The following is a 144,179-nucleotide window of genomic DNA, read 5'->3' on the forward strand; positions in this document are numbered from 1 at the left end:
TTAACCAATCATTCACAGGACCCAGCCCTATTACTCAAACTCTCTCCAGTCTCTCACTGTATGCTAATTATAAACACCCCAACTCTATTTTAAACAAGCATTACTCAAATACCCCTACAATGCCTCCACATACTTTTAACAAATCTTCAAACTCTAATCCTATTTACTGCCTAATACTCCCAGTTATAATTCTCTATCTTCTCACAGCCTATGAATACTAACACCTCTCTGGCACCCACTACCCTAGAACCAAAACCAGTACTACTAATCAGCCACATAATTCTAACCAGCCACTACCCCACCTCTCATCAAACTCTTCTAATGCAAAAACTCAACATCCAGTTTGTGCTTCATATATTAATCCTAGAACTAAATACTACCACAAACTTTTATTTGCGTTTAGATTACTACCTAACCTCATAGTGGCTGGTGACATCTACCCTAAACCAGGCCCAACTGCACCTGTTATTATCAGCCCCACAAATAACACCCATATTAGCCTACAAAACTCAAATAATGCCCCCAACTCACTCCTAGTGTGTCACCTAAACATTAGAAGTATATACAAGAAAATTCACTACTTACATACCCTCCTGGATGTCCACTCCCCTGATATACTATACCTTACCAAGACCTGGCTTAAGTCTACTACCATTGATAATGAGATTACACCCCCAGGGTACAATATATTAAGACTTGATCGCATCTCTAAGAAAAGAAGGGGGGTAGCCATCTTGTATAAATCCACTCTGGAAGTATCCAAAACTAGTACCCCAAATGCCTTGTTTACTAACAATGCAGAAATACTCATCACAAAGGACCAACTCAATAAACGCAAATTTATAAACATTGCATGTATCTATATTCCCCCAGGTGACAACACAAATAACTTGGAGGGTATCCTCCAATGGCTCTCCACTAAATGCCCCCAGGAAACTATTATTCTCGGGGATGTTAATATCGACCAGAATACTTGCTCTTCAGACTTCCCCTCCACCCATATAAATTTGCATGGCTTCTCCCAGATGATATCTTCCCCAGACAGAATCAATAAGCCTAACAAGAAGGAAAGTATCCTAGACTGGATATTAATAAACAACCTACCCTAGATATATAAAACAGGTACCCTACCTGAGGACTTTAGTGATCACTTCCTGACCAATATAATCAGAAAAAGAAATGACATCCCTCAACAACCTTCCTTTAAAACCATTAGAAGTTGTAAGAACTTTATTCAGACTAAATTTCAAAATTAACTTAACACATGTGACTGGTCCAGCCTATGGCTATTTCCACTAGATGAAGCGATGTGACTGGTCCATCCTATGGCTACTCCCACTAGATGAAGCGATGTGACTGGTTCATCCTATGGCTACTCCCACTAGATGAAGCGATGTGACTGGTCCAACCTATGGCTACTCCCACTAAATGAAGCGTCTCATACTTTAACTCTACATTTCTTCTTATCCTGGATAACCATGCCCCCTCCCCCATGCACTATCAGAACCAATAACAAAGTAGCATCATGGCTGTCCAATGATACAAGAGAAAAAAATATTAGCAGAAACAAAGCGTGGACCTCCAGTAGAACCACTAATTCCCCAAAAGACCACCTTATATATAAACAGCTAAGAAATGATACAAAGAAGTCTATTATGCTAGAAAAAGTTACTACTGTAATCTGCAACAAAAGCACCAAAATCAACCACAAAAATAATCTGGTCAGGCATAAACAAACTTCTTCACCCAGGCCAATCAACTACCCCTACCCCCTTAACTACTTTCCAACAACCTCCTAAAATTGTTGCCAACACCTTTAACACTTTATTTACAGAAACTGTGCAATCGCTAGCCAGTAAGCTATCTCCCTATACCCCAAGTACTACCAACCCCACACCTGATAATAAGATCCCCTTTAAGCTTGATCCAGTACCAACATCTTTTATTAGGTCCCTACTTAAAAAAACTGAAACCCACAACCCTTTCAGCAGACATAGTACCTGCAGAATATCTCCAAAAAGCCACTAATGAAATAGCATACCCCATATCAATTTTAATCAATAAAACTATCCACGAAGCCTATATCCCCCACATCTGGAAAATATCCCACATTGTTCCTCTTCATTAGGGAGAGATTCCACTGAACTTTCAAATTATAGGCCTATAGCCATTCTGTCTCCCTTGGCTAAAATAATGGAAAAATGTATCCACAAGCAATTTCTTGCCTATCTGAATCAAAACACTCCCCTAACCCCCTCCCAGCATGGATTTAGACCTTGCCATAGTACAACCTCAGCCCTTCTGCCCTCCTCCCATGCAATAAATCAAAACCGTAATGACAACAAGCTCTCCTCAGCCCTCTTCCTTGACCTATCCAAGGCATTTGATATGGTAAATCACCAGCTACTCTTAAACACATTAAAATCACTCTCCATAGATAACCTAGCAATTACCTGGTTTCATTCTTACCTAAGTGACAGACAACAAGCTGTACTATGGAAGAATAACATATCGTCCCTTTTACCAGTCACCCGTGGAGTCCCACAGGGATCTATATTAGGTCCCCTCCTATTCTCCATATTCATTAATGACCTGTACAAAGTCATCACTGATTCAACTTGTATTCAGTATGCAGATGACTCAACCCTAATCTGCTGTGCCACCTCCCCCACAGATTTACAATCCTTGTCCCAAATCACATTCAACAAAGTAGAGAACTGGCTCACTGGTCGCCAACTTGTATTAAACCCAAATAAAACCAAACTATTACTCTTCTCCCCCACTTGCAAGGTCTCCTCACCACCTCTCACCAATATCTAACAATGATACCATAATTTCCCCAGAACCTAGTACTAAACTACTGGGAGTGATCATCAACAACAACCTTAAGTTTGATGCTCACATAGACAAAACTATTAAAACAGTTAATAAATAAATTAGGCTTTTTATACAGGATTAAACAATTCCTAACCCCATCTGCTAGAACTGTCATTGCCTGTACACATCTGCTATTGACCCTTCTTTATGCCTCACCAATCTTTGTAAACCTAAACAAATCAAACTTCAATAAATTTATTAGGTGCTACAATAACATTGCCAGATTTGCCAAAGGATCACCTTATAAAACCCATCACTGCCTTAACCTTCAATCGTTAGACTGGCTTGAACTACCCTATCAACTGCAATATAACCAACTAATAGTTGTTCACAAAATCCTCTACCAACCAGACAGTACACCCATACTGAAAAATATTATTACCCCCTACAGTAACCTAAAATCCCTTCGTTCTTCCAAAAATTGATGTCCCTGTACAAACCCTGACTAACCCCCACTCAAACATAATTCATAAATGAGAACCTCATTACAAGAATAAAACTCTGACTCTTTAACTGTTTAAAATTCTGTGTATCACCCACCTACTGGAAAGATTTAAAGTTAACACTACACCATATATTATAACCACCTTAATATATGTGTTTTCCTTTTTCAGATGCAATCTTTAACTATTTCTTTCTCAGCTACTTGCTTCCAACCTTTGCTATGTGTATGTGAGAAAAACATGTACCTGTGTGTACATATCATAAAACAAATCTCAGTTTTGTGATAACACTGTAATAATTTCACTGTATTTACACTTGTCTTTGTACATTTGGAGCTTTTCTCCCTGGGCCTCTGCTGAAAATGGACTTGTATCCAGTCAGACTTTCCCGGTTAACAAATGTAAAATAAAATAAATAAACAAACTATCATACCTTTTTGTTATTCCATACCTGCATTCTCTCACTTTTTTCTTAGATTCTTCCACAATTTTTTTTATTATACCCCCTTTCCATAAACATATTTTCTGTCCTAAATTCATTTTCAAATACATTATCAGAACTATATAGTTTATTTAACCTCAAAAAATTCATTGTAAGGCAATACAGCAATTAAGTGGTTGGATGGCAACTTGTACCATACAAAAAAGCATTATTCTGGCCAAATTTCCTATGGACTGTTGTTTCAAGACAATTAATGTCTATATCCAAGAACGTGACCTTCCTTCCCATTTGTATGCCATCAAATTTAAAGCCCAAACCATTTTCCTGCAAGTCATCTATGAAGGACTGAACTTCCCTCCATATTTCCATCACATAGAAATATTAAATCATCTATAAATTATATATATATATATATATATATATATATATATATATATATATATATATATTCTGCTTCAAATTTTGCCATTACAATATTCGCAGACATAGGAGCAAAGGCTGCCCCCATTACTATTCCTTGCAGCTGGTGGTAAATCTCACCATTACACAGAAAATAGTTATTTTTTCAAACAAAAATCCGCAAGTTCTATTATAAAGTGGGTTAGTGGAGAATCACCCAAGAAATAACATAATGCTTCAATACCATTCTTATGCCTTATATTGGTATGCAAACTTTTAACATCACAGTGTAAGAAACTTCTCTGTGTGAAAGATTTTCAGTCCATATATTTCTAGTTAATCACTGTATATTAATCAGATCAGACAATAGTAGTAGAAGTAGCGAACTTAAACTCGTCTTAAGTCAAAACAAAACAAAAAATAATAATAGAAAATATATAATTGTACAGCATTACTAAGTATTCAAAAGTAATCCAAGCAAGGCAGGCAGTCTGTTTCCAGTCGAAAATCCTTTATTAAGTACACAGACCAGGCTTAGCCAGTACATACTGTTATTCCAAACTTTCTTACTAATTTTACACAGAAAGTCCTGGCTATCCTTGACGAATGAAGGGAGAGCAAACACATATGTTTTTAAATATTCATGTAGTAGGATGCATAGATCCTTTAAAAAATATTTTTCAGCTGAGACTATTGATCTCCCACTAAAGTTTTCTAATCCTTTATGTGTTTTGGGTAAACAGTAAAACTCTGCAATACATGTGTTTTCTATACTATACATATCTTTTAAACACTGTACTGCTTTATATCAGAAATATGTTGGAAGTACCTCTACCTCAGAATGAAATTTTTATCACATGTGATGATCTGCAGGCAACTATCGTGCAGACTTATAATTTATAGGGGAAATAATCACGCACTATGCATGTATGTTATTTATTTTCAAAGGGATGAGCCCTGGTACATTATTGAGCTGTCAGAGTAACCTGAAGAAGTTCAGATACAATATTATGCCAGAAGTGTCTGGATTTTCAGCTTGTTTAAAAGCACGCAGGTGCAGTGGTGCAGCTGTTAATGTTGTTGCCTCACAGCAAGAGGTTCTCCAGTTCAATTCTCGGTTGGGGTGCCTTCTGTTTGGAGTCTGCTTGTCCTCGCTGTGTTCATGGGGGTTTCCTCCCACATTACAAAGACATGCATCTGAATAATTTCTCCCTGGGCCTCTTCTGAAATTTGGCTCATTCCAGTAATGAAATGTTAAATAATAAAAAAAACATATTACAGTCCAGCAAAATGCACATCAAACCTTAAGTAAAATAATTTCTGAACTTTCCACAGATGTAAGTAGTGTTGATTATTCATAGTTTATGTTTTGTTCTCCACATTTTACTTCTCAGATTAAAACAAAATTTGTCAGAAGACCTGGGAGGAGTCAAACCAAAATATGATAATAATCAAGCACTAAAATGGTATCAGCATTCAAAAGCATGCACACTGACTGGACAAACTAATCCGTGTGCTCACTATAAAACAAACAATACGAACAGGAAGAAGCTGCATTGGTTCAATGTTTCAACACAAATAGCAGAGAAATTAAAAAGAAAAAAATAAAGTTTTTCACATAAATATATTGCTCTGCATATATATAATATATTAAATTTAAAAAAATCACAAATTTGATGCTAGGAGTGCCTGTACAAGCAGCTCAGTGGCATATGTCACTACCTCTTACTTCCTGAATAACAGATTATCTAGTGACTTTGTTTCTCAATTATATGCCCGAAAACAGCAAATTGTAGACTCTGTCTCCATAAAAAGAAAAAAAAACATCCCAAAGGAAATACATGAGTGTATTTATATGTTTATATGTATGTATGTGTGTGTGTATATATATATATATATATATATATATATATATATATATATATATATATATATATATATATGTATATGTAGAAATGCATATACATATATGTATATAGTTAAAAATTGTAGAGACAGAATAGCACTGTCAAACGTTCTCCTAGCTGCTCCATCTAAGGGTAATTCTAGTGAAGTACATTTGTCCGAGAATCCAACCAATCAGCAACAAATTTCAGCAACTTTACCCAACGGAAATGGTGAACCTGCATCTGCTCAGGGCTTGGTCAATCCATCTATTTCTTGGTCAATACAATCAAATGCAAGTTCTTACAATGGTGAGGTTTTTTTGAAGACCATGAAAACTATAACACCAAATTTACTGGGGAAAACAGAAGTACGACCACGAACCCAGTTGAGGGGAAGGTCGCAGTGACAAGTAGGTGTAAGTGGAACAAAAAGAAAAAAACGACATTCATCAGGTCCAAAACAAGGTACTTTGGCAGAATCAGTAAATGCAGATTCTAAAGATATTATTAATCTTTCAGACTATACTCTAACTGTGGCATATGTTAGGTTATTAGTAAAGGGTTGCACTTCATACCTAGTGGAACTGATAATATTACTGATGCCTTGACTGACCTGAATGTTTTCACGAGAAACCTTAATTTGAAACTCATTTTTAAAGACTCTTCAATTTCTGATTGAAATGTTTGTAAAAAATCTAGTGTTTTTATTCCTAATTTTTGTCGCATCATTACTGCATTTCATGATTTATGTGAGCAAGAACTAAGAGTACTATATGATGCAAAAGAAGAAAAAAGGTTTATAATTTAACATATGATGAACATGATGCACTTCAGCATTTGCAATGTAATTCCAATATAATTATCAAGGGAGCAGATAAAGGTGGTGCTACTATTATTTTGAATAGGGATAATTATGTTAAATACATGCATGGATTTTTATCTGACAGAAATACTTAAAGAAAGGTTTTATGGATATAAAGAAGTGTGTGGTAGATGTGAATATGGTGGTTTATGACACACACTTTCTCCTTTCCTACTTCTTACCAGCCTGGTGAACCTGGAACTTCTGAACCTAATTACCTGCAAACCCCCTCCTGGAAAGTTTTTGGAAACTAGTCTGGACTCTGAAATTATCCACCTGCTCCCTGACGGCCAGCCTTTGTCAAAACTAGAGAAAGTATGTACTGTTCTCAATACCAGACATTTTTAGCAATACTTCTCGTATGAGCTTGCTACCCTAGGCAAGTTTCCCACTCAAGATAGCCAGCAGCCTATAACCCCCCCCCAACTATATATATATTTTTTTTCTCTCTGTGCTTTTAACCTACACTCCTAGACAGTCGTCTTTCACCTGTGTGTATTAGGTCTCCCAACTTCCCCTAGCCTGTAGCCTGCCCCCCCTTTCTTACGAGGGATTTTGTGGCAATCAACTTACTGGCCACTAGGTGGCACCTTATCCCCTCCGTTCTGTATCTCAACCATAAATATCTCTCAACTTGACCTACTATCCCTTTTTCTCCCTCTGTTGTTTTTCTTCAACCTTATCCCTTCTTTAATGTTTTTTGCTTCTCCCCACCTCATAATAGAGGGAAATAACTAAACTCTACTTCTCTTACATCTATATGCACCTTACACTACCCTGTCAACTTACTCTTGCTTAGAAGCACCCTTAACGAATGTGGTAACTTACTTCTGCTTACTCCTATTTTTCACGTACCTGCAGTTCACTCACATATTTCTGATTGTCTTCCTTGCTTGTCCACTCTCTTGTATCTACCCGCTCCGTTCGCCCTTCGGGCTCACTCTGCTCCCCTACCCTTCCCCCTATTCCCACCCGGCCCCAGTACTCTTACACTTATAGCTCTCATGACCACACCCCTATCTCAACTAACCAATCAGTTAGTTTCCTATCTTACAATCACTCAAACTATTCTACTGAACATCACATCCAACAATTAATTAACCTACCTCCCACCTTTTACTTAACCTAAACAACCTCTCCTTTGTTGGAGCTACAACCTACCTTTCTCCACCCTGCATATCTCCCCACCTTTAAAATGGGTACAACACCTATCCCCTCAAAACTAAAACCTCTTATTTACCTATCATTCCTTTCCTGTCTCATTACTACTTACCTCTTAACTTTCTATGAATACCCACTTTACTCTACCCTTCCTCTTACATCTAAACATACCTCCTCACCTATACCAACTCTCTCTCCTACCTTCTCAAATCTCACCACTCAACCCAATTACCTACTAGCCAAGTACCACAGACTAGCACATTTCAAGCTAAGTAAACCAAAATCTAGGAAACTTCTAGACACCCCACAAAAACTTCTCCACTCAAAATATTTTATATTCCTCCACTTACTGTTGGATGGAGACATTAATCCTAACCCTGGGCCACATCTTACCATTTCTAATACCTTCAGGAAACATGACAAAGCCATCTCTCTGGCACTCACCAAACCTACCAACTCTCTCTCTATTGCCCATGTCAACATACAAAGCATTTGTAACAAAACTCCTCAAGTTCATGCCCTTCTAGACATCCACCAATTTGATATTTTATGCTTGACTGAAACATGGCTAAAACCCACCATCAAAGACAATGAAATCACCCCTCCCGGGTATAACATCATTAGACTAGATCGTACAACAAAAAAGGGTGGAGGGGTAGCTATTCTCCATAAAACACATATGCATATTAATATTATAGACCAGACTTTCAGCCTTGACAACAATGCTGAAATTATCAGCTCTAAACTTCAAATCAGCAGTACTAAAGCCTTAAATATCATATGTATTTACATTCCCTCAGGGAATAACATTAACATACTTGAATGCATCCTTAGTTCACTCTCCATCTATCTCCATCAAGAAACACTAGTCCTAGGTGACTTCAATATAGACTGGTTTTCCTGTAATAGTACAAATCCTACCTCCCACATAAACCTCTATGGCTTTACACAACTTATAAACAGTGCTACCAGAACTAATAATAAGGAAACCATCTTAGACTTTATTCTTACAAACACTCCTCAACAAACCTACCAATCAGGTACTCTCCCTGATGATCTCAGTGACCAATCACTTACTTATGTCATTAGGCATAAAACCAACCTAGTTTTACCTACCACATACAGGACACTACGTTCAAAAAAACATTTTAACCCTGAAGATTTTCTAGCTGTATTAATACAATGTAATTGGTCCCCACTAAAATATATCCCTCTTAATGAAGCAGTAGAATATTTTAATTCCACATTCTTATCAATCCTAGATCTTCATGCCCCAAGTCACATTATTAGAACCAAAACTAAAGCAGCACCATGGCTGACCAATAATACTAGGCAAAAAATATCCCTCAGAAACAAATCTTGGGCTAAATGGCATACAACTAAGACTCTAACTGACCCCCAAAACTTCAAAGAGCTTAGAAACAGTACAAAAAAAGCCATCCTACTAGACAAAAAGAACTATTATCTTCTATTACAACACACCTCCAAAAAAGAACCCAAAAAGTCTGGACCAGTATTAATAATCTCTTATCCCCAGGCCAATCTATCACACCCAACCCCCAGGGCTGCGACCCAAAGAATCCCACACAAACAGCTAACGACTTTAATTCATTCTTCACTAATACTATCCAATCTCTTGCCAGTCACCTATCTCCTGACACCTCTAAGCTCCTCTTACCTACTCTAAGCCTACCTCCTTCCTTTCACTTACAACCTGTATCTACCTCCTATATCTTATCACTGCTCCAAAAACTCAAACCTACCACTCCTTCTGCAGACAAATTTCCTGCAGAATTCTTACAAATAGGTGCCAAAGCTATTGCCTATCCCATTTCTATTCTGATTAATAGATCCTTAAAGGAAGGTATTTTCCCCTCTATATGGAAGATATCACACATCATCCCACTTCACAAAGGAGGTAAATCAAATGACTTCTCTAACTTTCGTCCTATAGCACTCCTATCACCTATAGCTAAAATCACAGAAAAATGTATCCATAAGCAAATTCTAAGCCACCTTCTGTATAACAACCTACTTGCAAACTGTCAACATGGATTTAGACCTTCCCACAGTACTACCACAGCCCTACTCTCCTTTACCAACTCTATCAACTATAACCGTAGCAATAACAACCTATCATCCTCTATCTTTGTTGACTTATCTAAAGCTTTTGACATGGTAAACCATAAACTTCTTCTGCACATACTAAAATCTTTCTCACTTGATCCCCCTTCCTTAACTTGGTTTACATCTTACCTAGAAAACCGCCAACAGGCAGTTCTCTGGAAAATGCACTATCCAGTCTACTCCCTACATCTCTAGGTGTACCAAAAGGCTCTATCTTGGGCCCCCTTCTATTTTCCATCTTTATTAATGACCTCCAATTAGCTATCCCATATACCACCTGTATACAATATGCAGATGATTCTACTATTATCTGTACCGCTAATTCACAAATTGAACTACACTCTATCACTCAAAAAGCCTTTAACACTGTTGAACAATGGTTCACTGATCATTCTCTACTCCTTAACCCTAAGAAAACTTAATTGCTATTGTTCTCACCTACTCGTAGATCTGCCCCACTAAACTTTACTCTCTCTTCCATTGATTGCACTCTCATCTCTCCTGAAACAACAACTAAACTATTAGGCATAACCATTGACAATAATCTCAGCTTTGAAACTCACATCAATAGCACAATAAAATTAGTTAATAAAAAAATCGGATCCCTTTATAGAATCAAACCCTTCCTTTCACCTGAAGCAAGGACCACCTTAGCCAGATCACACCTTATCTCTACACTACTATATGCCTCCCCCATATACACTAATCTCTCCAAAAACAACCTTAAGAAACTAGCAACTTCCTACCATAATATTGCTCGATTTGCAACTGGATCCTCATTTAAAACCCACCACTGCCTGAACCTAAGAAAACTTGGCTGGTTGGAACTTCAGACCCAACTCACACTTCAGCAGCTCTTAATAGCTCACAAAATCCTTTACCAACCAACTAAAACACCTATACTCTCTAGCCTCATTTCACCTTTCAATAACCTGAAACATCTACATTCTTCCAACAAACTAATGATTAATACAACCAAACCCAATAACTTTGCAGGTGATTGTCTTTTTTCCAACTCAGTCGGCAATATGTGGAACAAATTACCCTCTGTTATCCTGTCTTTGTCCTCCCTTCCACTTTTCAAAAAGCAGCTGAAAACTCATCTCAATAATCACTGGCTTTGCTCCTGTACCAACCCAGATTAACTTCCTTTTTTACCTCCCTGTCCTCTCTCCCTCCTAAATTCCTGCAGTCTCTGCTCCTTATAGCCTTGTTAGCTCTCCCTTAATGACATGCACACAGTCTTATGAAATATTCCTTGGGGGAAAAAAAAAAATCTATAAGTTTTCTTTCTCAAGACATTTGCCTACTTTACTTTGTATTTACCATGACTTTTTATGTAATATGTGTATTAATTAGCCCTCATTTTACACCTTACTATTTGAATTGTCTATCTTCATATAATGTGTTTAATTACTGGAGCTTTTCTCCCCGGGCCTCTACTGAAAATGGACATATATCCAGCTAGACTAGCCCGGTCAACAAATGTAAAATAAAATAAATAAATAAATAAATACAGTTACAAGGTGATATTTCTCTAGAATTGTTTAATTTTTTACTGTTCCGTGTTGAGTAACCTCATTAATATATGGATTACCAAAAATACATAAATCTGTGACCCACCCCCCTATGAGACCTATAGTTTCAGGAAGGGCATGGGTCACAGAACTATTGTCAATATATTTACAGACTGTTTTGCGGAAGTATCTTTTTCATTGTCACAGTTATATTAAGGACTTGGGTGATTATTTGTCTAAGCTTTATGACTGGTATAGTAATAATGTGGTTAGTGATTTTTTACTAGTCACACTTGACATCAGCTCACTTTTCACAGTAATTCCTAATGATTATGGGCTGAATGCTATATGTGTTTTCCTCTGTGCCAGTGTATTTATTTTCGAGGGTCAGCTGAAATGGTCCTAATGAAAAGTGTATTTATTTTCAAGGGTCAACCATATTTGCAGGTTACCAGTGTGGCCATGGGTACTCCCATGGTAAACACCTATGCAAATTTAGTACTGAGCCAGTGGGAGAATAAATTTATTTATAGTGATAAAAACTTGTTAAATGCAAACATTTTATTATATACGCGTTTTGTAGATGATTGTTTTTTAATATGGAAAGCAGATGAAGACACCTTGAGAAGGTATGTGGAGTATTTAGAGGGTACCACTGATTTTTTAAGATTTAAAATGAGTTGCTCCACTAAACAAATTACCTATTTAGATGTGCAATTAGATAAAACATATGGGAATTATAAATACTAGTGCCTACAAGAAGCAGGTGCATGTACGTAAGTTCCAGGAAAGGGGATACAACGTGGCAGTAGTGGAAGAAACCATGAATGTAGTAACTAATGGGGGGGAATGGGGGGCTAAACCTTTTCTCAGTGAAACTAGGACAGACATTCATTACCAAATAAGGGTAAAATTAGGTATGTGACCACATTTAACAGAAGGACCAATGATGTGAAAAGAGTAATACAAAATAATTGGAATATCTTAACAACTATGCCTGAGTTGAAGTGTCTGATAGACAATGAACCAAGTTTCGCCTACAGGAACTATAAGAATTTAGAAAGGAGATTATGGTATAAAGATCACAAAGCAGAGAATGATGGTAAGATTGCTAACAGATGTGGAACGTTTCCTTGTCATAACTGTAGTTGTTGCAGAGACATCACTAATAGCACCACTTATTTGCACCCAGTAACAGGGACATTGTATAGGTTTTATTGCTATGCTACTTGCAATACTGCTTATGTTGTTTATCTAGGAACATGCTCAAAATGCCCTTGTTTTTATATCAGCAAATGTACTCGTAAATTTAAAGATTGTATTATTGAGCATAAGTATGACATACACATGAATATTCGGATGAATGCATTAGCAAAGCATGTTCTAGATACTGACCCTAGTCATGAATTTAAATTTAGAGCTATTAATGTTGTATACAAGAATATTAAAGGAGGTGATATGAATAATATTTTAGAAATTAGTGAATACAATTGGATTCTAAGGCTTAAAGCTGATGTGTTCCCCAGATTAAATAGTGCAATCAGTATAAAACCTATTTTGGTTAAAAAGCAAATGTAGTTTCATTGAAAAGATTTATGCATGATTTTAATTTTTTTTATGTATTATTATTATTTATGTTTTTATATATATATATATATATATAGTATGTATTTTTATTGGATGTCTGTGTCATGTGATTGACTTGATTTTATTATAAATTGAGTCACTTTTTAATTACTGGTTAGCACTGATGAAGGGTAGATCCCAAAAGCTTTGCACTTGCATGCTTTTGCATCACTAAATAGTTGAGTGTGTCTATGTTGGGTTTTTCTTTTGCTTATCGCTGTTTATTCTCCAACATAGTTTACTGCAGTATTACTTTTTGTTTTTTTGTCATGTGCAGTGTTTACTGTCAGTGCCTCAAACTTCCAAAACAGGCAAAACAGTATGAACACTAACAGGCAGAAGAACATTTTTTTATAGAATGACATTACAAATGGTAAACTTTTTCCCTCATTACATCCAAGTGACACCTCCAGGTGCTTCTCCAGTTAGCTCCTACTTACGCCTCTAGGTGTCAAAAATTGCTTGTTCATATCTGCATCAATAATTCGAAAATCATGCTATGTACAGGGTTTTAAAAGATTTTGTCTTAAAGCTTATACAATTCCAAACTGAATTTCATTAATATTTGACTTCTGTGTAGTGCAGTTAAATTAAATGTTTTTATGATATTAATTTATATAGATATAATTTTCACATTTTTCTAAATATCTCATCAACCAAGTAACACAGACAGAACTCCTTAGCACCATATGAAAGCTCTCAACTAGATGAATAAAATGCTGCTGATAGTATGTGTGTAACGAGTTGTTGCTAAGATAATGTAAGTTGTTTACAAAATATTACAAATGTAATAGTGTATTTACTGTGACTTATAAAATTCAGTTAAAGACCTAGAACCTAAAGAATACTACCACTATAAAATAGTTTATGCTGAATAGTTTGCCATTTACACTTCTTTCATAACCCCTATGGTTCCAAAGATATGAACATTTGTTTGAAATATGAGGACATAATTTGACTGTGTCAAAAGGCTTAGACTCCGCCCTTTGGAAGTTACAATGCAAACTTCCTGAGCTCCATTTGAGTTGTTGTTGTGTCTTTCGGCTTTTCCTGGTTAGGGGTCGCCACAGCGGAACTCCGGTCCGCTAATGATTGGCAGTTGATTTTTATGTGCTGTGTTGCCGGCCCTAACGCACAACCTTCAACGAAGGTACGCCCATTCACGCATGTCTCCACAGAAGACGCTCTAGCTAAGAATCAAACGGGACAACGTCTTGCTGTGAGGCAACAATGCTACCGCAGCACCACCACCGCGGACATGTCATTAGATAATACTAATAATCCATTCATGAGTGCGAGTAAAGCAGGACTTGCCCATGGCTGTTTTTGTTTAATCACTCACTTTTCACCCTTATGATCAGTCCATGCCAACCCTGGCTAAATTCAGTGTTACCCGTACTCATTTGTGGATTATTGTGAAACTATTACTTTAAAATGCATTTAGAAATGCTATGTATATTAGCAAACATGTCTAGCTTTATAACATGCAAGAATATCATTTTGTTTCTAGCATTAAAGCAGTTCATTTTTGTGCAGGCTGTTTAATACTGTTCATACAAGATACAGAGCAATACTGGCGAAAATAACTTCAGCATTTTACATCAGAAATGACACCTTCACAACTTGTAACACCAATATAGTTAATGTACGATAGCAGTTTTCTTTAAGATCTAGGGTTTCTTACTTTCAATATTTTTTTTAAGTTAGATATGCAATTGAAATAAAGCAGAAAAAAAAAAAGATTTTTTAATGATAAATTGTCCTGTTTAGTGATAGCAGTGTTCCCATTCCAAAACACAGAATTCTAAGATAACCTGGATTTATATGATTTGGTTATGGGAAGAGTTTTGGACATCGTGAGATGCTTCTTTGCTTTTAGCATTTACATATCAGGCCATAGTACTTCAAACCCTATTGTGGTGCTATGTTTGTGTTATTACATATTCTAAGTGCTAGAGAAGAAGAGAGAAAAAACAAGCACACTAACATTACAAAACAGCGACTGAAAAGAAAGGTGTCTAGTAACAAAAACAAGATTCTTTGCATACTTATATACCTTGATAGCTGTCTTTCTTTCTTTCTTTATGGGTTGTTAGACTAAATCATAAAAATAAGAATGCAAGCTTTTAGTAGACCAGTTATGGAAGAACAGCCCACAGGAGCAGCTTAGAGAATAACAAGATATTTTAAGCAGAATTTGTGGTTATGCATATAAGTACAACTGTAAAAAAAATTGAATATGACGGTATAGGTGTATAAAAAGCAAGTTAAACACTCTGGAATCAAAATTCTCCTTAGGTTCTAATTTAAATTTTTATCTTGCTGTGTGGCCAGAGATAGATACTTTTTGTTATAAAGCCTGGATGAGAAAAAGTAGCAATCTAATTACAAGGTGTACAGAGCATGTGATTTTGAGTCTTTTTCTGTAAATGTTTGAAGAGGATAAATAGAAAGGATAATTACAAAGAATTCTTCGGTGTGTTATTTTTTTGCAGGAGGGCTCCACGGCCATTCCTCTCATAAATGTGACCTGCTTTACTAAATTAATAAATTGCAATATGAACTGAATTGGTATCACTACTGTACACTAGGTGCAGCTACAAAAACAGGCATTGATACTGTGCTGTTTTGTTTCATCTCAATTTTTGGTTGGGACATAAAATAAAGTAAAATAGCATGGTCATTGAGGTAATATGCAAAGAAAGTAAAACAGCACAATCATTATAGTAATGCACAGTAATGTTTTGCTTCTCTCACTAAGGCACACTCCACCAGCAGGTATTGTGGGCTCTCCATTAAAGAATGAAATAGAATCAGGCTTACAGATGTTCATCAGGGCCATTGGAGGTTATTACAAGTATGCAGGTCAACAACTGTGACATCTGAAAAACTACACTCACGTCATGTTTACAGGGACACTGAACATCACATTAAAAAATCAGTATAATCAAAGTAAGAGCTAAAAAGTGTGTAACAGCATGTTTAATTTTTGGATTACATTGAGAATCTATTAAAGACTGTTAGTTTATCATAGCATCATAGGAAGTTATTAGGCTATTGGCCCTGAGGTCCTTATAAGCCTAGCCAAGAGATTAACCCATGTTTAGACAGGTCAGCACCCAAAGGCTCTCTCCAGCAGGGACACAAATGGAATCCCAGGGGTGTATTTTCTGTTTCCCATCCTGTTATCCAGGTTGCGCTTAAAAAGGGATAATGAGGTACTCTGCTTGATGTGGAGAGGGAGTCTGTTCCACCAATGGGGGAGTCTCTGGGACACAAATCTGTCCTGCCAACTAGTCCTACTGATGTCACAGACCAGGTTGAGGTTGTGCATGCGGGTTACTCGAGTGGAGCTTGACTTGTGGATATGCAGCAGTCCCATCAAGGTGGGTTCTGTGATTACTTTGTATGCCAGACAGAGGTCACCTCTGAGGAGCCTGTATGAAACTGAGTAGAGGGACACGGCTTTTAGCCTATCTGTGTAGGGTAGATGTTTGAGGCCATGGATTCTCCTGGTGAGGAACCTCTGTGGTCTCTCCAGCTGCTGCATGTGCTTTGTGAGGTACATGCCGAAGGGGGTGTTGCACTCAATAATTGGCCTTATAAGGGAAGAATACAGGGAAGTTATGATCTCTTTGTCCCTGGATGAAATACCCTTACTTATGAGGTGGGCCATGTAGAAAGCTTTCCATACAATGGAAGCAACATGGTGGTCAAAAGTCAGGTTGCTATCAACCTGGGTACCCAGTCTCTCATGACTGATTGCGTGCTTAGGACATTGTTATTAATGTGATAATATGTGGGGACATCAATCTCCCCAAAGGGGATAATGATGCATTTTTTGACATTCAGCTTGAGGCCATGTTTCTGGCACCAGTCATTTGTTTGGGAGAGACCTTATTGGAGGACATCCACATCACTTGGGGAATGGATGATCTGCAAAATTGCTCAGCAGTAGCCCACTGGTTTTGGCCTGCAACTCAGAGAAGTATATTCCGAATAACAGAGGCCCCAGGATGGATCCCTGGGGTACCCCGTTCATTACAGGTCTACTGCTTGAGGTGGCTTCCCCTATTTTGATTAGGTGGGTTCTGTCAGTGAGCCAGTTTGCTACCCATCTGGTAATATATGGATTGAAGCCTAGTTGAGAGAGTTTATCTATTATGCCCGAGTGAGGAATAGTGTTGATGGCTTTGGCCATGTCAAGGTAGGTGGTATGCACCATCTTCCCCTCATCCATGGCTTTGGTGACTATCTCAAAGAAGTTAACTAGATCTAAAAGATATGACCTCCCCTTGACACAGCCAAACTGCATGGGGTCAAATGTTTGGAGGTTGCTAATGTCCCTGTTAATGAGGTCCATGATAATCTATTCCATGGCCTTGTAGATCAGGCTAGTTATGCTGATGGGTCTATAATTTTCCAGATTGGTGGATGCTCCACCTTTGTGTAAAGGGATGACAGTGGCTGTCCTCCACTAGGCTGGGACAATGCCAGTACTCAGGCTTTGGTTGAATAGGGTGCCTAATGGTTCTGCAAGTTCATGCCTGAGTTCATGTAAGATACAGCCTGGGATGTTATCCGGTCCAATGGAGGCTGTATTATTTGCCTTTGAGAGGGCAGTGATGACCTGTTCCCTAGAGATAAGGAATGGAGGGCAGTTACTGGGGATGTCCTGATTTACTGATGGGGGGACAGAGGGGTGAATTTTTCACTGAATCTGTTAGCCAGTAGGTGTATGTGTATGTGGTGTCCTTGACCACCAGTTCTAAACAGATCTGGTTGCTTCCTTTGAGACTGAGGAGATATGAGAAAAAGGCCTTATGATTTTCTTTAGTAGATGTGGCCAATTTGGACTCAAAATTGGCTTTACAGCATTTCACTAGTGATGTTATTTGCTTGTTCAGGTTAAGGAGAGATTGCTTCCAGTTGGGCACCTGCTCCTTCTTTGTCCTGGACAGCAATTTTTTTTCCTTTTGTTATATAGATTATTTATTGCAGATGTCCACTAGACAGGTTTACTCTTCCTTGCAGAGGATGATTTTGCCTGTCAGATATTCCTGATTCCATGCCTCTATATAAATACTCTTATAGTACTTTGGTGTAGATTTGGAGATTGGTGCCAGTTCCTACACAGAGGGGGAGGGGGGTGTGAAGCTGTTTATACCATCCCTCAGGAGGCTGTAATCAGCTTTGGAGAAGTTTTTTTGTTTGGCCCTAGCTAGAGGAGGGTCAGGGGAGATTGTGACTTTGAAAGTGACCACTTTATGGTCACATCTTACAAGGAAGAATGATACTGCAGGGATGCTGCAGTGGTTACTCATGTTGGTCAATACCAAGTCCAAGATATTATCATCTCTTGTGGAGGTATCGACTAGCTGTTCCAAGGCATTTGCATTGATAAAATCAAGGAATCACTGGGCATTTGTTTTCTGGCATGAGCAGTTTTTCCACTCTGTGGTTGGGTAGTTAAAGTTGCCCAGGATCAGGGTAAAGGATTGAATCTTGATAGATTTGAAGAGGTCTAGGTAAGTGGAGTGGGCATCTTGAGTCAAATTTGGGGCCTGTAGCTAGCTATGATTTGAATAGAGGTCTTGTCAATGGTTAACTGCACCTGGAGTGCCTCCTGTGTATCATACTGTTTGACAAGCCTGGAGGTGTGTGTGTGTGTGTGTGTGTGTGTGTGTGTGTGTGTGTGTCTTTAATATATATTGAAACTCCACCTCCTTTGGCTTTGCTGCTCACAGTTAGGGGTCTGAATGTATGATAGGATGAGTAACCAGGTAAGGCTGGATTACTCTCTGCAGCTTTGAACCAGGTTTCTGTGACTGCACAAATGCCAGCATCTTCCAGGGTTAAGAATGCTTGAAATCAGTGCAGTTTCATGTTTAGACTCCTAGCATGTAGCAGCATGACCTTTAATTTGCATTTTCTTGAAATGCTTATGTTGGTAGTATTGCCCTCATGACATTTCCTAAAAAAGACACTATGGGGATGCAAGGCCCTTTGCCAGAAGCCTGAAGCCAAGTGAGAGAGATGCAGGCCATCTCTAGCAAAGCATCATGGTCTGTCGATCATATCTTCCCAGGCTGTCAGGTACTGGACCCCCCTGGAATGACACCGGAAACTAAGCCAATTGGTAAAGGCAATAATTTTCTGTTTGTATTGAGGCATCATTCTGCATGATGGTAGAATGCTGCTTACGGCTAGAGACATACCTGCCTGGAACACATATTCAGTGAGCTCAATCATGTCTCTGTTCATATAGTCGAGGGAAGTATGTCTCAAGTCATTCACTCCAACGTGGACTATGACAGAATCATAACAGTACCTGTTGTTGAGAGACTTGAGTGCATGTGTGATATGGCAGATTCTGGCACCTGATAAACAACTAACCATGACTTCTTCCTTATCCAGCCTGGTGAGAGGCACATCTGTGTGTCTCATAATGGAGTCTCCTATGATTGATATGTTGGGTTTAAGGATAGGCCTTAGTGGTTGTGAGACACAGGTGTGGACTATACGTGGTATGTGGTGTGGAGGGTTGTGGAGTTCATGTGTGTTTTTGCCTCTGAGGTCTCCTTTGTTTGGGTTTGTTTTTGTTGAGAACCTCTGCATATGTGGTTATGTGTTGTGTAGTTGTGGCTGGTGTTTGAGGTGTAATGATTGTGTTGACCACCTTCTCAGTGACAGATATATCTGTATACCACACAGAAAGCACAAAAGGATCCAAGGACAGCAGAAAATTCCAGTAAAACTTTCTCCTTTAATAACAACTAATAGATATATTTGTATGTAATTGCATCTCTCACAAATTATGTTCCTAGGTTGTAGTTGTAGATGGTTGTCCATGTACATGAGGCAGTTGTTACACTGTCTCAGGATGCCCATATCAACCAGACTGGCAGGAGAAATAGTAGGAAATTGTCCATCCATATTTGTCAGAATCTGAGGGAGAGCTAAGGGTTAGGCCTAAAGCCCAAGTGCTCAAACCAAAACTAAGAGGCTTAGAATAACGCTTAGAATTTAAACAGGCTAAAATCAAGCAGCAATAAATGCAGCAGAAAGGATGCAATTAAAGATATTAGAGAACAAGTAGCAGAAAAGGGGCAAGATGAAGTAATAGAGTAGAAGGAGAAAACACAAATACTGTAATAGCAGCTGAATAAAGATTTTTTTTTTAGTAAAGTGAAAAGGGAGAAAAGAGGAACAGAAGATAATTCAAGGTTAAGAAACTAAGAGGGTTGGCCTTCCCAAATGTTCCCTCTGTATTAGATAGAATGAGCTAATGAGACTGGACTGGGAAGAGTGTCCCAGATCAAATTTAAAGTAGGGGCAGACCACTGCAAAGACACCAATTTAAGAACAAGACAACAATAGGGAGAGAGAGTGGGAAACTATACTACAGCTACTAGCTATGCTATTTTAGGCAGAAGATACTACAGAAATGTTTATCATAGCATAAAAGCACCAGTGAGACACTAAATGAAAGTTTTAAACAGAAAAAAGAGCAAGGAGACTCTAGAGAATGCTTTTAGCTGAAAACAAATCAGTTATATAATACACTCCTAGACAGGAAAATCAGAACAAACAAACAGATGCTTAACAAATGGAGAAATTTTCCAGTTAATACCTTTCACATCGTGGAGCTAGCTAAAAAAACTTTACAAACATTGCGACAATAACAAAAGTGATTTAACAGGCCCAGTAAAGGCAGACAATTGCAGTACAAGGGTGTAGATTAGTTTATAGCAATAAAATATAGTAAAAAGTAGATAGCAGACAATAAAAAGTGCAATACATGGTAAGAATAGGCAATAACAAGTAAAAATAAGCATGATAAAAGGATATTGTTATATATCACATATCAGAGTTGTGATCACTGCCCCTCCTCTGTTCAACTCATTGTGAATCTGTCATACATCTAATAAAGGAAGTTAAAAAATAGCACAAGATGTAGTGTTAAAAACAATATGTTGATTACATTTTTTTAATTTCTGAAAACAAATGTCCATGATTTTTGCCTTAATTGGAGCTTCTTCAAGAAATGTAAAGTTGTCAGGTTTGCATATTTTGTCAGTTACTTTCCCAGTGTATAATAAACTATTAAACTGAATTTTACCTCCAACTAATATTTTATATACATTTTCACTGTTGTATGCAATTTTATTTTGCACATCAGGAACATGTCTCTGGGGCACCAACAGGTGTTGCAATTATACACACGTGTAAATATATATTTACTTCACTGGGTGAATAATTCTATTTCAATAATACTTGCTTTAAAGACAATATGGTTTCATTTACAATAGGAAAACCAGTGATGAATTACTGTACATTTTTTATTAGAATACATCAATTGCATCAGAGACCATCTACCTTTAAATGTGACTGAAAGTGGTGCATCCACTGATTTTTTGAATGTGAAAAATTTTAAGATGGATGGTAAAATATAAAGGACAGGGATGTTTGCAAAGGAAGTTCAGAGGACTGTGTATTTACACAGGAAAGGTTTACATCTACCACATACATACTACAATACTGTGCCTCTTCTTATATCAATTGTGTGAACTCACTAGCAGGAGGACTATTTAATAAAAGTGGACAGCTAGCAAATGAACAATACTGAGAGGTGATATTTTCAAGAGTAAAGTATAACAATTGTGTTTTGGCCACAAAGAGTTTAGGGCTCAACCATACTCAGCAAGTTAATGAATGAACTGTGTAGGGAACCTATTTCAGTTTGTGATGTGTTAATGTTCCTATTACATATATATCAGCCACTTAATAAGATTTAGATGTTATTAACAGGCATATTGTCATGGCATTTCAAGATCTTAAACAAATTTGTTAAAATACCAAGGTTTCTATTTGAACATGTATGTGATTTAAAACAACCATTATGTTGCAAATCTTGTGGTAAGTGTTTTAGTATAGCAATGGTGGCTAAAGCAGGGACATATCTATGTTGCAACTGTACTGTATGTTGAGTAAATAATACCACATATATATCTGAACAACCTATTACTAGAAAAGTATACAAGAACTACTTTTATGTGGACTTTAAGTGATTTATGTGGCAGCTTGTAAAGGCTTCCAGCTATTTTACAGAGGATCATAGGAGATTACTAGGCTAATGGCCCTAGAGCATTTTTAAGCCTAGTCATTCATGGCCATGGCAGACTACCCCCTCATACCTCTCAACTATACAGATTTTCACAGAATGTACCCAATTCCCCTCATATTTTTGGTTTGTTCCTCATAAAATTTACATTTTTCTGGCAAATCATTAAGGATTGAAGTCACTAAGTAATACTAAATAATGGCAGACTTCTCTCTCTCTCTCTCTCTCTCTCTCTCTCTGTCTGACAATCTCTGACTTTGTCCAGATTTCTTGTACTGAGAGGTTGAGAGGCATGTGCTGTTGTCTATAAAGGTCAAAGGTGAAAAGCCACGGGTAAAGTTGCAGTTTCCTCATAAGTAAAAAACCATGAAGGTTTAAAAGCATTACTTTAAACGTATCTGATAGGAAATAGTTGAGCTTAGCAAGGATTTGGGCAAACATTTGAAAGAGAATGGCAGTTGTCATACCTTTACATTTCAATTGCAACAAATTGCTTATTCAAATCAGTGAAGTACTATATTAATAATTTCCCCTTAACTGAATGAATATCGGAGGATTGTGATGATGAATGCCACAAAGGTAACTGATCCAAATGAACAATTTTCAACCAGAACAATGCTAAAGAGTAGATATTTGGAATTAACTATGTCAAACGAACATTTGCACATGTCGTAAAAAAGTGCACTGCTATCATTCAGTTTTTATTCTGATGAAGTCTGGATGATGGGAGATGGGACATAGGAAATACACCCCGGGGATCACTTCTGTGGCTCTGCTTGACAGGGACACAGGAAATTAACTTTCTTGGGTGGCGTAAGCCAGAGGAACTTGTTGGCTAGGCTTACATAGGCCCTTGGGCCGATAGCCTAGTACCTACCTATGAACCTATGATACTTGGTTATTTCAATATGTTGTATTTAAATCTTTTAATGTCCTTTAGGTTCATTTTATTACCATTTTTATTTTGGAATAGCCTAATACTGATGAAACATTTTCAGTTATTTGATGAAATGTAATGTTCTACTTCTTGCCTTGATTTTTCACTTGGTATTAAGCCAGATGTTGAGATTTGCTTGCTTCTGAACAATGTGAGTGGTAGAATGCTTCATTCATCTGCTTGTATTCAAGCAAATTGGTAGCACATTATTCATTAACAACAATTCCTATAGGAAGTCTTTTAAGGCAGTATAGAGATACAGTTGTGTATGTAAAGGAAACAGTACTATCCACAGCAATACTTACAGCAGCATTATTTATACTATGCGTATCAAATAGTAAGTTTACTGGCTGGCAAAGGTCGCTCCAACACCTCAAAAAGCCAAAATTACGAAAAAGAGAGAAGGGAACACCATGGGTGAAGTGATGAACACAAGTAACTTTAATAAACAAAAAATAAATTCAGAATGGTTGGTAAGCACTTTCACAGTCATAAGACTGCTTCTTCAGACCTAATAATAATAAAACATTCATACAAAGCAACCAATCAAAGCACTCACTCAATAAATATAGCACCATTAAAAAACCTGTATAAATACGAGTGTGTATATAAAACTGTAGCAAATCATTCTAAATACAAATATAAAAAATATATGATATATGAAAAATTTAAAAAATATAGAAAAAATGTATATAACAAAAATAAAAAGACTGATAATAACAAACTTTCTCAATTGGTGTCGTATTACTCAAAGCTTATGGGCATCAGTGTGGAAATGGTTCAGCTTTCAATATAGGCTTTAAAGAGACACATTCATTAATGCCAGGAAATTTGCCAATACAGTATTTGTAAACATGTTTTTAAATTTGTTGTATGTACTTGATTACAACTCTCTGACTTTCAAATGATGGGTGTAGCAATCAATCTTTTAGTGGAAGTTCTTATACACACAGTTTTGGTTATCATTAAGAGTGATGCTTTTTTAATGGGGCCATTTTAAATATAGAGCATTATTATAACAATCCTAGTGTTCAGATAAGTTCTACTACCTGAAGTAGATAAGATACTGGGAAAAATATTCCCATAAATAGACTTAATGGAAGAATCTGCTGTTCTCTGTCACTCTGTTCATTTGTGATTCTAACCTATACCTGTGTCCAAAAGTGTCAGTAAAGTTATATTTAAAAAAAAAAAAATAAAAGATTCTCTGAGGTCATTGATATATGTAAAACATTCAGGAGAAAAAACGCAAACATTGAAGGAAACAAGGTAATAGTTTACTTCTTCTGTAAAGCTACACCTGAACTTCAGAAGTGTAATCAAAGTGTGACCCACTGTTCGAGTTTAGGTGCCTGATACCAAACAAGCTTTTCAGGCATAATTTGATATATATATATATATATATATATATATATATATATAAAAGTGATACAGTCTGTGTAGTGATAGATTAGGCACTGCAAAATGTGTGGCTACATTACAGTACAGAATCCCTTCACAAATTAATAAGAATGGTTTCTCAGGTAAGAAATAACTGAAGCCTTTATTTATTTATTCATTTATTTATTTAGTTAGTTATTTTATTTAGTTATGTTATTTATTTATGTTTGCTTGTTTGTTTAGGGTAGAGCACTAATTAACACAAACCACTTTCAGATGTAGCTCAGGTGAGACAATAACAGGTAATTATATGGTTAAATGAAGACATTAAAGAGTACAAGTCTTCCAGACTAATACTGCTGCTCTCAGACTATCAGCTTCCACTGAATTTAAGAAGTAAACAAGAATTCTTAATGAAATATCACATTCCTTGCCTCCTGTAGGTTAAACCTGACAGAACATGCATATATGCATTAAAACCCAGATAATGTCCACACAAGGAGCTAAATAACCAAAAGGTATGCTCTCTGCCAAATTTAGTGTTTAACATCCTCTAATAAGAAAACTATATACACAGTTTTTAAATACTGTTATGTTTATAAATGATATAAAAGCAGTCCTTCTTCAGAATTTTGTATAAAATTGTACATATAATAAGATAATTTTTCATGAGTTTGCTAAATTATAATGGTAGCCATAAACAGCCTCTGTATACTGTATAACATCCATCTTTACTAGTGTGTATTCATTTTGAAAGCAGTGTTTAATGCATTTATGCATTGGCCTAGACTACTTCCCTTTACAAGGATTATAGACCTTTCTTGGAAAGTGATAAAAAGGAATCACTGAACTGTAAAAGCAGTTTAAAAAGCAAATTTGTACGTGTGGAAAAATGCAAAATGAATATAGAAAATACAAATACAAACATGCTAGAATGATATGCATACCATGCAGTCTTTGAATGGCTATTACATTAATAAAATATTTTTAGCAAATTATGCACTGGTTTCTGTTTGATTGTTCTTTTTTGGGAAGTGCACTCTTTGATCCATGCAGTTATTTTGTTGACTTATATACAGACACATAGGTGCACACACACACACACACACACACACACACACACACACACACACACACACACACACACACACACACACACACACACACACACACACACACACACACATTTATCATTATTTATTTTTATCCTAGCAATGTACATTGATAAAGGAGTGAAGGATTGTGAGAAGTAGTTCTACTATGAAATGCTGACTTATTGAAAGCTGATGCTTCAACAGAACAAAAACAAATGCTGAAAAACAAGAAGGCCAAAAACATCCTTTTTTCTTGTTTTTTTTTTTTTTTTTTTTTTAGGAGGCAAGATCCCATACCCAAAATGTATATATATTCCAACTTTGAGGTTGAACCAACTTGAAGAATGGAGAAATCTCCCTAAAAAATGAATCATTCTTGGTGCAGACTTAGAAATCACAATGGAAAAGGTTTCCTATGGAGAAAAGCGTTGGCCTAATGTCGTTTGACTTTTTTATGCGAGCTACTGACTCTTGGCGAATTTCTCCTCAAGTTTTTTTAGGGAGATTTCTCCATTCTTCAAGTTGGTTCAACCTCAAAGTTGGAATATATATACATTTTGGGTATGGGATCTTGCCTCCTAAAAAAAAAAAAAAAAAAAAACAAGAAAAAAGGATGTTTTTGACCTTCTTGTTTTTCAGCATTTGTTTTTGTTCTGTTGAAGCATCAGCTTTCAATAAGTCAGCATTTCATAGTAGAACTACTTCTCACAATCCTTCACTCCTTTATCAATGTACATTGCTAGGATAAAAATAAATAATGATAAATGTGTGTGTGTGTGTGTGTGTGTGTGTGTGTGTGTGTGTGTGTGTAGAGAAGCCGTGAGAAATGTGTATCAGGTAAACAGTATAGATAATTGTATTTTTCATTACTATCAACAAATTATTAAACATCTACCCGCAATGAGTGTATATTATTAGCCAATCAAATATTGCAGCCAATCAGTATAGCTCAGCTCATTTACACATAAAAAATATAAAACTGCAAATTTAAATCATACAAAAGATACTACATCTACATAGATCACTCTTAAAAGTGAAATTTATTTAAAACAAAGTAGTAAAAATATAAAGCAAAGTCAAAACTATAAGCAGCAAATTGGAATATGACATTACTGGCAAAACAGACCTTTTTCTAAAACTAAATAAAAATACCTAAAGGTAACATAGCTGACTATATCCCTAACTACACTACTAAACAAGTATCAGTAACTTACCTGAGTCTTAAAAAAATTGCAACCCTCTGAATGAGGAAAAAGTAATCCTAAAGTAAAAAAAAAATGAGATAGTATTTAAATACATGGGTCTAATTTGTGTAGCACATGAAATATTTTGGACCGTACGAAATAGATTCATCCTTGTCATGAAACTCATTCCCTAATCCTTCTATTTTTAATCTTGATCTGAATTTCTTTATCATTTCTTAAGTGCATTATACACTCCTTGTGACTGAAAACTAGAACCTCCCCCCAAAAAAAAGATGTAACTGAAACCAAAACCAAATTGCCTATACAGCTAAAATGGTCCAATTAGCAAAACAGTATACAGTGATAAAATACTTAGACTTTATTCAATTGATTCAAAAGTAAGTGTCCATATAATGCAAAGGGACCAGTTTGTCTCAATGGCTTTATCAGCTTATAAGACAAATACATCAAGAAACAAGCTTCTAAATTCCCCATGTCCCCATCAAGTGATCTAACGTAGCCAATCACATATTGTGAGTATTTAGACATGGTTATATAAGAAGCACACCAGAATATACACCACCCAACTTATTCATACAAATAAATGGTGGTGGCAAAAGCAGAGAGAGCCTCAGTTATAAACATGTACTTTAAAAGGAATCATTCAGGTAGTTTGGAAATAGTGCCCAAATTTATAATCCATAATCACTTTTTATATAATTTTGTGAAGACTCCTGTTTGAGCTACACTTAGTATTACAAGAATCGGTATCTGTGAAAGAAAACTTGGCTAGAGAATGCTCCAGGTTATTTTTGTATAAAGCATTCAACTGCTTTTTACTGCAAATATTGCTGAGATGCTCCTTGATTAATAATAAAAAGAAACAAAAAAGAAAAAAAATTTAAGGGACAAGGATGTTTGTCCCACATAAAACAAGAAGCTAAAACATGCACTCAAGTAAATAAGGCATGGGGTGTTACAGTCAATAGGATGGTTAATGTTAAAAATTCTGGGTGCATTTTTCTGAAGTGACTCTGGTCAATCTGTTAATTAATATACATATATAACAAGCATTGCAAGAAAAATTGTCAGGAGGTGATTTATTACCAGTGTCAATCACATCAAAATATTTTATGTTTCAGTATTTGTGCCAAGTTTTCCTTTGTTTAAAGCGAAAATTACAAGTAGGGGGCTAAGATCCTATGGAAAAACCTTTCTCATAACAACATCAGCTGATGGTTGTTATTATCTGCCTGACCTTACCATGGCTTGCCCCATATGTGGACCAAAATTAACAGCATTGCTCCTAGGATATACCACAGCCCTGTCCATGTAACACAGTAGCTCATCCCTCAGCATAACCTCTACAAGCTGCATGGCAAACTCCAAATCAGTTTCTGTATAACCATATGAAATAAGCCTATGACTTAGATCTTGTGTCTGTTTCTGTAAATCAAAACTGTAAGATCAAATTTGTTTCAGGGTATTTCTAAAAAAAATATGGACGATGACAACAAATTGCATGCAATATGGCATTCTTAGAATAAGGTTTCCTATGCAATGAAAAGGGAAAAGGGAAAAGCCCAGGAATTATGTAACCAGTCGATAAAATGAACTTTGACCATTACATAATTCAATTAACTGTACCACCAATGAAAAACATCACAGTTTCAACAAGAAGTGAACTGCATACAGGAAACACCTGCATTTCAGAAAGTGATGAAATATATGCAGTGATAAGTCATATAACACTTATGTGTGTGCGTGTGTGCATGCATGGATTTATGTGTGTGTGTGTGTGTGTGTGTGTGTGTGTGTGTCTGTGTGTGTTGTGTGTATATATATATATATATATATATATATATATATATACAAATATAATAATTAAGAAACAATTACCCAGTTTCTATTAATCTTGTCCACTGACCATATATAACCAACTTCTACTAATTTACTAGCACTTTCCAGGGTTGTTCTTCCAAATAAAAAAATGCATTGCAGTGGCGGATTTAGGCATGGGCGCAGGGGCATGCACCGGCCCCTTTTTCAACTTTCTTCTTTTTGTTTTTTTTGGAAATCAGGTGCATCTTTCCCGAAGAATTCTGTCACCAATGCACCAAATAAATTGGAGATGTGATTGGAGGTTGCAGTCAGATGAATTTTTTTATAACGGTCCTGCTCCAACTGCATCTCCTCTTGTAATGTAGGCAGGTTGGTGAGAGCTGTCAGTAATCATCGTAAGATAATCTTATTCAGTTTTAACTGCTATGAGTGATTTGCTTTGAGGTAATGATGCTATAATAGCTGTACAGCATACTGTATGTTTTATTAGTTTATGTGCCATGGACATATGAAATTATTTGTTGATGGACTATAACTGTTGTACAGTATATTGTGACTGCTGTGATGTGTTAAAACCCTTAGTGTTGTACTATTTGTTCATGCAAGTTGCGAATCTTTGGAAGCTGTTTAATGGGTGAAATTCTAAGGGGATAAAACGTCCAACTAACTGTATTTTGTACATCATCGAAATATCAATTATTTATACTGCACCTCAATATTATACAAATCCAATGTTGGGATTCCCTCTGAATTTTAAAAGTGGTTGTGATCCATTTTGCTGATTGCGACTGCCTTGTCTAACTTTAATATACAGATAAAATTGTCATTGCTTTTGGCAAACTCCATTAGCCCTTACAAAATAAGGAAAACAGGGCTTGTTTAGATATACATTAGTATCTGTCCACAAATGCAGAGCATCGTTTGCATGTGTTTGCATCTTTTTGCTTTTAGATTACACGTTTTACTTATCAGTTTAAATCGGCAATTCTGTAAAAAATGAATGTATGCCTTTGAAGGACTTTCAGGGGAAACGTGTTGCTCTAAATCTTGGAAGGTTAAACTTTGGATCAAGTAAGCCCCCACCCATATGAAGAGAGTGCAAGAGACAGGTACTCTGAAATTATGTAGAAGCTAATGCACTGCTTATCTCAGATGTGTACTGCCCCCATGACCCAGTGATTGCAACACCTCCTTCTGCTGGTTTCATTGATATGGCCTTGTATGATTATTGTGGAATTCTAAAAACTGGTTATCACTCTTTTCTGCATCTGACGTTGTTAACACCCCGTGCACATATTTTAGCACACTTTTCAGCATCTGAAGTTGTTAACACCCCATGCATATCACATATGCCATGTGTATAGTAAGTGAAAAATGACATTATTGCAAAGTATATTGTCTCCTTTCCTTCTCTCCAGTAGCTGTTTATCTCTTAAGCATCTGTGTAGATTCTTTGTCACTTGTGGTGTGTGGCCAGTTATAACTCTCAACTGCTGTCAGTTTTGCCCTCATATTTAGTGTTGCTTCTCATACATCTACTGATTTTCTTTATAAGGTCAGAACCATTTAAAGGTAAACATTAAGTACACTGTATGGGTATACTGCTTGAATACTCTAAAAAGTAAACAAAAAAGTGCTTTTGTTTTTGATCATATATTTCACTTTTAAAGATCATTGTTGTACTTGGAGGATGAGAGGTTATAAGCTAACACAACACTTGGCACCATACCTCTCAATCTGGAAACATCAAACATCTGGACAAGGCCCATGAAATATAGGTACAAATATGTACGTTGATTAACATATACTTTGCATATATAATTATGTAACCCCACCCACTCCAAAGGAATTGTGGGATACCAACTTTCAAATGCAAACTGAAGAACAGACAACCAAAATATGGCACCAGAGTCCCCCTGCAGACATTCCAATGTCCCATTACCTGGCTATTTCGCCCCATTCACCATAAACACTAATGTGTGCATACTGCTTTACTTCTACAATGATTATTTGGATTTTATTTTTACATTTTACATCAGAATGCACAAACACTAATAGACATCTGCGAAACAAAGCAATACTGTATCACAACGAATATAGACTTGGCATTAAAACTTCTCTGCCCTTGAAACTCACATTCATTGAAACAGCATTGAAACCCACACCACATCCAAAGAAAATGCATCTGGCCAGTGGTGGATAAAGATTACTTTTGGGCTGTTTTCAAATCATTGGCCCCTTGCACACAAAACAAGAAACATACATGTGTTCTTTTCTTTGATAAACCTTCATGACGTTATTAAATTATATTCCTTGTATAATACAGCACACTTGTTAGATAGAGCCCATTTTAAATTTATTGTTTGAACATTTATCCAGTAGGCTGTACTGTAGGCAATGAAACAAAATGCAGGAACCAATAATGAAAAAAAGTACCCAATTCAGAAAATTTCCATCATAAAAGTCTACTTCCACACCCACACTATAAATAGAATGACAGTAGTGTAAGCCATAGGCATCTTGCACAGCTTTTCGCACTTATTTTTAATTTCAGTTTTTTTTTTTGGGGGGGGGCAAAAGGCAAAAAAACAGGGACACGTTTTAACCATTGCTTGTATAATTTTGGAAAGTTTCTAGAAAAAAAATGTTGTGTTACCATCAAACATTTCACTGGCAAGTCTTGAACCCAGGACTCTGTGCACTATAGTCAGAGCAACATACCACTATGTCAAATCAACAGTTTCCTGAAAGATAGGAAGACTAAAACTTAAATGGCTATCATTTAGTGAATTCAGTTCTTACTTCTCACTATAGCTCTCAACCTCTTAGTACAAAAAACCTGGGCAAAGCCAATAATGGGGGAATACAAATTCAATTCTCACTTCTAAACATAGCTTTCAACCTCTTAGCACAAAAAACCTGGACAAAGCCAATAATGGGGGAATACAAATTCAGTTTTCACTTCTCACCATAGCTCTCAACTCTTAGGACAGAATTCCTGGACAATGCTCACAAGTGATGGTGGCTAGGGACTTTATGCTCTTTTTACCTTGTACCCAAGGTACAGGGTTTGAGCCCAAGTACCTCTAGCCACTAGGTGTATTAAAATGGGGGCATTTTCATACACACACACACACACACACACACACACACACACACACACACACACACACACACACACACACAGACAGTGTGCAACCTCCCAGCCACTGTCTGAATGTAATCGAACAAATGAATACAACAGCCACATACAGCTCGCTTTTGTCAGGTACAAACATTCGCTTCAGGAAGGCCATTTTGCAAATTTCTATTATAACCATGCATTTCTAGTTTACTTACAGATTGCATACTACAGTACAGTTACAGCTTTACGGGAGCTATGTAAATGCTGCATTTAAAACAAGGTCAGGCAAAGTTGCTGACAAGCAAACTGTTCTCAATAACGAAGGGAACTCTCTTATACAAATGACAGTGGTCTTCCAGGTTATAAGGCAAATCTTGAGTAATGTAAGTATGCCAAAATAGGAAGCAATTAATGTGCTTCTGAAAGGGATATGGATGGCTATGCCCTCACACTAAAATGCTTACCAGTACCATCCCATTAATGCAGTGGGCATGGTCAGCTTCTACCAGCAGAGGGGAAAGTTGTCCAGGAACATTGCCCTCTTCAACAAAGTTGACCCTACTGGCACCTTAGTCAGTCTCTGAACTCAGAACTTCAGTGACACGGCAAACTCCTTAACTTGGCTGTACTGGACTGGAAAGGTCAACTGTCCTGATATTCCTAGTGAAACTATCAAGCTACAACCATGCTGTTGCTACCAACCAGGAACATCCAGCTTCCACATGAAAATGAAGGGAACATCAACACTATAAAAACAGATCAGTTTCCCACCCACCTGAGCAGGGTCCCTTGTCTGTACTGTAAATCACACATTCAATATCATATTGCAGTTTTGTTCCCTGCAAAATGTCTTGCTGGCTAGGAACTGCAAGTCCAAAAAGCAACATACCCACAACCTGCAGCAGACTACTGTGGAAAGCCCAACACTGTCCCAAAGACAAGATAATACCATGTCCTCCGTGAGGAAAAATTACTAGAGTGTCTCACAGCATGTTTCCTTTTTTATTTCTCTCCTATTCCTTCCTAATGACATCAAGCAATCTGGTTGTACAGTCAATGAGACATTTGTAAATGCAACTTAAACAGTCATTCTTATTATACTACCTGCAGCATAAATTATAACTGCATTCAGCACTTACCTTATCAAGATAGAAAAAACAAAAGAAATCCTTTAACAGGCATGTAAAACATTTTTCACAAGAGTACATCATATGTCACGCTACAGGCAGTCCCCATTCCCAATATATAAATAGCTATCCCCTAACAGAAGTTTTATTCCGACTATAGTAATTTACTCAGTATGGCACAAAAGCAAAATAATTCTTATGTTCTTCACCTATATACCTCACAATTCGGTTTGAGCAATACATGAAGAGTTCCAGCAGCTAACAAGATATCTTAATGAGTTTTACAGTGGTCATCACACCACCCGACATCACTACTTTTTTTTCATAAAATTGTACTTTTATTTTTCAGGTCCACAACTAGTTTGACGAGAGAGAGAGACAGAGATACAGAGAGAGAGAGAGAGAGAGAGAGAGACAGACAGACAGAGAGAGAGAGAGAGCGACACACACACACACACTTGGTCACTTGATGACACAGGCAGGGATTAAAGGACATGCTCATCTGAGGGAAGGCGCTATACCAAGACACACTTCTACATTTTATCACTAATGTGCAGACAGTGCTGCTTTGGGCAAATCACATGCTGAAGCATGGAAATACACCATGCACCATTGCATCTCACAAGAAAAGACATGGACCAGATTTAGGACTTAAAAGGAAATAATTCACTTGGCAATAGTAGGGCACTTACACAGGTTGTTTCAATATCCTAAGTGACCCAAAATATGGTTGGAGACAGTCCAGGGGAGGTTAGTTGGGTTCTGCATACATGGTGGTGAAGAAGGCAGTGGCAGCACCTTATGGTCAGCTGTGTAATAGGACCAGTACAACCTTACAATTCAAAGATCATGTAATCAGGTAAACCTTCAAATAAAGCTCACAGGAAGGCTTTGATTTTGACATGTACAATATAACAGTCATTCTTTCATGTCCTTAATGTAAGGAAGCCCTGAACAACAAAGGATTATGGGGGAGGAGCAAATGAAAAAAATGTAGCTCTCAGTCAGATAAAAGCTGCTACTTTACAGAAGAATTTGGTTCAAGCTAGTAGAAGATAACCTAGTTTCAGCTACCAGATCAGTCAAGGCCTATAAAGAACTGTAGGCACTTATAACACTACAACTAAAAAAATTCTAATGATTTTTTTAACCCTTTAATATTACTATTCTTATGTGTTGCTTCAATCTTGCATCACTGCACATTAAAGTGACATCAAGCTCCTAGTCCCAGGGAGTTACATTATTTTTACAGCATGATGACAAAGAAAATGATTACTAGGGTTAGTGAAAGTGACACTACACCAGTGAACCTAATCTGAAAGAGCAGTCATGTTGTAGCAGCCACATCACTTCTGTAAAATATAAACACAAAAGTTAAAAGTTCAGTCCTAAAACAGGGGTAGCCCCAGGAAGTTTCAAACACCCATTAAAACAAATAGTTCCATCTAGATACCATAGATTGTACTGTATCTATATGAAAAGTCATAAACACACAGCTTTCACAAAGAAGACCAGTTATTATACACCACTAGAAACTGTGAAATAGTCAAGATGGGTGAGGGGCCACACACACAGCACGCACACACACACACAACACACAGAACACACACACATACAACACACACACACAACACACACACAACATGCACAGACAACATACAACACACACACCACGCACACACACACACGCACACACACACGCACACACACACACACACACACACACACACACACACACACACACACACACACACACACATACACACACACCCTTTTCCAAAAGTTTCCTTACTTGATATTGCAGGTCCGCTGTTCCGCGAATATAATCCTTATTCTGCCAAGTCAGGTCCGTTCCCCGAACATAATCAGTTCAGTGCCATTCATGCCTGCTCGCATTTGTGATCCATTCGTCTTAATTTCCGGAGTGCCATTCCCACTCGCATTTGAGCAACCAGGCCAGCCAGAAATGCATGCATGACGTGAGCTCCTTGATCTCAATTCCAACAGGCTGGTAGCCCTGAAGGAGCTGACATCATCGCGCACGTGATGACGTCAGCTCCGTCAGCACGAAAATTAAAAAACAAAGAAAAAAATCTCAAATGAAGGGGTGCCACTCAGGAATCGTGGCACCCCTTCATTTGAACCCCAAAACTCTGTAAATAACAAGTATTTCGGTACAGTTGGGATGTATGCTTGGCACAAAGCACATGGAGAAGATGGAATTAATAATGACATGAAATTTACAGTATTGTATCAGTTATTAACTAGGCCATTTAAATATGCGGAGATTTCAAGATTGGAGACATGCATTTTTTAAATCTAACTTAAAGGGAGGGGGCTAGGACAAACCTAGAATCATACAAACCCATAAGTTTATTTTCAAAATTGTGGGGAAAATAATGGAAAATGTTATTTTGGATAAAATGTTATAATATGAACAGCTTGTACTTTGAAACCATATATCAGCATGCATATGTTGAAAATAGATCTATAAACAGCTTGTAAAATGATGTTTTATAACAATACAGTAGCTGTAAATGAAAAAAAATTGCTTAATTTAATTTATTTAGATTTTAAGTTCAACATTTGATAGGGTCATGCACAACACTGATCAATAAATTAGAGCAACTAGATACTGATGTATTCTTGATAAGATGGATAGCTGCATGGCTTACAAATAGGACATGGCAAGTATCATACACAAACTGAACAGGTAAAATTCTAGGTTACTGTTAGGGTGTCCAACAGGACTCTGTCTTAGGTCCATACTTGTTTAGATCGTATCTTTCAGATCCATCTTTTTTATCTGAGATGTTCTACAGTCTATATGCAGATAACTTGTAAATGGGTTATCTGATTATGTGGTTACAGATAGGGCATGTTTACAAAAGAGCTTGGCTAAGTTGACCATTTGGACCCAGAAGATTAATATACTGGTAAACTAAGCATCTGAGATTTGTGAGAAGTAGAAGTACAGTACACATTGATTGATTGATTGAAACTATAGCATCATTTAAGGATCCAGGTATATGGCTAGATCCAGCTTTGAGTTTTTCTAATCATATCAACAAATTGGTTAATGATAGTTAAACAACTGTAGATTGTAGAAAAATGTTTATAAAGTCTAGGAAATCAGAAATGATGGAATCTTTGTTAATTACATTAGACCCAGACTTGAGCATAGTATAACAATATAGAAACCTTATAAGAAAACCAGCGTCAGTGAATTGGAAAGAGTGTATTTGAACTATACCAAAGACATTAATGGATATGAAACTTTAAGTTATTATGAAAGCCTAAATCATCTGAACTTATACAGTATCTCATACAGAAATTTAAGAGGAAAGTTTATTCAGTATAGGGCATTTAGAAAATATTACCTCTAGGAATGTTTGGAGTTATCAAAAGTAGTAGAGAATCGTCAGAAAACCTATGTAGAAGATTTTGAAGGAATGAGAAGTGTATTTATTGGCTTTCTGAGAGTAGCTGATGCATGGAACAGATTACAAAATTACATTAAAGCAAGCACTAGTTTACATATTTTTAAGAACAACCCTAACACTTGTTATGTGAATAACTGTTTTGGTATATTGGCAGGCTAGAAGGCATTGTTGCCTGTGCTTGAAATATTTGTATGCTTGTATCAGCAGTGTGGTTTGTACTTATACATGGTCAGGATGCTGTTGGAACTGTGCACTGTATTTTATTTTCTTGTAATACAAAATATTTACAGTGATGCTTTAGGAGGGAAGGGGGAGTTTTCAGTTTGTTAAGCTACATTTTTTATTGTGTCAATTCACATTTGTTGTCATTTTCTCTCCTGAACAGTCACACAAAATTACAAGTGAAAAAGTGCATAAATGTTCAATTACTCCTAAAACGGCCCTTATGTGTTTTGTACTTCATTCAAGTCAATCACATGAACAAATATGAATACAGTTTATACTGCACCAGCCATCATATTACAAATGTATCTATAAACAAGAGTTTCCAAGCTCTCTCCCCCTCAAGCCAGAAGATCTGGCACCGAAAAGGTTGTCAGCACAATCATTACACCTCAAACACCATGCACACCTACACAACGCGCACATACATATGCGGAGGACCTCCACATAAACATACCCAAACAAAGGAGACCTCCAAGGCAAAAACACATATGATCTCCACAGCTCTCCACACCACATACCATGCATAGTCCGCACACCTGTGCCTCACAGTCACTAAGTCTTCACCATAAACCCAACATATTCATAGGAGACTCCATTGTGAGACACACAGATGTGCCTCTCACCAGGCTGGATAAGGAGAAAGTCATGGTTAGTTGTCTGTCAGGTGCCAGAATCTGCCACAACACATATGCACTCAAGTCTGTTGCCAGCAGCTACTGTTATGACTCTGTCATAGTCCATGTTGGCGTGAATGACTTGAGACATACTTCTCTGGACTATATGAAGAGAGACCTGATTGAGCTTGCTGATTATGTGTCCTGGCCAGGTATGTCCTCTAGCCTTAAGCAGCATTCTGCTATCACTTTCCCGCTTCCATCCTGGTAGTTAACTAACCAGACTGCACCCCCCCCTTTGGAAATTCCTGGATCCGACACGGCTTTGGTTGCTGTACCTGCTTCCAAGCTTCCGTAATTTAGAATTTACCAAAATGCTAAACAACAGAGTCCTGACAGTACATCGGGTCAGATTTCTCCCAAATGTACATGCAAGCAACTCTCAAAATGCCCTCAACTAGTATGCAATCACCCTACTCCATTCATTCACTATACCATTCTAGAATTTTCTTTTTAACATCCACACAACTATACCACATCATTATATTATCAATACCCTTCTCTCACCTATAATATGCTTTCTGAACTGTTTGCAATATAGTCTCCATTTAGAGAGTTCATAAACTGTGACCTACTATTGGATTTATAATATTTATGTTTTTGTTTTAAAATTATTCAGTAGACAGGGGCTCATTATTGCATTTGTCCAGTCATCTAGGAGAGCTTGTTATTTCTAGGCAGTTATTCCTTTATTTGTATTAGAAATATAACTGTTATTGTGTGTGTGCATGCATATACATACAGATGTATATATATATATATATATATATATATATATATATATATATATATATATATATATATGTATATAGACATACACTCAGTAAGGAGTCCACCTTGGGTAACTCCTGCATACAACTACCCACATACTATACCCAATGGCACTGAACAGAAAGTCTCAAGCTTTAGGATTATGTGATGGTATAGTATTTACTTAGGGGTTCTGCATTTCCTTGGTTTTGGCCTGCTGAGATCTGCATTAACAGACAGTGCACCTATGTATTGAAAAGGGGATTATTTTCAACATTAAGGTCATAAAAGGATTAAGACCAAGGTTAGAATCAACTTGGAGATACAAGTTTTTATTATTGTATATATCATTTAAATATTTTTATTTTAACTTGCAGTATCTTTCTTTTAATGCTGTTTGTTTTTTCCTTTTATTGTACTGTTGTATTTTTTGATTGTATTGCGTTTAGTTAAAAAAACATCTGATCTTGAACTTGAAGCAGAGTGGTTATGTAGAGGTAAGCAGTATATAATCATCTCCAGCTGAACATTTTTTTTTTCATTCCTTGCCTGATACCGGTTTTATCCTATTCTGTGTGCCAAGCAGATAGAGCCTGTCCATGTTAACCATGGGAGTAAGGGAAAGAAACATAGCAGTTCTTCACAGAACAAACACACACACACAAATATGCAGGCACACACGTGCTTACACAAACGTGCTCACGCACATACAAACACACACATAATGTAGGGAATCTTTAGTTCACCAATTTGTATGTCTTTGTGTTATAGAAAGACTCTGGAAACTGACACCAAGAGGTTATGCAGTCACCACAAAGAATACAGCTTAAGTGAGCAATGAACCAAGAGCTATGAGGAAGCAAAACTCCCCACTGTATCATTGTTCTAGCCAGTAGAAAATCATTAACCAAAATATATTACAGTACCCAGGGTTGATTCTCCGACATAAAAATTACAGAAATCACCTTTTCTCAATGTTCTTTTCACTGCAGAAATTTTTGGAAATATCCTTCAATATTTTATGTAATTTTATTCTCCTATTCACCCATGACAATCAGCTACCATCCCCTATATGTAATGGATACTGGGAAAACAAGGCTGGAGCCAGAGATTTCAGCCATTATTCTGCATGGATGATGAACTTTTTGAAATGCTGTTAAACCCCTTTTGGTTGGAAAGTATGATGCATTACCCCTCATGCTGGACATTTATGAATGTGTGCTTCTGCATACCTATTCCTCAGCAAGTGTTTGTGTACTCTTTTGCAGGCATACATCCCTCCCCCCACATACACATCAAAAACAAGAGAGGGAGTCCTCGGCCTTCTACCAGGTAGAGCTCTTGTGGTGAGAGTCTGCTAACTCCTTAGCTCCAAGATGGGCAAGCTAGTGTCCCCTGGGCTGATTGGTAATGGTAGCCACATGTGACATAGTGGACAAAGGATAGGCTATTCCATTGGAATACACCAAACAATCCCTCTCAATCTTTTTTTTTGTTATTATTAACAATTGTTTTAATGCTTAAGTCATGGCTAAAACTTAAAGATTTGCGTGAAAAATATTAACCATTGTTATTTTGTATTACACTGATGTAACACACAGCTGGGGATGTATGTAAATAGTTATTTGTTTGTTTTAATTTGCTCTGTTCTTTGTTATTTAAATAAAATATTTTTTTTTTCAAACAAAAAAAAAAAAGAAAAAAAAACAGTGGTTTTAACAAATCTGTCCATTCCAATGAAAACAACCTCATATTCTGCATAAAATTTACTGAGGCTGAGCAATTCTTTAATTTTATTGTCTGAAAAACATATTTGTTCATTTGCTGCAGAAGTAAGAGTCTCATCATGTTTGATCACCAGTTTGACAAGTTCCCAGCAAGCATTGATGAATTTTGTTTTTAATATCTGATAAAAATGTGTCCCTGGTTTTAAGCCCATTAGGAAATTTAAAAAATTGTAACCCCTTAGAATCAATTTTTAAATTATTTTTTTAAATTAATTCCAGGTACAGACTGGTTGTGCAGTAGCAAATTATATTTTTGATTTTTTTTATCACACTACAAAATATAATTTTAAATTTTTCTGGACTCAGAGTGGTAGCTGAAAATGAAAAGGCAATCACTTCATTCACCTCAAATGGATTAGTGGATTTCTTTACCATACCAGCAGCTTGTATCATCAGACAATGAAACAAGAGTAACAAAATCCATCTCCCCAATTTCAACACAAGAGTGTTATTGTTGTAATTACAAACATGTTCACTTCTCTGATAGGAAAACAAATCACGAGAGGGGAGAACTCTGAATTTGTTGAGTTAAAACAGAAATAAAAGACTGTATTCCAAGTCTAACTTGACTCAAATGATTTAAAACTGTGTTCTTTCAATAAAGAAAAAACACTCCATGGACAAGTCAGAAGAATCAGTACATTGAATACCAGCCATATCAGAGATTGCTGAACCAAACAATACACTAGGAAAACAGCAAACAAAACAAACAAAAGAAAATTAAACAGTGCATTGTATAAGCATCCTGCAGCATGTATTTTATGTAAGAATTTTCATTTTATTTTTTTTTTGCTTGTTTTTGAATCATGTATCCTTGGATTTGAGAGGCAATGAATTTAAAATCCCATTTGAAGCAAAGGAAACTTTATGGCAGCTGCATGTTTAGGTAGGTGGGTCAAGCATCCTGGATTAAATGAGTTTATCAATATAAATTTGTTTCTAAAAGCCAGGAGACTGAGAGATTTTGATATATACATTTTAGCCAGGTGCTACATAAATATTTTACTGTATTTTTGTTATACAGTAATCTGGTTTCAATATGTGGGTTTTATATGTCTGTCTGTATATATATATATATATATATATATATATATATATATATATATATGGGATCACTACGGAATACTGAAATTCCACACTCTTGAGACTCTAAATCCTGAGGACCAAAATCTCGAGATTGCAGAATCTCGAAAGTAGTGAATGGGGATTGCCATACAGTGTGGAACGGGAAGTTTGCTATTCGTTCCACTGTAGTGCGATCTCAGAGTTGGTATATTTAAGTTGCAGGAAGTATGGGGGTGCAGTGGGGCTTGCCTGCATACAGGTTAGAATAGATTGTTTGATGTTTTACCTTTTTTTTTGTAATGTTCGAGTATCCGCAATCTCGAGATTCTGGTCCTCGGAATTTAGAGTCTCTGGATTGTGGAATTTTGGTATTCCGTAGTGATCCTTATATGTATATATATATATATATATATATATATATATATATATATATATATATATATATATATATATATATATATGTATGTATATATATATATATATATATATATATATATATATATATATATATATGTATATATATATATATATATATATATATATATATATATGTATGTATATACACTCAAACACAAGCACATATACATGGCTAACTGACTCACAACTTTATTGACTAATCCAAATCTAACTAATAAAATGTGACACAAAATATATGTTTTGAGTTTGTAAGACAAACACTTATAACAGTTTGTCAAATATCTTTGTATTTAAGTTTTGGCTTTGTCATAACACCTATTTCAGCATTGCCATTTTTCATGGTCTAATCCAAGTTGGTGCAGTTGGGATTCAGTGGAAAATCGAATAACAACTCCCAATTTACAGATCTTTGCAAACTTAGAAAACCACAAACCAGGGGTGTTGGCCTGAAGGGCTAAAAATTAAATGTATAGCTGAAGGCCCAAAACTAATCACTAATGTACACCACTGGTAACTTTTGCTTTCAGAAGTGGCCCTCATGACTCTAATCACACAAATTCTGTCAGACATGCAGTTAGCTGTCCACCACACATAATAAGGATTTATATTCAGATTTACATGTTTGTTAATGATACCTACATGGAGAATTGTGTCAAAAGCCTCTGCCAAGTTTAGAGCTGATGTTTACTGCATGACCAGTATCCACTGCTTTGGTGACTTTTTCAAAGAAAGTGATGAAGTTAAATAAACAGGAACTTCCTTTGACAAAATCAAATTGATGAAGGTCCAGGGTAACAGATATCCTATGTCCAGATTAGTGAAGTCTGAGATAATGCAGTATCTTTATATATTAGGGTAATAAGACTATTGAAGCTGCAGTTACCAGGATCTGTGGTCGGGCCACCCTTACAGTGATTGTTTTTCAAGCTTCAGGAATGTAGCCAGTAAAGAGTCTTAAAGTAATAGGGGTTCACATAGGCCACATTTGGTACTGATAATGAAGCAACATGGTATGTTTTCTGGGTCCATGGATGAAGTGAGAGATGACATGACCCTTTTCATAGTAATTAAATGGGAGAATTTGTTCATACCCCTTCCTGTATAGCCAGATCCTTCAGCACTAGAGACACTAATCAAATCTAAATAAGATGAGTGGTAGTAGGATTGAACTCCCAGTACCATGGATCCAGATGTTCTTGCATAACTTTTCCATCCTTAACTTACCAGTACTCATTGCTTTCTCCACTTCCTCTTTCTTGAGGTTTGTAACTCATACATATGTACATTTACCCAGTAAACACCACCAGATACAAAACCATGGCTACAAAGCTAATATATTGCCTGTTAATTCTTCCAAGCTCGTGCTCACACCACATATACACATCTTTATGTTGGGCAAAGTTCAGTGGCAGTACCACAGCTGCAGTGGAAGTGTTGATCAACTACCTGTACAGCTTTGCTCAGGTAGGCTCTTTGTGGAAAGGGCAAGAAAGAAGATGATGGATTGAATGGCTGGAGAACAATGTGTTTAATGATGGTAGACAATCCCAGTGTAGTTGAGACCAAACTATTATTGTTAAAGAAATTAACCCTGTTTACAGGATTGCACAGGGATCAGTATTCCTGCCTCACAGTGTCTTTTTTCTAGTTTTTCTGGTTGAATTACCTTATGTACTACATACACACCACATGTCCTTCTTATTTGTATGTGTTTTCTCCTCGTATCCAAAAGATGTGCCATAGGCCAACTAGCAGTCCTCCGAATTGCATGTGTGAAGATGCATGTTTATGAGAATGTGTGTTCATCTTGAGTGGGTTGGCATTACTTTCAGGATTATTTTCACTACATTATATCCTCTGAGTGTCTGGAGCTGCCCATATGGCCTTAAATTAGATTAATCTTGTTAATGAAAAGTGACAGACAACTGAATTGAGTTGTATACTCACATGCACAGACATGCAATAACTCCATTTTTTGTGTCTATCTCAGCTAGTCAAAAATATCTGGGTAGACGTATTAATTTTTGGTAGGTACAAGAGTCAGTCAGCAACCAAAACTACATCCAGCTCCATGATATAGAAGGAAGGAGCCCTAACTATGACCCAAGTGACTGGGATTCACTTAGCTGTCCCAGCACTGGAGAAGCTGGTTGAGGATGAGATTGGAGTGAAGGGACAGACCCTGCTCACCTCTGTCTAGGAGGGAATGGAGGCTGTATACTTGGGAGAGCACAGACATGGGCAGAATGTCCCTGTTGGAGGATTGCCTGTGACAGAGCAAGGGTTAAATTCATGGAAGTGAAGGGTCATCCAGTACAGTCAGCCCATTGCATGGCCACCTGCAGGTAGCTTTACTAACACATGCCCAGGGTTATAGAGCAAAATCTTTTACTACCTTTGATGACTGAAAAATAATGTCCTCTTTCAGCTGATCTTTGAACTGATGATGGGTAAATGAATGGGCCAATTGCATGAGAGAGGGCAAAGAAATTAGCAGGCAGTGGGGCAGAAAAAGGGGGAAAAGACAATAAGTATAACAGGGCAGTCTTCAGAAATAAGGGTGATGAGTCTGTACAGCTAAGCTCCGCAAATGTATTTGGTCAGAAAGACCAGTTTTAGATTACATGAAGTACTTAACTACATTTATTGTGACCCACTGACCCAATGTACTTATTCATTTATCAACAGTCATTTATTGCAGCTACAAGAAATTTACATTTGAATGAGTTCTTCTGCATATGAACTGATATTCATAAAGACAGAGCAACCATGATATGCTTTACACCTCTTTACTTCTGTTTTTATAACTCATGACTGCATATATATTGTAAAACTGGCTTTGGAGTCTATGCTTACTTTTTCCTCTCCTGTTAAATATGTAAACCATTTGCAGAATTAAAAGTGACAGGCTTATTTATTTAACTTGTAGTAAATTCAAAACAAGAACGGCTGAGATTTTTAATGCTCCAATTTAGCCTCTTGCACATCTGGCTAGTAATCTATATCAAAAACAGCTGTAATAAGTGAAATGAGGTCTGCCTACTGCTGTGATGTAGTCACTGTAGCATAACACTTTTAGAAATAGCAGACCTTTAATGGTAAGACTTTCAACAACCATAGTTAATATATTAGCTTTCATTTGGCATTCAGACAAGTGAACTGAAGGATTTGCATAATATGTAGCTTTGCAGATATGAAACAATGAGCGGTTCTCTTATTGTGTGCTGATGAATTCAGGATTGCATATATCAGCCATGGAGGCAGAGGTCATGTTACTCAGCCATAGTTAAGAGTGTTGATCAGCAGTAAACTTTAATCCAGTCTTTTATCTGTCACTGACTGCCACAGGAGCCCCGTGTGACAGTTTGTACACTGATATTTATTGGGAAAAATGGATAACTAACAACTGTGTATCTGATCTGTTTGTTTCTGAAAATTTTGAAGTAATATAGTTCTTTTAAAGTGCATAAATTGTAGCTTAGATAAATCATAATGCCATGCCAATATTTGTATTTAAAAACCATGATCTGTGTAATTTATCTTGACCACAGTGACATATAAGGGATTAGTTGTGACACTGTTGTCTTACTGAAGTAAAAACAGTGGATTGGATCCAGGACAGCCTTATGCAGACCTCAGTGTTGTATTCTGCAAGTCTGTTTTCCATATTTAAAGCTAAGCATATCCTTATTAACAATCTATCTAATAGTATATTGCGAGGTTGTCTTTATAATGATTAGTCCTGATTTCCATTTTAAAAGTGTCATAGGTTATCATTTTAAATATCATTTCTTAAGTACACTTTATTAGATACTTGGAATTATAGCGTATACAGAAAGTGAATCCAGCTACAGTTTTGCAAGAGTATTTCTCTATATATTATAAAAAAGTGAGAAGATGATTAAGTGAAGTAGACTGAGTAAGAAATGTTGTTGTTTTTGCTGTTGTAGTTATTATTATTATTATTATTATTATCAACCTTTGCATTAAGTGCTGACCAGGCTGGTTCAGGGGGCATTGTCAGTCACAACAGTGTCACATGACACAGAAGGAGCATGTGTACTATGCTCACTAACAAGCAGTCAGGACTGAACAGTGGAGATGACAGGTAGGGACCTCATGCCTGATCTCACGCTGACTACATTTTTTTTTTTTTATTTAACAGCTGTTTACTGGGGAAGTCCGACTGGGCAAGTTTGTCCATTTTCATCAGAGGCCCGGGAAGAAAAGCTCCACATAATGACAGCATAACAGTTGGCATTTTAAACAATAGTGAAACAATCAGAGAAATGATAGTAATAAATCACATAGTAACACATATTATCACAGTTCAAGTTAGTAATAAAGCTAACAGGATCACTTAGTAACACATATTTTGGCAGTTACACTTAGTAACAAGAAGTAATTCAGTGGAGTAGTGTCTCAGAGATACAACAGCTTAATATACACTACAGTAGAGTCTCCAATATGCCTGTTTAGTACTGTATCTTGTTATGGTTAATGTTGTTATAATTGCACAGGATCAGTAAGCAAATAAAGATATTTTGAAAGTGGAGAGTAGGGGGACAGAGGGTGAGGATGGGAGTAAGTTAGGTATTCAGTAAGCACAGAGATATAGTAACAGTGGAGAATAGGAAGAGGGAGGCTGAGGAGGGGAGAAATGGGTTCAGCCTGGTGAGGAGCAAGAGCATAACCAGTTGTCACTTAGGTGGGACTTTAGCAGTTTTTTGAAGTGCACTGGGGTTGCTGTGTTTAGTATGTTCTGTGGGTGGAGTTCCATGATTTAGTTACGTAGTTAAAATATAGTGAGTCTCCAAAGCTGTTGCTGGATTTTGTAACTTTGAGTAGTCATTTTTTGAGGATTGTAGAGTCCTGCTATTGAGGTGGGTTTGTACTAGGTCATTTGTCGGGTAGGTAATATATAGAATGGGCTGTGGTAAGTTGGTTTAGGGTTAGTAGGTTGGGCAGTTCTAGTCATTTCAGTTATTTCAGAGCAAGACAATGATGGGTTCTGTGGGGCAGAACCCATCATTGTTATGTTATCAAAAATATAAAGTTTTCTTCTTGCATTCCACATTTGTTTTGCTTAATTTCTGTACCCTTTTCCAAGAGTAGGTGTATGATGTGAAAGATATCCCACACTAGTATCAAACCTAGCCCTCATTATTTATGTTCCTTAAGTGTATTAGCTTTAATCTAGGTAACTTAATGTGTCACGACAGAGGCTATATTTTAAATCCGTTTATCTATTTAGCAAACCTACCCTGCAATTTTGCCTGTGAATGTACCACAAAGGTTTAAGGCTATCAGACACTAACAAGCTCTTCTTGTCTTTTGATTTGATTTTCTTATTCTAGACTTGCATCCAGGGTCACTCAGAAGAAGTAATTTAATCAAAACATAATCGTGTGCTAGTACTGCAAAAAAACACATTTATGTTTAGTGGGCTTACCTGCTTACGAGCTCAGGAAATGAAATGAGTAAATGTTTCTGCTGTGCCTGGAAGCATTCTGCCTAGAATGAGCAGTAGCTCAAGTCAGCTCTTAGACATGATAATAGTGGAGAAAAGAGGCCACAAAGCAATGACTTTGGAGAGAGAGAAAAAAAAAAAACAAAAAAGAGTTACTCTGAATGGCACACTGCATCCCAGTTCCAAACAACAGAATTACTAGTAGTAGTAGGAGGTACATGCTCTGTTTTGGTCCTTAAGTGAGGTGCCTGTTATATTAACCCTGTATGTTCTCCCTGGGTCTGTACAGGTTTTCTCTGGGTGTTCCATATTTGGCCTGCATTCAAAGAACAGGCAGTAAATGAACTGGTATTCTTTGAAACTGCACATAGGTGCATGGTATATGCAGTGTGTGTGTGTTTGTGAGTGTGTTTGTGTGTTTGTGTGCGTGTGCGTGTGTGTGTGTGTGTGTGTGTGTGTGTGTGTGTGTGTGTGTGTGTGTGTGTGTGTGTGTGTGTGTGTGTGTGTGTGTGTGTGTGTGTGTGTGTGTGTGTGTGTGTGTATATTTTCTAACCTTGTATCCACTGAGTGTTGGGATAAGCTCAGGTCCATCTTCCCTGTGACCCTGAATTTAATAAATTAGGTAATCAGTGAATGAATAAATGAATGAGCACCTACTAGCCAGTGTTGCTATGTGTCTTGCAGATATATTCATATTTATTTATTTATTTTATTTATTGTACATTTGTTAACCAGGAAAGTCTGACTGGATACATGTCCATTTTCAGTGGAGGCCCAGGGAGAAGAGCTCCAAATGTACAAAAACAAGTGTAAATACAGTGAAATTATTACAGTGAGTTATCACAAAACTGAGATTTGTTTAACTATATGTACACACAGGTACATGTTTTTCTCACATACACACAGCAAAGGTTGGAAACAAGTAGCTGAGAAAGAAATAGTTAAATATGTCATCTGAAAAAAGGAAAACACATATATTAAAGGTGGTTACCATACATGGTGTAGTGTTAACTTTAAATCTTTCCAGTAGGTGGGTGGTACACAGAATTTTAAACAGTTAGAGAGTCAGAGATTTATTCCTGTAATGAGGTTCTTATTTATGAATTATATTTGAGTGGGGGTTAGTCAGGGTTTGTACAGGGACAAAGCCACTGCATTTTTATGTATTTCCTAAGGGATTTTTTGAATTGGGATAAGGAGGGGTCAGTGGTGAGTTCACAGGAAGTAGGTTCCAGTTTTTACCAGCAGAGTTGGAGAATAGTGATTCGCCAGCTGACTTGTTGGTTTTAGCAGTTTGCACTAGCAATTTTTTGGAAGAGTGAAGGGATTTTAGGTTACTGTAGGGGGTAATAATATTTTTCAGCATGGGTGTACTGTCTGGTTGGTAGAGGATTTTATGAACAACTATTAGTTGTTTATATTGCAGTTGATAGGGTAGTTCAAGCCAGTCTAACAATTGAAGGTTAAGGCAGTGATGGGTTCTATAAGCTGATCCTGTGGCAAATCTGGCAATGTTATTGTAGCACCTAGTTAATTTATTGAGGTTTGATTTGCTTAGGTTTACGAAGATGGATGAGGCATAAAGAAGGGTCGATAGCAGATGTGTATCGGCAATAACAGTTCTAGCAGATGGGGTTAGGAATGATTTAATCCTGTATAAAGAGCCTACTTTTTTATTAACTGTTTTAATAGTTTTGTGAGCATCAAACTTGAGGTTGTTGTCAATGATCACTGCCAGTAGTTTAGTACTAGGTTCTGGGGAAATTATGGTACCATTGTTAGATATTATGATGAGAGGTGGTGAGGAGACCTTGCAAGTGGGGGAGAAGAGTAATAGTTTGGTTTTATTTGGGTTTAATAGTAGTTGGCGACCAGTTGAGCCAGTTCTCTACTTTGTTGAAAGTGATTTGGGACAAGAATTGTAAATCTGTGGGGGAGGTGGCAGAGCAGATTAGGGTTGAGTCATCTGCATACTGAATACAAGTTGCATCAGGGATGACTTTGTACAGGTCATTAATGAATATGGAGAATAGGAGGGGACTCCAAGAGTGACTGGTAAAAGGGACAATAGGTTATTCTTCCATAGTACAGCTTGTTGTCTGTTACTTAGGTAAGAATGAAACCAGGTAATTGCTAGGTTATCTATGGAGAGTGATTTTAATGTATTTAAGAGTAGCTGGTGATTTACCATTTCAAATGCCTTGGATAGATCAAGGAAGAGGGCTGAGGAGAGCTTGTTGTCATTACTGTTTTGATTTATTGTATGGGAAAAGGAGAGAACGGCTGAGGTTGTACTACGACAAGGTCTAAATCCATGCTGGGACGGGGCTAGGAGAGTGTTTTAATTCAGATAGGCAAGAAATTGCTTGTGGATACATTTTTCCATTATTTTAGCCAAGGGAGACAGAATGGCTATAGGCCTATAATTTGAAAGTTCAGTGGAATCTCCCCCTTTATGAAGAGGAACAATGTGGGAGATTTTCCAGATGTTCCTAGTAATACCAATAAAAAAATTGAGTAGTCAAGCTTTAAACAAACAGTATACAATGTGCACTTATATTTTTTCTCTCTTTTTCTTTATTTCTTTTCAATCCACCTCAACAAACTAACTGATATGGGCTATTTTCATTCTTTTTTGTTTCTGGGTTTTCCTTTTAGTTGATCATCTTCATGTGCATTTATATCTATCAAAAGTATATATATATATATATATATATATATATATATATATATATATATATATATATATATAGATATATATATATATATAGAGAGAGAGAGAGAGAAAGCATGTAGGATGCCCGTGCAATATGCGATTTAGCAAAAAAAAAAAGATTTCCCAAAGAATAAAGAGTTAAGGATTACTTAGATTCTTGTCCAGAACATGATTAAACAGGTAGTATTTCAGAGCTGTAGATATCTGTAAAATGTGAATGTAAATGCCAGTAAATACAACTGAGCAAATGTATAAAAAAATGAATAACATACTACCAGCGATGATGATAAGAACCTCTTTGTTAATGTCTAATTGAAATGAAACTAAGAAGAAACATTTTAGATATAACAGCACTCCAGCCCTGCAAAAGCATGAAGATGGATGCTTACCTATAACGTTCATTACTTCCTGCACTATGACTCTGTGCAATATTTAATTTTGTTCTGCAACCTGAATGACAGCCAAGGTACTTTCTGGTCAAACATTAAACATGGCTACTTTTCCCTTTAACCCTGACATTTCTTGGTTCAAGATGGCAAACACCAGCATGCACAACCATAGTAAAAATTGGGTTTTTATGCAATAAACAATTAATTAATTGCTAGAATTTGATTACTTGCGTTTTCAAATGCTGAATCCATGTTAATTTTCAAACTGCCAAGTTCCAACATGATTAATAATAATAATTGATACATTCTTGTAATTTATATATATATATATTCTTTAATTTCTGGAGTTTTTCTCTCCAGGCCTCAGTTGAAAAGAGGTCTTGTATGACACATTTGGATCAACCAGATAAACAACCACAATAAATAAATAAAATAAATTAATCTGAAATTCAACAAGAATTATTGCCTTATTATCTAGGCCCACTGCAAACACAGGTTTTATCATCCTAGAGGCTGTAAACCATTCCTAAGGCCCTACCACAGATTTTATCACCCCGGAAATCAACCTTTTATGCATTGACATCAGCCCACAGGCTTTTGTAACTGCAAATACAAACACTGAAACCTAGATTGGTGTTAATACAAGCTGTTAGTAATTTGATTAAGAACCATAGTATGCATTCAAAATGCACATCATGCATCACCAGTAGACCCTGTTTCTACAAAGGCCAAACTCATCCCCATGCATCCACTCTTATGGCTGCCTTTCCCAAGCCTGTTGTCTTTCTTCATTTGATAAACAGTTCATTGCAGTGTACTCTTAATTTACTCACACAGCATGGTCAGCCAGACAATCAGTCAACAAACACCCAGCATGTTTTTTTAAGCATTAAAAATAACTAACAAATCTCTGCTATGTGTCTCATTAAATGTGATAATTATCAACGTTTCTTTATGATTAACAACGTAAAACAACACTATCTTTTGTGTTTCCATAAATAAACTGATGGACCACCTGGGCCATTCTCCTCCTAGGCCTTAGCTTCACAAATGCATGCCTAGAAGCAGTGAAACCTATGCTACCAATATATTCTGACCACTGACAAATTGAACCAACTGCTTGTTTCATCAGTTTCAGTGAAAGAGGCTGACCTCAGATACACATCACTCTCAGGAGCCAAATCCTACTACATGTTTCTTAGTTCTACCTGCCACTCAATATTGTCTGTTGCCAAACTTTCTTTATATTGGGTTACAGCTACTTAGCGTATGTTTCAATACATAGAGTTGTTTACTTAGCATATGTTTCAATACACAGAGTTGTTTACTTAGCATATGTTTCAATACACAGAGTTGTTTACTTAGCATATGTTTCAATACACAGAGTTGTTTACTTAGCATATGTTTCAGAGTTGTTTCACTATTCTTCACTACCTTCTCCTGTCCCGCTGTCTGTCACATTTCATCATGTCCTCTTCTCCCCTTTTCTTTCCTGTGCTCCTCTTGTACACTTGATAAGCTCAGTCAAGCTTTCATACAACTACCTACATCATATAATTTTTTCCTGTCCTTTCCCTACTATCCCCAACACCTTTCTGCACTATAGGAATTAATCACTTTTGAACATCATTATATCACCGCCTCTTATCTTTTGTCTACCTTCTGGTCTTACTAACTACCCCTGCATTGCACTCAGCTACAAAATTCTTCAACAGACTTGTCTGTAAATATTGTACACCCTTTACAAATCATTTTATATTTTGCATCATCCTATATTTTGCTATGTTACCCTAACTTACAGCAGCATGACTTTATATTGCCCTCAATCTTTCATACTTCTCAACTGTCCAGATTTTTGCAGAATGTCCACTTCATATTTTTGGTGTGTTCCTTATAAAATTTGAGATTTTCAGGCAAATCAGGCAAATCAGTAAGGACTGAAGTCGCTAAATAACAACATACAAATTTGAGTTATAGATTTCATATCTTTCAGAAAATGCATTCTAACACAAATTCTGTAATTCTTACAACTTTCTAACTTTATAAGAGCAATATTTAAAATCTGCCCCTATTTCTGGGCCTTTGTCTCCCACTATTTTATGCTTTGTCCAGACTTTTTTAAGAGGTTGAGAGATATACCTCCTGATATTACTTATTAGTTGTGATGTGTCTCTCATTTCACTGTCTAGACAAAGCTGTCACACCTCATCTGTCCTGATTTAATTAATTAATTTATTAATTTATTCACTCATTGCACTTGATTAACAGGAAAGTCTGACTGGGAAATAAAATTCCTTTTCAGTCGAGTCCCCAGGAGAAAAGCTCCAAATGACATAAATAGTAGAAATATGTATACATAAGATAAATGCAGTATTAGGGATGGGAAACATCTGAGTTAAGACACAAGGAGCACAAATAAACTCAACACTTGTATAGATGGCATTCCAATACACAGTATACAGAATTTCATTCTCCTCACATTATACCATTAACACTAATGGATATCTGTGTATAAACTTCACTTTTAGATTCATTAACAGAGTGCAATACAATCAACATTTACATACAATTTACATGGTTGCATTTGTGTTGCAGTATACAATTACATTCCATTTTTTATTTATTTTTAATTTGCATTTGATTAGCAGGAAAATCCATCTGGGAAGTGTTGACCTGGGGAGAAATGCTCCAGAAAATAAAAAAAAGAGAGAAAGTTCAACAGTACATTATGTATTACAGATAAAAATATAATTGTTTATACAGTATGCTACTTATATTACACAACCTACAGTGTTATGCATTTACAGATGAAAAAGGCGTATACTATTTAGATGTGAGGCCAGATGAGACACTATACTGGGTGAAGATGAATGCATGTGTACCTGGTTTGTTTCTCATTACACTATGCAGTAAACAGTGATTGTATCTGTGAGTAAACTTAATTCTTAAATTCATGAAATCAGTTCTCTGAACAAATATTCCGTAATAATACAGTAAGAAATACAGATAACTGTAATAATATAGTTAATTGGTTTGCTTTTACCTTGAGAGAGGGAAAGCATAGGAACAGATTTTAATAAACAGAAAAAAATAGAAGGGCATATGGGTGATGCTTTCTGTTTCTCCAGTCTATATGTCACATGTATACAGCTGTGTTTATCTGTTATAATCTGCTGTTATATTTCATGTTACTTTATTACTGTAATATCTTATTGTGTTCTTCTTGCACTCTCCCATTGTTGTCTTTTTTATATATGAAACAATCACGTTTATGACATCAGTCTACTTCTGTGATCTATTCAGATCATCTCAGTATATATACCCAATGTATTACATTTGTTTTTTTAATTTTACTTCTCTGACACATTTGGCATGTATTTTATTTGTTCTCATTAGCACCTTAATTTATTTTCTATTGTATATATCATATGTGTTTTGATTTTGTTTCAATGGTAGTTGTTTTCTATATGAGGCCCCCACCAAAAATGGAAGCTGACCAACAGAGATGATGAGTGGAAGGTCAGTGCCCTGAAAAGCATTCCTATTTTTCACCCCATATCCATCCCTGGTATAATAACTCCAGTCCAGTACCAGCCGAAACACTTAACCATATTTGTAGCTAACATAAGTTAAACGTTATTAATTTTCAAAAGTCAATACATTAGTATATATTTTTAATTCAAACATTTATTAGTAGCTCAGTCTTGAGGGAAAATTGTCTGGAAGCCATAATAAAGATGGGTTGTACCACAAAAAGTGCAGGCATAGGGAAAAAATGTCGTCAACTTTTTGAAAAATAAATAGTATCAGTCTTCTTCTTCTTCTTCGTCTTCTTTCAGCTGCTTCCATTAGGGGTCACCACAGTGGATCATCTGTTTCCATTTCTTCCTGTCCTCTGCATCTTGCTTTGTCACACCAACCACCTGCATGTCCTCTCTCACCACATCCATAAACCTTATCTTAGGCCTTCCTCTTTTCCTGTTACCTGGCAGCTTCATCCTTAGCATCTTTTTCCCCAATATACTCTCCATCTCTCCTCAGCACATGTCCATACCAATGTAATCATGCCTCTCTGGCTTTGTCTCCAACCTGGGATGACCCTCTAATATACTTATTCCTAATCCTGCCCACCCTTGTCATACCCAGTGTAAATCTTAACATCTTTAACTCTGCCATGTCCAGCTCTGACTCCTTTTTTGTCAGTGCCACTGCCTCCAACTCATATAACATAGCTGGTCTCTCTACCCTCTTGTAGACCTTCCCTTTCACTCTTACTGGTACTTGTCTGTCACAAATCATTCCTGACACTCTTCTCCACCCACTCCACCCTGCCTGTACTCTCTTCTTCACCTCTCTTCCACACTCACCATTACTCTGAACTGTTGATCCCAAGTATTTAAACTCATCCACCTTCACCACCTATACTCCATGTATCCTCATCATTTCACCATTCCTCTATCCTCCCTATCATTCACACACATATATTCTGTCTTAGTCTTGCTGACCTTCATTCCTCTTCTCTCTAGAGCATATCTCCACCTCTCCAGGGTCTCCTCCACCTGTTCCCTACTCTCACAATGTCATCTGCAAACATCATACTCCATGGGGACTCCTGTCTGATCTTGTCTGTCAATCTGTCCATCACCATTGCAAATAAGAAAGGGCTCAGAGCTGATCCTTGATGTAATCCCACTTCCACCTTAAACGCATCTGTCACTCCCACTGCAGACCTCACCGCTGTCACACTACCCTCATACATATCCTGTACCATTCTTACACACTTCTCTGACACTCCCGACTTCCTCATACATCAGTCCACTTCTAAATTTCTGCAGCTTTTTAACCAAATTATCTTCTACTGTGAATAATGAAGCCAAAAAATCTATTATTGTTTTACATTACTTAGTATCAGGAAAATAAGAGAAGACAGTTTTAAACAGGATTGTCTTCCTTGTTTGACAGTGTGACGTGGCATTAAAACAGCATGTAGAGTGTATATTCGGCTGCATTAATGTGCTATTAAAAAAAATGGGAAGCAACATTCAGCAGCATGGTATATATTGCTTGACAAGTTCTGTCCTGTGATACCCAATAGGGAGAAGTAGCAGTCAAGTTATAACAAAATTAATATTTCATTTTAATATACTTGTCTGCCAATATCAGTGTGTGCAATATTTAGTGAGATGACAACATGCAGTATCATGGTTTTAATTCTTTGACAGGCAATATTATCTGACATTAATAGTACCAAGCTACAGCCAGATATAAGAATGAGGAGCATTTCACTTTACACATTTGCATGTATCAGCTGGAGAACAATTTAATGTGGAAGCATCATGTACTATGGCTTTCATTTGTTGGTGGATACTATTATGTGATAACCAACACTGAAAAGCTGCAGCCATTTTTAAGCCATATAAATATATCATTTTATTATGCACATTTTCTGATTTCATTCTGTGGAAGCACTTTTAGCTTCGCCTGCCTTGGACATGGCCGGGCTGTATCTTTAAGGCGTTTGGATTCTCGGGGTGTGTTTGACTCGCTGTGGCCAAGGGCTTCTTTTTAGGCTCGTGGTGTGTGTTGTGGTACCTGGAATATGTCCTAGCAACTGGATGAGGAGTTGAGGCTATAGATGTCGGTGGCTACAGAGTTTATTATAGTCAAACTTGGATCCAGTGTCCTTTCTGGGAATTCATACTTCTGCATACTGCTGTCAGTCTATGTGTGGTGACTATTTTTTTTATGTGACTGTTTACAATGGATGGGCCCTGTAAGCCGTTGGAATGGCTACAACAGTGTTCAGTCCAGTGCTGTACAAGGTGTATATTCTAAATGTAATTTATAGGGGTGATAACCTCGGATGCATCTTGTCAGCATTTTTTCTCTTACTGCCTCCATCCTCAGATGGTGCCCTTGCCATTTTTGGAGTCAGAGGCATCAGTTCTGCTGTTTAAGACTTTCAGATTTGGAGGGGGCATATTTGCATGTTATCACAAGCTGTAAGAAAAAGTAGCCCTCTACGCACTGCTATATCCAGTTTAGCAGATTATCTGCGTTCTGTTAATCTGTCTGCATTTACTTATATGTCGCAGTTTGTTTCTCGGTGGTCAGATGATTGCAGTCTGCTAATTAAGGAGACCGTGCTTTGTATTACGATTAAGACAAACTTCGTTTGTAGTCTTACTGCTGGGACCTTTTGTGGTTGCTAAATTTTCAAGTATATTTTGTTTATAAAGAATATATATTTTGTGGTATATTTTATTATCTCTTTATTTTTCAAGATATTACCTGTCACATTTCAAACTGCTTTACATACCGCATAGTTGTAACCATTGCCTACACCTAACACTAAAGACGTTGCCACTTCTTTTCCTCTCCCCTCTGCTATTTACACTGACATAGTCACATCTTATCACACCCCCCTGCAATTCTCCCCTTACTCTCCACTCGGAAGTTACATCCCTCCCAAAATCTGTCTAGGTCCTACCACACTCCTTTATGCCCACACTCACTGCACTCTACCACACTATTTTTTCTTTAAAACTAATTTACTCCTCTCATCAAAACAAATCCCAAACTTAAAATCCAAATTTCTGTATCCTCTCCCTCAACCTAACTCTTTTCTCTCTATCCTGACAACACTCCTCCTTTCAGGCGATATACACCCCAACCCTGGTCCTAATAACCAGTTCTTATCTTCCAACTCCTCCACTCCATCTACTAGCACTACTACTACTCCCCCCACACACTTCTAGCAATCCCACTCTCACTAGTACCTCCCTATCCACTCTCACTTCTACACACAGAACCAAAAGACTAAAATGCTTCTCCCTTACCATCCAGAGCATCTGCAACAAAGTGCCTGAACTCCACGCACTCATACAACACTATACCCCCCACATCTTAACTCTCTCTGAAACTTGGCTAAAACCCCACATCCTCAACTCAGAGATCTGCCCCCCTGGTTTCAATATCTATAGATTGGATAGACCTAGCAAAAAGGGAGGTGGTGTCTCCATTCTCTTTTCTGACTCTCTTAATATCTTACCTCTTACAATTACCACTCCCACCTTCCACCCTGCAGAGCTACTCATAGTAACCTGTCATCTCAACAACTACCAAAAAATGGCCATAGCCTCAATCTATATCCCACCAGGGAATAATATCATCATCCTTGAAGACATCTTATCTTGGTGTTTTCTTCACATCCCCTTTGAAACTATCATACTTGGAGATGTAAATATAGACTGGAACTCAGTTAACTCTACTACACCATCTCATAGTCTCAACCTACATGGTTTTACTCAGCTTGTTTCCTCCCCTAAACGCCTTGGCAAAAACCACTCCAATTCTATCCTAGACTGGATTCTCGTAAATTCTCCTAATTTGTACCACCAGCCAGGTACACTATCTGACTCCATCAGTGACCACCTACCTATCCACATTACTAGGTACTCACCCAACCTCACTAGTACTCACCTCTTAAAATACATCCGCAACCAAAGAAAATTCAATACCAATTCCTTCAAAAAAATTCTCTCAAATATTAACTGGTCCTGCCTATACTCTGTACCTTTAAATGATGCAGTTAGCTACTTCACCCAGACATTCCTAAACATACTCAACTTTATTGCCCCCGTCAGGAAAATAAAAGTCAAAGTTAAACATGCCCCCTGGCTATCCAAAGAAACCTTCCACCTTATGCATAAAAGAGATGCCAATTGGAAACAATATCAGAAAAGCAAATCTCCTACCCTCCTACAATCTTATAGGGAACTTAGAAATCTTACAAAAAAAGTCAACCAGGACAAAAGAAAGTTTTACCTGTCTGACCAATCTCTGCAAACTACTAACCCCCCGAAGTTCTGGTCAACCATAAAAACTCTTCTTAACTCTGGCTCACCCACAACCCCCAACCCTTTTCCCACTCAATCTCCCTCAGATACGGCCAAACATTTAAATCACTACTTCATTGATACCATTTCTAAACTAGTACCCAACACCTCTAATAACCCCAAACCCACCTCTACTTCCACTTCCAATTCTGTCACTTCAATTACCAGACCCACACCTTTTTCACATTCCCAATCTGACTCCACTAACCACTCAGACCCCTTCATGCTCAAACCTGTATCTGTTAGTTATATTAAAACTCTCCTCAGTAAACTCAAACCTTGTTCTCTCGCCCCTGATAACCTACCTCCCCAATTCCTTAAACTTGCTGCTAACTCTATTGCCCTTCCTATCACCATTCTAATCAACCACTCAATACAAGAATCCACTGTCCCCTCTATTTGGAAGGAATACTTCACTATCCCACTACATAAAGGAGGTAACTCCACAGAACCATCTAACTTCCATCCCATTGCTATTCTTTCTCTCCTCTCCAAAATTCTTGAAAAGTGTATCCATTCTCAACTGCTTTCCCACCTTACTCAAAACAATCTTTTAACCAACACTCAGCACGGTTTCAGGCCCAAACACAGTACTAACACTGCACTCTTATCCTTCTTCCATACTGTAGCTGAGGCCAGAGACAATAATAAACTTGTGTCCTGCCTCTTCTTAGATCTCTCAAAGGCTTTCGATACTGTCTCTCACAACTTCTACTTCATAAACCTTCTCAGCTGAACATTTCCATCCCCACTCTAAATTGATCATGAGTTACCTGTCCAGTCGTCTACAAGCAGTTAAATGGCAAAATTCCTTCTCACCCTTTCTGCCAGTGCAGACCGGTGTTCATCAAGGTTCAATTCTTAGTCCCCTCCTTTTCAACCTCTTCACCAATGACCTACACACTTCCAGCAACCTCTTCTATATCATACAGTATGCAGATGATTCAACTCTGATATCCATTTCTGACTCTATCAATAACCTCCACCATATCACCCAATCTTCATTTCACTCTATTGAGAAGTGGCTCTCCAATAATCAACTTATCCTGAACCCGTCTAAAACTAAGCTCTTACTATTCCTACCTAAAACTCTAGCCCACCACAAATTCACCTTTCTCATATCTTCTCTAAATGGCACCATCATAACACCAGACTTACACACTAAACTCCTAGGTGTCATCATAGACGACCAGCTCAAACTAGACCTCCACATACTTCATTCTATAAAGAAAACACACCAAAAACGGGGCATGCTATACAGAAACAGCAAATTCCTGACCCCCAACTCAAAACTACTGCTAGCCCAATCCTATCTCCTCCCCGCCCTCCTCTATGGCTTCCCTCTATTTTCTAATCTACAAAATAACCTGCTGGCAAAACTAGACCAAACCTATAACAGAATTGCTAGATTTGTCACCAGCAGCCCCTATAAATTCCATCACTGCTCCACTCTCATAAAACTACATTGGCTCGAATTCCCACGCCTTCTGACCGAATGTCAGCTGATCCAAGCTTTCAGAATTCTTAACTCAAACTCTGACTGTCCATCTCTGTCCAACCTGATCTCCTGGTACACCCGTCCCCGATCCCTGCGCAGCTCTGATAAACTCTTACTACAAGTCTATAAACCCAACAAGAACATAGATAAAATACTCTCTAAACACTCCATCTCCCTTACCTGGAACAATCTTCCACTCCATATTAGAAGTCATACCTCCCTTCCTAACTTCAAACATGACCTGATAGTGTACGTCCATAACAACCCTTTATGTACCTGTTATCATCCTACTTAACCCCTCCCTCTCCACATACCCACTTCACCACTAAGTCTGATCTATAAGACCTTTTTCCTTTTTCTATAATTTACTATATCCAACTGCTCTTCTTTCTGTACCCTCCCTCCCTCTAGTTCACTACATCCCTCCTCTACTACTATCTTCTTTTGCACCATTCCCTCTTCTGACCTACGGTCCCTTGTGCAGTCACCCCTCTCTACATTTTACTCTCACTCTACTTTCCCCTCAATTCTGAAGCCCCTGCGCTTACACATTTCTTCTTCTAGCCACTAATCTAATTATACCTTGTTTATTTTCATTATATTACCTACAACCTTAACTTCCTTTCTGCTTACCTGCTGGATTTATTATTGTTGTTTCTCCTGTTACAACCTATTACTACAATTTTTGTATATATAGCTATGTACTATTCCATTGAGTACATTATGTTCTTCTTATCCATTGTATCCATAAGATTGTTTTGCTCTTTAATATTGTTAATTTGTCTTTATTCGTATGTATTTGTATGTCTGTTTGGGGCTTTTCCCCTCGGTTCTCCACTGAAAAAGGGTAAATTCTTACCCAGCTGGACCAACCCGGTTAACAAATGTGAAATAAATAAATAAATATACAATTTAGAAGTACCATTCAGCAGTAGATTTTATTAGGTGTTGTTCTGTGTTCCCTGGTAACAACTTAAAAGCATGAAGAATTTTTATGTAGCACTGTAATTATGTTCCAGTACTGGGGAAAAAACAGTTACGTGTCTCAATAGTGCAAGACCCAATCTTAAAAATTGTTAAGCACCCCTACGTGCTTTTAAGATCAGGTTTTAAATTAAGAAAAGACAGCACTGTCCAGCAAATGACAGTGAATAGAAGTCAAAACAGCTTTGTTTCTACCAGCTCTCTGTTCCTACAATCTGTTCCTGATTTTGTTTCAAAATCTTTTCATGACATTTCTATCCTTCTGTCTAACAGCACTCTCTAAGTGATTTACTTGCTTTGAAAGCCAGAAAAACACTTTGCATTATTTTTCTGTAACTAGTAGTACATGGAGCAGATATATCTCCATGCACTACAAAGAATTATGATCAGATCTCCGACTGTAACCTAATATTATGTGTTCTTGACATGGATGCCAAGATTCACCTCTCATGCTTAACTCTTGAGGTGAATTTTTTGGCATTCTTGTCTCAAACACACAATAACATGTTTGTGATCAGAGACCCAATCTAAATCCTCTGTTATACACTTGCAAATATCATTCAGTTCACTTTTAGAAGCAACATTGATATTGGGCAGGATTCACAAAGGCTTGCACGGAGTGTAAGAGACGTGTAAGACTCCATGCAAGCCTCGCGATCCAGGAACAGCCCGAAACTCCGTGTAAGAGACCAGCTAAAACGTCTCTTACACGGACTGGGCGTGGATATGCTAAATACCTCACTTGCAGCTGAAAGGAATGCAAATGAGGTAGAGTAGCGATCCACGAAGCAGAAAGCAGCCCGTGTAAGAGCCATTTTAGCTGCAGAAATGTACTCAGTTGACAACTGAGTACGTTTCTGCAGAAATCACAATGGAGCCATGTCAGCTCAAAATATGAGTCAGGCAGCATGCCAATGGCCAAATATGTGGCCATTGGCAAGGTACCCCGATGCAAATATGAAAAATAAATATATTTTTTTTTCGGCGATTGCCGATGTTTAAACGCAGTGCAGCCCCCCGCAAATGGGCTGCGCTGTATAAAACATAACAATGAAGGTTATAAACCCACAAATGTGGGTTTTATGCAATACATGGATTTACAATGCAGGGACCAGCAGACCAAAAACAACATGGCCACCGTTTAGTGGTTGCTAAGGGGGGAAGCTGAGTCTAAGACATGTAACTAAGCATTAGTAGGCAATCTGATGTAAATGAGTGTTAGGATACTGAATTCCACTGTCACATAGCAAATGAGCACATTCTGAGTAGTGTAAGAGATACATAAGGGGGAGGAATAGAGTAGGAGATAGGTGACATCACAGGGGGGAATGGTAGAAAGAAATGCAGTTCATTGGAGGTCAGTGTTACATGACAGATGTCAGACACAGATCATGGAAAGAGGAGTGCCACAAGATAAGCATGGGAAAGTCAAGAAATGGAAGGTGTACACTGTTACTTACACCAAAGTTTCTTGTTGGGCATGCATGCGCACGTGTGCACGCCATGAGGCGCGGGTAGGACAGTGTGCGCACGTGTAAGGCAGACTGAGCATGTGGGAGCCTGTTGGCAGACTTGTAAGACTGTTTGCGCTGGTGTGCGTGCGTTTTAACCCAAATAAGCAGATTCTGAACTGTGTAAGCATGTGTGCGCATGTGTAAGCCACTGTGAGCGTGTTTCTCCTGGTATGCACGTTGCTCCCCCCTGAGGAAACAGAAAGGAAAAAGGAAGCAACAGAATTAGTAGGAAGCTAGCAGGGAATACTGCTGGAGCTAGCAGGTGAAAACAATTAGAAGCAGGCAATTACACAGGCAGAATAGTAGCTCAGCCAAGCACTTAAAACTCTGCAAACAGCAGTGCAGGATGTTTCTCTCAAGAGACACTGCAAGACAGGAGTAAGCTATTAGAAGTGAAAACTGAAAAAGCTGAACTCAGAGCAGAAATGCTAGGGGCTGCCATAGCTGTCATAAGGAGACATAGGCGACTTGCTGAGGGTGGTGACAATGCAGATGGTGCCAGACAACCCACAGTGAGGAGACGGAGAAGAGTGTACAGGCCCAGGGTCACCTACCACGGGTTACATGAGCTGGAGATAGTAGAGCACTATAGAGTGGACAGAGACCTCCTGCAGCAAATTGTCGAGCTGTGCAGGCCACGCCTCACACACAGAACCAACAGAGGGGAACCCATCCCAGTGGAAACCAAGGTATGTGTTGGCCTAAGAATACTAGCAACAGGTACCTTCCAGAGACCAACTGGTGATATGATGGGGATATCACAGGCATCAGCCTCCAGGGTACTGCACCAGTTCCTGGATGCCATGTCAGCACATGTCGGTGATCATGTATATTTCCCCAATGCCCGTGAGGTATTGGCCAGCAATATGCGTCTCTTCCAGCAAATAGCGGAATACCCTGAGGTAGTGGGTGCAATAGACTGCACGCACATACGCATCAAAGCACCAGCCGGTGAGCAGGGTAGGGCCTACATTAACCGCAAGGGCTTCCCCTCCATCAACTGCCAGGTCATGTGTGATGCCCAGGGCATAATAATGAATGTGTGTGCTGGCTGCCCTGGGAGCTACCATGATTCCCATATCTGGCATTTGACGCAGCTGTACCAGACATTTGCCAATGGGGACATCCCACACGGACACCTAGTGGGGATGCAGGTTATGCACTGGAGCCGTGGCTGATGACACCCATCAGAAATGCACACACACCTGAACAGGAACGCCATAATGAGGCACACGCACAAACACGTAATGTAATAGAGCGTGTGTTTGGGCTGCTCAAGTCACGGTTCCGGTGTCTGGACACATCTGGTGGAGCCTTGCAGTACTCACCAACTACATGTACCCAAATTGTCATGGTATGTGCTATGCTACATAATATGATCTTGCGAAAACAGCTGCAGCAGGACCAGCATAGGGCCGGGCCAAACAGCCCCCCACCATTGCCAAGGCCATCACAGGCAGAGTGTGACTCGGAGGAGGAACAACCTGAGCCTGCCCCAGTAGGCAGAAGGAGGCGTGCCCAGTATGCCCTGGCCTTGGCAAAGAGGCAATGCATAGCACATACACTGGCTCAGTAGGAACCCTGGGAATGATACCCCTCTGACTCACTCATATAATAACATGGATGCCTAAAATGACATAACCTGCTCTCAAACATGTACAGGGAGTGTAATATGTGCATCCGACAGAGGCAGCCCTGCAGCACCACCTGAGGCATGAATGCCATGTGTTAAGTAATGTAACACCATGTAGTATATGCACACTTGAGGACCCTGACTAACATCCTACCCTCACCAAGCATGATGCCACAATATGACGATGGGATGATCAATTGCAATAATTGGCTGAAGTATTGCAGTTAGTCAAAGGGGATCCAATGTGTGCCAGCCTGGGATGACATGCTGAGCATGACATGATGCTCCACCTGCTAGGGGTGGCATGCACCTATCAGTCCAGGCCTCATGGATACTGGCAAAGGCTGTCATTACCCACAGCATGCCCTGAATAGGTAAGGCTCAAAACACAAACCCACCTCCATAGGTACCACAAGGGATAAGAACCTAGATGTAATGCTACCCAATGCCAGAAGTCTAAACAGCAAGATGCGTGCAGTGTAAACTCACCCAGTATGGAGAATGTTGATATCTGTCCTGTAACAGAAAACTGGGTCAAGGCTCACAACAGCACCCTAACACTACCAGGTTACACCTCATACTGTGCTGTACAGCCTCAAAACATGGAACAAGCTACAAAAGGAGGGTGACTAGCAATAATTGTCAAGGATAACCACACCCCCATGTTGGTACCACAACAAGAAGCAGCATGGACTAGCCATGGTCAAGTAACAGTGGCTAAAACTGCTTCCCAGTTTATAGCCTGCTACAGACTACCATCCTAACACCAGGAACTGCACCTGGCCTATGTTGGAATACATGAATATATCAAGCCCCCAAACCACATTATATTGGTTGACTGAAAATACCCAGACATAGACTGGGAGCATTATACTAGCTCCAACACTGTAGGAGAAAAGTTCCTAGAATCCATAAACCAAAATGCCCAGGAACAACATACCACTCCCACAAGAGGGGTAAGCATACTGGATGTGATAATCAGCAACATGGGTACTGGATGGCAAGATGAGAAGTGTATCCCTCACTGGTAAGACCAGACCATAGAGTAATCACACTGGATATACACATCCTGACCACAGTCCCTGGCCAGAAAACCACAGTGAAAAACATGTGTAAAGCATAAGTTGCACCCTTCCAAACTGATGTGGAATCCATTAAAGGCCCTGTGCAGGTGCAAAATATGGGCCACACCTCAGAACCTGTTATACAGGCATTCCATGAACACAGCCAGGAATGCTTGGATTATGCAATCACAAATAACAACAAGACACAATGCCATACACGCAGGCATCTGGCATGCTGGACTCCAGCCATTACCAAACCATGCAAGAGAATGAGGAAGCTACTACATGATAGAGCAAACAAAAAAGGGAAGTAATCACTGATCAGTAGTATGGCAATAAAATATGTCCACACATACAATCCACTAAGGCCAGCTACAACAAGTAGAATCTGTGAATCCTGAGGCAATGTTACACCTGCCCCAAGTACACAGACAACCCTCAACTACCCCCAAGAAATACAAATATATGTGAGAGATGCAACCATTTATCCAAACCGGAGGCTGAGCTCCCTCAACTCAGTACTGTCAAAACTAGTCAGGAGGAGAAGGTAACCACACACACCACAAACCCAGTCCCACATAGACCTATCACAACTGCAAACCAAACACATAAACACAGAAAAACATTCCCGGAGGCCCTAATTACAAACACACCACACCAACAGAGGCCTCCAAAGCAGACCCCCAAGCAACCACAACCTCCAAACATAGCACATGCAACACATAGTACACAAAGCTGGTGTGCCAAACAGTCACAGGCCAGAAGGAGAAACAACATGCCTGATACAGTTGTAATAGGTGACTCTATAGGCAGACACACTGCTGTCCCACTCACCAGACTGAACAAGGGAAAGGGTACAGTAAGCTGCCTGTAGGCTGCTACAATACGCCACATAACACAAGTACGCAGGTCACCCCAAAGCAAGTAGAAATATGATGCAGTCATTGTCCATGCTGGTGTGAATGACCTGAGATGTACCTCCCTGGACTACATGAAAAGAGACATGGATGAGCTCTCTGAGTATGTACTCCAGGCCGGTATGACACTGCCCGTTTGCAGCATCCTACCCTCACCAAGAATGATGCCACAGTACAAACACAGAATGATCAGCTTTAACAGGTGGCACAATTACTGCTGTCATTCCAAGAGGATCTAATGTCTGTCTGCTTGGGATGTCATGCATGACAAGCCATGCTGCTGTTCCAGGGATGGCTTGCACCTGTTACCCCTGGGCATCTGGATATTGGATAAGGCTTTTGCCACCTCCATAGAGCCTTATGTAGGCAAGGCTGAAAAGACTAACCCACCACCCTAGAAAACATAAGTGGTAAGAAACATAAGGGTAATGCTGACCAATGCCAGATGTGTAAACCGCAATATGCATGCTCCTGAGGCCCTCCCCAGTATGGAGAACATCGATGTCTGTGCAGTGACAGAAACCTGCTGCAAGCCTACTGACAGCACACCAGCACTACCAGGTTATACCTCATATCATGCGTTATGGCCCCAAAACCTGGACCAAAACATAAAAGGAGGGGAGTATCCATATTCAGCACAGACACCCATACGTCCAGGTAACTGACAATGCACGAAGCATCGGAGACCACCCATGTGCACCTAACCATAGGCAAAACTGCTGTACAGTCTGTAGCATGCTACAGACCACACTCTCACACACAGGAACCCCACCCAGATGTCCTGAAGACACTGGACAGTATGAATGTCCCACCAAATACCAAACAAGGTACTCACAAATTACCACATAGGTGGTAAACCATTATGTATGGAAGGAGTAATCAGGGACCTAGGGACACAAGTGGACAGTAACCTGTTATGTGACACTCACATTGCCAATGTGGCTAGGAAGACTGTCTATATTGGACACCGTATCATGAAAGGATTCACATCTACGTCAACAGAGGTCATTGTGCCCATGTACTGTTCTCTTATCAGACCCATAATCTAGTACAATGCCTCATTTGGGATGTACCTTACCTGACACCTGCAGCAGTTAGAAAGACCTCAAAGGTACCTCACCAAGAGGATAAAGGGTCTCAAATATATGTCATATGCTGCCTGGCTGTAGACACCCCAGCTGAATGCAGTCACATACTGCCTACACAGAGGCATTGTATGTCTGTTGTACAAGGCCATGTCCAACACAGGAGTAATGGACATGCTCCACCCCAGAAAACTCAAAGCCATTGGAGCTGTGAGAGTGACAGATGTCAACCTCAACACATAATGAAATAGGATGTGCTGGAGGGACAGATACATAACCCAGAGGCTCCCCACACCCTGGAACAGAATCCCACTCCATGTTAGGCAGAGCCCCTCACTGACACTCTTCAACAGGAATATTGCCAAGTGGATGGATGATCGTAGATGTACACTGGGGATCTTCACTGTGTCACGTCCAGACAGAGGCACAGTAAAGTAAATCATAAATGGCCATAATATTCACATAGCAAGGGCGGCGAAAGACACACACACTCTGGCTAGGCTTACAAATGCCCTAGGGTGGATAGCCTAGTATGAACCTATGAACCTATGAAGATACAAATTGTACAGGACACTAAGGATAATCCCAAGGCTTACTCAACTGATGGTAGGAACCGTGTTGGGAATTCACAGATATGCTCTGAATCACACAAATATTACAAACAACATACCAAACACACACACATATTGCCAACATACAACCTGACAGGTGCAGTGCAACCCCCAGAATGCAAAATATCTATCCCAGCAGACTGCTGGCCCCTGACATTGCAGATGCTGAGGTAACAGCCAGCATCTACAAAGCAAAACACACAGCAGCAATGGTATGAGATGGTGTCCTGGGCTGAGTCCAACATGGACTCCAAGAAGAATGGAATGCCAAATCACACTACTGCTCAATGTCAGCCTTACCACAGGATATGTACCCAAAGAGCAGTGTACAACAACAGTGGTCCTTCTCAACAAAGGTGTTGCCTGAATGGATACTGCAAACTACCACCCCAGAATCCTGACAAGCTTGGTCTGCACAGCTATGGAAAGGATCAGCATGTACCGCAGACATAAAGATATTGGGGACCTACTGACACTGGACCCTACCCAGTGTGGCTTTCTTAAGTGCAGATCCTGCCCCTAAACATGTTTGACTCATTTGAAACAGTCATTAAGGTCATTGATGAGGGCAATGTGGTCCACACAGCGTAGCTGGACCTTGCAAATGCTTCCATACAATACCCTACGTGTTCATTATAGATATGCTCACCAGCTTAAATATAAACCCCTATGTCAGTAGAGGGTTGCAAACCAGACCAAGGACAGAACTGACATGGTCAGACATGCTGCAGCCATGTCAGACTACAAACCAGATATAAGTGGCATCCCACAAGGCTTGGTCCTGGGACCTCCCTCGTTTGGTATATATGTCCCATAGGTACAGGCCAACATGGAAGGACTGTGTCTGAACATGTATGCAGAGGACTACAAACTGCCCACCATATCTGACCCTCCAGCTGACACAAGCATCCCACAAAAGGGCCACATAGAAACAGACAACTGGTGCCATAGCCATGTCAGCAAGCTAATTGCAGAAAAGTGTATAGTCAACCCCCGTGGATATACAGTAAGTGCCCACCAATTACCACATAGGTGTTAACCCATTACGTACCTAACATGTAATGAGAGACCTGGGGACACAAGGTGATAGATATCCTGCATTGGACAAACATGTGGCTGTAGTGTTCACAGAAACATACCATATACCCACCTAATCATGAAGGTTGTCAGATCTAGATAAGGGAGGTCATTGTGGCTCTGCAGTCATCCTTCATCAGCGTTACAATTGACTACAATAGCCCCTGTGGGATGTACCTCAGCAGACACCTCCATCAACTGTAAAGTCCCCAACAGTACCTCACCAGGAGTATCAAAGAGCTTGAACAGATGCCATGTGTTGCCTGATTAAACAAACTGCAGCTCCACACACTGCCATACTGCCCACCCAGAGGCAAGCTGTGCCTGATGTATAAAGCCATGTCCAAGCTGGAATCAATGAACATGCTGCACCTTGTACAATCTGAATGGCAGTGAGCTATGCACATGAGAGACCTGAACCCCAGCACTGACATACATAGGACAAGCTGTACTGCATGATCCATAACACAGAAGCCACCCCCACTCATGAGTAAACTCCCAGTACAGGTTATCCATAGAGTCACTCATCGATTCACCTCAAGAGGAATCGTGATGAGTGGATGGGAGATGGTAGGTTTACCCTGGGTATCACTGTTATGTCACAGGTAGACGGAGGCACAGTATACTAACCATGACATATGTTATGGCAAACTCCACTTACAATGTGTGTCGAAGGACAAACACACTCTCCGACTAGCATTAGAAATGGCCTAGGGCACATCGCTACTGTTTGCCAATGTACACCTATGTTGTGGAATACACTACCAATGTTGGACAAGCCTGGTATAAGTAGTTCATATCTGAACATAATGCAACATGGTCAGATGTGCACAACTGGCCCCTAACCAGGCTGTTGTGCTCACTATGGAAATGTAAAGCAGTGATAGGACTAAAGCCCAGTATACTGTCCACCACAGTGAAAGTACTGAACCAGTACACTATACGGTACTACAGTGTTAGGTCAGTATGAAAGGATGTTGACAACTGTATGCAAAGTATCCCATGCAAACCCTGCAGGCACAGTATAATCCCTGTTGTGTTCACACACAAAGCAGTTGGACAGTAACTACACAACATGACACACAACACACAACCATAAACGGAAGATATTGTTGAAGTTCACACACATCCACAAATGTGGTGGGCTGCAGAGTTCAACATATGGAAAGCACACACTGGGCATGCTCGCACACTTTGATAAATGAGACATATGTCAGACAACATGCCATGGGAAGGCTGAACTGGGCATGCTCACACACTTAGGCCAAATCACAGTTTAGCAGTTGGCCACACATATCTGGTATGTGTACGTGTTATTCCAGGAACCAACCACATTACAGCAATCTGCCCAGTGCACACAGTTAAATGACTACAGAGACATACGTGATATAGTGGATCCCTCCCATATGCAAACATCTTCCACAGATACACACGTTGTTCATACAAACAGGGAATGCTATGGCAATAAAGACCTGCAAACAGTCTATCAGCAACAAATAATGTGCATCTGACAATTAAACATATGGGTGTAGAGGTCAACACTAGGCTGTTTGCCCTAGGGAATGACAGCTTAGCCAGAGTGTGCTTGGCGTCTGCCTCCCCAGTACAGTAGGCTACTGTGCCACTGTAAAGTAGGTCACATAAGGCATCGTGTGAGGCTAGTGTGCTGTGCCTCTGTCAAGCAGGGACACAGTGGAGATCCCAGGGTTTGAATGTGCTAAGCCACATCCATGTTGTTGGTGTGTGCTGGAAGAGGGTTGCTGAGGACCTCTAACAGTAAGTGGGCATCAATAACAGACTGAGGGGAGCCTTATCTGCATTGTCTGGACAATTTCACTGTCAACACTGTGTCGTGATGATTATGTGGGATTGAAGTGTCGTGCCGGTACTGTTCAGAGATGTCCTCCCTCTGTGGGCTACTGCTCTGCAATGTATTAGCTCACTCTGTCTGTTGGACAGCTCATATATGGCTGGTGTACACCTGACAGGTGTCCTGTTGTGGAGCAGTCATGGGTATATTTGGGATAGCATGATCAATGCAAACCTTCCACATGCTCATAGAATGCAATTGTCAAGGATTATGCAGAGTGGCCAGTATACTCCCCGAGCATGGGTCCTTTGAAGTCTTCCACCCCAGTCTTCACAAGTGTAAAGTCTGCTTGTGATAAATACAGTTTGTTTGCAGTGACAACCTTGCCTGGGGGTGGGGATGGGATATGGATGTCCAGGGAAAGGTGGGTATGGTCAGATATCAACAATGGTGGTCTACCTCTGGTGTGGAACAGTGAGTACCCATGTTGCAGATGGTCAGGTGCAATATGTATTCCCCCATGTGGCTGTGGTGAGTGGTTCTGCCATAGCACATGGACTCACAAATTGTAGTGGCTGTAGGGTAATGTTGTAGAGGCCTGAGTAGTTCCCACACACAATATGCCTGTACCTGACGTTAACAACTGGAATGGTGTATGTGAACACCTGCATATCCTGGCACTGTTCCCAGGGAAGCAAAGTGTGTGTCCTGGATGTGGGAGGGGTGTTCTGGACTGGTTGTGTTGTGTGTTACAGGTCCTGTGGTCACGAAGCATGGTATAGAACATAACCTGCCAGTGCGATGTGCATATCTGACCCTGAAGTAGGTGGCTGCAAATGCATATATATGCTATCCCCCACCTGACAGGTAGTACTAGATGTACATACCTCTGTAGAAATAATGATGTCAGCACCCTATAAATACTGCAGGTGCAGAACAGATGCCCAGTAATTCGGATAGCGTGCTCTGCTAATGCGTCTCCCTCAAGTGTCATAATATAGTTAGGTAGGGGTTTGAACCCTGCAAATGCTCAGTGTGTGGGTGAGTGGGGTTGTTGTGTGTGCAAGTCTGTGTGAGGGAAATGTCCCTTTTGGCAACTGGGAAAACACACTACAGGATGCACATTCCCCTTTCTAAACACTGATGATGTCAGCACCCTATAAGTACAGCAGGAGAAGGGAAACCTCCCAGTAATGTGAATAGCGTGCTCTGCTAATGCGTCCGTCTCGAGTGTCATAACATAGTTAGGTAGGGGTTTGAATCCTGCAAATGCCCAGTGTGTGTGGAGGGGGGTTAGTGTGTGTGCAAGTCTGTATGAAAGAAATGTCCCTTTTGGCAACTAGGAGAACACACTACAGGATGCACATTCCCCTTTCTAAACACTGATGATGTCAGCACCCTATAAGTACAGCAGGAGAAGGAAAACCTCCCAGTAATGCGAATAGCGCGCTCTGCTAATGCGTCCGTCTTGAGTGTCATAACATAGTTAGGTAGGGGTTTGAATCCTGCAAATGGCAAGTGTGTGTGTTTGGATGAGGGGAGTTTGTGTGTTTGCAAGTCTGTATGAAAGATATGTGCTTTTTGGCAATTAGGAGAACACACTACATGATGAACATTACCCTTTCCAAACACTGATGATGTCAGCACCCTATAAGTACAGCTGGAGAAGAGAACTTCCCAGTAATTCAAATAGCGCACTCTGCTAATGCATCTCTCTCAAGTGTCATAACATAGTTAGGTAGGGGTTTGAATCCTGCAAATGGCAAGTGTGTGTGTTTGGATGAGGGGAGTTTGTGTGTGTGCAATTCTGTATGAAAGATATGTGCTTTTTGGCAATCAGGAGAACACACTACATGATGCACATTACCCTTTCCAAACACTGATGATGTCAGCACCCTATAAGTACAGCCGGAGAAGAGGAACCTCCCAGTAATTCGAATAGTGCACTTCGCTAATGCGTCTCTCTCACGTGTCATAACATAGTTAGGTAGGGGTATGAATCCTGCAAGTGTGTGTGTGTGTGTGGGGGGTAGTAGGGTGTGTGTAATTGCAAGTGTGAGAGAACAGTTCCTTTTGGCAACTACTACAATACACCAGATGCTGCATATTCCCCCAGTAAACACAGGTGATGTCACCACACTATCAGTACAGCCAAACAGGGCTAATCGCCCAGTAATGCCAATAGTGCGCTCCACTACTGGGTCTATTACTACTGTCAGAGCACAGATAGGTATGTTTTGGAAACCCACAACTGCCACGTGTGTTTGTGTCACACAAAATGCCCATGTGTGGGTTGTTGTTCATAACAATGCATGACATTGCTTAAACCAGCAATGGCAATGCACACATGATGTATGTGTGTGACACATACACATATATACCTGTGACCTTCAATAGTTACCATGTCTGACACGTGCCTCAAGTGAATAAATGGTATTTGCACTGCATAACATTATGACTGTGTCTTACTGTGCAGGGGCTGCATGCGGTATGTGTATATACAGTGTGAGTTGTATATGGTATCATCCTAACAGCGGGGATACACATCTGGTCTGGGCCATATAGTCTACATGTAGTCGATGAACAGGTGCTGCATGTTCCCACCTGTTGTGGGAGTGGTAACATGTTGTTCCACTGCAATTCAGTGACTACATGCTGGGAACCTTTCAGCTAGTGTGTTGTAGCTACAGTAATGCTCACACACAATGTTCGGCTGGATGCAGTCCAGCCATATAAAGACATATCTAGAGACCGTCATATTCCCAGTGTTGTTAGGGAGGACAGGTGGGTTTCCTGTGTATGGGAGGGTTGTGTGTGCCAGGCTATGAACCAGAAGGCAGTCCAACACACTGTTAGCTGCACATGGATAGGCCCTGATGCTTTGTGCTGTGCCAACAACCTGGAGGTGTGTGTATCTGTGGTGCCTTGAGATACCTCCCCCCTGTTCATGTGTGGTACATGTGTAGGGGACGACAGGCATGGTATGAGGTATAACCTGGCAGTGATGGGTTGCACCTGTGAGCCGTGAATCAGGAATCTGTTACTGCACAGATATTGCAGTTTACCGTGCTGAGGACAGTGTCCAGTGCATGCATCTTGCGGTGTACACTGCTGGTGTTGTGTAGCATTACTGTTAGTGTCCTATCCCGTGTGATACCCATGGAGGTGGCTATGTAATCTGTGCCCTGCAGCAAAAGGCACTATGTGTGTATCAAGAGGCTTCGCCAATATACAATGGCCCATGGGTGACACATGCAAGCTGCCCCTCACAAATCATTGTGGCTTCCCTAGCATGTAAGCACACGCTGACAGCCATTGGATACCCTATGAATGACATTGGAGATTGAGCAGAATGTAGACATAGAACACCCTTCCTACATATTGTGGTAGCATACCTGGTGAGGGTATGATGGCAACCAAGGTCAGGCTCATACCAGCCCATGCCACATGCTGAGAGAGCCCTTCTATGTTCCCTATCATGTAGTCCAGGGAGGTACATCTCAGGTCATCCATAGTGGCATGGACAATGACTGAGTCATATGTGTCCATGCCTCTGACTGACCTGTATGCATGTGTTATGTGGTGGACCATAGTGCCCCACGGGCATATCACTGTGACCTTCACCATGTACAGCCTGTTGAGCGGGACCCCACTGCACCGGCCAAGAGAGGTACCTGACACATCTGTAGCAGGTGTGTTGTGTAGCCCTACAGGCTGTGAGTGTTTGGCACACAGGATGTGTGTGCCATGTGTGGCATGTGCTCTGTTCCGACTTAACGTATGCCTGTGTGCCAGCTGCGGAGGTGTGTGATGCTCAGGCAGGATGCTATTCTGAGGCTCCAAGTATGCCCCAGTGTGTTCATGTGTTTGGATTGCTGTCAGTGCAGGTCTATGTCAGACTGGTATTGTAGTCACTGTAGTATGTCATGCCACCTGACAGGGTATGGCAGTACTGGGTTCAGAGTGCTCAGTCCCCAGATTGGCTATGTGGTTGCATCTCACACATGTGTTGTACGTTCCTGGCCAGGGGAGAGGGTTGACTGCATACATGTGGCAGCTGTGACATTGCCACATGACTCACATATACCACAACTGGACCATAGAGGTGATTCACAGGTTACCTTTGCACATGCTACCATAGTAGTGTGATTGCCATGGTGATTACCAACACATAGGGCCAATGGGGAACAACATACTGAAGGTGAGTATGTGTGGGTGTACTGCTACTGATTTCATAGCGCTGGCATTTATGACTGCACACGTGGGCAAATGCCAGGTAAGTCATATGCAATGTGTCACAGGCAACGTACATGCGAACAGGACAGACAGTGACGTTCTGTCAAGTGAGACATTGACATACGATTAGTACGCTATGCAGATGTCACTAGGAATCCACAGAAGCTCTGTAAATCTGCATTGCAGGTGGAATCAGTGTTCCAGGGAACCTCAAGCAAACATGCATGCAAACAAAGCTACAGTAAGCAGGGCTGGAAGTAGTCCATTGTACAACAAAGAAGGGGTACCACTTCCAGTAGGTAACAGTGCAAATATGCAGGCACTATAAACATGTACCCAGGAATGCACAGCTCAGATGTCCATGGTAAAACTGATATTATTTAATATTTAATTTAATTTAAATTAAATTGGTACTGCACACATATCAACATGCACAAACATCCACATTGCATAGTCATTGTGGGCAACATGCCACCATTAGTGTACATGTCCATCATTGCGTATCACTACTTGCATTACCTTCTCCCCGTGCTACCTATGCTTGTGGCTATCTGTTGACATCCTTACCACGGTATGCAATAATGTGCAGCTGTTACACTATGGTACTTACTATGGGTGTAGATAACAATTCAGGACAGTCATACAGTTACTGCATCAGGCATGCTGGGATATACACACAATCATATCAGCACACTGTACTGTTACCAACATGATACTAGTAATACACTTCTATGTAGTCACCCTGTGCATCAGCAACATGTTAACCTGTTCCTGCACTGATGTTGGAGATTGCAGGAGGTGGCACAGTTTCATCATATGCACAGGGTGTGAACTAGGTATGCCTGAGTCTGCCACTGATACCACCAATTGACATGTATGTGTATGTGTGTTGGTGAGGGACAGCAGTACAGGGTGGGGCACTGTTGGTGCAGTGTGTGCGTGTATGTGGTAGCCCTAGGTGTTAACATTTCGCATGTGTGTATGCATGCACACAGTTCCACCTCATGGCTGCCATATACTGGAGTTTGTGGACAGCCACAGACTGCACCTGGCAGGTCATACAGATCAGTGTCTGTGGCCACGGACACGGTACCTGTGCCTGGCAGGGGTGCTACGGACCGTATCTGGTACTAAGCCAGACTGGGTACTGTCATCAGAAGCGGGTGTTCATTGACTGGACACAGGTCCCTGTTGGGACTGTCCAGAGCCACGTGCACGTGGTCTCCTGGGGCGGTCTGATGACAGCACAGACCCAGCATTGCTGGGGCTGCTGCTGGCACTATGGGGGCATCCACGGGCCTGTTGTCATCTGCGCCGACTGCCAGCTGCTGCTGTTGCTGGCATATGGCCACGTCGACGCCGCAACTGCCCACCATTGCCCTGGCTCATGGACATGTAGTTGTGGAACTGCTGTAATATGTCCCCACAATGTCTGTCTATGACATCGGTGAAATTACGGATAGCATCCGCGATGTCACGCATACTGTCAGTCATGGATGTGCGACATGCTCTCAGCTCCCTCAGACCCTGTCTGGTGTACCTTTCCATACGTGACTGTGCCTGCATGACAGCCCGAAACATAGCTGAGGTTGACAGACCTCTTTGGGCACGTCTGCCAGAGGCAGTACGCCCACGGATGCTCCCACGAGAACCCATGGGCAACTGTCTGTGTGGTACCATCTCAGGACCCTGCCCATGGCTGCTGTGTGGGGAAGCATGTGCCACAGATACCACATTACCCTGGTCAATGCCCACTGTATCCTGTCCATCACCTAGGGACATTGGTGACATAGGATGTACTGGCAGGATGACTGTGCGCAATGATGGGGTTGACAGCTGTGTACTGTCAATTGGCTGACCAATGACGGACCCTGACACACCTTCCTGTGCCATTACACAGATATCATCATTATCAGTACCTGTGGCACCAGATTCAGGTTCCCTGCTGCAGGACACCAGAGCAGCACCAGAACCTGTGGGAGGAAGACAGGAAACACAGTTTACAATGTCTACACAATGTTGCCAGTGATGCACACATGCACACATGCACACATGCACACATGGGCACATGCACACATGCACACGTGCACACGCGCACACGTGCACACATGGGCACATGCACACGTGCACACGTGGACACACGCACACATGCACACATGCGCACCCCGCAGTATACACACAGAGCACTACTGAGTTACACTATTATTACTAGCACTATCAGGACTATTATAGGTATTGTTAAAACACACTCACCAGCATGGATGGGCTGCCTTGCTGTAACACCAGAGGGACCTGCAGAAATGAGGGGATTAGTGTCAGTGGGCACAACTGTGCCATTGATACTGCGTATGATACAGTTCAGTAGTACAACAGTTGCCTTTCACATGTCAGCTGCTGATATTGGCAATATCACACCTGCACAATTACATACTATGTTGACAGCTACATACCAAGGACACACCTTACACATGCATAAACTAACAGTGTACAGAACAGTCAAGTGTACATATGGCATATTACCTGCACGCTCCATGTCGTGTTGCTGTGTGGCTCCAGCCTCCATCATAATGCAGGTGTGTTGCTGTTGATGTTCCTGGGCTGGAGCCACAACACTTAGGAGTAGCCCCTCCAGTCTGGTGAGTGGGGATGTGTGGCCACCCCACCTCCTGTGGCGACCTGTTGCCTGTGGATATCCGACGCACGCTGACGGACATTTCTGATTAAATCACTGCAGTGATGTCGTACCTGCTCATATGTCCTATTATGCGTGCCAATGTCATTTACCCTACGGACAAGGTCTTGCCACAGTGCAGCCCTCTCCTGCTGATTCTGGCTGGTGCGGGAAAACAGTATGTCATAATCCCGCACCAGGCTCTGGTGTATCTCTTCATCTTCTGCAGCAGAGTAGGCAGGATTTCGCTGACGCGCCATGTCCCTGAAAGAGAACACAAACAGGATATCAGCAAACTATGTCAGCAAAATATGGCACACATACTATACATGATACTCAACTGTAGTGATATACTACTACTCCCATATGTAGCACGTGTGTGTCTCTTGGTGGATACACATGTACATGGCCAGATATCAGTGCTCAGCCGACACCTGTGCAACAATACCTGCCACATTCCATACAACATAGTACCAAGCCCCATCAGTCAGCACACTGAGACAGGTCCAATGCACCACCTCACTCTGGGGTTCATAACAAGGTACTGTATGTGGAACGTCATCCACTAGTGTGATCTGGACACAAAATAATCGGCCTGGATATACATATCCCACCACCACCACCACCAGCACAGTAGACTACTTTGAAATATATGTGAATAGACAGATTTTCACTTGTTAGGACTGAGATGGTATCCATGCAGCCCACTGGGCCAGTGGAAGCCACAACCCACAATGCTGACCCCTTTGCAAATGCTTCCCACGGACATCCCCAAGAATGCATGGAACATGCACACACAATTCTAACCCAGACCCTATGCACAAAGGTTAAGCATCCTGTCTGGTGGACCCCAGCCAAAGACAAATTGTATAACGATAGAAGGAGGCTACTGCAGGACAGAGCAGAATCACATAAAGGGAAGGCATCTGTGGTCGGCACTAGTAATAAGCTAAGTTCTCTCATAACAACATCCAAGGCCAACTCTGAGAGAGAAATGGCCAAGGACACTAAAGATAACCACAAGGCCTTCTTCAGTTTTGTTAGAAACATGGACCAAAAGCCTCAGATATGCTCAGAGTTAGTACACAACTACATAAAATTCACTGAACCCACAGATATTGGCAACATTCTGGCAGACAGGTTCAGTGCAAATATCCCTCCCTCTCCCCAAAAGAAGAAATACTTATCACAGCTGAATGTAACCTCCCTGTCATCTCAGATGTCCAGGTGAGGGCCGCCCTCAGCAAAGCAGAACACACAGCATCAATGTGACCTGATGGTATCCCTGGATGTGTGCTACGTGAACTCCAAGAGGAGCTACAACCGCATATAAAACTGATATTTAACCTTAGCCTTACTACGGGATATGTACCTGAACACTGGCGTACAGCAACAGTGGTCCCACTCCACAAAGGAGGCACCTCTACTGACCCTGGGAACTACCGCCCCATAAGCTTAACCAGCCTGGTCTGCAAAGCTATGGAAAGATTCATTATGGAACTCATATACAGCGATATTGGGGACCTACAGACACTTGATCCCACCCAGTTTGGCTTTGTGAAGGTCTGATCCTGCCTTTTGAACCTGGTTGACTTTTTCAAAACAGTCACTACAGCCATTGATGAGGGCAAAGCAGTCCATACAGCCTACCTGGACTTGACTAAGGCCTTCAACACAATACTCCACTCAGGCATCATAGACAAGCTCATCAGCTTAAATGTTAATACATATGTCACATGATGGGTTGCAAACTGGTTGAACAACAGAATCCATAAAGTCAAAATTGCGGGAGCCATGTCAGACTCAAAGCCAGTCACAAGTGGTATCCCACAGGGCTCTGTCCTAGGACCCCTCTTGTTTGGCATTTACTTCTCAGATGTGAAAGCAAACATGGGCGGGTTGTGGATGACAAAGTTCCCAGATGACTGCAAACTAGGCACCATAGTCGATACACCAGCTGACACACACATCCTACAGACAGGCCTCACTGAAATGGACAACTGGTGCCAGAATCATGGCCTAACACTGAATGGCATGAAATGTATAGTCATCCCCTTTGGGTAAAACAACATACACACAACTTATCACATAGACATACATATAGATACAGACCAATAACACATATGGAGGGTTCACAGTATGTAGACTATTAAATTGTTACTTTACATTACCTGTGTTTGTCACAGCTGGTTGCGTTACCGTTAGTATAGGTTCCTGCTGCTGCTAGCCCAGCTTGATACTGTCACTGATGACAGCTTCAACTTAGTTTTTCTTAAGTGTAGTTTTTGTTTGTGTTTTTATTTCCTTTTTTCTTTCTTTCTCTCTCTCTCTCTCTCTCTCTCTCTGCCTCCAGATGGTGCAATGAAAGTATTGCATGCGTGGACTGGGAGTACAGGATGCTTTTGTAGGTATCTGCATATGTCCATGTGATGGCCTCTGCACCAATTGTTAGCCAGCATTTGCTGATTGCATGCAGCCAGTTGTGTACTGATTGCAGTTCTCACTGTGATTTCAGGACAGTGCTATAAAAGGGTATGTGAGATAGGCGTTGCCCTTTCAGATTGTAAGGGCGGGGACCATGCTGGTATGCTGTGGACACTGTTCTGTGAGTGTAAAGGTTAGTATCTCTCTCATAATTCAGGCTGTGTTGTAGATTAACATTTCTCCATTCATCTCTCCTGTTTCCTGTACTAAGTGTGTATGTACACTGACACCTACAACTATATATATATATATATATATATATATATATATATATATATATATATATACATATATTTATATATATATATATAATAACTGACATTATTACCTACTAGCTACCAACTAGCATGGCTGTTTCTGTTCACACACTACTATTATAGAAATCCACTAGATTTGACAGTAAATATACATGACATGCTTTGTGTACTACACATCCTATATTCCCTTTACATTCATTCCTACTATTACATGATATATTTATTGTAGCACAATGTTCTTATATAACAGTCATGGCTTAGTGGTAAGTCATGCAGACTACTGTTTCCAAGGTCCTGGGTTCGGGACTGACAGTGGGATTTTATTTTGCTTTTGAACTGACTACAGGACCTGTCATTCAGAGTGACTAAGGCACTTTAAGCAGTTGTAACAGGGTTAGCGCTGGTTTGTGTGGAGCTCACGCATGCGCACTGGCGTTCAGCTCTGCACACACCCGCTTACAACTGCTTAAAGTGCTTACTCTTGCGCACACCCGCATTATTTTCTTTGAAAGAAATGAAAATGGGGAGACAGGAAAGTGGTGAAAAATGGGTCACAAAGAGGGTAAGACAGTAGGGAAACAAGCTTGGGTTTTGCAGGAGGGATGTAGGTAAGGCCCATAGCTGCCCATTTCTTCATCAGCAACAGCTGTGCATATGTTTGTAATTTGGTGTGACATTTGAAACCTTCCACCCCTGAGAGAGGTGTAAGGACAACAATAATACTTGTTGTACAGCCAATTGTAATTGACAGTTTCCATGTCCAGCAGACATGTGTGCAAAATGGGCAGCTATGTATGGGGCGTAATTTTTTTGTGGGTACAGAGTGCCCTTTTTTTTTTTTTTTTTTCAGGTGAGAGTGGTATGTCAGGTAAAGGAAGTCGGTATAGCTGGGGAGGTAGGTTGGGTAGGTCAACAGACAAGACAAACAAGACGCATACAGGGGCGGTGTATGACACGTGTGGGGGGGTTACACAATTGACGGGGACGGATGTTTGGATATCCAGAGCCCATGAGCCCACAGATGGCAACAGTGGAACTGATATCCCCACCCATGGGCAGTTGCCACTGTACCTTCACTGCCCAGGATGGGGCTGTGCTGGGGGCTGTGTAGGCCGGGCAACAGGCATGCCCGTTAGTTGTGCCACCTGTGCCTCAAGCTGGCGTAGGGGCCCAAGAACAGATTCCTGGATCTCCCTACGCACCACAGTCCGGACGCTACGGAGGGTGAGTGGTGGTTCTCCTCCAGCCACACTTGCAGAGGGGGGACGAGCCCCATCCCCTGCAGCGCTTCCACCCGCAGGTGGCACAGGGCCACCGGAGGAGGGTCCGGACTGGGCACTACTGCCAGGTGCACTCGCCAGCTGAGGTGGGAGAGGTGGGTCCGCTGGAACCCGCCTTCCCTGTCGTCCTATGTTTTGCATTATGTCATGACAGTTTGGGTTAGTAACATACAATACCATTCGCAATTAGTTGTAACAGCATGCATTAGTATTCCCATTAACCAAACACCCAGATATTCACACCATTGAACAGCGAGCATAACACATGCATAATTTGAACAGCAATACACAGTCCAACAACATGCAGGGTTGATTGATGGCAACAGGCCATCAGGTTTGGATGTATGAACAGGGCAGATGCATCAACGTACATGCAAATATGTATGACCCAACAGGACAAATGTCCAGGGGTGTTAATTGTGATTGCACATACCAATTTCACGTGGAATGGATTATATGTGGTTATAGGGTAGGGTGAAGAAAATATAATTAACACCTTCAAATACCAATACATATGCTGTACATTTCTAATAGCTGCAGATATATACACACTACAGTTCTACCTACAGTTTCCTATGTGATAACTACTTCAAGTTGGTGATAGGAATGTTACTGCTACATCAATATACATTTTCATTTTTATTCATACACGTTCATATCTGGCTTTGTTCAGCTACATCATCCTGCTACATTTGCTTTATATAGCTATAGACAACTGTGGATGTTTGGTATTTCAGACAATCATACTATCTGCATATTGCAGACTGAGAGCAACATATCCAGATTTTGGGATACACATTCCAGCTGCAGGAACATTTTGAACACATTTCGCAGTTTGGTTCTGCTTGTCACATTCATTTCATTCTGTACTAACTGCAGTATACTTTATTCAGGAGTTATTACTACTTTATTGGTGGATTCATAACTCTTTCTCACACTCTCTCACTTGTTTTAATTTTACAATTCAGGATGGTACTTACTTCTAGGCTTTATTGACATGTTTTACCTGTAGTTATTACAATCCTTTCCAACAGTCTCACTTCTGTCATGTTTCAGTATTTCAACAGGGATATATTTCACACATGTGATTTGCTCATCTTCTGCAGCTGTACTTTTCAGCCTGCTGCAGGTTGTGTACTATTATATTACAGGTGGGGCATCTTTATTTCAGACTTTATTTCAGACATTTTCATTTTTCTGTTTGGATTACAGACTGCAACACACTTTTGTAATCAAGCAATACTTGCAAACACTCTTACACTGTTACTTGCACATTTTATTACTTAGTGACTACACTGCACTCTTTTGCTAACTGTCATACTTTTATATTTATTTACAGTTACAGGGAGAGGATTACTGACCTGCCTGGTGGCGCAACCGCACCAGCCTATCGCCATAGGCTCTGCGGTTCGCAGAACGGACACCTGCAGCTGTAATATAAATAAAGTAATATTGGAATACACATCTCCATAATATCAGCTAGGTTAATTTCTTACATACATAATTAGATGTAACTTACTCAGTAGTGGGGCGTTGGGCATTTGCCGGGCCTCCTGGATCCAAAGGTTCAGTTGGTCCTGCTTACGTCTCTTCAGGTCCGCATGGTGGTGACGGACCTGCTCACCAGTCCTTGGAATCCCTGTGGCACTGGTGAGATCATGAGCCAACCAGTCCCACGCCTCAGCCCTATATGCTCCCCACAGGACCTGGCCCTGCATGAGTTGGGCCTCATGATTGTGGACAAGGAGCCAGACCATATATCTGGACTCCTCAATGCCCCACCTCTGTGCTCGGAAGCAACTACCCTCACCTACTCCTGACATTCTGGCTGCAAGTTAGTTCTACAATCGGTTATGCTGTGTATTCCCGCCTATGGGGCTTATATATGCCGTTTTTCCCCGCACTTATCTGTGATTGGCCATTTTGGAATTGTATCAGCTTCACAAAACCTGCTTTGTCATGCTCCTCTTTCTATTCATTCCTATATATTTGCTATTACTGCATTTCTAAGTACAGCTGTCATGGCTTAGTGGTTCAGTACCTTGACTATGGTGCATGGTATCCTGGGTTCGAACCTGGCCACTGCTTTTTATATTTTATGACTGTCTAGACAGGCTAGGGGGTGTGTCTGTGTAAAGGCAGTTTTGTTACAGCTTGCTCAACGTTGCCCATCGGTTAGCTTGTTGGCGCGATGCGTAGCTCCGCGCAAACGGGTTACGCTGGTTTACGCTTCATTTGGCTGTCAGCACACATATTACGCTCAGCTCAGCTAGGGGCACACAGTTTCAGCATGTTAAACCACTGCTCACCTACGGGCACTCATTTTGCACCTGGTAAACCACTGCTCACCTTCGGGCACTCATTTTACACCTGTTAAACCACTGCTCACTTAAGGGCAGATGCACTCACCTTGTTAAACTGTAGCTCAGCTATAGGCACATCTGGCATTTTTTATTATTTTATCTCACATTTCTTCAAAATAAATGGCCTATTTCATTACATTTTACATAAAATATAACTTTATATGTGTACATATATCTCAGGGACTTGTTTCGTGCTTATTTCACTAAAAAATAAAAATTTGTGTTGTGGGGGCTCGAACCATGACTGCCTGCTCTTCAGCCAACATCTCTACCGCTACGCTATTGCTTTTTGGCTTACTTTGCATAGTTAGTTCTTATATGCTCTTCCACTTACTGCTAACTGTGGCTGAGCTACGGGCACGCCCACGCAAACTCACGGGCAAACATCTTTACAATTTAAAAAAAATATAACATGTTCATTTATATAATTTTATGTTCATAGTCTGTGTGGGCATGTGTTGTGTTGTGTTTATTCACATTTCCATGTACTCTGTCGTGGGGGTTTACTTTGGGCACTTTTACTCTTCTGGGGGCATGTCCGCTTGCAGGGCTCAGCCTACGGACACCCCCCTATTGTCTTCCACGGGCCGTGTAAGCCTTAGTTGTGATTCAGCATGCCCTCATGCATATGCATGACATGCTGACATCACACCGTTTAACTGCAGCCTCCGTGTAAGCCTTGTAACTCTTACACGGAGGTTTCGTGAATCCTGCCCATTGTATAAAATCTTTGAGAAGTGCAGTTCTGTGATACCTTTTTGAGAGGGTAGTGCACTATAGTATGTATAGACTGGTGACAAACACTGTTCTGTGATACCAGATTGAGGGAAAGTAAAACACAGCCAACATAGGTTGTACTAATCATATAACACTTCTTCTTCTTCTTTCGGCTTTATCCCGGTTAGGGGTCGCCACAGCGGATCACCTGTCCGCACATTGAATGGCAGGGGAGTTTTACAGTGTCGAGTTGCCAGCCCGGCGCCCAACCTTCCACAGAAGGCACACTCACACGCACACCTAGGGCCAATTTAGAGTATCCAATCCACCTGCAGCATGTCTTTGGGATGTGGGAGGAAACCGGAGCACCCGGAGGAAACCCACGCGACCACAGGGAGGACATGCAGACTCCGCACAGAAGGCACCCCAGCCGAGGATCGAACCGGAGAACCTCTTGCTGTGAGGCAGCAATGCTAACCACTGCACCACCGTGGCCGCCCATACTAATCATATAACACTAATGTGCTAAAAAAATAGATCATTGGGATGAAATTTTCAGTTAAATGGCCTTGATTGTCTAGCACTGTTCTGTGATATCCAACAGTGAAAAGTACTCGTTGTGTTTAAGCATGAGAAATATTTCAGTTTATTTTACATGTTTTCAGATATTTTTGCACTGCTTGATGGGGAAGCAATAGACAGTGGTTAAGATTCTTTGATGACAGCTGTTATGTGATTCTCAGTAATTTATAACAAAATAAAACCCAGATTAATGTTTCACTTCATTATACATATTTCCAGACATAATTTAGTATTCAATTTAAAATCAACACGCCCTACATTCTTTGAGAAGTCCTGTTTTGTTATACCTGATAGTGTCAAGTTATAGTCAAATATAGGTTCATACGTTCATAGTTAAGTACTAGGCTAACTGCCCATGTGGGCCATTTTAAGACTAACCAGTTTTCCTTTTTGTGCTCAAAATAATTTATCCATTTGGTTATACATTGGCCTTTCCTACCCCGTGGTTGATAGTTAGATACTATTGCTAACAAGAATAACAAGGATCATATCATAGATAATTTGAGGGGACCCATGCATGGGATAAAGCATTTAGGAGCTGCATCTGTCCATTAGTAGTACAGGGCGTAGACCTAGGATACATTTTCTGTTTCCCATCCATAGATCCCAGTTGCACTTGAAAATGGACAGCAATGAACTTTGTTTTATGTGCATGGGGAGTCTGTACCACAGCAGCAGTATCCTCTACAAAATATATCTGTCTGGATTCCATACCATTCTGAGGATGTTGCAGAAGAGGTTTAGATCCCTAGACTGAGTATTTCTGATGCCATTTGACTTGTTGATCTGCAGTAAATCCATCAGTAATGGGTTGGAGGATCCCTTGTATGCCAGACATAGGTCACCTCTTAACTATCTGTAGGATACCGAGCATAGTGACAGGGCTTTGAGTTGGTCCATGTAAGACATGTTGCTTAGGCCTTGTATCATTTTAGTAAGATGTGTCTGTGGGTGTTCCAGTTGTTGCATGAGAATGAACAGATACATGCCAGAAGGACCTATCCCTTTGTTTATAAGTTGTGCAAAATAGAAGGACTTTCTTACAACAACAAACACGTATTTGTCAAAAGTTAGATTACTGCCCATATATGTTCCCAAATCCCAAACCACTGGATCAATTCTTGGGGGTGTATTAACAATGTGGTCATTCCCTGGGGTAGATGACTTCCCGAAGGATACAATAATGCATTGTCTGGCATTTAGTTTCAGACCATTATTTTGACACCATTTATTTATTTGAGAGAAACCTTCCTGCAAAATGGCTAAGTCACCTGTGGATTTAATGGCTGCGTCTAGTTTAAAGTCATCTGCAAACTTAGTTAACCAGAGCCCTTTGGTACTGGCTTTCACTTCAGAAAAGTAGATGCCAAACAGGAGAGGTCCCAGCACAGAACCCTTGAGGACTCCTCTGGTAACTGGTTTCTTTGTAGACAACAAAGATTTAAACTGAACTATTTGATTTAATTACTTAGCTTTATAGATTTGAGGGATAAAGTGCTGACTGTGAACAAGTTAGCACATTTGTCACAGACTAGCTTGATTAATAAGATGTGTTCATGGAAGGCACCACAGTAAAGGATGGAAAATCTCTTTAATAGAAGAACAAACTGGTACAAAGTTAAGCGCTTTTGCCCGGGAATCTACCAGGTTTCCTAAGAACAATTCAAAGTCATTACACATTCAGCTTATATATCCCCACCAACTAATCAGAACTTACTCTCTCATTCCATTAATTAACAAAAATCAATACAAATTGTACAGTTCCAAAGCATTCTATTTCTGTTATCCAAAATTCATATCAAACAGAATGGTATGTAAAATTCATATATAAAAATATATACATAAAATATACATATGCATTCTTTTTAAAACTAAACCAAACAAAAACCAACATTTTTTATACATGTATATTTTATGTATGTATTTTTTATATAAGAATTTTACATTACATAACATTCTGTTTAATTGGTAGGCGATGTGCACCGTCTTCCCCTAGTCTATGGCCTTGGTGATTGTCTCAAAGGAATCGATCAAATTTAACAGGCATGACCTCCACTTGACAAAACCAAACTATGTGGGATCAAGTGTGTATGTGGTGTCCCTGACCACCAGTTCTGAGCAGATCTGGGTGCTTCCTTTGAGAATGCGGACATATGTGAAGAAGGCCTTATAATTGTCTTTAGTAGATGTGGCCAGTTTGGACTCGAAGTTTGCTTTGCAGGATTTCACTAGTGCTCTTATTTGCTTGTTCAGGTTAAGGAGAGATTGCTTCCAATTAGACACCTGCTCCTTCTTGGCCTTGGACAGTATTTTTTTTCCTTTTATTATAGAGTTTATTTATTGTAGATGTCCACCAGACAGGTTTAGTCTTCCTTGAGGAGGAGGATTTTGTCCTGTCCGGTATTCCTGATTGCATACAGCTATATAAATGCTCATATAGTACTTTGGCGTAGGTTTGGACATATGTTTCAGTTCCTATGGAGGGGGTTGTGAAGCTGTTTATGCCTTCTCTCAGAAGGTTGAAATCAGCTTTGGAGAAGTTTTTTTGTTTCACCCTAGCTGGGGTTGGGGGGGGGGGGTTGGGGGAGATGGTGACTTCAAAAGTGGCTGCTTTATGGTCAGATCTTACCAGGGATGATGACACTGTAGGGATGCCGCAGTGGTTACTCATGTTGGTTAATATCAAGTCCAAGATATTTTCACCTCTTGTGGGGGTGTTAACCAACTCACAAAAATAATTGAAGATTGTTAAATGGCATAGAGCATTGATCCACCTAGATTATTTTTAGGCTCAGCATGGCAGAAATACTATATAAAAAAAAAAACAAACAACAAACTTTATTCAGTATCACTGCAACAGTGGTAATGTAAGAGCAAACATGTGGAAAGATATAAGCCAGGATGTTACACAGAGTCAATGAACTTAACCATGAGTAGACATGATACAAAAATTCAATCAATAAAATAGGTAAGACAATTATTTCTACACTGTTCTAACATTATACAATGTAATATTTCTATGAAGAGAATAATAATTACAATTGTTGGACATGGGAGATGAAGGAGAGTAAGGCATGAGTCACATGAGGGAAAGAAGGCAAAGGATGGAGGCAGAGAAGAAAGAAAAATAACAACTTGCATCGGAGAAACAAGGGAGAAGTGTGCAGCTATGTCTGACCCAGGTTCAGAAGATGTGGGCAGTACTACAGGAGGATGGGGTGTTTACTGGAAAGCCATTGTGCACCCACTTGATGTAGCATCATGCAGACAGAGGAACTTAGTGTCCAATCAAACATCCCGTTTGTAATGTGCTTGATTGAGTTAGACAGAGACAGGAGCTGGAGGAGATTATGGATAATCCAAGAGGTCAGTAGATTATGTCGATTTTAACATTTATTATAAAATATACACTAATAAATACACATATTGGTCCAGATTCAATAAAGCCTACACTAAGTGTACATGGCATGTATGCAAAAACCACCCTACCACATTTTGTGTGCTTTCCAGTCACTCAGAAAGATTACACTAAGTGTACATGTAGTCTACACTTTGTGGTAACCTTTATGAATTCCTGTCAATATTTAAAGCCGCAAGAAAATCAGTAGGAAAACTAAAGTTAGGAGGAAGGTGTGAGTTATGTCTGTGTTGTCTGTTCACGCAGAACAGTGTACACTTGGTGTACACTTAGTGTAGGTGTTATTGAATCTCGAGGATTGTTTTATTTTTAATTCACAGTAATAGCATATATTCCAAATACCTCATCTGAAATAGTTTTAAGTCCAAGAAGTTAGCAAATGGACCTAGGTCGTAGATGGGGGGAGACAGGGCTCCACTAAAACAGTCCAAACTGAACCTTGTAGGTGCTGAGGCCAGCCCTGTGGGTAAAAGCAATTCTCTAACTCTTATCAATTCTGTCACGCTCAACAGTTTTCTCTTCAAAATTATAATGCCATGTATTTCTTGCAATAATGTTAAAATACTGCATGTCATTTTTCCATGATCATAAAATGCAAATAAAAATGTTTGAGGCAAGGCTTTGCAGCCTGAGAGATTTGTTAGAGAATTCCTGATGAAGACAGACAGATAGAGAAAGCTTTCCAGAGTATATCACAATTCAGCTAGAGAAATTGCATCCATTAAAAGAGAGAGAAGGGAACTATGGTTGAACTGATTCGCATGTTTTTCCTGTGTAGCTGTTGTTAAAACAGGATTCTGTAGCTGTGGAACTAGGGCGTTTGACTATCCAAAAGCATCTGAACTCTCATCAGACAGACATTTAACTTCAGTAATGATAGCAGTCTAATTTTGTTCATTAAAGCCATTAGTGAGCTAACAATATGTTCTCCAACTAGAGATTAAATCTTCCCTGAACTGAACTTTGTTAATATTTTTTTTGTAAAGTCTGCTGAGGAAAACTCATTTGTATTATTAACTTATTCTCATACCCCCTTCCAGTAAATACACTGTTGATTTTCAACAGAAAACCTATTTTCTGCCTCTGCCTAATAAAAGGCGGTAAATACACTTGTGTGAAACTCAAAAGTATTAGTACTATGCAGGACTGTAGAAAGAAAACTCCATTATGTACTCACAAGCTGTTACTGCTGCCCACCCTGGACACTTAATACTTCAAAATGGACACATCTCTTAAAATGTTGCTCCCCAAGCACTTAATAAATGTAAGTAACAATGTCAGTTGTTCACCGTAAAACTATGAAAGAAATTGTTTTTAGATTAGCAATATTGCATCTATTGTAAAAGACATTCATTTACACAGGTGTAGACAACATTTGACTTGAAAAAAGCCATGTTGATATGATGCTCAGAAAAAAACAACTCTACTCAGTAGAGTACAAAGTGTATGCCTGGCTACACCCTTGGTGATATGTTACAGTTACTTTGTTTTTAAACTTTGTGTACGTCATCATTTTGTACCTCATTTTAAGTCAATACATGGTAATAATTGCTGTTAGCTATGACTTAAAAGGGTTCTGTGATTAAGCATACCTTTCTCATTAAAATGTAAACAAATGACTAAAATAATGGCTTTATGGAGCAAAGTTTGTAAGGGTGGAATAGACATGAGTGATCGGGTATGGCTTTGTTTCCAATGTCTTGGGACAACAGGTTTAGGGTGCATTCAGATAGTGTGGAAAGTTTGGTGAAGTTTAAGTAATGGATAGCCTGCAGTGCATACTTAATGAAAAGAATGGGTGAGCAGGTGACTTGTAGAAGCATAGCTAGGGTGAGGTAAACTTGGACAAAGGCTATTTTGGCCAGGCCTGATCCACATGCGGATGTGAAGTATGGACGTTTTCATTCACCAGCATTATTCAGTAGAGACTTTGCTATGCAGCAGCTGTTTTAGTGAATACCTACAGGTAGGTTAAATGACTGGAATGCCAGAGGTGCTGTCTTACTTTTTATTTATTTATTTTTATTTATTTATTTACATTTGTTGACCGGGAGTGTCCAACTGGATGTAGGTCCATTTTCAGCGGAGGCCAAGCTCCACGGTTAAAATAAACAGACAGTAGTTGCATTGGATTACATCGCGATTAACATTTTAACATAGCAATTACTTACAACATATTCACAGATGAAGAACATAGTACATCAGTAGACAACTAGAATATTCATCTGTGAAGTACATAACAGACATTAACAAATGTTACAATAAGAAGTTCCTGCTGTATAATAAGTACTAGGCTTATGAGCATCTGAGCTTGCTATAATCAAGGTAGTTAGTGGAGTGGAAAGAAAGGTAGTGGTTGGATGGGGTGGGTGATATTAGAGTGGGATTTGCAAGGGCATAGCCAGCATGTTTTTAGGTGTGCTTTCAGTAAAGTTTTGAAGTGGGTGCATGATGGTATGGAGGTAATTGTGGGTGGGAGGGAGTTCCATAATTTGGCTATGGTGCAAGAGAATAGTGCTTCGCCAGCAGAGTTATTGGCTTTAGTGATCTGCAAGTGATTTTTGTTGCTGTATCTTTGTGGTCTGGTGGTGCAATAGGGTTGGAGTAGATTCTGGAGGGATGGGACATTTAGCAGATGGTTTACTAGTTTGTGGGCGAGTGAGAGCTGATACCATTGAAGGAGGTGAAGGAGTTCAAGCCAGCCCAGTTCAGCAAGTGAGAGACAGTGGTGAGTACGGTAGGATGCCCCTGTGGCGAATTTGGCGATTTTGTTGCAGCAGGTCTCTAGCTTGTTTAGATCGCATTGCCTTAGGTTGGTATATATTGGAGAGGCATAAACTAGGGTGGAGATAAGGTGGGAATTTGCTACTGAAATCTTTGCTGCTTTGGTGAGAAGTTGCTTATTTCTGTATAACGCTCCTAGTTTTTTGTGGACTTTTTTTATGGTCATGGATATGTGAATGTCAAATTTTAGTTTGTCTATTTCCACTCCTAGCAATTTGGTGTGTTCAGTTGGGTATATAGTGGTGTTGTCTTTTGCTGTGATGTTAAAGTGAGAGTTGTTTTGAGTATGTTTGGTGGGTTGGAAGATGAGTAGTTTAGTTTTGTTTGGGTTGAGTATTAACTGGGCAATGGATAACCAAGTTTCAACAGAGGAAAAGGCTTCCTGTGTGACTTTTTGCAGTTTGGGTAGGGAATGGGCTGAGCAGATGATGGTTGAGTCATCTGCGTATTGTATGAGTGTGCCATGTTTGGTGGCAGAGGCTAGATTATTGGTGTAAACAGAGAAGAGTAGGGGTCCAAAGATGGATCCTTGGGGAACCCTTGTGAAGACAGGTAGTTGGGGAGATATGTCATTCTGCCATACAACGGATTGTTGGCGGTCAGACAGGTAACTCTGAAAGCAGCTGGTGACTGATTGAGAGAAGGATAAGTTACTGAGGACAGAGATAAGCTGTTTGTGTGGGACCATGTCAAATGCTTTAGATAGGTCTAGGAAAGTAGCAGAGAAGAGATAGCCATTGTTTTTATGCTGAAGGATAGTGTTAGTAAAAAGTAAAGTAAGTTTGAACAGGGTGCAAATTTTCCCAGCTACTGCTCTAGTGACATGAATGCATTATTTTTTATTTTATTTATCATATTAAGGGAGTGGAAGTTATGTAAATATTTGGTGCACTCACTAGGAAGGTCTGGAATGTATAATAATGGAAATAAGATATGATGAGGAATTTTGGTCCCAAAATTAACTTAAATGGAAAAAATATATACCACTACTGTCATCAGACATGAATTATACCAGTATTTACACATAAGTTGAATCCAACCAGCTTTAACATTCAGTTATATTTTTTACAATACTGGAAGGCCCTCCTCGATATAGTGTAATTGTAAGTTAGGCAGAACGCCGGTTTTCTTTGCATTTCAATTGATTCTGTAATTTTTATTTCCATGTGACTGGCAGTATTGTATTTTATATGCAAGCTCTAGTTGTGTAGGTCACTTAAGCTTATTTTGTCTTGAGAACCTCAGTATGGCACTTAGTCTATATAGTGTATATAGGTTATTATGTTTTGGAGTTATGTTTTAACTAAGTTTTGTGGTACTTTACTGTGAATTTGCTTTGACTCAAGCTTGTATTAAAGATTAAGAAAGGGCAATGTTTTACTTGAGGGTCTCACCAGATGTGCAATAGCAATCCCCGCCCAAAACCCACCCCCGTGATATGTCATTCATGAATATACATTCCCACCGAATGTACCATCGGATGTCAAAAAAAGAAAACAAGCGCACTGACATGTAATATAGCAATAAATAAAACAGTAAAATGTAATTCCCAATATTACAAAATTACATTTTCTACTTACCTTATCAAACGGCGATATCTGTTGAATTACAAAACTTGTAAAACAAACGTTTTCAGCTTGCATGCTGTTCTTGCACACATTAGCTAGGAAAATCTTGCAGTCTAGGGTATTTAAATTTAAATGAGAAGCTTCTTTGTGGAGAAGAAAGGCGTGTTTTGTGAAAATAGTTTCTTGAAATTATTTTTACAAGTTAAGTACTAGGTAGCTGCCCATGTGGGACACTTTATGTCTAGTTAATTCCCCTTTTCAAAGTCAAACACTATACCTTGTGTTTGTGAAGTAAATACTTCAGCCGTAATACCAACCCCGAGAATTGGCAACTTATATAGACAGCAATATAGTAGTTCTCTAGCATTAGTTTAAAGCGTTACCTGCACATTTTGTAAATATTCACACCCCCTCTTGTTTCAAAAATGACAAGTTTGTGCAGCGTAACTGATTGTTGTATTGCTTATCCAGTTTCTTGGACGTTATCCCAAAGACTTAATTTCTTGGTGCTTCCAATTCCAGTAACCACCGAAAAGCCCCTAAAACTAAATTATAAAAATTAAAATAAACATAAAGTGAATATTTCTAGCGACATTCAGCCAGATGGGCAAACAGCAAAAAGCAGTAAAAAAAAAAATTTCATATCGTATCCTTCTAGTGCTACCGTTTGCTCATCTTGCTGGATGTGGCTTGAAATATTCACTTTATGTTTCTGCTTCTATCATCTACAGTAAGGGTTTATAGTGCATTAACCTTTTTGTGTTTTGGACGTAGTATGTACATTTAATTTATGTTAATATTCTCACATCGTGTATGCAGGAGCGATTACTTGAAGGCAAATTACATATGCAGACCGGGTTGTCACTCAATTTGTGACACACCCACTTCTGCGCAAAATGAACTGGTGAGGCCCTCAAGTAAAATATTGCCAAAGCAAGTTACATATAGCATATCTAGTAGTTCTTTGTGTATTTGTATGCTTTAAAAGACAATAAAAATATTTTAAAAAAAAATATTTACATGTGATGTCCATTATTTGTTCTATATGGGAGGGTCTGATTTAAAAGGGAATAGAAACTATAATGCAGCTAAGGAAGCTTGTATGTTTAAGGGATGTATATAGATAAATGGATATTTATTACATGAAATGACTTGTTAGATGCTTAAACAGTAGGTCTTCTATGGCTTACATCGTAAAACTATCCAGCTCCCTCAATCTATCCAGCTCGTTCAGTCTGATTGAAGGGTTTCCAAAAGGATGAGTTTTTGATCACTTATTATACACCATTTTAAAAACAGGGGTTTCAAATCATGACCATGATCTGTGAATGACAACATCATCAACAGATCTAAACATTCAACTGAAATTAATACCAGCTTAACAAAAGGATCATTCTTGACCTGAAGATGAATATTAACAATAAACATTAGCAAAACAAAGACCATCTAGGACCTCAGTTCTAGTATCAGGAAACCATTCTGAACTTTAAGTATTTTGACCTGTTGCTGGACACCTTGCTTTCTTTTAACTGTCAATACTGATCATATCAAAAAGTAAAATCTTGTTAGTGATAAAAATGTAGCTGCAGCTCGGCTGGTCCCCACCCCATTCCCCCTCACTGCACTCTGGCTCACTCAGCTCCTCTACCCTACCCCCATTCCCACCCACCCCATATCAATTTCCTTTATAGTTAGCCTGGCCACACCTTAATTCCCCACCCACCGATCCACAAACCCCACACTCCTAACACCTCCCATTTCTGTTTAATCCCTCCGCACTACTACCAGCAACCCCACCCCTTGCTTTCTGCTTTTAAACTACCTTATCACATTACCTCCCTCCACACCTCTCCTTTTCCTACCTCTCACAACACATAAGTAAATACAGCTTTCTGAAATCCAAATACTCCTCCATACTTTTCATTACCCTTCAGAGTTTTAACTACTGCTACACTACCAATATACCCCTCTCACACTCATACTCAACATTCACTTTAACTGCCCATAGTTAACTCTATATAGCTATGTCAATTTTTAACATCTTTCTCTTCATATTCACCATCTAACTCTCTATCCTACTAAGGCTAACATCATTTCATACAACCCACCTGCCTCCTCGACCTTCTCCCACTACACCTCTCAACTCTAAGACCCTCCCCAGCTATACTGTTATCTGTTCTAGTTTGTACCAAACTGACTTAATTCTACAAAATAAATTCACCCTGCTCTCCACAAAACATAACTCTTCCAGCTACCATCTCCATATATTCTATAACACCAGCAATGCCTCCACTCTCTATAACCTAGTCCTCTGTGGAGATATACATCCTAACCCAGGCCCCTCTCCCCCTTCTCATAATTCTAACCCAATCAGCATTCTCATAAACAGGAATATTAAAGAGTCATGTGTACCAGATATCTGGAAGAAAGCTTTTGTCATCCCTCTTCACAAAAGAGGCAATAACCCTGACATCTCTAATTTCCACCCCATTGCCATTCTTTCCCCATCTCTAAAATATTACAGAAATGCATCCACTCCCAACTCTCAAGGCATCTAGTAAAACACTACTTGCTTTCCCCCACTCAACACGGATTCAGACCTGGACAAAGCACAGACACAGCCCTCATATCCTTCTTAGACTCAGTATTCAGAGCTCACGATGCTGGCTCCTTAGTCTCTGCTCTCTTTCTGGATTTATCTAAATCATTTGACACCATCTCCCACTCTCTACTAATTACTAAACTCTCCAGCCTTAACCTGTCTCCCTCCACCATACAGTGGTTTACCAACTATCTCAGCAACAGGCAGCAATCCACTAGGTGGCAGCACTCCTCCTCCCCATTTATTAATACTAAAACAGGAGTTCATCAAGGGTCAATTGTGGGTCCCCTTCTTTTCCGTATATTTGTGAATAACTTTCATAATACTCTTACACACAGTACAGTCATCCAATATGCTGATGACTCTACCATCATCTGCTCCTCAAAATCTGTCACAGAACTACAACATCTTACCCAAGAAGCATTTACCTCCACAGAGCACTGGATGTCCCAGAATCACCTAGCCATTAACCCGAATAAAACAAAACTATTACTATTTACCCCTATGAAATCTAGCCCTATTAACAAAACTCAATTTACCGTAAGTGCCCAAAATAACACTGTCATTGAAGTTGTCCCTAGCACCAAACTACTAGGGGTCATCATTGATGACAAGTTAACTTTTGACCTTCACCTCCACAATAACATCAAAAAAACACATCAAAGACTGGGTGTCTTATATAGGCACAACTATTTCCTCAGTCTCCCTGCAAAAAAACCCTTGACCTCATCCTTCCTACTTCCTACTCTTCTATATGGAGTCCCTATCCTCACCAACCTCCAAACCTCCTTAAAAAAGAAATTGGACATTTGTTACAACAAAGTGGGTAAATTTGCTACCAGCACAAAATATTCCAACCACCACTGCTTATCTCTCCATAAACTAAACTGGCTTGAATCATCTCACCACCTTAGTTACATACAACTAACTACAGCCCATAAGATAATCTTTCAACCTGAAACCTGCCCTTCCATCGCATCCACACTGACCACTTACCACCCAAATTGCCATCTCAGGTCTGAAAACAAAATGTTATTATCCATTCAGAAACCTAAACTCTCAGCTGGCCAAATGCTGTAGTCTCATTCTGTCTCCAAGACATGGAATAATCTCCCTTCCCCACTCAGATCAGTCAGTAACCCAGCTTCCTTCAAAAAATCCCTCAAACTACATTTTTCCTCTCACTGGCTATGCCCCTGTACCCCACCTAACAACCCCAACACCTGAATTCCTTCTCTTACTATATTCACAGTTTAACTGTTGCAATTCACTAAGGATTTTTCTGTGTGTACTCCACCAAAATTTCCCAGCACATAACTTCCTTCCCAAACTTTACACAGTTTAACTATCACAAATAGTAGGAATCTTTTGTGTGTAATTAATGCAATTACTATGTCCTGTTTTACTCAGATTCTTTTTATGATAATGTAAATATAGCAAAGACAATGTCCTATTTTTTCTTTTCAAATTATCTTCTACTCATTCTGTGTATCAAGATTGTTTCTTTTACTTATGTATGTATTACTACTGAATTGTAATTATATAATTCTGTGGAGCTTTTCCCCCCGGGCCTCCACTGAAAATGGGCTCTTCTTGGCCCAGTGGATTTTCCCAGTCAACAAATGCAATAAATACATAAAAATAAATAAATGTGTTGCTGTACAGTAAATGTTTTAACTGAGGGAGCCCAGAATACCTCTCAACTGCCCAGATTTTCACCTCATTTTTTTATTCTGTTCTTCATAAAACTTGTGGTTTTCTGTCAAATTATTAGGGGTTGAAGTCAGTAAATAATGGCATACATTTGCATTCCAGACTTTAGATACTCAAAAAGTGCATGCTAACAGAAACCCTGTTACTTTAGAGATATGGCATTATTTTCAAAAGGTTGACCAACAGGTACATCTGAACCTGAAGAGAAATCAGTAAAAACCTTGATAGAGACTACATGGAATATTCAAACAATAAAGCCTACCCACTACCTAAAAGCATTCAACCCACCTACCAAACTCAGAACTTTGATAATGGGGGCCAAGGGCAAATCGATGTAGAACCTTTGCCTACCATCCACACACTGGAACATCCATTGGCTTTAGAAAATGTTTTGATTAACCTGGCTGATGAATTTTAAAATAATCCCCCCCTCCAAAAAAAAAGATTGGAAAGAAATGCCAAAAACATTTCTGCTTCAAACTACCACAATACTAATGAACATACTTTTTTATCCCACCCCCCGACCCCCCCCCCCAGGTTGAAGAAACAAACCCTGGGGCAGGGGAAGAAGGAAAAACAAGTGGTAAAAAATTATTACCAACTTTTTCTTAGGGAGCTAGGCAATTACATTTCTGTAACACGCAATGAGATTGTTTCAACTTTTCAAGGATTAACATCTACAGTTATACTGACTTACAAATTTCTACCAACTATTTTAGATGTTTTAACAAAGGGTTCATATATGTACCTTGTTCTTGGATGAATTTCACCAACGGCAGCCGGGATGACAGAGCAGCAAATTTATTAAAAGAAGCACAATTTTATGAGGAAATATTAGCAGTTTCATCTTACAATTAAGACTTCTTCAAATTTATACAACAGAACAAGTACTCAGCTTAAAAAGACCAGTAAAGTCACATGATACAGAACACAATGAACTAATAAGAAGGAAAGGAGTGGCAAAGCAATTTAAAGTGACAGGCAGTAATTGCAAAGGAATTACACAGAATACCTGCACAAACCATGAAAGTGACACAAAGTGTAGCAAAACTGAAGTAAAAATTCTTTAAATAATTCTTAAAAAATTAAAAAAACAAATATTCAAGATTAATCAAAAATATTTCAGAATATATCACTATCTGTCCAACGCTCTCCTTTTTAGAGAGCACTTGATACTAATGACACCATTCAAACCCGGTGGCACAGATACATTTAAAAATATCTGCCACCACAGCTCCCTCCTGTCCAACAATAGAGACCAAGGGCCACCCCTAGAGTCTGGTCTTACCTGTTCTAAGACCCAAAAATGAAATTTATGCTCTGGAAATAATATAATATGTCTAAAAAGGGCATTGGTTTATTTAGGTTTCTAGATGCCATAAAGTGTTCATAGATACATTGTTTTAACTTTCTCTCAGTTTGCAACATAAAAAGCAGGGCAAGACCCACATCTTGCAATGTAGACCACACCACTTGACTGGCAATTGAATTTCCCTTTGATAAATAAAGTTTTATCATTGATCTGAATACAGTCATTTACCAATATGTGACTGCATTGGTCACATGCACCACATTTGAACATAATGCCAGACATACTTACACCTACAGATATTGGAACTCTCAAGATAGTTTTTAAAAGTATGTCCTCTTTTGTATACAGTCTTAGGCCAGGCCCCAAATTTCTCTAGCAACTCCCGATCCTGTTTAATGTAAGACCAGTTTTTTGTAAACAACAGACTCATTATATTTACTGTCACTATTGAAAGTGGTGACGAAAGGATGACTAAATTCAAGCAAATCATCTTTCTCAGGTAAGCCATCCACCAATAAGTCCTCACATGGGTTAAGTAGCCTAGAATTCTCTACTTGAGGGGAACCACATGCATCCTGATTGGGCATCAAAGGGGGGATGTAAATCCCTTCCCATCTCTTGTCCATGAGAGAATCAATGAGATTTGTTTTCCAAGCAGCCCATCAGTTCACAGGCATGCTGGTCAAACATGGCTATTAGTTCTTGATGTAGAAGGGAATGCTGAATAAGTCCAGTTTCATGAGCAATGCCCCTATACTCAGCATATATACATGTATACTCGCTATCTTGACAACCTTTTTATTGTTTGGGCAGGTCCTGTGCCCCTTATTGATGATTTTATAAAGTACATTAACCACACCACATCTTTTTTGGTTTTTACTCACATTGTGGGTCTTGGTGAGATCAGTTACCTTGACATCTCCTTAACTTTTGACCATGAGAGGCTTTCTATTTCTTTTAAAATTTATCACAAACCTACCTATTCCAACAGCTTACTTCACTATATCAGCAACCACCCCTATCACCAGAAACGTGGGGTGGTCAAAGGCCAACCGGTTAGAGCCAGGATGGTTACTTTATGGAGTGGGTTTGTGGAAGAATGTAATAGGTTGAAGGACATGTCTGTCAACAGGGGATATCCCTTGGATCTTATTGATTCTTGCATGGCCAAAGTGATGGGCAGTATTTATCCATGTTGATCTTTGTATTTTTACTTCTATCTTAGGTATTTTACCATGTAGTTTCATGCCATTTACTGTATCATTTGTTTTTTTTTTTTTATTTATCTGTAACCTGTTGCAATTCTTCACTGTCTCAAAAGAATATATCATGTAAATTATCTAGTATTATGTTGTAATGCTAATATCACTGCAAAATAATTTAATACTATTAGTGTTCGTGTGACTTAAAGATTTACAAAAACAATAAATGCAGTTAAATATGTGGAACAAACTCATTTCTTCTAATTATGTACTCCAAAACAAACAGATCAAAAACTAGTAACTTAACTGGTTATAATGGGGTAGACCTGAGATAGCTTAAACTAAGATTAGATTATTTAATATGGACCAGTATTAGTACCTTTAACGTCTCCACATTGTATTGTGAAACCCCTGAGAAATTAAAGAACTAGGTTATTGCTCACACTTCAAAGATGGGAAGGAAGGAAAATTAAAATGATACAACTAATCACGATGCTAATGCTACTTTCTAAAATATTTAAACAATTACTGTCAGCACATCCCGGTAGCATTGTCACCTCACAGTAAGACGCTGTCCAGTTCGATTCTCAGCTAGAGCATCTTCTGCGTGGAGACATGCGTGAATGGGCATACCTTTGTTGAAGGTTGTGCATTAGGGCTGGTAACTCGGCATGTAAAAATCAACTACCAATCATTAGTAGACTGGAGTTCCGCTGTGGCGACCCCTAACTGGGAAAATCCGAAAGACACAAACAAACAAACTGGCACATCTTTATGACTATCTGGAAAACCAAAATGCATCATGTAATTCCCATCAAGGGTGTCATGGAAATTATTTTACAGGTACTACTCATATGACACTGTTACAGTGGGCATAGCAGGCTAATGATGTAGCTAAGAAATGACTTGACAGTATTTATTAAGTCAAAGATTTTGATAACATAGTTTATAGTAATACTAAGACCATGACAGATATAGATTTACCAACTATAGCTCTAAAGGGTGTGTGGTCATGTATGATACCTTACTAACGTAAATGAGGTATGTTCAGCAAAGACAAGCATAGGAAAAGAGGTGCCACAAGGTTTTGTATTATAGCCTTTATTATTCAGTTGTACTGCCGTGGTAGTGCAGCAGTAGCGTTGTTACCTCACAGCAAGAGGTTCTCCCGTTCGATTCTCGGCTGGAGTGCAGGGAGTGCCTTCTGTGCGGAGTCTGCATGTCCTCCCCGTGGTTGGGTGGGCATTCAAAAGACATGCGTAAATGGGCGTGCCTTCATTGAAGGTTGAATGTGGAGCTGGCACCTCGGCGTTAGTGAAAATCTACTGCCAATCATTAGCGGACTGGAGTTTTGTTGTGGCGACCCCTAACCGGGAAAAGCCGAAAGACAACAACTGTTAAATTTTAGATACGTTAAATTTTAAATCAGTATTGTTAATATATGCAGATGGCATAGTCTTATTTAATTTACCCATGAAAAGGTCACTTTAACAGATTTATCTTCTGGCAAATTGTGTTACATTTATAGTAACACAGGCAATTTCAAGTGGGTTATTCTTGAGCAAAAGAAAATCAAGACCAGCAGGTACATTGAAAACCACTTGGCCACAAAGATTCCAGTAGATAAAAAGTGTATTATAGGTTCATAGGTTCATAGGTTCATAGGTTCATACTAGGCTATCTGCCCGAGGGCATTTACAAGCCTAGCCCATAGTTTTGTGGCTTACGCCACCCCTTTAGTATGGGGAACTATACCCATTATTTTGCTGTGCCTCTGTCGAGCAGTGACACTGAGGTAATCCCTGGGGTATATCTGCGATCTCCCATCCATTGGTCAAGATTTCTCTTGAACAAGGCCAGCGAGGTGCTCTGCCTCACATATACCGGGATTTTGTTCCACAGCATAGGGAGTCTTTGGGTGATGAATCTATCCCTCCAGCACGTCCTATTAATAGCCGTGTCGAGGTTTAAGTCTCCCGCCCTTGTGGCTCTGACGGATCTAGAATATTTGAGGTGAAGCATATTCATCAAATCTGGGTTTGACATGGCCTTGTATGTTAGGCAAAGGTCACCTCTGAGCAAGCGGTAGGCGACTGAGTAGAGCTGGAGTTCTTTCAGTCGGGCAGCATAGGACAGATGTTTGAGACCCTTTATCCTTTTGGTGAGGAACTTTTGTGGCCTCTCCAGCTGCTGCAAGTGTCGGGTCAGATACATTCCGAATGGGGCATTGTACTCAATCATTGGTCTGATGAGTGATGAGTATAGGGAGACTATGACCTCCCTTGATCTAGATGAGAATCCCTTCATGATAAGGTGGGCAATGTAGAAGGTCTTCCTAACTACTTTAGCTACATGGGTGTCGAATGACAGACTACTATCAACCTGGGTCCCCAGGTCCCTGATAACTTCTTCTGTGCTCAGTGGATTGCCACCTATTTGGTAGCTAGGGGTAACCTTGTTTTTCCCGAAGGGTATGACTATGCATTTTTGGCATTTAACTTTAGGCCATGGCTCTGGCACCAGTTATCCGTTTCTGTGAGACCCTTCTGAAGGATATCTGTGTCAGATGTGTTTTCTACTATGGCCCAGTTTGCAGTCATCTGCAAACTTTGTCAGCCATAACCCTCCTGTGTTTGCTTGTACTTCGGAAAAGTAGATGCCAAACAAGAGTGGGCCCAGGACTGAGCCCTGTGGTACACCACTTGTGACAGGCTTTGAGTCTGACATGGCGCCAGCAACTCTGACCCTGTGGGTTCTGTCACTCAGCCAGTTTGCGACCCATCTTGTGATGTATGGGTTAACATTTAAGCTGATGAGTTTTTCAATGATACCCGAGCGGGGTATTGTATCGAAGGCCTTTGCCAGATCGAGGTAGGCTGTATGGACTGCCTTTCCCTCATCAATGGCTTTGGTGACTCTTTCGAAAAAGTCAACCAAGTTTAGAAGGCATGATCTGCCTTTGACAAAGCCAAACTGGGATGGATCCAAAGTCTGCAAATTCCCTATGTCTTTATTTATGAGGTCCATTATGATCCTCTCCATGGCTTTGCAGATAAGGCTTGTCAAGCTAATGGGCAGGTAATTTCCAGGGTCGGTGGAGGCACCGCCTTTGTGAAGTGGGACCACAGTTGCAGTGCGCCACTCCCTGGGTACGTATCCAGAGGTAAGACTATGATTAAACAGCTGTCCTAGCTGTGGGTTTAATTCCTCCTATGATAAACATTTTAATTTTTGGAATCTTTGGAAAGGAGTATTCTCAGAGTGGAATTATGCTGCGTTCCAGGGTACGATTTCTCATGAGACTGCAGCCTTCATGTTCATTAGTAAATCAGTAGTGGTTAACTAATCAGCTGAGCTCTTCCAAATGGTGAGAAGGTTATGCAGCCTAGCATATCTCACAACTGGAAGACCTTTATTCCTCTCAGAATGTGTCACTTTTTTCAGGACAAATTTGCATTACCATATCTGCCGTACGAGCATTGATTTTCACAGGTGTTGTCACAATCTCTATCTTTTCCATCTGTTGCTCCTTGTATGCAGTTTGAAATTCTTGATGGCTGTTGTCACAAGTATGCATTGGATGACTATGTTCTGGATCCCTGTACATCGAGACTGATTTTGAGTAGTCTTCATGTTCTTTAAAATGTGACTTTTCAGATTTTGGCTTCTCTGCTGAGACTTGAGATTTTTCTGTCTGCCTTGAAAGAGGCCTTTGTTATTCCCACCCTCAGGAAATCATCTCTGGACCCTAACATCTTTGAAAACTATCTGGGTTTTGCACACATACCATAGTACTACAAACAGCTGTGGTCTAAGTATTAAATGATCTTTTTTATTTTTTTAATGGTTAGAGAACAATATTTCTATTCAGTATTGGTTCTTCTCAATTTCTGAGCAAAATATGAGTCCATTGGTCATCACATTCTGACTGAGCATTACAAAATTTCTCAAAGTCAAATGAAGGATGGATCTTCTGTCCTTCTGACAACTATTCAAGTTCCTACAAAACCAAACGTTCTCTCCAGTAGCAGCCAAATTAATAAGCGAGTCCCCATCCAACAAATTTAAAACCATAGGTCATTCGGCACCTATATTACAGACTCCTAAAACTAAACTTTATTGTAGAGATCACTGTTTCTCTTTACTTGGCCCTAGACTTTGAGAATCTGTCCCATCTTAACTACATGTGCTCTTATCCAAAAATTTTCATCCACTTTTGGTTTGATTTCCATTCACACTCCTTACTAAGTTTTTGCTGACCTTTCATTTATTCACAAGTATTCATACACTCCCTCCTGTTCAAGTTCATTTGACCGTATTCCTGTTCCATGTTGATATTTTCTAGGTGCTGCAGCTTTCCTTTTATAAATGTTGAATTTACACATTTATCAAGCGCTAATATCATTCTTATATCATCTGACAACTTTTTAACCATTTGTTTGTTTTGCTTTCAGATATTCACCTGATGAACCATGCAATTTTAAATCATCTTGTCTTTGAAGAAGGCTGTTTTCTGTAAGTTAAGCTGTAATCATAGCCCAGCCTATTAAGTAAACATCTTAATTAATGGGTTAAAGGCTAATGAAAACAGCAGTGGTGACAAAGAATCACCCTGGAATACCCCCGTTTTAATTTTATCTCTGGGATAGTACTCTGCCTTCTATCATGCTTCAGCTGCAAAGGAGTTTGCCTCCGTTTCATAGTCACTGTGATGTAATCGATGACTGTAGGGGGTCTCTTATATATCTGTAAGCATTCTATAATCCATAAATGTGGGATATTGTCAAATGCATTTTTGTAATCTGTCCATGCCATACTGATATTCTTCCTTCTTTTAACAACTCTGTTTTGTTTTGGTTTAACAAATGATTACCCTTCTTTTCCATGTCACTTCTTTTTTTTTTTCGATTTCTTGTTCTGCTGCCATGATTGGATTTTTCTAGATGGCTATAAACTCTGCCTACATCAATACCAGTATATGATTTATATATTGTCAGAAAGCAAGCTATTGCTCTATAGTTCTGAGGATGTCTTGCAGGTTCAGTCTTAAAGAAGAATGTGGGTTTCTGGTTGTTAGCCAGTTTGATGTCTGCTTAGGATAGGCATATAAATAATTTTTACTCAGGACTAAATGTTTACATAAAGATGTTAATTGCTTCATTTGGAAGTTAGGTACTACATCTAGACCCAGGGTTTTCAATTTAGAAGCTGTTCTTAATTTTATTTCAGTTTCTCTAGATGTTACTTCCTCTCATTTCATACCCTGTGTATTAGAGATAGTTATTCTTTCTTGTAACTTACTCTGTTTTACAGTTTGTTACTCTAAACTCTTATATCTATTTGGCATCTTTATGTTCAACAGGGTCCTCATAAATGCTTCTCCAAATTGTTCCTGTAGTTCCCAGTTCTTTACAAAATATTTTTGGGTCATCAGTGAATTTCTTCTTTTGTACTTTTCCATGGTATTTGTCTGCATATCTTCTTAAGTTTTTCTGCTTGTGCTGATATTATTTAATTTATTATTGCAAATAGTGAATGATAAATCCTGACCTGTTTTGATATTGTGCATTGCTTTTACAGCATCTATCTGTCTAAAAGTGTTTGATTATCTGTTCCCTTTCTGTGTTGTAAGAGTGATACTTCTTGTCTTAGTTGCATTATAGTTTTCTCTATTTGAAGCTTTCATATTGACATCCTACATAGGTTCATAGGGAAGTACTAGGCTTACTGCCCTTGTGGATTATTTTAAGCCTAGCCAATTTCCCTTTTTGTACTTGAAGTAACCTGTCTCGTTTGATATAGATTGGCCTTGCCCATCCTGTGGTCAGTAATAATATATTACCCCTAATGAGAATAACTGGAATCATACCATATATAACTGGAGGGGACCCATGCATGGGATAAAGCATTTAGAAACTGACACTGTCTATTAGTAGTACAGAGGAGCACCCCTTTGGTAAATGTTCTGTTTCCCATCCGTGGATCTAAGTTGTGCTTGAATATGGACAGGGATGAACTTTGCTTTACATGGATGGGGAGTCTGTTCCACAGCAGCAGAATACTCTGTGAGATATACCTGACCCTCCAAACCATTCTGTTGATTTTGCAGAAGTTGTTCAGATCCTAGACTGAGTATTTTTGATGCCATTTGACTTGATGATGTGCAGTAAATCCATCAGTAATGGGTTGGAGGAAGCCTTGTATGCCAGATACAGGTCACCTCTTAGCAGTCTGTAGGATACCAGGTGTAGTGACAGGGCTTTGAGTCCATGTAGGACATATTGTTTAGACCTTGTATTCCTTTAATAAGGTCTCTCTCTGAGCATTTCAGTTGTGGCGTGTGTCTGAGCAGATACATGCCAAAGGGCACAGTATATTCAATGACTGGCCTAATGAGAGCTGAATAAATGGGGGCAATGATATCCCTAGATCTAGAAACAACTCCTTTGTTTATAAGCTGTGCAATATAGAAGGGCTTTCTTACAACAACAACTATGTTTTGGTCAAAAGTTAGATCACTGTCCACATAACTTTCCAAATCCCAAAAAACTGGGTAAACTCTTAGGGGCATATTGTCAGTGTGGTAGTTACCTGAGGCAGATGCCTTTCCAAAGGTTGACATTTAGTTTACAGTCCATGATTTTGGTACCATTTATTTATTTGAGACAAAACTTCCTGCAGGATGGCTAAGTCATTTGAAGACTCAATGAATGCTCCTACCTTGCAGACTTCTGCAAACCTAGTCTGCCAGAGTCCTTTGGTATTGGCTTTTACTTCAGAAAAGAAGAAGACAAACAGGAGAGGTCCCAGCACATATTGTCTTCCTTTCATTTTGTTACTGTATATTTTACGATAACCCTTTATCCGTTATTAGTTTAGCTGCACAGTAGTGTATCCTATTTATTTCTGTTATATCACACTAATTTCTATTAAAAGCCCCAATTACTGTGTTCATCCATTTTACCAGTCTTTTAGCACTTTGGATCTTACTTTCTGTAATGCTTTTCTTCCATCTGTCTCTATTAATTCCACAAGATCTTCCTTTAGATAATTTCTTCTGGACACAGAATGTCCTCTTTTTCTTGCTCTTTCCTTTGCTATACAGTTTTAACTGACTATTCATGTGAGTCTCCTATAGAAGGTTCCAAAAGATCACTTTGTGGTGTATCTTGCTCAGATGAGTCCTGTTCCATCTACTACTCCTCTATCTAGGGACTCATTGGCACATTATGTTGTGATATTGACTGTGTTGGAGTTATCACATGAAATCCTTCACTTAGCAGATGGTCTGTAAATTCAATCTCTATTTCTATAATTTCAGCTCACTGAGCTGCTAATTTTCAGTTACATTCCACCTTCGCCTTCTTATTTTTCCTTGAATTTTACTATACCTGGATGTCTTCCTGTATTGATGCCGAAATATTTTTGAAGCTGCATTTTTGTATTGATTAGTTTTACTTTCTTCACTGCATAAATATTGTACCATATCATATCTCTTTTTTCAGTGCCCAGGTTTCTTTTTTATACCTTTCAATAACCTTTGTTTTTTTGTTCTTTATCCTGTCTCACCTCCTCCATCACTCTCTTTTCCAAACATTCTAGTGTTTCTTCTAGATAATATTTTGTTTTGATCTGGTACATTTGAGGATCTTAAATTATTTGTGGTTTTAAAATGTTTTTACTTGTGCAGGTATTTTTCTTTCCTCTTGTTTTTTGTCTTACTCTTTCTACAAATCCTATATCTGGAAATTCTGCTTTTTTGCTTATTAGCAACAATAATCTTTTCTTATCCTCAACCGTCCACTTTATTGTCTTTCTGTCTCTTGCTTGACCTATCAATGTATTTATTTATTCATTTTTGTGTAGACTACTACTTTCTATCATGGGGGAAGGAAGTATCCTTGACCTGAGCCTGGCCTGGCCTAGCTTAGCCTAGCCCTGTGGTATGAATGTTTCCATGTTTTGAGAATTCTACAAAGTTTTTTGTTTCATACATTTTGTGAGTGATATATCCTTTTGGTTTCCAAGATTCTACACTGTTTTCTTTTTCTAGTCCTGGCACCAGTGTCTACAACAGCAGTGGGCACTCTTTTTATCTGTGGGATCTATGCACCCAGGCTTTTTTATTTTTTGACCTACTTTTTCCATGATATATAAAACATAGTCTATATATGTGTCATCTTTCTGAGAGTTTGTAAAGAAACAGTGTATACTATGTGAAGGTATGGACCAATATTTAAGGTTGAATTCAGTTCCAGCAATTCTACTTGCTTCCACTTACTGATCTATCTCTCTATTCAGGCTTCAATGTCCTGTATGAGAGGCCATATAACACTATTTGCAAATGGTGCAGAACTCAGTTGCTGGGCTGCTAACTAGTACATCTTGTTATCAGGATTATTACACCTATTTTGCCCAACATATACTGCTTTCCATTTGCTGCAGAACCTTTATAAGGTCTTGGTGCTATCTTACTTGTTCAGTAATGACCTGGTTTCTTTTTACCTGAAGGAGATGATTATGCTGTATTGTTCAGTGTAGGAGTTACTGAATGTTCCACATGTTTGCTTGTTACTTAAGGAGCTTGTCCACTAACTTTTCAGACTTTTCACCTGTGGAATACATTTTTTGGCTTCTTTAGAAGATGGAAAGCCTATTTATTTAGTATAGTCTCTAAAAGGTGTGACATGATTTCAATATTTTATTCACTTCTTTCCCACATTTTATATAGTGAATCTTTCAAGTACTTGCTTTAGTTATTTTATTTATTTGACTCTTTATGAGTTTCATTTATGTAAACTGATTTTAGTGAGAACATATGTTAATAAAATTGAAGCTGACTTATATATCATAGAACTAGACTTCTGTTTATTCAGTGAAAATTAATATGACACATCAAAGGCAATGCCTTTTTATTATAATTCACCAAAAGAGCATCTAGTTGGAGAAAATGCTGATGTTACTGAATGGATACGATATTTCACATACAGTATTTTCGCAGTAAAGTTAACTGTCTGCTGAAATGTGATACCCATGCTGATTTATTATTTATAAATTCATGTTAGGTTACCACAACCAAACTCAAGTAAAACTATTTAACAGACGAGGCTGTACATTTATTAGGAAAATCACTTCTGCTGCCTAGGTTTGTTTGCAGCCTGGTAGTTTAGGTTGATTGTAGTAAATCTTTCTTTGGCAGCCTTACTGTACCACATGACTCCACAGTAAAATATATATGTAATGCTAGTTATTCACACTTCATTGTTGAACACATAAATCAGATTAAGAACCGGGTTAAGAAACAAAATAAATATCTGACAAGCCTGCTAACATATAATCAGTATGATGACACTAGGGCCGTCCTTAGTCCAGTTGGACCTATTTGACCCAATAGGGTCCTGCTTTCTCAGGTGGCCTCACACTAGGTTATGAAAGATACAGTAGGCCCTATGTTGCCCAGAGATTTGCCTGAGACACTCCAGCAAAGTACAAGGCATTTTCCATCTGTTAATCTTGCTCCCTAAAAGTTGCAAATCTTGTTAGCGGAGTGGACAAGATTTCCTGTCATGCACTTCACTATTTGCTAGTCCATTACTATTAGTAACTGGACACCTCTTGTATGTCTCACAGTGTTTGCTGCTTACACTCCCATAGTCGTCAATTGCTGGTGCTGAGTGGTCAAGAAGGTTTTATACCCAAAACTGGTTGGTTTAACCATCTGGTTTTGTGTACTGCTCAAGCTACTCTCTTGGAAGATAGCAAGACTGGGCTTAATATAAAGATTGATAGAGTGAGACTGTTGTTTCTCTTGTTGATATACGGCTTATGACTGGCTGTAATGAATAGTATGACAAGACGTAACTGCAGAATTGTCATTCTCAGACAGTATGAGAACAAACACTAGAAATGATTAACAAAGAAAAAAAATGATACTGTGTCATGAAGTAATGTCTAATCACTAATGATCATGACAAAACGATTCAATACTATTGGTGAGAAAGTCTTGGGTACAGTCACAGACAGGAGCAAAATAATCCCAGAGAGGTGAAACATGTGGTGTGTATGTGTGTGTGCTGCGTGACGTGAAGCAGAGGTGGATAGAAAAATGATTTGCTTAGCTGAACGTGGGAAAACTGTACCAGAAACATGTTTATGAGAACACTCATAAATATGCAGCATGTGTATTGCACTTTGACATCAGTTAAATGATTGGACTGGATCGGGAGTTATTTTTATTAGAACTGTACTACTGAGGCCAAATAAACTCTGCGGACTGCGCGTTCTGTTCTGCCTTAAGACATTCTGATTTCGTCCTGCCTGCTAAAACACGAAGCCTAGTGACTACTCTAAATTATCCCTGAATATAATTGTTATTATTGCCCTTATGACATGGAATATTGCAGAGAATAATTGCATGTATTATTCCAATTACCTAGTTCAATAAACCATTACATAAATAAAAATAAAGTTTCAGAAATAGTTATAAGTGTGGTGGTGAGCAATGCCATTTCTAAGGAGGGACCAAAGATTAATAGTATTATTATTAAAAATTCTGAGGAAGTTCAATAGTTTTATCTGGTTTTGTGGAAATACATCAACTATAACAAGGTATGCAAATTAACTGGGTAAGAAGCTCCAATCATCCAGAACAAGTACAAGAGATGCTTGGAAGCCCATGAAGGAAAAAGGGGTAATATGAGATGAGGTGAGGATGTATAAAGTAGGTTAGAAATTCTTCCCGCTCTTGTTGCCTCCCTTCCCGTTCTTCCAACAACCATTAAGCATAGCCCCTCTGTTTGATCTGTCCAGTGCTTCCTGAAGAATCATCATGTAGAGGAAGGGCCTCAATCCATCAACTAAACAATTAATTAATTAAGCAACTGTTTAATGTCTCCCAATAAACAGGACCCTTATAGGGTCACTGAGTGAGTTAAACAGGCACAGAGAGGAACTATGGTTTGGATCTGAACATAATCCAATAATCATGTAGTTTAAATCTGTTTAGCATGTCTTATGACAAAATTTAAGATAACAAATAATCAGATTTTTTTTTAATATGTAGTAGTAACATACATTACTGATACCTAATCTGAAATAGACTTCAATCCAGGAAGGTCACAATTGGATTTGGAAAGAAGGTTGGGGTGGTAGGTAAGGGTTTAGCTGAGGGACCCCACCAAATGGTCTAAATTGGGCCCCCTTAGTTGCTAAGGGTAGCCGTGTGTGAAACATTATCAATATGTTTTTTGTCAAGAAAGTGAACATATCTACTGTATGTGCCTCTTGGTTTGTTTCAAGGTATACAAAAAATGCATACAGGGTATAATCATTCTGTCTTGTACCTGCCTCTATATTTTACCCCTTTTCTTATATTGATCTAGTATTCTGTCCTGCCCTACACTTCCATTACTTGTATATCTGTCTTACATCCCTTGCTATCTGCAATGTTCTGCTTCAGAGTGGCAAACAGTTTATATTGCTTTCTTGTATACCTGCCTTATTTCACTAGACAGGTGCTGCGCTGTGTTGCAGGATTACCCAAGCCATGTAAAATTTTGATTTTCTGGTAAATCGTTGAAGATTATAATCTGTCAATAATGCCAGACTACAGAGCTTCTTGTTTCTTATTGTTCAGAAAATACATTTCGATGCAAAATCTGTTGATCTATTAATTTTTAAGTGAATTACTGTAATATTTAAAAGCTGTCCATGATTTGTAGCTTTTGTCTTTCATTTTTTTTTTTTTTTTGACTTTGTTCCCCCTTCTTGAGCAAACTGAACGCAGCATCCATATGAAATTAGTTGTTGTTAATCCAGGCCAGAATTGAAAAAATGTTTAGTGACACCATGGAAATCTACAAATATTTCAGCAACTATTTACATTTGGAAAGAGTTATAGCTGTAGGAAACTGGACCAACCGAGCTACTGAAACAGCAAATCTACTCCGTTCTTGTCCAAAATATTTTTAAACTTATGAGACATGATTCACCAAAAAACAGATTGTTTGGTAACTAGATAGCACCAAAACAGTGGTAGACCAGACCTCCTCAGAGATGATGACACACTACAGAAAAAATTAAAGAGGAATTTATAATTGAATATTTCTTTAAGAAGAATTATTTTATTAAAAAATAAGAAACAGAATCATCCAAGCTGACAAAAATATTTCCCTATATTTACTGAAACTTAAAAGCATATGGACTCCTGAGGTGTAGTGAATAAAGAGCAAGCTAACAGAAAAATATAAAGAATGTAATATCTTAGCAAGCAGTACATTAAATTTTAAGAGCCTCTTCTAAACTCTGTGTTCACCCAGATGATGAAAGCCTTAGTAAAATAAGTCAGTTTCTGTAACCATATTTATACATAGCAAACAATCTGTTAGATTGTGGAAAAAGTGCAAATTTCTGTTCCCATTTGTGATCTGTTTAGGCCTACCCTTTGCATAATCTCTGCAGCAAGTTTTATTTTAATAGTGATTCCAACAACCTTGGCATCACTATTAAATAGATATCCACTAACCTTTATTAAATGCAATGATAATCTGCTCTGTAGTCTACATGTCTTCCACAGCAGATTATTTCATACTGATGCAAACTTTTCATTACTTCTACAGCTCTGGCCTTTGCTTGATTCTTTGGGAAAAGCAGAACAGAACTGCTGCATGGCTCAGTGAGGCACAATCCTTCTGCAATAAACCATTACACTTCTGATAAAGTTTTAAGTGGCTATAGAAATGTCTGTTAGTTGTTTTAAAACTCACTTGCCATAAAAGAGCTGTAGTGAAGTTTGGGCAGGACAAATCAATGTCGGAATCAGCAAAGGTCAGAATGAAGGACACCCCGCTAAGATACACTTCTATTATGGCTAAGAAAAGCCAGATAACAAAGCAAGTGTCAATGAAGTGATTGCTTCAAAGGCATCCCTAAAGATTAAGAGAAAAGTACAAAAAGTTGAAGTTTCTGGAGAAATTGCGGTATTAAATGCTCTACTGACTTCTTTATTTTGGGATACAATACAGTTAAAGTGTAAAAGTACTACTAATGAACATACAGTAAAACCTCAATGTATTTAAAAGGAAATAGAATGTAAAATGACTAAACTTTTGGACTGTAAACAAACTGCATCATAAAATGATGGAAGTGTGGATGATCTTGTGCTGATGAAAGAAACAATCTTGCCATCTTTACTATCAATTATCACTTCACAATAATTGTTTTGTTCTGTTGTGTCCTTCCAAATGGAGAGCATTATACATTACACTCATTAGTATCATACCCTTACAAAGAAGGCATTCATTGCTCCATTAGTATTTCTATAGGCAAATCTGTGAGGATAGCATTAGATCTTCCTCTCGCCATGGACAAATGATACATGTTACAGCACAGTGAATACAAAACATATTGCTATGTCATTCAAATTCTGCATTCAGTAGCTGCTCGGTGCTTTAATGTTGGTGGAAAGCAAATAATTCAGTGACAAGATCAAGAATTAATGACGCAGCTGCCCAAAATTATTGAATAAGTGGTTATTTGTCCACAACACAGGTATATCATGTAGAAATGTTGATGTGAAGCAAGGGGCTAGCACTTCATACGTTCACAGCTGACTACTAGGATACTGACCACTAGGACCTTTTTAAGCTTAACCATGCATCCCAAATCTCTGACAAGTTCTGGTACCCTTGATAGGTGTAAGCACGGACTTAGGAGATGAACCATTTACAGGCTGCCTGTGTTCATTACAGACACTGGTGCCAAACAAGGGATGAATTTCCTGTTCCCCAAACAATTATCTAAGTTACATTTGAATAGTGTTAGGGAGGAACTCTGCTTCACATAGATGGGGGGGGGGCTATTCCAGAGGAAGAGTAGTGTCTGGAATACATACCTCTCTCTCTCCAGCAGGTCTTATTTATTACCACAGGCAAGTTTAAGTCTTTAGAATGGGTAATTATGGTATTGTTTGTTTTTTGGACAAACAGGAGTTCCATTCCAGTGAGATCTGACAATGCACTGTATGTCAAGCATAGATTCATAGACTATTACTAGGCTATTGACCCGGGGGAGCCTTTCTAAGCCTAACCAAGTTTTCCCGAAATAATAATGATGTCCTGCATCCAAACAGGATATTAAGGACTAGGGATAGGTGCCTGGCCTTGTGTAAATTTCCTCTTCCCCTTGCAGTGGTCTAGGTTGTACTTAAACTGGATAACAGACGAACTCAGCTTCACATGGATGGGAAGCCTGTTCCATATGAGGGGCAGTCTCTGGGACAAATACCTGTTTCTCCAGCATGATCTGTTTAAGTCATAGACAAAATCCAGGTCTTTTGACCTTGTATTTCTGGTACTCTTTGACTTACAAATATGTAGGAAATTCATAAGTGCAGGGTTTGTGGATGCCTTGTAGATCACCTCTCAGCAATCTATAGCAGACTGAGATGAGGAAAAAGAGCTATAAGGCACTTTAAGGCAGGTTTGTTACACCTTGTATTCTTTTTGAAAGGAACCTCTGAGGTCACTCTAGTTACTGCACATGCCTGGTCAGGTACATACCAAAGAGAGCACTGTACTCTATGATTAGTCTGATAAGGGCAGAGTACAGTGGGATAATGACCTCTTTGGACTCTCTTTGGACCCTAATGCCATGTCCTTACTTATAAGTTCATAGAATCATTGAAGGCTACTAGGCTAATGAGCCAAGGGCCCTTACAAGCCTAGCCAAGTTCAACCCTTGTTCCCAATAGTATCTGTTTAAATCAGACACTAATATCAGCACCTATTGCCCCTGTTCAAGAGGGACACAGGTGGAACCCCTGGGGTGAATTTCCAATTACCATCCAATTGTCTAAAGTGCATTTAAATAGGGTTAATGAGGGACTCTGTTTTACATGAATTGGAACCCTGTTCCAAAGGTGAAGCAACCTCTGAGAGAGAGAGAAATCTATCCCTCCAGCAGGTTCTGTTGATGTCACATAGCAGGTTAAGGTCCTTAGAGCAAGTGACCTGTGTGCCATTTGACTTGCGAATGTGACGCATTCCCATTAAAGTAGGGTCAGAGATGGCCTTGTATGTAAGCCACAGGTTGCCTCGAAGTAGTTTGTACAACACAGAGTAAAGTGACAGTGATTTCAGTTTGTCCACACATGACAGATGCTGGAGACCCTGAATTTTCTGTGTAAGGACGCTTTGTGGTCTCTCCAATTGCTGCAGGTGCTTCGAAAGGTACATTCCAAACAGAGCATTGTACTCTATTATTAGCCTGATGATAGGAGAGTACAGGGGGGGTTATTACCCCTTTTTTCCTGGAGGCAATGCCCTTACTTATGAGGTGAGCAATATAAAATGCCCTTCTTACCACTGTGGAGACATGGTGATCAAAGGTAATGTTGTTGTCAACCTGTGTGCCAAGGTCTCTCACCACTGAATGGCTGCTTAGGGTATTGCTATTTATGTGGTAGTTTGCAGGAACATCACCCTTGCTGAAGGGCATGATAATGCATTTTTTTGCATTTAGTTTAAGACCTTGACTTTGGCTCCAATCATTAGTCTGCATAAGTCCCTCTTGCAGGATGTTGACAGGGTTAGGGGACTCAACGACAGCTTCCTGTTTGCAGTCGTCAGCAAACTTTATCAGCCACAGACCTGTAGTTTTTGCCTGAAAAGTAGGGGTTCCAGAACTGATCCCTGTGGAACACCACTGGTAACAGGTCTGCTGGAGGAGGTACAATCCTCTGTTTTGACTGTATGAGTTCTACCAGTGAGCTAGTTTGCAACCCACATGATAATAAATTGGTTGATACCCAACTGGGTGAGTTTATCAGTGATGCTTCAGTGGGGGATTATGTCAAAGGCCTTGGCTAAGTCAAGGTAGGCTGTATGAACTGATTTACCCTCATCTAGGACTTTGGTGACTACCTAGAGGAAGTCCACCAAGTTTAACAGGCATGATCTCCCCTTGACAAAGCCAAACTAGTTCTGATCAAGTGTTTGGAGATTTCCTATATCTTTGTTGATAAGATCCATGATAATTTGCTCCATGGCCTTACAGATAAGGCTGGTCAAGCTAATAGGTCTATAGTTCCTGGGGTTTGCAGATGCCTCCCTTTGTGCAAAAGGGTGACAGTAGCTGTTTTCCATTTCTCTGGGATGAAGCCAGTGCTTAAGAAGCCGTGGTTGAAAAGAGTACCAGTGGTGTTGCTAATTCCTGTTTTAACCCATGTAGAACACAGCCTGGGATGTTATCTGGTCCCATAGAGGCTGTGTTTTTGGCCTTGGAGAGGGAATTTAAAACCTGCTCCATAGAGATAGTAGGTGGTGGGGATGGTTTGGGGTATGTGTGGCGGGGATGGGGGGGTGAAGTTTTCACTGAACCTGTCAGCCAGCAGGTTTGCTATATCCACAGGTTCTGTATATGCAGTAGCATTAAGTACAACTTCAGCGCGAATCTGGGACTTTCGATTGAGGTTACGGATATAACTGAAGAATGCCTTATGGTTGTCCTTAGCCGTGGAAGCTAATTTGGATTTGTAGTTAGCTTTAGAGGACTTCACATGGAGTCTTATTTGCTTGTTTAAGTTGAGGAGGTAGTGTTTCCAGTTTTGAGTCCATTCCTTCCTACACTTAGACAGCAAATTCTTTCTCTTATTGTATAACAAGTTAATGACAGATGTCAAATAGTCAGGTTTGTTCTTCATTGAAGATCTTACTTTGGTCCCATCAAGTACTGCAGATCCAGTACAGTTGTACAGATGTTTGTATAAAGCATTGGTTTATAACCCAACATACGTGTCTATTCCATCTGTAGGGGGATGGGCTATGAAGCTATTTATGTCATCTTGTAAGTGGTTGTAATTGGCCTTGGAGAAGTTTATTAGTCTAATTGCTGCTAAGGGGGAGAGGTCTGGTATTATATTTGCTGTCTAAGTGCAGGAAGGAATGGACTCAAAACTGGAAACACTACCTCCTTAACTCATTCTATTCAAATCTGATTTTCAAATAACCATCTTTAACCAAAAACCTTTACAAGACTCCAATGCTGAAATACTTATTACCAAGTTTCAGCTAAACCAATTTAAATCAATCTATATTATTTGCATCTATGTTCCACCAGGTAATAACATCACTACCATAGAAAACATACTTTGTTGGTTATCTCTAAACCTTCCACAAGAAACCATAATCCTAGGCGATTTTAACATAGATTGGAATTCTTGCAATAAAAACTGCCTCACTAGCCATATCAATCTCTATGGGTTCACCCAAACTATTACCTCCCCTAATAGAATAAACAAAAATAGCAAGAAAGAAAGCACCTTAGATTGGATACTCATTAATAATCAACCCCAGACTTATGTAGCTGGAACCCTCCCTGACGACATAAGCAACCACTCATTAACCTACATTATCAGACTAAAAAACAATCCACCCTTTCAACCCATATATAGGACAATTAGAACGAAGAAAAACTTCAACTTAGATATATTCCTTAGTGAACTTAAAGCATGCAATTGGTCCCCCTTAAAATACCTTTCCCTTGATGAAGCTGTTGATTACTTTAATATTAATTTCCTAAACATACTCAACAGTCATGCTCCTACCCGCTCTATAAGGATAAGAACTAAATCTGCTCCATGGCTTACCAGGGAACCCAAACAAAAAATCGAAATAAATACTGGAATAAATCACGCTTAACTAAAAACCATACTGACATCCAAAACTACAAACAACTGAGAAATGAAACAAAAAAAGCCATAGTATTTGATAAAAAAAAACTATTATTTACAATTTCAGCAGACCCACCATAATAAACCTCAAAAGTTCTGGTCAAGTATTAATCAATTATTACATCCAAATCAATCTATCACACCTAACCCACAAGGCACTGACAAAGACAATCCTAAACAAACTGCTAATGCCTTTAACACCTTTTTTACCAAAGCAATTCAAACTCTTGCCTGTCAGCTCTCTCCTCAAAACATAACAACATCTAAATCTGACTCTAACCCACCTCCTCCTTTTCTCTTCCAACCTGTCCCCACATCATTTATTCTCACCCTTATCCAAAAACTGAAACCATGTACTCTTTCTGTTGACCAACTACCCTCAGAATACCTACAGATAGCAGCCAAATCTATTGCTTACACAATCTCCATCCTAATCAGTAGAACCATCACTGAAGGATATATCCCCAAACTTTGGAAAGTCTCTCATATTATTCCCCTTCATAAAGGAGGAGACTTCACTGAACTCTCCAACTATCGACCCATAGCCCTACTTTCTCCTCTATCTAAGATCATGGAAAGATGTATCCATAGGCAATTGCTAGACCACCTTCTCCATAATAGCCTGCTTTCCAACACCCACCATGGGTTCCGACCTTCCCATAGCACAACTACTGCCCTCCTTTCCTTTATTGACACCATCAATAACAACAGAAACCTTAACATGCTCTCCTCTGCACTATTCATAGATCTGTCCATGGCTTTCGACATGGTAAATCACACTATACTCATAAACATTCTCAAATCTCTGTCTCTCGACCCACTAGCTATAAAATGGTTCCATTCCTACTTAAATAATAGACATCAAGCAGTACTCTGGAACAATGCTCTTTCTACCCAACTACCTGTTAATATTGGTGTTCCTCAAGGCTCCATACTGGGCCCTCTCCTGTTCTCTATATTCATCAATGACCTTCACCTAGTAGTTCCCCAAGCTACATGTATCTAATATGCAGATGACTCCACACTTATATGCTCAGCCACAACTGTATCAGAACTTCAATCCATATCTCAAAACATATTCAACTCTGTAGAACTATGGTTTACAAAACGCTGTCTCCTATTAAACCCTAAAAAGAACTAATCTTCTCCTTTTTACACCTACCAGTAAATCTCCCCCAATAGACTTCACTGTATCATCCTATGATGGTATACTTATATCCCAAGATCTAATGACCAAACTACTAGGTATCACCATTAATAATAACCTAAACTTTGAATTCCATATCAACAACATTCTAAAAACTACAAATAAAAAAATAGGCTCTCTGTATAGGATTAAATCCTTCCTCACTCCTGCAACAAGAATAACCATTGCCCACACCCATTTAATCTCCACCCTTTTTTATACCTCACCCATATTTACCAATCTGTCAAAAAATAACCTAAAGAAACTAGAAAACTCCTATAATAGCATTGCCAGATTTGCCACAGGTAACCCATATAGAACACATCACTGTATTAATCTAAAGCATCTTGGGTGGCTTAAATTTCAGCAACAGCTAAAATATAATCAACTGGCCATTGTCCACAAAATACTTTATCAACCTACCAAATCACCCATCCTATCTAACCTTACTCACCCCTATGATAACGTTAAGTCCCTTAGATCATCACAAAAATTTCTTGTATACATCAATAAATCAAATAATAGAGCTGGAGACTCCCTGTTTTCTAATTCTATTGGAAAAACCTGGAACCTACTTCCCTCGGAACTTACCACACTTCCCTCTACTACTCTGTTTAAAAATAAACTTAAGCTCTTCCTTAAAACACATTGGATGTGCCCCTGTTCTAAACCTGACTGACCAACTTATCCATTATTACCTTAATCAACCTACCTTCTCATCTCCAAAAATATTCCATCTTTACAACTTATTATGCTTCTTTGCTCTCAAACTATTTCATATTAAATACTACTATGCTTCCTCTCCATCATAGTGCTAGCTATTACTGGATTCATTAAAAAGTAACACATATTATTTCTAGATTTATTACCCAACTGCTACTCCATTTCATTTTCCTTTATCTTCCTTTCTTATCTACGCTATTGTTTTTCTTCTTTTTTCTTAACTAGTATCCTTTAGCAACAATTAAATATAACTTCTTATTAACTCTACTATGTTTTTTCAATTATATGTAACCTTCTTTATGTACTTTATAAATTTACAATCTCTTATTTACTTCTCTTATCTTTACAATATTATGTATTTGCATTCTAAATATGTACTTCTGTAATTGTGAATTTGATTTGTATTGTGTGGAGCTTTTCTCCCCGGGCCTCTACTGAAAATGGACATATATCCAGCTAGACTAGCCCGGTCAACAAATGTAAAATAAAATAAAATAAATTACTTCTAACGAGATGGACTTGTAGTCAGATCTCACCAGTGAGGGTGGTACATGGGGGGGGGGTGCAATGGTCCCCCATGTTGGTAAGCACTAGATCTAGGATATTTGGGCCCCTTGTGGGGGTATCAACTAGCTGATCCAGGGCACTGGCGTTAACAAAATCCAGGAACCTTTGGGCAAGTGAGTTAGAACACGTATATTTACCAAGTTAGTGGATGGGTAATTAAAGTTGCCCAAAACCAGGGTGTTCAGTTGTATCTTGATTGACTCAAGTAGACTCAAGTAGGCTGAGTGGATGTCCTGTTTTATGGAGGGGCTCCTATAGCTGGCAATGACTTGAAGAGGGGACTTACCACCAGTCAATTACACCTGAAGTAATTCCAGAGAATCATGTTATGTAACCAATCTAGAGGTTTATTTAACTTTAATGAACAATGATACGCCACCTACTTTAGTTCCCACACCTTCAGTTTGTGGTCTGAACGTGTGGAAGGAAATGTTACCCCGTATGATTGGCATGCTCTCCACAGCCTTAAATTAGGTCTCTGTGACTGTACAGATGTCAGCATCTTCCAAGGTAAGGACTGCTTCCAGTGATTGCAGTTGAACTTGAGGTTGTTTTTAGAGGGTATTTTTACATCAGGAATTTTCTTCTTGTGACATTGCCTAAAAAAGGCACTATGGGGGTGACAAGAGCATTAACCATCAGCCAAAATCCCAGGGGGACAGATGAAGACCATCTCTGGCATAGCATCGAGGTCTGTCGACCATATCATCCCAGGCTGACACATACTGGATCCTCTTAGAATGACACCAGAAACTTAGCCAATTGTTGAAGTCAATCAGTTTTTGTTTGTATTCTGGCATCATCCTAGGTGAAGGTAAAGTGCTGCTCAAGGCTGGGGACATACCTGCCTGAGAAGGCACATAGTCAGAGAGCTCAGTCATGTCTCTCTTCATATAGTCCAGTGAGATATGTCTCAAGCCATGCACATCAACATGGACTATGACATAGTCATGACAGTGCCTGTTGTTGAGGGAGTTGAGTTCATGTGTGATGTCGTGGATCCTGGCACCTGACAGATAGCTGACTGTGACATTTTCCTTATCCTACCTGGTGAGAGGGACATCTGTATGTCTCACAATGGAGTCACTTATGACTAATTTGCTTGGTTTTGTGTTATGCCTTATGGGCTTATTTGATGAGACACAGATGTTATGTGTACTATGTTCCACAGGGGATGTATTATGGTGAAGTTTGCTTGTGTTTAGGTGATCTCGGGTGTTTAGGTAAGCTTTTGGTAAGGACCTCCACATATGTAGGCTTATGTATTGGTTTAGTTGGTGCAGAAAGTGAGATGTGCATGCTGACAACCTGCTTAGTGTCAGGTGGACTGACTGTTGAGTGAGAGAGCCTGGATTCTAGGTTCTTAATATAGATGCATCTCTCACATATTGAATTTGTGTGAACTAGAAGAAGTGGATTGTCAGTGTACATGAAGCAGTTGCTGCATTGCCTCAGAATGCCCATTTTGACCAGGCTGGCTGGGGAAACTGTGGGAAACTGTTCATCCAGCATGCTAGGTAACTTAATGTGGTCAGAAACTGGGAAAGACCATTTAAAGTAGAGGACAGGAGAAGTGGTTTAAAAATAAGAAAGGCAAATGGGTATGATCTGTACTGGTACCTCAGGAGCTCTACTGAATGCAACACCCGTCAGTAAGGCACAATTGCGAGAACTCATTGATGGCGCTCCAGCAGAGTATTAAGGGAAAATTTGCAGGCAAAAACATTTGCATCTATAACCATCAACAGTATCCCCTGCTGTACAGCAGTGCATGATGCGCAAACAAGCACAAACCCGCTCAAGCGCAGTGCTTATGTAGCAAATGTGAGTAAACTGATTTAAACAAATTAACCAATAAAAAAGCTCAGAACTGAGCACTTTTCCAGCAACCTTCAATCAAATGAGTTCTAACTGCACACTCCTGCCACAAAGGTGCAGTGGAACCCTCTCCAACAAAAGATAGCCTGCTTTAGTGCTCAAGTTATCCAAGCAGAACTAGCTTCAGCAGGTCTGAATCTAGTCTATGCTACAGCAAAGTGCAACAATTTTATCAAAAACAGCTCAAATAAACAGTGGTACAGTAAAAATACAGTTTAGAAGTGCACAATAGAGTAAAAAATTCTATTTAAGTTTTGCAGAATCAGCAGATGCCTTGGATTGATCAGATAAATACAGCAGAACAGTCACTAGTTGCCAAATTGTGTGGATCTTTGTTAAAACAAGCACAAAACAATGAAAATGCAGTGCTTATGTAACAAATGTCAGTAAACTGATTAAAACAAATTAACCAGTAAAAAAGCTCAGAACTGAGCCCTGTTCCAGCAACCTTTAATCAGATCGTAGAAGATTACTAGGCTATAGATCGGGAGGTCATTTGAAGCCTAGTCATTTCATCCCAATGTAATACCATAGAAATGCTACTCAGTAGCCAAGTTGCATTATTGATGACTTCCCATGTCCAGGAGGGTTGTGGGCTCTATCCCTGGTAAGAATTTATGGTGCCCCACCCATTTGTCCAGGTTCCTTTTGAACAGTGTTGTAGAGGTGCTCTGTTTTACATGAATTGGTAGCCTCTTACAAAGACGTGGCAGTCACTGGGAGATAAATCTGTCCCTCCAGCATGTCCTATTTATCAGTGTGTATGATACCATTGACCACTTGTTCTGCACATGCTTGGGCCTACCCTTTAGGTTACATACGTAGCTGTAAAAGGCCTTATGGTTATTCTTGGATGTACTTGCTAAGTTTCTCCCAAATGAGCCATTGGAGTTTTTGACAAGTTGTCTTATTTGCCTGTTGAAGGTGAGGACGATGCTTTTCCATTGTTGTGGCCTTTTCTTTGTTTTCTTGGACAGCAACGTTTTCTGTTTATTGTAAAATTTGTTGATGCTGGCTTTGATTCTTTCTGGCATGGCTGAGTTTATACATTTAGGTAAGTGATTGTAAAAATCTTTAGTGTAAGCTTTGGTGTAGTTACCACTTTCAGCTTGGGGTGGGGCTTGGAATACATTTATATCTTCACCTAGGAAGGTATAATTTGTCTTGGTGAAATGTTTTAGTCTGATTTCTCCCTTTGAGTTCTGGCATTAGTGCCAGCTTGAAGGTGACTGATTTGTAGTCAGTTTTAACTAATGAGGGTCTGACAATTTTGACAGTGCATCTGTTTGGCATGTTGGTGAGGACCAGATCCAGACTGTTTGTTTCTCTTGTTGGGATATGGACAATTTGTTCCAGTGAATTTGAGTTAACAAAGTCAATGAACCTTTGTGCTAGCAAGTTAGAGCTAGAGTAGGTTGCCCATTTGATGGTGGGATAATTGAAATCACCCAAAACCAGTGTGTTTGGTAAAATTTGGATTTTCTCAAGTTTGGTCAAGTAGGCTTTGTGGGAGTGATGCATGGAGGGGATCTATAAGTGACTATGACTTGAATTGGGATCTTACCAACTGTAACCTGGACCTGGAGTAACTCCATGGAGTTGTCCAGTCAAACTAGATGGGAGGTGAAGTTATCTATAATATAGATTGAAACAGCATCTCCTTTGGTTTTCACATGTTCATTTTGCAGTCTAAAGGTGTGGAAGGCATTGTAACCTTGCAAGGCTGGGGTACTCTCTGAGGCCTTGAACCAGGTTTCTGTGACTGCACAGACATCTACATCTTCTAGTGATGGAACTGCTTTCAGTGATTGCAGTTTTTGGTTTATGCTCCTAGCATTTAGCAGCATGACACTTATCCTGTTCTGATTGGTTAATTTCACATTGGTAATGTTGTTTGTGAGACCTTGTCTAAAAAAGGCGCTATGAGGAAGGCAAGAGCCTTTGCCAGCAGCTGAAAAGGTGCAAACCATCTCTGACAAAGCAGTGAGTTTTACTGACCATGGCTTCCAAGGATAACAGGAACTAGATCCCCTTTGGATGACACTAAAAACTGAGATATTTACTGAAATCAAACATTTTTTGTTCTTACTGTGGCATCATTCTAGGTGAGGGTAGTAAGGTGCTCAAGGCTAGGGACGTACCTGCCTAGGACACATACTCAGAGAGCTCAGCCATGTCTCTCTTCTTATAGTCCACTGAGGTACATCTCAGGTCATTCACACCACATGAACTATGACATAGTCATAACAGTACTTGTTGGTGAGAGACCTGAGGTATGCGTGATCTGATGAATCCTGGCACCGGACAGGCAGCTGACTGTGACTTTCTCCTTATCCAACCTGGTGAGTGGTATATCTGTGTGTTTCACTATTGGGTATCCAGTGACAAGAAATTTTGTTTTTTTGAGTATTACGCCTTACTGCCTTGGTGGGTCAGACACTGGTGTTGCTGTGTGTCATGGGTGCTGTGGGGACTGTGTTAGTTGAAGCAGTCTTGTGTTTTGGAGGTCTCTGGAATTTTGGTAAGTTTTTTGAGAGAACCTCAACTTATGTGGATTTACGTATTTGATGCTTACTATGCGTATGAGTAGTGGTATTATGAGCATATGTAGTGGTGGGTGAGTTGACAACCTTCTCTGTGATACTGTTTTGAGTGAGAGAGAACATGGATTCTAGATTCTTGGTGTAAATACATCGCTTGCACTCTGTACTAGAGTGTGTTATTAGCAGAGGGTTGCCTGGGCACATAAGGCAATTGCTACATTGACTCAAGAGATCAAAGTCAACAAGGTTGGCTGGAGAAACAAGGGTAGTCTTAACTGTCCATAATGCTAGGCTGAAGACTGTTGTCACTAGGGGTGGGTATTAAGAATTGATCACAGAGAAGCTCAGTGGATGGATATTTCTGCCTGCATTTTAGGGACAATTTGTTGAATTTAACTGTCCGGCTTTGGTGCACAACTGCACGGCAGTGCTTGGTGCTGAGCTACATGCAAACAAGCAGAAACCTGCTCAAATGCAGGGCCTAATTACCAGAAGCTAAATACTTGGCCTGGAAAATGTGCTTAGGACAAACAAACCACTACAAACAGTTCCAGAAACTGTAATCCTGTATCTGGACTATGCGACAGCTACTAACTTTCCTAGTTTCAATGGGAAACACTAGAGAATGTTTAAAACAGCAGAATATCAGCAAGAAAGCTCTAAAGAATGTTTTAAACATTAACAAGATCAGCTATTTAAACATTGCTTGGCAGGAAAACCAGAACAAGCAGAACAGAGAGCCTAAAAACAGTAAAAAAATACCAATACATACTTAACAAGCAGTGAAACTAACAAAAACGCTATGTAAACAGTGAAAACAGCAATGAAATTTGATTTGACAGGCACAATAAGGCAGACATTTGCATTACAACAGTGTAGTTTAGTACACAGGAAATAAATACATTATAGAAGTAGATGGCAGATAAGTTCTAACTGCACACTCCTGCCACAAGGATGCAGGGTAACCCTGTCCAACAAAAGGTAGCCTGGTTTAGTGCTCAAGTTATCCAAACAGAACTAGATTCAGCAGGTCTGAATCTAGTTTATGCTACAGCAAACAAAGTGCAACAAGTTTAGTAAAAACAGCTAAAATAAGCAGTGATATAGTAAAAATACAGTTCAGAAGTTCACAAGATAGTGAAAAATTCTACTTAAGTTTTGCAGAAATCAGCAGATGCCTTGGATTGATCAGATAAATACAGCAGAGCAGTAGCTGGTCACCAGACTCTGTGGAGCTTTGTTAAAACAAGTGCAAAGCTGTGCAAATATGGTGCATCTGTAGCAAATGTGAGTAAACTGATTAAAACAAATTAACCAATAAAAAAATCAAAACTGAGCCGCGTTCCAGCATCCTTCAATCAGATCAGTTCTAAATACACACTCCTTGCTACAAGGGTGGAGGGGAACCCTCTCCAACAAAAGGCAGCCTTGTTTAGTGCTCAAGCTATCCAAACAGAACTAGATTGAGCAGGTCTGAATCTAGTCTATGCTACAGCAAACACAGTGCAACAATTTCAGTAAAAATAGCTCAAATAAGCAGTGATATAATAAAAATACAGTTCAGAACTGCCCAATATAATAAAAAATTCTACTTAAGTTTGCCCAACAAAAAAGGATTTCCTCAGCAATGTCACCATGGAGTGGTCAAACATGTAGCCAGCTCTCTGATGACTGGATCGATTCTTGGGGTGTATTATCAACATGGTAATTAGCTGGGATGGTTTACTTCCCAAAGGGTCATCATCATCATCTTTCGGCTGTTCCTGTTAGGGGCCACCACAGTGGATCATCTGTTTCCAGTTTCTTCCTGTCCTCTGCATCTTGCTCTGTCACACCAACCACCTGCATGTCCTCTCTCACCACATCCATAAACCTTAACTTAGGCCTTCCTCCTTTCCTGTTACCTGGTAGCTTCATCCTTAGCATCTTTTTCCCAATATACTCAGCATCCCTCCTCAGCACATGTCCAAACCAATGTAATCTTGCCTCTCTGGCTTTGTCTCCAAACCTTCCAATCTGGGCTGACCCTCTAATATACTTATTCCTAATCCTGTCCATCCTTGTCCCACCCCTTGCAAATCTTGACATCTTTAACTCTGCCACATCCAGCTCTAACTCTTGCCTTTTTGTCAGTGCCACTGTCTCCAACCCATATAACATAGCTGGTCTCACTACCCTCTTGTAGACCTTCCCTTTCACTCTTACTGGTACTCGTCTGTCACAAATCACTCCTGACACTCTTCTCCACCCACTCCATCCTGCCTTACTTCCCAAAGGGGACAATTATACATTTCTTGTCACTGAGTTTAAGACCATGACTTTAGCACCATTTGATAATCAAAAATATATCTTCTTGAAGAATTCTAATGTATGCATGGGATAAACCCATCTTGCAAGCATCTGCAAACTTAATCAGTCACAAACCTTCAGCATTTGCTGCCATTTCAGAGAAATAGATGCCAAAAAGGATCTGGACCTGTTCTTAGCCCTGGAGGTCTCTGCTAGTTACTGGCCTTTTGGTGGAGGTGGCTTCACATACTTTGACCTCCTGGGTCCTATCATTGAGCCAGTTGGCTATCCAGCAGGGGATAAAAGGGTAAATTAGTGAGCTTGTCTATAATTCCCAAGGTGGGATATTGTATCAAATGCCTTGGGCAGGTTAAGCTAAGCTGTGTGTACAGTTTTAGACCAATACTTTGGTGACCCTCACAAAAATTCCACCAGATTTAATGGGCATGACTTTCCTTTAACAAAGACAAACTGTGATGGGTCCAGCATTTGCAGGTTACCTATCATGTCCATTATGATTCTTTCCATTGCCTTACATATGAGGATGTTAAGACTTATGGGCCTGTAGTTACCTGGATCAATGGTTGGACCTCCTTTCTGCAGGGGAATGACTGTGGCCATCTTCCATTCCTTGGGCACAAAACCTGACCGAAGGTTCCAGTTGAAAACTGATTCAAGTGGACCAAAGAGATCAGTTTTTATGCTATTTATTAAAGATCCTGTGATGTTATTGGAGTCCATCGATGGAGTGTTTTTGGCCTTGGAAAGTGCATTGATGACCTGTTCCCTAGTAATAGTTGGGGGGATTCTGTTATGTGGTATTTCCTTTGGACTGGGCGGGGGACAGAATTTGAGCTGAACCAGTCGGCCAAAAAGCTGGTAATTCTCTCTGGTTCAGTGTGGGTGAGGCCATTTACAATAAGTTCTGTGCATTGTTGCGTATTTCCTCTGAAGTTACAGACATAGCTGTAGCAAGCTTTGTGGTTGTCCTTTGACTGAGAAGCTATTTTTTCTTCAAAGTTAGCCATTAAAGTATTAATTAATCCTCTTAGCTGCCTGTTTAAATTGGTCACAGGGCTTTTAGTATGCATAGCTTTGTTCCTGCTATGCTTGGCCATGATTTGTTTCTTTTGTTGTATAACCGGTGGATATTGTGATTACACCAGATTGGCCTGTCTTTTGAGTTTTTCTTATTCTTAGTAGGAGTGAGCAAAACCTGCTCAATACAGGTATCAATATGACTGCACAGAGATTTGCAAATAGCTCAGTGTATGCTATGGGGTTTACTGCACTTGGGGGTGCTTGGAATTTAGCCAAGGTGTTGCTTAGTAGAGACAGGTTTGCCTTGGAATAGTTCCTAAAGGGTTCTGGTTTTGTTGGATGCCCAAATTTATTTCAAGTAATACTGCCTTATGGCCAGATCTGACAAGCAAAAATATTACACTGGGTGAGGAACATTGTCCCCCATGTTCATGAGTACATGGTCAAGGATGCTTGCACCCCTGGTAGGAGAATGAACCTACTTTTCCAGGATGTTGGTGTTAACAAAGTTTAGTAATTGCTAGGTTTGTGCATTAGAAGAAATCTATGGAGGGTTAGTTGACATCCCTCCATGAATATCACATTGGGTTGAACAGTGAGGGACTCTACTACACTGAGATAGGTAGAATGGGTTTCCTTGGACATGAAGGGGAACATGTAGGCTGCAAGGATATGGTACGACACCCTGTTTATGGTGAGCTGCACATGTATGAGTTCCAGTGAGTCATACACATTTAACTAGTCTGGATCTGAGATTGTTTTTAATATAGACAGACTCCTCCACCTTTAATTCCCTAGGTGTAAAAGGCATTATAGCTTTACACTGCTGGGGTACTCTCACTGACTTTAAACCATGTCTCCATTACTACACCTATGTCTACACTCTCCAGGCAGAGGAAGGCTTGCAGAAAGTGGAGTTTCTTTTTAAGACTTCTAGCATTGAGCAGTGCCACCTTCAGATATTCCTTTATTAGCTCAGTTAAGTCAGTAGTTTTATCAGTTTGGCATTGCCTACAAAAGGCACTATGTGGGGGTGGAAAAGGTCTTTGACAATATCCAAACGTCTAGAGGGGCTAAGTGCAGACCACCCCTGGCAAAGCAGCGTGGTCTGTCAACCATGTCCTCTCAGGCCACCAAATATTGTACCTCCTGGGTTAACAACAGAAGCTAAGCCAAATGTTAAAATCAATTATTTTCTATTGGTAACATGGCATCATCCTTGGAGAAGGCAGTACGCTGCTCAGTGCTAGGCTCATACCTGCCTGAGACACATAATCAGCAAGTTTGATCATGTCTTCAAATAATCAAGGGAGGTGCATCTCAGCTCATTAACACCCACATGGACTATGACAGAGTAATACTGGTACCTGTAGTTCAATGACCTGAGTGCCTGTGTGACTTGATGGATCTTAGCCCTGGAAAGGCAGCTAAGTGTGACTCTCTCCTTACTTAGTCTGGTGAGGGGGACATCAGTGTACCTAACTATAGAATCAAAAATGACCAGGAAATTTGGCTGTATGCTAGTTTGGCTTATGGACTTAGCAGTGGAGACACTGGATACAATGTTACTATGTGTAGCTACAGGTGGTGTATTAATGGAATGTTTACGTGATGGCCGAGGACCCTTTCTTTGATTGTACTGAGAAGGAGGTCTTAGTGTTTTAGGAAGGTTACCTGTAAGTAACTTGGAAGTGTTCACTTGGCATCTTTTCTCTTCGGCATTCAAGCATTTGGGCACCCGCTTGGCTGACAGCTTCTGCATACCCAGCTGTCTATAGATTATAAACACAACACATTTCCTGGATATCTGTAGTGTCTCAGCAATTGCTTTAGCCAATATTCATCAATCTGCCAAAATCAAGTCATGGGCTTGGTCAACAATTTCAGGAGGTGACACTGTTTGAGGCCTCCCAGACCTTGCTGCATCTTTGGTCTCAAAATCATGTCTTCACAGTTGAGTAGTAAGGGCACTTGTCACTCATTGTTTGCATCATACATTCATGGATTTCCTTTGGAGTTTTCTTCTGCAGGAATAGGAATTTTATGATGGTTTGGAAATCCACACTTGAAAATTCCACACTTTTCGTTGACATGGTTTAATCAATGATTTGAAACAGTCAAAACATAGTGTTATGATTCCGCAAATTGGCACTTTACAAGATGAAATAACCCTCTTTTCAGCTATAGAGGCAAAATAATGCTCAGAACATAGAAAGTTGGTTGGGCTTAGAATTTTTCAGCACCCTCTCATATTTATCTGATTCAGCCCTTCCTGGAGAACATTACTGTTAGTGAGGGACCTAATTCACAGTCATCTGTAAATTTGATCATCTTTGTAGAGATGGACTCCTTAATTCTAACTTCTTGAGTCCTGTCTGTGAGCCAGCTGGCTAGCCACATGGATAGCATAAGGGTTTATACCTAAGCTTTTGAGTTTGTCAACAATGCCCAAGCGAGGTATTATGTCAAATGCTTTGGCCAGGTCAAGGTAGGCAGTGTGAACCATTCTGCCATCATCCATTGCTTTGGTGACCTTCTTAAAGAAGTCCACCAGGTTGAGTAGGCACAACCTGCCCTTGACAGAACTAAATTGGGTTTGTTCCAGTTTCTGGAGGTTTCCTGTGTTATTGATCATTTCCATGAAAATTCTTTCCATGGCTTTGCATATGAGACTAGTGATCCCACTTATGCAGTCAGTTAAACAAATTTTTTTTATGCTCATTTAGATTAATGTATTGACCAAGCAGTCTCTTCTAAAACCTAATATGGTGGTAAATTAAAAAGTAAACTGTCCTGGTGGTCTCCAAATATAAACTATATAACAGAAGGAAGTCCTATCTATGGAGTAGGACTAGGACCACAGAGTATCAAAACAGTATTAAAAACCTCACTAACAAATTGAAAGCAGCTATAATAACCAATGAAACATCACATGAATTAAGACTAGCAACAAAAGCAAAGGATATTTACAAGTCTTTCTTCAGTTATGGAAGAAAACTAAGAAATAACTCTCTATTCTGCTCCAAACTTCTTCATAACGGAGCCTCTCACTCAAACACAAAAGACATTGCAGACATACTGACTAACAAATTTGTAGAAAATTTCAGACTTGGAACTATCACCCCATCCAAAACCATCCCTGAATCACTCCCCCACCTACTATAACACATTTATAAAGTACTCTCAGAAAGTAAGAATACTTCCTTCATTGGTCAAAAACAAAATATGAGATCTAATAAACAGTATTGATCATTCACTCACTCACCTAAGCCTTACTACAGGCTATGTCCCTGAATCCTGGCCCACTGCTATAGTAATGCCCTAAGCCCTACTACAGGCTATGTCCCTGAATCCTGTCCCACTGCTATAGTAATGCCCTAAGCCCTACTACAGGCTATGTCCCTGAATCCTGGCCCACTGCTATAGTAATGCCCTAAGCCTTACTACAGGCTATGTCCTTGAATCCTGGCCCACTGCTATAGTAAAGCCCTAAGCCTTACTACAGGTTATGTCCCTGAATCCTGGCCCACTGCTATAGTAATACCCTAAGCCTTACTACATGCTATGTCCCTGAATCCTGGCCCACTGCTATAGTAATGCCCTAAGCCTTACTACAGGCTATGTCCTTGAATCCTGGCCCACTGCTATAGTAAAGCCCTAAGCCTTACTACAGGTTATGTCCCTGAATCCTGGCCCACTGCTATAGTAATGCCCTAAGCCTTACTACAGGCTATGTTCCTGAATCCTGGCCCACTGCTATAGTAATTCCCTAAGCCTTACTACAGGCTATGTTCCTGAATCCTAGCCCACTGCTATAGTAATGCCCTAAGCCTTACTACAGGCTATGTCCCTGAATCCTGGCCCACTGCTATAGTAATGCCCTAAGCCTTACTACAGGCTATGTCCCTGAATCCTGGCCCACTGCTATAGTAAAGCCCTAAGCCTTACTCTAGGCTATGTCCCTGAATCGTGGCCCACTGCTATAGCAATGCCCTAAGCCTTACTACAGGCTATGTCCCTGAATCCTGGCCCACTGTTATAGTAATACTCTAAGCCTTACTACAGGCTATGTCCCTGAATCCTGGCCCACTGCTATAGCAATGCCCTAAGCCTTACTACAGGCTATGTCCCTGAATCCTGGCTCACAGCTATAGTAATACCCTAAGCCTTACTACAGGCTATGTCCTTGAATCCTGGCCCACTGCTATAGTAAAGCCCTAAGCCTTACTACAGGTTATGTCCCTGAATCCTGGCCCACTGCTATAGTAATACCCTAAGCCTTACTACAGGCTATGTCCCTGAATCCTGGCCCACTGCTCTAGTAATGCCCTAAGCCTTACTATAGGCTATGTCCTTGAATCCTGGCCCACTGCTATAGTAAAGCCCTAAGCCTTACTACAGGTTATGTCCCTGAATCCTGGCCCACTGCTATAGTAATGCCCTAAGCCTTACTACAGGCTATGTTCCTGAATCCTGGCCCACTGCTATAGTAATTCCCTAAGCCTTACTACAGGCTATGTTCCTCAATCCTAGCCCACTGCTATAGTAAAGCCCTAAGCCTTACTACAGGCTATGTCCCTGAATCCTGGCCCACTGCTATAGTAATGCCCTAAGCCTTACTACAGGCTATGTCCCTAATTCCTGGCCCACTGCTATAGTAATTCCCTAAGCCTTACTACAGGTTATGTCCCTGAATCCTGGCCCACTGCTATAGTAAAGCCCTAAGCCTTACTACAGGCTATGTCCCTGAATCCTGGCCCACTGCTATAGCAATGCCCTAAGCCTTACTACAGGCTATGTCCCTGAATCCTGGCACACTGCTATAGTAATGCCCTTGATAAGGGAACTATAGAACCATCAGCCTTACACGTCTTACCTTTAAAACCATGGAGTGCATCATCACTGACCTCATAAATCACAGCTTCTGTAACCTGACTAAGCTAATCCCATTGGAATTTGACTTTCCAAATGGCATGTCTTGCCTGCTGAATCTTGTCAGGAGAAGGTCACTTATGTGGCTGACAGGGGTTATACTGTCCATTCTTCTTGCTTTAATCAATGCATGGCATTTGATGCCATACCACATGATGGAATTCTTTAAGTTGATGGCCTTAAACATAAATTCCTACATGGTAAGATGGATAGCCAACTGGTTTAAGGACAGAACATAGAATGTCTGAGTGGATGATGCTTCCTTTGAATAAGAAATAGAGAGAGAGAGACTGTGACCAGTGGCTTCCTTTGGGTATCATCACTGAGTCCCCTTTTGCTTGGTATCACGTTTTCAGACCTCCAAATTAATAAAAGTTATTTCTGGTTAACAAAGATTGCTTAGGGCTATAAATTAGAAGTAGTTGTTAAATCCCCTTAGGTTACATATACCCGCCAAAATGAACTAAAGAAAGTAAATTCCTGATGCATTAAAAAGGGCTCAAATTAGATGCATATAAAATGCAGCATCATCCCCTTAGGGAAGTAGAAACACTCTGCATCTACTGCATTGAAAACACCTCTTTACTCTACAAATCAGGGATCTGAACACAAGGGTTGATAGCGCTCTCTTCTTTGACTATCACATTGAGACCAGAGGTAGGAAATCCTTCGATATTTTGCAACTAATTACCAAGGGCATTTCTTCTAAAACCACAGACGTCTGTCTCTCTGTATTCTGCCCTAGCAAGTCACTCTATTGAATACAATGCACTCTTTGCCATGATTACAATTATAAAACTAAAGAGACTCCTAGCAAAAAGGGTCTCTGGTCTCAAAAACCTTGGCTACCAGGAGAGACTGGAGGACTTGCCCCTATATTCATGGTCATTTTTGGATGCCACAGAATGTGTACACAATTCTCACAGCAGTAAGTTGTATATGACATCTATGCCAGTCCACTTTACAACTGCAGCTGGGTGCCAGCATATGTGTGTGGACATTTTTCCCACTGTCGTGTCCTACTGCATGCCTGTTTATGGAGCAGGAAGTGAGGCCATACTTCCTTTAGCCTGTGCTAGCCAAATCCTCTATTGCTGGATCACCAATAGCCACAAGGGCTGACTGTCAACAGGAAGATAATGTCTTTTTGCCAAAGGTAGCCATGAAATGACCACTGATGCCCTATGTGGCTGATTTTGAGGTGGTAGTGAGAAGATGCCTTTTCTGGGAGTGGTCAAGAGAGGTCTACTCTATTCTTTCTGTTTTGATTACTAAAACTGGTAGTTGCTGAAGTGCAGTGGCAAGCAGAGGACCACATCACTAGTGTAGAGCAGCTTCTAGCTTGGCTCATGGAGTAGCATGACTGGCAGGACCACCCAATCTGGCCACTGGAGGAGCACCTGGCCCATAATATTGATCACCTAAGTGAGTGGCATGTTGGTTTGTTGTTCTCTTGGCTGCCTGGCATCCAATCCAATCAATCTATCCCTACCTTGGTGTTTTCCTTCTATTATGTGTTATTCTCCATTTCTTGTTCATTGTCCAACCCTCTTAATAACTATTCATCTACTCTCTCTATGTCTATATCCAACAATTGTCCTGCTAACCTTTTGTGTGTGTTACCTTCTCCAGCTGAGTCACTCTTTTATGTTTGTTTGTCTGTTGCCCTTGGTGACGGACCTTCTCCCTCTGTCCCACTATGCCATTCATAGCCTTCCCTTACTCCTTCATTCCTACACTTTTCTACTTACACAAGTTTTTTTTCAGTCAAAAATGACCCTTTTCCTCCCTACCTTTAATATCATATAGCTGTTATTGTAAGTTTCCCTTTGCTGTTTTCTGCTTTCCTACTTTGCTATACCATTTCATCCCCATGTTATAATGGACAGCATTGATAATTTGGAATATTTTGTATAAACCACCATGTTGGAATCTGAAAAATCCCAGTGTTGTTCATAAGGCCATTTATGCAAAATAACACAACTTCATTATTTTAATATTTAAGAAATAAAACTATATACAATACTATATTCATCATATGAAATGCCACCTCATGTTGGATAAAACTATAACTAATACTTTGTAGGGACCATGTACCATTTTTGAGATGCATATTTTTTCTTAATTAATGACAATTATTTTTGGGGGCTTAATATAAAATCAGCAAGAGACTTCCAATGTACCTATTAATGCCTTTCCAAAGATCATTTTGTCACATCTTTGCTGTTTATACATTTTTACTAAGTGTGTAGTTATTGTGCTTTGATTGATTCTTAATTATAGAACTTTAGCACACAGAGGCAGTGGGTACAATTTTCCATGCATACTATTAGGCAGTGAGTTTTATTGTAAGAGTAACTAATATGGATGTTGAAAAAAATCAGTAAAGGTTCATAGGTTAGAAGTAGGCTAAGTGTCCATGTGGGCCATTTTAAGCCTAGCCAATTATTCCATCTGAGAATTAGACCTCTCACCTTGTGTTTGTAAGACCAAACCTTAACCATTATGTCAATATGAAGAGGACTAAAGCATTACTAACTTTAGAATATCACAGAGATTGTCATACTAATTATATAAATCATAAATTTACTAGTTTTTAAAAAGAATTCTGGTGTGATTAGCTTATGGGTTATTTTTATGTTACTCCTCTAAAATGAAATGTAATATTTTGCTGTCCTAAAGTACACTTTTATTCTTCTAAATCACATTATAATTTCACAATGATAGTATTTTTATCAGGAGGATAATTGCTATGTGATTACATCTGATGTTTCATATTAAACAAGAATGCGTGCAATTTCATTCCAAAAAATTTGCAGTCAATATGGAGTCAGCAACATCCTGTGAAAACTAACAGATGATTTAGTTCTATAAAATTATTGGCATCTGCCATTCCCACAGTTTATGTATTACAAAATTCCAGAGAAAATGTAATTTAATGGTATTCCAGTCTTTTATTTCTTAATTATGTTGTGAAACTGCAAAGGTCATCACTTCCTTTAAATTTACTTCCCTAAAGTGAGTGGAATTATATATCAACACTTTATATAAAATAGCTAAGACAATTCTAATAACCTATGTGCTCTTTTAGTGACATAAAGGTGGTCTTATACAACAATATAATTCTATGTAGATCAGAGATGTTTTTATAGTTATGAAATTTCAAATCTCATACTCAGTTTGTGTTTTGACGTAACCCATGAGAGATGGTGCTTTCTTATGAATTGCACTTAACTTAAAGCATGTTTAGAAACAAGTTATGTCAGGGATACAGATCTGTTGCTAAATGTTGACTGCATTTGAGATGGTTGAAATATATAGTAAGTATTACATTTCGGGCAATAAGTTTAACATTTAGTTGAGCTGTCAAAACTTACTACTGTCTTTAGGTGAAACATGACATCACTTACAGCATTAGATGAGCTTTACAGATGCCACATTGTGTTATAAAAATAATTATTATTTCTAAATATGAATGATTGGTCTTTCACTCCTACATTGTCTTTGCAAACCAACTAATACCTGTGCGGACAGGATCAGCTGAAAAGAATAAAAAAATAGATTAAAACATTACTATCGTTTTCCCTATGTGATGTTAACTGGAGAAACAAAGCAGACAGCTTCACAATCAAAATTTTGCTCTCACTCATTCATCAGTGATGCAGAGATAAAAATATAAAAAATATGCTTCAATTAAAAACATTTTAAATGCGGCACGTAATCCATTCATCCACAAACCCTTTTTCCCATTTTTTTACATGGGGTCGGTTTATCACTCAACAGTGACAATTGCCTAATCATTTGCACATAAATAACTGGATGTATTCACATCCCAGCAGTAAATGCATCCTCAAAAAAAAAAAAAAAAAAAAAAAAAAAGTAGCTGCAGCTTAGCATTGATAGAAGTTGTAGTTCCTGCTGCAGTATATCTTGTATAAAAAAACACCTGTTAATATCCACAGCAGCATTACTTTCCATATGCAGAAAACACTATTTACTATTTATGGACTGCAAACTGCAATGCTCTGTGTAAGCATCATCATATATGTGGACATATGAGGTATCACACAGTCCTGCACTTAACAAGAGGCAACTGAACAGAAATAAAGCTCTGTAGGACAACATTATTATTTTACAAAGTGTAAGATATTTTGTTATTTATTATTAATAATGTAAATGCATAATACCAATATATAATGTTTGGGTAGAGGTAGTGCAGGTTTACCTATGCCTGCCTTTGTTTTGTCAGTTGGGCTTTATGCTAATCAGCAAACCATACCAGCCATGGGTAAACCCCAAATTACCCACACCCGGATATCATATTTTGCTTAAGTGTAATAAAAACCACTACACAGGTAAAGCCAAGTCACACTTCTTTAGCGAATAAAACAACTTTATTGTCACTTTTGTCTCCAAAGAGACTTCATCAGAATAAAATTCAATAACAAACTAAAACTTTTTATACAACCAAAACCTAGTTACCTAATTAACCAACTAAACAATTAATTGATAAGTGAACTTATCCTAAAACTATTAATTACAAAACTTACACTAAGTATATTTAAATCCCATAGAAATAAAAAAAAAAACAAAAAACAAAAAAACAAAAACAAAGAAAACCAAGTAAAATAAAATAAACATAAACATGAACATGACATAAAATATTTTGGTATATTGATATAAAAATACTAATTTTAACCTCCTTTTTGAATTTTATTCTGATGAAGTCTCTTTGGAGACCATATATCACATTTCCTCTCTACTTTCACTGGCTTGTGTGAGTAATCACAAAATCATAATTTTTGAAATCCCTCCCCTTCAACTATTTAAATTTTTTGGCCATCCTACTGTATTCCATAGTACCAGAATACAAAAGTGCCACCCCTTTCAATCCATCTTGCTGTTTTAAAAATAGTAACTCCCCACTAAACCTTAACTTTTTAAACAGGTAAAACTTAACTTACCTACTTTCACATCTAACTTCTCTAGTGCACACTGCAGTGTGCATTTTTTTTCATCTTACCTTTAAGCATCCCTGCTTCTAGCACTTGCTCTAATACCTGCTGGAAAGCACTAGGAAACCTTAAACTGATACACACACTCAACTCTCCTTGTTAATAAGAAAAAATTAATAGTAGGCACTAAACAGCCTATAATTGCAATGTACCTTGCTAAGGTAAGTGAGAACAGCTCCTGTACTCTACAAAAAAAAAAAAAAAGCACCAAACCAGGCATGTCCAAGGGTCAGCTTCCGGTGATTTCTTCTGCCCACCTGGTGAATCTGGGCATATTGGGGCAATGCAGCAATTGCCTCATGTACACAGACAACCCTCTCCTCATACCACCCAACACTACAACCTGTGAGAGATGCACTTAAATAGCCAAAATGGAAGCAAAGCTCTCTCCACCCAAGATTGTGCTAGACAGTCAAGAGGAGAAGGTTAACACCCACACTACACCTCAAGCAACACATAGCCCTTCTAAACCCACACCACCAACACTCACATATAGCAACACTAAATCCACATATGCAGAGGCCTTATCTGTAACCTGCCCAAGCTGAAACGCAAACAGACACCAATCACAACCAAAGTGTCACATAGTTCACAACACCAGTGTGCCACCCAGCAACAGCCCCTAAGGCAAGACAACATACCTTTAGTCATAGGTGACTCCATAGTCCGGCACACTGATGTCCCTCTCACCAGGTTGAACAAGGAGAAAATTACAGTCAGCTGCCTGTCTGGTGCCAGGATCCGCCACATAATGCATGCACTCAAGTCACTCCACAACAAGTACAAATATGACTCTGTCATTGGCCATGTTGGAGTGAATGACTTGAGACGTACCTCCCTGGACTACATGAAAAGAGACATAGAAGAGATCTCGGATCATGTGGCCCAGGCAGGTATGACCCTAGCCCTAAGTAGCATCCTGCCTTCACCCAGAATGATACCACAATATAAGGACAAAATGATTGACTTCAACAATAGGCTAAGCTTCTGGTGTCATTCAGAGGGGATCCAGTGTCTGTCTGCCTGGGATGACATCATCGACAGACCACGATGCTTTGCCAGAGATGGTCTGCACCTGTCGACTCCGGGATTCAAGTTACTGGCTAAGGCTCTTGCCACTCCTATTTTTTAGGCAAAGTTCAAAGGACAAAACCACCACCGTAACAGGTACAAGCATGCAAAATCTGAAGGTAATGCTACTCAGTGCTAGAAGTCTAAACCTCAAAATGCACTCTCTCGAATCACTCCTAAAAATGGAGAACATCGATATCTGTGCAATAACTGAGACCTGGTTCAAGGCTCCAGAGAGCACCCCTGCAATACAAGGCTACAACTCTTACCACACTTTTCGGCCAACAAACCAGGACCGAAACACTAAAGGTGGAGGAGTGTCAATATTCACCAAGGATATTCACACCACCAGGCTAGTTGCCCAACACAATGCGTCTGAAATTCTCCAGGTGCAACTAACACTAGGTAAGACTGCAATCCAAATTGTAGCTTGCTACGGATACCCCACCATACCCCAAGATTCTCACTACACCTTTCTAAACATACTGGAAAATATTAAGATAGAACCAAATACCCTAATACTGGGTGATTTTAACTACCCTGCCATTAACTGGGAAAACTACTCATGTGCCAACACCTTTGCCCAGCGGTTCTTGGAATTCATAAATTCCAATGCCCTGGATCAGCTAATCCACAGTCCCACCAGGGGCTCCAATATCCTAGACCTGGTCATTACCAACATGGGAAATTGATGCTCCACACCTATGGTCACCCCCTCGTTAGTCAGGTCTGACCATAAGCTAATCACCCTTAACATCCACATCCCACCCCCACCCCCCATAAAAAACTTCTCCAAAGCCAACTTCATGCTACTCAAGTCACAAGTGACAGACTTCATGGCACCCATGCAGACGGAAACTGAAAGTTCAACTGCTGAATCCTACACTAATGCACTGTATGAGCACATCCACTCATGCATGAATCGTGCCCTCCCAAATAGAACCAAGATGCTCTCATCCAAAAAAAGGAAGCCAATCTGGTGGTCCCCTGCTATAAACAAACTTTACAACAAAAGGAAGAAACTGTTGCAGAAAAGAGGAAAATCCCAGGATGCAAAAAACTCCCTTACCAGCCTCAGTAAGAAACTGAGATCCCTCATAAAATCCTCCAAAACTAGTTACAAAAATAAAATTGCCAAAGATTCCAAAGACAACCACAAGGCATTCTATAACTATGTCAAGAATATAAATGGCAATGCTCAGATCTGCTCTGAGCTAAAACAGAATGGCATTAAATATACTGATACCAAGGATATTGCCAATATCCTGGCAGATCGATTCAGTGCCAACTTCACCCCCCTCTCACCCCCCTAAATGGGGGTTCTCAATACCAGAAGATTGCCAAATTCCGGTAATAACGGCCACACAGGTAAAAAATGCACTCTCCAAAGCTAAGAATACAGCATCCATGGGACCAGATGACATCCCGGGCTGTGTACTACATGAACTGCAATATGAACTGGCACCTCACCTAAGTGTCATGTTTAATCATGGCCTCACCTCAGGTTTCATGCCCAGTGAGCGGTGCAGAGCTACAGTTATCCCACTCCACAAGGCGGGATCCACCTTGGATCCCGGAAACTACTGTCCCATCAGTCTGACGAGCCTTATCTGCATGGCCATGGAGCATATTATTATGGAACTTATAAACAAAGACATTGGCAACCTTCAAACACTGGACCTCACCCAGTTTGGGTTTGTGAAGGGCCGATCTTGTCTCCTGAACCTGACTGACTTCTTCAAATCAGTCTCCAGAGCCATGGACAAGGGTAAGGTGGTCCACACAGCCTATCTAGACCTTGCCAAGGCCTTTGACACCATCCTCCACTCTGGAATCATAGATAAACTTACTAAGCTGGGCATTAATCCCTACGTCACCCAATGGGTTGCTAACTGGCTTACTGGCTTACTGATAGAACCCACACTGTAAAAGTAGCTGACTCCAAATCCAACTCCAGACAAGTGACAAGTGGAGTACCTCAGGGTTCAGTCCTGGGACCACTCTTGTTTGGCATCTACTTCTCTGAAGTACAAGCCAACACTAAGGGACTCTGGCTAACAAAGTTCACAGATGACTGCAAACTGGGAGCCATTATTGAATCCCCAAATTATGTGGCTACTCTACAAAAAGGCCTTACAGAAACAGATGCTTGATGCCAGAGTCATGGGCTCAAGCTCAATGCCAAGAAATGTATAGTTATCCCCTTTAGGAAAAAAACATGTGTCCATGAATTACCATATAGGTGGCAGTACACTAAACACTGAAAGTGTGATAAGAGACTTAGGGACACAGGTGGACAGTGGTCTCACCTTCGATAACCACATCGCCACAACAGTCAGGAAATCCATCTATGTGGCACACCTCATCACTAAGGGCTTTTCATCCAGAAAAAAGGAGGTCATTGTCCCACTGTACTCATCCCTCATTAGACCCATTATAGAATACAACGCCCCATTTGGTATGTACCTCTCAAGACATCAACAACTGGAAAGGCCGCAGAAATACCTCACTAAAAGAATCACAGGCCTTAAGCAGATGCCCAATGCTGACCATCTTAAAAAACTCCAGCTATATTCTGTCTCATATCAGCTACTCAGAGGCGATCTCTGCTTAACATACAAGGCCATTTCAAACCCAGAGCTGCTGGACATGCTACACTTAAAGATATCCCAATCCCTCAGAGCCACACGCTCCAGGGATCTAAACCTTGTCATCACAGTAAACAAAACATGCTGGAGGGATAGGTTCCTGACCCAGAGACTCCCCAGACTCTGGAACAGATTGCCCATACAAGTCAAGCAGAGTGCCTCTTTGGCCCTCTTCAAAAGGAACCTTGACAATTGGATGGGAGAAAGGAAATTCACCCCGGGGATCACGTCAGTCACCCTGCTAGACAGGGGTCCAGGGAAGTAAATAGTGTGGGAATAAATAGCCAGGGAATTGTTATGGCTAGGCTTGTATAGGCCCTAGGGCTGATAGCCTAGTACCAACCTATGAACCTATGAACCTATAAGTGACAATAAAGTTGTTTTATTCACTAAAGAAGTGTGGCTTGGCTTTCCTGCTGGTCCCAGTTCTACTTGTGTAGTGGATTTATTTCATTTGGTTTGCCTTTGCTGCTCTATCTCTTGGGAATTTTCAGTGTTAAGTGTAATAAAGTTGATTTCCAAATTATACTCAGTAGGTTCATCAAACAGAAAGAAGGCCGGCTTAAGTTTCAGTAGCCCTTGTATGATCCACATATCACACACTGTTATTTATTTTTAGCAGCTCATGTGCCATGCATGATTGGAGCATATTTTTTATCTTAAATGGTGTTTTCACTGTCGCTCTACATGAGTACATTTGAGAGGTTTTTGAAATTCTGTGAAGAGTGACGGTTGTTACGATCTTGAAGCAGATTGAATTAACTATGTTATATTCAGATATTGGTCAAATACAAAAAAAATGATAAACATGCAGATACACATTAAATTAAATGACTGCTGGCTCATAGCTTTTATACCTGTGAGTAGTTAAAGAATCTTTTTTTTGAGGTTCATCATAAAAGTGTTCCATAGCATAATATATGTTGCTGTGTTCTTCTTTGTGAAGTATCTCTTTTCAGTCAATGTTTAAATCCAAGTTTTGCATAGACTCACTAGTATAAAAGTTCATCAAGAAGGCTCATTAAAGTACTGTCAATTGGAAGTTTCAGATTCAAATATAAAACTCATTTAAGTTACCAGTGAGTACTTGATGAAATAAACATACTTTTATTTTTTTTTTCATTTTGCAGCACATTTCCAGCAGTCATCATCATAGTCTACCTTATAAACTAATCTAGTCATTACATAATTGACTCATGAATGACTGTTTTGCAATCAGTATGCAAGATTAGCTTTTGTGTAGAAATTGTTGCAAAACTCCTACACGTGTCGTGTGATGGTACTCTACATAGAGTCTCTGAGAAATATATTTAAAAATTGACAATGTGTGACAATGAGACAAAATGTAAGATGCTACAACAGTCTTATGGTAAACCATGGCACACAGTGAGATATAGGCCTACTTTGTTTTCTGTACTACCATATCTCTCAACTGTCCAAATGTTTGCAAAATGTCCAGATTTTTGCCTCATACTCTTGGTCTGTTTCTCATAAAAATTGTGGTTTTCTGGTGAATCACTGAGTACTGAAGTCACTAAATAATGACATACATTTGGGTTTCAGATATCATATTCTTCAGAAAATGCATTCTAACACAAACAAATTTATTCTAGCAACTTTATAAAGTTTATAAGAGCAATATTTAAAATCTGACTCTATTTTTGTGTCTTTGTTCCCCTATTATTTTAAACTTTGCCCAGATTTCTTGCGCTAAGATGTTATGAGGTATGCTCAGTACATTCTGAAATATCACCGAAATGTTTACACAGGCTAAGAGGAAAAAGGAGTTCTCTGTTTCATTATTCGTATCATTAGCAATGCTCTGGACTCTAAACAAAGATTAAAGACAACTAATAAGCAACTACAAACTGCTATTAACCATCTTAAAAACAAAAAATGCAGAGAATCCATAGTTTGTCTCTAGACTTGATAACACTTTCCCTTAAACGTATTTATTTTTTCTGCATATCAGCTTTTATTCTGTTTTACATGAAAGCATTCATTTTCCTTTTATGAGCAGCACATTAATACATTTCAATAGCTGTTCATGACTTTACAACAGAAAGAATAGAAACATGTAAATACTCCACATATTACATGGAGTATTACTTCTGCCTTCTCCCGTACAATTGGTTTTATAGGAAACTTGTCTTACCCATTCATGCATCAGTCACACACATCACTTTCTGATTCATAGTAAATCCAGTCATCACCTCACCTCCCCCTTACCATACTTAGTTATTGTACCAAGTCACCTTTATTATCTAGTTGCCGTTCTTTCTTCTAGCTTCACAGCACAATTCATTCAAAATGTTTGTCTCTCACTGTTTGACCTTTGATGTTCTATACTTTCTACTTAATCCTTCTCTTCCTTATCCACATAACATTTGCATCCTTTCCCCCTGCACTATATAAGTAACCTAACCTTTATCTTCCTTTGTAGGCAATCTTTTTGTCTTCTTTCTCCTCCATCATCTGGCTACCTCCCTTTTAAGGCAACTGGTTGGCAGCACTAATCTTCTTTCCTTTCAACTACCATATTTTCTCCAGCTCTTCCAAACAGACACAATTTTGAACTATTTGTCAGCCCTTTACAATAGACACCTGACCAAATACTTTACATCTCTAGTCATTAATCTTTCACTGGCCTACATGACAACGACATATGTAAATTACCAGCCTCTGCCTCCCCTCATCAGCAGAATACAACTGATTGGCATTGGCCTTCTGCCCTCAGCCTTTTAGGTGTTTTATAACACCAATGTAACAACTTAAGGTGCAGATCTCTCTTGCTTTCAACAACAAACTTACCTTCCAAGCTTCCTGTCACACGTCATCTCTGAGCCATATTTTACTTTTTTAAGCACAACTTTCCCTAATAAATGTCAGCCCTTCAGCTCCTTCTGTTCCTCTAAATTGTTATAAATCATTCCTGTTATTTCTTTCTTTTTTCTTCATCCATTCATCCCTTCATACAAGTTATTTGCCTTTCATTCTCTTTTCCACCTTCTCTTTCTCTGTCCTTTGCAATGTTGCCACTACCCTTTTATGCCCCAATATTCAATATAGCTATTCTCAACCCCTCCCCCTTCCCGTTATAACACATTTTGTCAGGTATATAATATTCTCACACCAATGTAAAGGTTTTAAAAGTGTCAGGCTGATCCTCACTTTTGAACATCTTCTTCAT

Source organism: Protopterus annectens, chromosome 14.part0, assembly GCF_019279795.1.
Source record: "Protopterus annectens isolate FY-2018-M chromosome 14.part0, PAN1.0, whole genome shotgun sequence".
In the NCBI taxonomy this organism is placed as follows: domain Eukaryota; kingdom Metazoa; phylum Chordata; order Ceratodontiformes; family Protopteridae; genus Protopterus; species Protopterus annectens.